Source organism: Nansenia antarctica (genome assembly GCF_963989245.1).
Source record: "Nansenia antarctica genome assembly, chromosome: 7".
Taxonomy (NCBI): Eukaryota; Metazoa; Chordata; class Actinopteri; order Argentiniformes; family Microstomatidae; genus Nansenia; species Nansenia antarctica.
This window is the reverse complement of record NC_137677.1, coordinates 62,051,222-62,195,400: the sequence shown is the minus strand read 5'-3', so window position 1 is coordinate 62,195,400 and position 144,179 is coordinate 62,051,222. Positions and strand designations below refer to the sequence as shown.

Here is a 144,179-nt window from a genome sequence, read left to right as displayed (position 1 = left end):
TTTACTACCCCTAGTGGTAGTGGCACTAGGCTGCAGCCTAGGTAAGCCTATAATCTGCGCATGCTCAAGGCGCATTTTTTTTTTGAGAAATAGGAGACAGCCAATTGGAGCGCTGCTACAGCTCACGTGTAAGCCAAAAGTATTTGCAGTGCCATAGACTTGCATTCGGCCGGCGCCCCGACTCCTCCCCTATGTATTTTAACAGTGAATTTTACACACACACAGATAAAATGTTTATTGTATTGGAGGATTTTTAATGAATGCTGATAGGCGCCGACAGAATATCAGCCGCATTTTGTGAATAAACAATGTTTATTTAAAAAAAAAACTTTTACAAATCGCAACTAGGAAGTGAAGGTGGGGGCGGCGCCCCAGCGCCCTCTATCGGCCAGCCGCCACTGGGTTGTGGCCCTAAGCGACCGCATAGTCGGTTTATGCCTTAGGCCGGCCCTGTGCTTAACACATAAGCCTGTCAGCACTGACATGTTACATGTTCTATGTTTCTGTGTCATGTCAGCATGTCCGTTGTTGTCTATGCTGAACGCTATATGTTTGTACTGTGTTTCTGTGTGTTACTGTGTTGTCTATATGTCTGTGTGTCTGTGTGTTACTGTGTTGTCGCTACTGCTTGCTTGTACTGTGTTGTTATTGTATGGGCTTATCCATTTCTCTTTTTTTAATGACCTGTCTTGTATTTGATGATTTATTATGTACAGTATTACCTTTGCTACGTACGCTTTTACTGTGTGATGTTATTGTATCTTTTTGGGAAGCCTTTTTATAACTTGGTGAGGGACTTCGGATGAAAATTAGCCTTCTGGCTAAATCTGGTGTATTTACATTTTTTATGTTCATTAATATGCATTGTCCCTATACAAATAAAAATACATATACAGTATATATATATATTTATATATTTAATTGAATATTGAATTGAATAATACTAACTTCAATTACATAATGTTAGGTATTGCCAATGCCATATGAGTACCTGTCTGGCAGAAATCCAAATAAATCATACACAGATCTCTTTAAACCAAACCAACATGGAAACTCATGCTTGGCTATGTTTGAGTTGATAAAAAGAGTGATTACAGACAGGGAAATTAGATGTCCTTCAGAGCAAAGAAGCTCCACAACCTGTTACAAAGTGTCTCCTTGCCGCCATTGGTGTGTGAATGTGTGTGTGAATGGGTGAATGAGAGGCCGTTGTAAAGCGCTTTGGAGCAGCTTTGGAGCAGACAAAAAGGCGCTATATAAGTGCAGTCTATTTACCATTTTACCACACATTCTCTCATCCCACCTTTGAAAACTTAACACATGTATGGTTGGTCACCTCTTCAGGTGGTCACAATGACACAAGTGCAAAAGACCATTGTGTATTATCATATCAATGACACATGCAGAGTCTGCAGTTCACGCCCCCTATATATGTCACATGTGGAGTCTTCAGTGCTGGACAGAGGTAGACGACGGCGAAGGCCCCCCCATCCTAGCTACCATGGTGAAGGTAAACCTGCATGGGATAGCATGGGGTAGCATGGGATAGCATGGGGTAGCATGGGATAGCATGGGAAAGCTTGGGGTAGCATGGGATAGCATGGGATAGCATGGGATAGCATGGGATAGCATGGGGTAGCATGGGGTAGCATGGGATAGCATGGGGTAGCATGGGATAGCATGGGATAGCATGGGATAGCTTGGGATAGCTTGGGATAGCATGGGATAGCATGGGATAGCATGGGGTAGCATGGGATAGCATGGGATAGCATGGGGTAGCATGGGATAGCATTGGGATAGCATGGGGTAGCATGGGATAGCATGGTATAGCATGGGATAGCATTGGGTAGCATGGGATAGCATGGGATAGCATGGGATAGCATGGGATAGGGACAAAGACAAAAATGGTGTAGGCCTACCTTCAGGCATCAAACCTATTCTTCCTTTGAATTCTTGGGAGCTTTAGGTGTTTTGGTATTCTGGTCAATATGATTCAATTGCATATGATTGGAAGGAACCTGTATACCTTTGTAGTATATGTATAACTGTATAATGTTGGCACTACAATAACAACATATTAAAATTGCTAGGGCTACATATTTAGGCAATTACATGATACATGGAGTTGAGCGGAATTTTGTAATAACACAAACCACTAATCTCCACTACTATGTAATTACAAATGTACAATGATAATACAGCGTTGTCACTAGAGTAATTACAGTTAATAAACTGTATATATAAAAGAAAGGTATAGTGACAACTTAATGTAAAATGCTCCCAAAATGCTGTAGGCCTACTAACACAAACCTACCATCTTGATTAACATTGTTGAAATAACTGTACAGTTCTGTATTATTTTTCCATGTGGAAAACATAAGGGTTTTGCATAGCACCATGACAAGCATTAACATGTGTCTATTTATTAATGCCTACTAATATAATATACACATTTCTAGATCACCTTCTACGAGGACAATAACTTTGGCGGCTGCCATTTTGAATGCTTCGGTGACTGCCCAGACTTGCGCTGCCACCTCGACCACTGCAACTCCATCAAGGTGGAGAGCGGCTGCTTCATGATCTACCAGAGCTCCGACTACGGGCACCAGTACTTCCTGAGACCAGGGGAGTACCCCGACTACCACTGCTGGCTGGGCATGAACGACCTCATCAGCTCCTGCCTCGTCATCCCCGTTGTGAGCTCTGCTTACTGTATTACACTTGTATTACAAGTTATTACAAGTTATTACAAGTTATTTTCTCTGAGTGGGGCAGTCCCACTCATATTTTTCAATTTATTGGACAGATACAGTGAAGACAGACAGGAAAGTAAGGAGTAGAAGGGAGAGAGGGCATGTCAGCAGGGCATGGGCCGGATTCGAACCCATGCCGACATGGGCATATGTGTGCACTGTAGACCGCGGTGCTAGACCACTGGACCACCCCAGGCCACTCTGCTTACTGTATAAGTGTTATGATGCATCATAATGGATGGATAGATGAACATAATCAACATGAATGTTATTTTTTTAATGATATATGATATATATTAATGATATATTGTAGAAGGAAACTGACTTGAGACTTGGAGCAGGAGGGGAGGCTGGTTGAGGTAGAAATCATCGGAGGATCATGGGCTCATTGTAAATGCATGGAATAATGGAATCTGTTTGATACTCATGCCATACATTACAATAAGCCTGTCCTCCGGTTTCTACCTCAACCAGCCTCCCCTGAGAGAAAGTCCAAGACTTTCTAGACAAAAGAACGATGACACTGCATAGGTATCCCAGTTTACATAGAATCTGATTTTTAAAATGTTATATATATATATATATATATATATATATATATATATATATATATATATATATATATATATATATATATATATATATATATACAGAAGTCACAGGAAACCTTGTAATATTTTTAATCTATGATTTTTCTCTAAACCAGGTATCTGGGTCCTACAACGTCCGTCTCTATGAGAGACTAGAGTTTGGCGGTCAGATGATGGACCTGGCCAACGACTGTCCCAGTGTAATGGACTGTTTCCACATGAAGAACATCTTCTCTTGCAACGTCAAGGATGGCCATTGGCTGTTCTACGAACAAGCCAACTACAGAGGCAGGATGTACCTCGTCAGGCCTGGAGATTACACCAGATTCAGCGAATGGGGAGGCAGGAACGCCCGAGTAGGCTCCATAAGACGGATCTTGGACTACTAAACGGACAGCTCGTGAGTTTAGAATGATAAGGTTCTATCTTAGAATGATAAGGTTCTATCTCCGTTTAGGGTAGTTCAGAGATATTGAGCGTCAAAGTTTTTACATTCCATTATGTCTTGTGAGATGGAACCTTTGTATTTTATGAATTACTAACCCCCCCAAAAATCTACATTTTAAAAATAACACCACACAGGCATTAATAAACACCTAATGGATCAGATTATGTAAAAAAAAAACTAAATTTTGACAACAATGGAGATAGAACCTTATAATTCTAACGTCACGAGCTCGCTTGTGGAGAGCTCCTTTGTTTGGAGCTGAGGGTGGGACATTAACTCTTTGAGTATCTCTGTTCTATATGTGGTACCCCAAGCTCAATGATCCGACAGATACTAATACATGTTTTAAGGCTGATCTGTGCATGATAGTGCTGCATTTTGACATAATTCTTATCGCATTTCCCCCGTTGAGCTGTATAGTGGCACTTATTAAAGTGAAGTGCTCTTATGACACGTAACTCCTCCTACTGTCCCGGGTCGCTCCGGGTCTGTTGTGTATAATGGAGAAGCGTTTCTGAAAGTACGGTACGGGTAGGCTCCAAATGCGTGCCGAGCCGAGCCGTACCGGGTTGGTCAATGGAAAAGCGCCATAAGAGAGACAGCTTAAGACAAACAACACTTTAGTTGTAAAACACAGGGACGATAAGGATGATTAGACGTTCTAAGCTACGTGAAAAGCAACTGACAAAAATCAGAGAACAGTTACTGCTGTTTTTGCTACAACCCGTAAACCTTTCAAGAAACCTTTCAAGAGAATGAACAATTAAATAGACTTTATGGGATTGGAATAGTTTATGGAGGACAATAGATGATTTCACATTGACAAAATGTAATGTTCAAAAGGACATTCTTTCTATCTGCTCTGAGGACATAGCAGGTTGACTTTATCACACAAAAGCCTGGTACACACATAAAGATAATCTGGCCGATTTTGGCACGATTTCCCCCCTTCCGACCAAGGACAGCAAACGCCCGATTATCGGATGGCTCTAAAGATTATCCTACAAGATTATCCTGTGGTGTGAGGTGTGTTAAGAGTCAATTTCTCCCGACAATCTGCTCGGAAAATGGTCGGGGCCGACGATCGTAAATATTAAACGTGTTCAATATTTACGATCAAAAGTCTTCTTGTCTGTGGTCAACACTGAGAACTCCCGAGTCCGATTGTGACGTGGAATGGAATGTAGCCAAAATCAAGAAGCGAGCTGACCGACGAGTCTTCTTATTTTCGTTCTTCTGCACTTTATTTCCCCTGTCGCACATGGCTGCCTCTACAGGTCAGTCAGGGTACTACTACTCTGATCACGTGAGATTTGGGGGGCTTGGGGGACGAGACTCCACTGTCGTTGGACAGATCTTTATGCATGTGGTCGTATATCGGAGGAAACCACACACAATACGATCAAAACTGTTCAATCCATGATTTTTTATCTTCATGTGTGGGGAATCCTCTCTCAGATAAAAAAATCTGTTAAGATTTAGAAAATCTTCATGTGTGTACCGGGCTTTAGTTGTCAATAGATGGTTACAAAGTTAATTCATGGAAAAGTGTGGTCCAGGTTCATTACTAGATGGCTGAAATGAATAGACCGGTGGAGGCTGGTGGAGGTAGGAATCAGAGGACGGGCTCATTGCATTTGCATGGAATGGAATGAGGAATGGTATCAAACACACTATTCCATATTCCGTTCCATGCATTACAATGAACCCGTTCTCATTCTCCCTACTCTCTACTTCCACCAGCCTCCCCTGGATTAGACATATCTATCTTAGGTATCTTATTCTACAACAGAGATCGGGTTAGGGTTATTGTTAGCTCTTACTCTCGCTGTAATGTAATATAAAACGGTAAACTAATCATATGATTTGTTCATTTTACGGCCTATGTGGCTACTACTGTACAGTATAAGGAATATTGTGTCGATCAGTTCTGCTGATGCTGTGCAGTGTGTGTGCGTGTGTGTGTGTGTGTGTGTGTGTGTGTATCTGTGTCTGTGTATGTGTGTGTGTGTGTGTGTGTGTGTGTGTGTGTGTGTGTGTGTGTGTGTGTGTGTGTGCTATCAGTCTGGTGTACAGTAGCGTTTTCTGTAAATTGTGATGAACATGGGGGAAAGAACAATTACTTGTTACACATCAAGGGTCATCTATACATAAACAGATTTTTTCCACCCACCCCCCCGCCACCCCCCACCCCTGAAACATCATCACTATGAGAGGGATATATTTGAATGACAATACTTTATGCTGCGCAATCAAACTGCTGCCGTTTTTTTTCTTTTTATAAAAGACAGTGCTTGACTGAGGGACAGTATTGAGCAGTTACCCAACCTGATGCCATCATGACTATGGGAAAGGTAAGGAACAAGGCCTTGCTAATTTCTAATTCAACATTCCCCCCCTTTTGGCACATTGAACAACTGTAAGCTATCACAGTTATAGCTAGTTATAGCTAGCTACAGCATGATTAATCTTCCCCACTGGCTTGCTTTCCAATCCAAGATAGTTTCAACAAATGAAGATATTTTTTAATCACCCTGTTTAATTAATTAGACAGTGATTAGACTATGTATGCAATTGTACTGTAGTAGTAGTAGTAGTAGTACTACATGGAATGATGGTCTGTGGTGTGTTTGTAGATAATCTTCTATGAGGACAGGAACTTCCAGGGGCGCTCTCATGAGTGCAGCAGCGACTCCCCTGACCTGCACTCCTACTTCAACCGCTGCAACTCCATCAGGGTGGAGAGCGGCTGCTTCATGGTGTACGAGCGCCCCAACTACATGGGGAACCAGTACTTTGTGAGGAGGGGCGAGTACCCCGACAACCAGCGCATGATTGGCATCAACGACTGTATCAGATCCTGCCGTATGATCCCCATGGTGAGTGGCTGCTACGACTCCACACACACACACACACACACACACACACACACACACACACACACACACACATACATACGATATAGATGCATTCCATGTACAGTGAAAGGAATTAGTGATTCTTATAAGGAACAGAGGATAGAGTACTGCGACCGTATTGGGAATAGATTCATGATAGACTCAGATTGTACATAAATAAATGAGCAACCCACAATCATCCTTTTTTAACCTTTGTTGTAACTGCACCATCAGATCATTCAGACATTCTGTTTAGTGATCAGACCGACAACAGAGCTGTTTTATAATACGCATCTACGTAACAACAAATAACGGTCCTGCAATATTGTTCTCCAAATCAACCCATTTAGTATTTTTGTTAGATAGAAACACTACAGTGTATCGGAAAATATTAGTCCTATAACCTGAGGCCGGCCATGTAGTAACCAGTGTAGTAACCATGTAGTAACTGTGTAATAACCATGTAGTAAACTGTGAATCTGCTCCTCCTCTGTGCCAACCAGCACCATGGCCAGTACAGGATGAGGCTGTACGATCGCGCCGACATGGGCGGCCAGATGCAGGAGCTGAGTGACGACTGCCCCAACGTCCAGGACCGCTTCCGCATGAACGACGTCAACTCCTGCAACGTGATGGACGGCCACTGGCTGATGTACGACCAGCCCAACTACAAGGGCAGGCAGTTCTACCTGAGGCCCGGCGAGTACAGGAGGCCCAGTGACTGGGGGGGCATGAGCCCCAGGGTGGGCTCCCTCCGGAGGATCACCGACCAGAACTAGAGCTCGGTTCTCCAACCAACTGTCACCTTTCCTTGTCCCCTGAATAAACCATGATTAGTAATCAAAACAAAACGAGATTTCTCTGGTTATGATTTTTTATTTTATTTGGGAGGGCGTCTTGCCTTCTTCTAGGAGTCGACTCATTAGTGCCCTATCTCCTTTAAGATGAATTATTAATCTCATGTATCGTATGATCGTATGATGTTGAAACCCACTCGATATATATATATATATATATATATTGCTATCAGCACAGCACCACCAACCTACTGTACAGTATGTGGGACATTGGTTAAAAGAATGCCCACAGTTATCTCTCTTGTATACTATGAAACAAACAAAGCAATGATCTGCTACGCACCATTTTAGCGCCCCTGGTGGGATTAGCTAGCTGTATTGTGTCTGATTTTCATCCATACCACCATGGTCAAAGAAGTACACCGTGTATACAATGCTGCCGTGCAGACTGGAGGACTTACTGAATTTCAGCCTTTTCACATTGACAATAATAGTGAATGCAGCGTTAATCCCACTATTACATAACTAGTTATAAAGGTTGTAGAGTCAGTCACCTGGGCCCATTATGACTAAGACTGATGCAAAGGATTCCAAGAAAAATCATGTTGCACTGATCAAGTCAATTGCCTGTCCATTTCTTCGATTTTTCCTTTAAAAATATAAATAAGAGAGTAGATGTTTCCAGGGAATACTGTTTACATATGGGGCATATTGAAATGTCACTTTTTTTTCTAGAAAGCCCATATTAACTAAATAACAAACTGCTAACACCAAGGGGAAGGACTTTTAGGCATACAGTACAAATAGTGTATTAGGCAAGTATAATCATCAATATTTCAAGCAGATCAGGTTTGATAAAGCAAAATGGTCAACATCTTAAGTCACTTTTTTTCTGTTGCTCCAATTCACCCACTGATTCTCACCTCTCCTCCTGTCCTGACGGCTTAGATGTTACAATTGATCACAATTGACCACTTCTACCTTCAAAGAAAAATGTGTTACAAATCATAGTCATCTTAACCTAACAGACAAATAATAAAGGGAAAAAAAGAAGTGTGTCCCCCCCCCCCCAACCACCGAAAAAAAAAAAAAGACTCTCATGACAACTCCTATCTAGAAGCTCAAAACTACAAACTCTAGTGAAGTAGTAGTGGACAGGAAATGCAGATCACATGACCTGTGTAAGGTGTACATCGTCTTGATGGGACCCGTTTGGGAAGTCTGTTACTATACTGTACTACACCAGTTCTGGGCTCAAACCATGCATGGCTAAATAAGTAAGCATTTACAGTCTATGGTAGCTGTGAAGTACAACTGGGCTCTTTTACACTGAAACCACAAACTTGTTGATATCATAATGATGTTCTATAACCTTTCACAAAACGAGAGAGAGAGAAAGAGAGAGAGAGAGAGGGGGGGGGGGATTCTATAACAAAATAATAAGATACTAGGCTTTTTCAATGGAGCAATAAAGGACACCACAGACAATGACATCCCAGGGGAACATCACAGATGTTTTTTCCTTGACCACCTGACCCTGACTAGGAGAAAACCCTCTACTAGAAAACAGCCTATAGGGTCCAGATTATTCATGGCTAAGGTCACATGGTCAGGAAACACTCTAGGGCCTTATTATAAGGGAAAATGCTTTCATTTAGTTTCCATCTGCCTACTTACAAAATGAATACATCGTAGCTAGTACATTCCATGATAGAATAATTTTGTTATAAAAATCACAAACAAGTTTTACAGTTTAACATCAACCTCAGATGTAATAATACATGTAGGCCTACATGTACTGTTCTGTAAGCTAACTACATTAGACTAAAACAATAGTGTTGTTATTTTCATGAAATTATCTTTGTCATCGAGGTGGAGAGAGGTAAAGAAGTGAGAGAAGCTAATATTGGTCAAGGATGGTCCTGAGCAGAGCAAGACTAGGCCTGGGACTGTCCTTCATCATTTAGATACTAAGATTTAGAGGTATTTTGAGTCATTTTGGACACATTCTTGCTGTTCCTCATTTCTTCACAGAATGTGAGGTCCTGATATCTACTCTATATACTCACATTCTGTGAAGAAATGAGGAACAGCAAGAATGTGTCCAAAATGACTCAAAAGACCTCTAAATCTTAGTAGTAGTAGTAGTAGTAGTAGTAGTAGTAGTAGTAGTAGTAGTAGTAGTAGTAGTAGTAGTAGTAGTAGTAGTACTACTACTAGGAATAGTAGTAGTAGTAGTAGTAGTAGTAGTAGTAGTAGTAGTAGTAGTAGTAGTAGTAGTGGAAGTAGTAGTAGTAATGGTTGAAGTAGTTAGAGTTAGAGTTAACAGTGGGTGTGTGCTCACCATGAGTTTTGGTGTTGTGATGCGTGTACAGTGTGACACATACTGTATATTCATATATTATGTAAAACATTCTATAACAACATGTATAATAACATCCCATACGTTCAATGTATAGTACCATACAGTTTTCTGGCCTTCCCTATTTGCATAAAGTGGTTTGCTAATGCAGATGAGAGGGGAGGATGAAAGGCTGTTACGCAACATATTTAATGCTAAAGGGCTGTTCCATATTGTTCTGCACCTATTGTCCACTGGACCTGTGGATACCATACTAGTCTTTTCCTTTGTCCATGCATGTCAAAACACCAAACCAGATTTTATTTTTCAAATACAAATCCATATTTCTGACCCAATGTTGTGCTCCAACAAAAAGGTAAACATGTGGCACTACACCCTCAATTATAACTGTGGTGAGCATTTGAATAACAATACTTTGTTTGTCAAGAGGTAGTATAAAAAGCTCTGAAAACATGTGGAATCTCTCCAACGGAGACCATGGGCAAGGTAGGACTTTTTTTCTCTCTGGTATAATGAACTGTATACTCTGCTTCCACACTGATCATGTACCCCACCACTGTGCAGAGACAACCAACCACCCTCTAATCTGTTGAGTATTTCCCCCCCATATATGTTTTGCTCAATATTCTTCACTTGTACTTTCCCGCAGCTTATTTTTTACGAGGACAGGAACTTCCAAGGTCGCAGTTATGAGTGCAGCAATGACTGCACAGACCTACACTCCTACTTTAGCCGCTGCAACTCCATCCGGGTGGAGAGCGGGTGCTTCATGATCTACGAGCGCCCCAACTACATGGGCCACCAGTACTTCATGAGGAGGGGCGAGTATCCTGACTACCAGCGCTGGATGGGCTTCAGCAGCTGTATCCGCTCATGCCGTATGATCCCTATGGTAAGCACCAGCCCGTCTATCCTATCAACCTTCTAGAAACAATAAGATATAAGAGCCTATAAGACATCTAGGTGACAAAACTGAAGTTGAGTCTCAACAGGAGGAGAGTTCAGACAACTTTGAATCTCTTCTGTAGATGGAACAGCACCATATAGCCCCATAAGATTAATTGTGTGGTGAAAGAGTGTACTATATCGTATTCGGAAAGCCATTTTGATGTCTCTCTCTCTCTCTCTCTCTCTCTCTCTCTCTCTCTCTCTTTTGTCCCCCCCACCCCAGTACCGAGGTTCATATAGGATGAGGATCTACGAGAAGGCCGACTTCAGTGGTCACATGATGGAGTTCATGGACGACTGCCCCTGTGTGTCTGACCGTTTCCATCACCGCCATGTCTACTCTTGTAATGTGATGAATGGCTTCTGGATCTTCTACGAGTACCCCAACTTCCGAGGCAGACAGTACTTCCTGAGGCCCGGGGAGTACAGGAGATACCGGGAGTGGTGTGCCACCTGTGCCATCGTAGGCTCCTTTAGACGGGTCACTGATTTTTAGCCATCCTGCTAGCACTTGCTGTAAATACATGCTTAGTTATTAAAATGGTTGAATTTTTACCCCTTTGTGTATGAATTTATCTTTGATCTTTGACTTTGAAATATAAATTGGTTTCTTGTGTAGGTTTTTGTCTGCCTCTCGAATTACATCAAGATGGAATATATACTGTATATATAGGGCATTATTCAATAACGGTCAAATAAGTAAGGTCAGGTCATTACTTGTGCGAACAATTTAAGCATTATATACAATATCCTTTCTTTTTTCTTTTTTCTGCACCCAGTATCTAAGTTATTGACCAATCATAACACCTACTGTAGAGGCAGTGTAGTCATGAACCAATCATTCCTCAGACCCAAATTTTTTTCCAGAGCAGTATAAAATACACTATACATTAAAATACATGAACAGATGTTGTAGGTGCCAATAAACCACTGATTACTAGACTTAATACACAAATCAAATGCCAATCAGTGATTGCTGTTAACCGAGGAGACTACAGTATAATCCTCATTGATCTTCAACTTAAACAGAGAAGCTGCTTAAAGTGTGTATTGCTATTTTAACATAACAGTACTGTACATAATAATTAAAAAAAAAAACAAAACAGAAAAAATAATATTACATTCATCAAGAAGAATCCTAACTATTTTATAAATTCATAAGAACATTTTGCAGAACACATTTAGAAAAGTACCATGTTTATACCTGTTATTACACCTATGCTATACTATTTAGACTTTGTAAATCATTTTTAATAATTATATAGGCCATATAAAAGACTTTATGGAGGCTTCACTAAGTCTTTAATAATAATAATAATAATAATAATAATATAATAATAATAATAAACATTATCATTTGATTGAAGACTTTAGATTTACAGAGATGAAGAACTGTCTCATAGTGGAGATACTAGCTGATGAATCTGCCTATGATAAGGGGATGATTATTCATTCTATCACCTCCTTTTGCTTCACAAGTGTGAAGTAAGTTTTGTAAATCAGCACAGGGAAATAATATTCTAATTGGAACATTTACATTTACATGAGAATAATCTGAGACAACAAGCTGTGATAACTGGCCAGTTGAGGAGTGTATACGTTCTCTTGGCACTCTAGCTAGCATATATGTATTACCTCTACAGCTACACAGGTAGACTAACAGGAGTTGCCATGTTGACAACAATTCTGGGTATTTTGTATCTTTGCATTGCAAGATAATACGTAATACAATTATTAAATCATTGGTATCAGTTTGGGAATGTATCAATAACTCAACAGCAAAGCACATAGGTTTTGATAACAAATGTTTATGTCAATTACTATTACTTATATTATATGTGTAATTATATGTGTTATAGGTATTATGGGTTGTTTCAGTCAATATGTAATTTATGTTTGAATAAAAACATTGATCATTGTGAATAACATCAATTACAGCTGTTGTCTTATGATTAAATGAATCAACAAATCACTTACTACAAAAATGATACAAGATTGGTAACCAAGGTTAACCTTAGGTAACCTTATTTCATTACAAGAGGTCGAAGAATCTCAGCAATGTTAACTGCCACATTGTTCCAGATAATAAATGAATGATGAATGTATCTTTCCAATAATGTATAAATATATGTATTGCATTTTTAATCCAAAGTTCTGAAATATTGTGTGATGTGACTTCATTCCTAGCACACCTGTATGTTACTGAAATAAATAAATGCACTTGTTGCTTTGTGTGAAATGGTGTTGCTGCATATCAATACTATACAAACTGAGAGAGTCTTCTTTGTGATAAGGAATCAATTAAAGCAAAATTGATCATCACTATGTTTCTACTGAATTCAAATAGTACTGTAGTCAATGATAAAAGTGAATGATGAATGATTTTCCCCCCCTCTTGCACACTAACTAGAAAAAACCCTTTTCATGAATCAAATCAAATGCAATTTACAAGAAGTTTAAACTATTTCTTCTTTGAGGGAGAATATCTGAGCGAATGCTGAGAGAACATCAATCTTTAGGCTTGCTGCAAATCGTAAGATTACTATGTAATCAAGTCAGTAAAATCATAATCAAATCATGAAATCAGAGAAATTATCACACACATACACTACACTACCTTACACTACTAGATTAATGACTTAAACAACCCTTTTTTTAATGAATTAAAATTCATTTACAGATTTTCCGTAGTGCTGTCTATGTATCTGTTCAAAAGAGTTGGATAAGTGACCTCCTATCATGTAGGTTCTGTTAGTGATTGTCAGACCATATGCAAAGAACGTTCCGAGCATTAACCGCAACACAAAGGTTATAATGTAACAGACAACACAGGCCATCCCTGCCAGAAATGTATGGATGAAAACCATTGTTACATTTTATAGGCCCCGTTCAGCAAAAGTCATACTGCTAATTCATCAGCTTTGGACATTTGAATAACAACACAACATCGGCCCTGGTTTGTGTATAAAATGATCCAGGAAACATGAGATGGTAGCAACAAGCTGAGCCTTCACCACCACCACCAATCATGAATATGGGCAAGGTAATGTAGTGTGATCTCACTTACATTTTTACACACCTTTAACTTGATTTACTTCATTCACTTTAAATACATTAGTTATCACATGCTTTATCAAACATTAACACATTATATATACACATCATATTAACATATGATGAAATAAACACTTTTACATGTCTGTTATACTCGATAGAGTTACATTTAACTCTTTCAATATACTGTGTACTGTTACTGGTATATGTAACTGCAGCCCCTGATGGCATTTAGCCTTTTAGAAATGTGTGTGTTAACATTAAAAACATCTCCCCGTCTCCAATAGATTACCTTCTACGAGGAGAGGAACTTCCAGGGTCGCAACTATGAGTGCATGAGCGACTGCCCCGACATGTCCACCTACATGCAGCACTGCCAGTCCTGCAGGGTGGAGAGCGGCTGCTTCATGGTGTACGAGCGCCCCAACTTCATGGGCCAGCAGTTCTTCATGAAGAGAGGAGAGTACACCGACATGCAGCGCATGATGACCCAGGGCATGATGTTCGACAACATTAGGTCCTGCAGAATGATCCCCCAGGTAAGAGACCTAAACACAACATTGATATTATTACACATCACATTAAGCTATGTCCCAGTTTATCTTTTCATTTAGAATAATTTGGGGCACTAGCACATGTATTGGGTCAGAAATAAACCCTCTGGGTTCATAGTTTTAAAAAAAACGTATAAAGCCGTACCTCCAGTGCGGTGTTTCAATACATTGGATTTTGAATTACAATAATGACTTTAGCCAACTTTATAGTCACATAGGAACAGTGAGCAGCACATGGCTTTATTAATCTACAGGAGAGCTGTGAACCATGTCAATGATATTATTTAAAACATTTGACATCCTTGATTACAGCATAGAGGATCCTTCAGGATGAGGATCTACGAGAGGGAGAGCTTCGCAGGTCAGATGCACGAGATGATGGAGGACTGTGAATCCATCCAGGAGCGTTTCCGTATGTCCGACTGCCAGTCCTGCAACGTTATGGACGGCCACTGGCTGATGTACGAGCAGCCCAACTTCAGAGGCAAGATGATGTACATGAGGCCTGGAGAGTACAGGAACTTCAGAGAGATGAGCCAGGGCCAGGGATCCATGAGGTTCATGAGCATGAGGCGTATCACTGATATGTGTTAGATATGTGACACTGACAAAGAAAATAAAAGTTATTTGTAATCCTTAACAGTGAAAGTGTGTGACATTATTACTGCATTCAGTAGTTTGTATCTTATACTGTATATACAGGCATCTGTATATGTATCAGAATGTATCAGAATATTTGAAAGACCTTTTGCTAGCATATCGACCCAATAGAGCTCTCAGGTCTTCTGATGCTGGTTTTCTCTGTGTACCACATGTACAAAAGAAGAGATTTGGTGAGGCTGCATTCTCATTTTATGCACCCAGATTGTGGAATGCACTGACAGTTTACATTAGGGATGCAACCTCAGCAAATATGTTCAAGTCAAGACTAAAAACCCATCTTTTTAATATTGCCTTTAAATGACTAAATAATTAAATTAAGATGATAAAACCCCATCCTTTTAATATTGCATTTAAGTTACAAAATAATTAAATTAAGATTATATAATGATTAAAGCACTTTGAGCTGCAACGTCTGCAGGAAAAGCGCTATAAAAATAAAGTTATTATTATTATTATTATCTATTCCCTTTGTCGCTGGACACTGCCTACCTACTGATGGTGGAATGAGCATGCATGGGTGCTTTCATAACTCAGACAATCTCCCTGTGAATCATAAAATGATGTTGCCAGAAACACGTTTATTTGACCATTAAGACAGATGTGGCCCAAAGAAATTCTTGACTTGACTTGGCCCAAGAATTTCACCTTAAATATACATACTATTATACTATCTAGAGACAATGACACCTTAAATATACATACTATTATACTATCTAGAGACAATGCGATATCATTAACCAGTTTTATCATTTTGTACATAAAGTAACGTACCCAGAAAACTTAAAGATATTTTACGTATGACCTCTGTCTAAAATGTTCACTTTTCCACGAAGTTAGCAATGACTGCAGTTGGTTATTACCTAACCCTAACTTTGAATGTTTAAGGTAAGGGTTAGAGTTTGGGTTAGGGTATTAGAGCATTCATTTAGAATGTTTAAGGTAAGGGTTAGAGTTAGGGTTAGGGTATTAGGGCGTTAAAGGAGATGTGTGTAAGTCCTCTAGTCACCGAGACGAAATTCAAGTTCCAACCACCAACATCCTGCCTTAATAATACATGGCCAATTGTAAACAAACCCCAATTAAACATCAGGAAAGACACCAAGTCAATGTGGTTACATTTCTGTTTGTGGTAAGGTTAACTCATTGGTGACATGAAGGCTGTATTATCTGATATGCTGCTTTTGTTTTGTATGGTATATTTGTACTAGCATAGCGGTACTGCCATTGAGGACAACTTATGTTGCAGAGACGATTGTTGATAGTGTATGTATCGGTATGCTTGTATGGATTGTGTGTGGATATGCAAATTATAATGAGGGTAAATGTGTATGAATCTCCTTTAAGTTCTATGTTCTAAATTGTGTTTTGAATTAATTCCATTTGCACATGGGGTTTGTGTCTGTATTTAATGACTAGGGAGAGTGTATATTAGATTGTGATATAAGATGCAAGATGCCTGAAAATATGAATTCCAAATCGTGATAACGATAAACTACAATCTACAGTATGAGCAGAATTAATGTGATAGTTTTATAATAAGTTAACAGGTAGATTTTAACAGACACAATCAATTGGGTGCAGTAATACTTTTAAAGGCAGATGGGGCTTACAAAGTACACTGTTTAGTGTCATACACCACTTAGCATAGAATATATAGTCCCCAGAACAGCTACTCTAATCTATCCAACTATAGTAACTATTTTACAGTGTCAATGACCTCTTGCTAATAAGGTAGACCCATAAATTAGACCTAGATAATTCTGCTAGATAACTCTCAGATATGACGTATGTATGTCATCTTTAGTGAAATGTTAAGCTAAACGAGCTAAACCACTAGTGGCATTAGTAGGATTGGGTAAAAGATCATTCCAGGGCAGAATGTTGATGTACTATAATATAGTAGACCAGTAAGTCTAAGTCCATAATACCTTCAGCGCAGTAGGTTCAGCAGACACAAGTATGCAAGTTCTACAGACAAGTTTCAGATATAACTAAGATGTTGAATGGTGATTTTACGTGCGACCCTGAGCAACATAACAACATAAACTGAGAGATTTGACCAGGGCTGTTCTACTGTAGGTAGTGTTTATAACTCTATGGTGATGATGCTGGAAAAGTCACTGATGATAAAAACAACAATATCACAATAACAGCAGCACCAGTTCAATGACCCATGAATCAGAGCATTCCTAGCATGTGTGCCAGAAATAATAATAATAATATTAGAAGTATTATATAATAATAATATTATTAGAAATATTATATAATAATAATAATATATATTATATAATATACAGACGCAGATAACACTGTAGAGGGGGTTTAAGACAGACTGATTTGTATACTGGGTTGTAATAATGATGACAGTCGTTGGATAACCAAAAATGTCACAACAAGATGGTGGCTACTTCACTGCAAATATCTTTCACTACAGTATCCGAAATAAATATAGACTATTGTGTATGAAAAAAACAAACAAAAAACACTTTCTAAACACATTCTCTTACTAGCAAGCTACTCTGTTACTAGCATAGAAATGGCCACAACGTTTTGTGTTCGCGCATGCGCGTATGTGTGTGTTTGCTGAGCATGTGAGGAAGAGATAGAGAGAATGATGAAATTAAAAAGTTTTCTAATCACTCAGTGATTTGAAGGCAGTAGACTGACATTCATTCTGACAATTTCAGACGAGCTTGTCTGTTGCCAGCCAACATATAATAATTATAATTATATATGAATATCTTATTCAGAAATCATCAAAACTAAGCTGATATGTTGTGATTAATCACGATTAATCTGATTAATCACAGAATATTATTGTCATTAACTTGATTATACATTTTAATCGATTGACAGCACTAGTTTTATACTGTTATATGGTAAATAATTGTGCTTGATGTAGTACTGGACATGTTTTCATAGAGTGTGTCTTGGTGTTGTCTCTGTCACTTCAGGCCTCTTACAGTCCAGTAAGATTAGATATTTTATAATTTGAAATGTAGTCCATAACCTTAAGGTACTGCAAGTAAATTCGACCAAATATGTACTATAATGTGTCGGATCCAACTTCTCAAGGAGTTTAGTCTACAACGGGCCATGCATTCTACTTCATAATCACTCATAAAGTGGAACACTAGAGACGGAGAATGATCAAGGCTGGGGTGAACCCTAGACTTTATTTCATTTTAACATCAGACTCATTGTTGTTGATGAGCGATACGTCTGATGGAGCCGATCCTGGAGTTGATGGCGCCCCAGTCGCTGTATCTCCTGTACTCGCCAGGCTTGAGGAGGTACTGCCTGCCTCTGTAGTTGGGGTGCTCGTAGAAGAGCCACTGCCCGTCTGCCACGTTGCAGGAGTGGATGTCGTTGTAATGGAAGCGATCGTAAAGGGAGGGACAGTCGTCAGTGAACTCCAACGTCTGACCTCCGAAGTCGGAGCGCTCGTAGACCTTCATCTTGTGAGATCCCCCCTCCTGGCTCTGTGGGGGGGGCGACGAGTAAAAATATGAATTCATTTTATTTGACTATTCCCATATAATTCCTCATTGACAATCCTCATAGTCTCGTCTTAGCTTGTTTTATAGCATTTTCTCTTTTTAATTGTCTAGTGTGTAATATATGTGATATGTTATATGTGTACATGTTTGTGAATATGTGAATATGTTTTCTGTTTTTGCACCTTCAGAAGAACCACTACAATGTCATTGTATAGGCAACTGTACAAGGACAATAAAGTCTATTCTATTCTATTCTATATAAATATATATTTTCGGGTTAATCTTGTTCTGTTTTTAACATGGACATTGAAACATTGACAACTGGGACATTCTGCTGAATTCAGTCTATGTCGACTGCAAGCAAGAATGAAATTCGACGGCAATGTCCAGTAAAGTCTTGATGGGGGGGGTAACCCTGCAGATTAGGAGAGAGAGAGAAGAGAAGGGATGTTAGCTCACTTGTGGGATCATGCGACAGGACCTGACACAGTCGTTGAAGCCCATCCATCTCTGGTAGTCAGGATACTCCTGACCCTTTTTCAGGAAGTACTGGTAGCCCATGTAGTTGGGCCGCTCATAGACCATCCAGCTGCCGCTCTCCACCTGGATGGAGTTGCAGCGGCTGAAGTGGGAGTGCAGGTCAGCACAGTCGCTGCTGCTCTCATGGGACTTGCCCTGGAAGTTCCTGTCCTCAAAGAAGATTATCTACAAAAACAAAGAAATGGATGGAATAGACTTGAACATGACATGTTGACGAGTATTAAACCCCCCTATTCAGTTTGTTACAGTATCTAGTAGAGGTTGCAGCAGGCAGACAACTGGATATCTCTACCACAGGTGCCATTGTTCCCTGTGAAGCAAAACAATTTGGAAGAATTATGTGGAGGGACAAAAGACTCTCTCCAGCAAAACAACACGCTTTACCTTTCCCATTGTGTTGGCTAAATGTGGTCACACTGCAACACTGTCAGGCCAGCCAGGCCCTTTTATATGCTCTTGGAATACACACATTGTTATGGTAATCAATTGACTTTAGATGTCAGCCTTTTTGAAAAGAAACCACGGCTGCCAAATTACAAAAGGATATTTGTTTTCCTTGTCAGCAAAGCGAACTACCTTTTTGTCATCGTACACAAAGGCACTGGTGGTGGTAATTAACTCCATATGTACGGTAAACATGTTTATCAGTGTAAAAACAATATCTCTAAACCCATAATAATACTAACTACAATAACCAATCAGTGTTAAACATATTACCCGTTACATTTTATGACCTAAGTTCTGTATCACAACATAGATTCACTGATTGCTCTTGTTGACTCTTCCCCCTGTTTTTTTTTACTCTGGTAAAAAAAAAAATGAAACTCACTCACTCAGGTTTGTGAACATCACAGAGTAATTGGCTGATGTACACAGACACACAAACAGAAATAAAAGTGACGGGATTCAGAATAAGCACGACTGTGTTCTTCAGGATTTTCACAATTATGACCAATCATGGTCTTAAAATACTGTACTCTGAATGAAATTTCTATCTTGGAACGCAAAACATCCAACACAGCAAGCCATTAAAAAAAGGTCAAAAAGTTGTATTTTTAAGAAATTGACAGGTTTGACTCCTCTTGCCTGGTGGTTTCCATACTGTTTCAGAGACCAGGGTTTTGGAATATGTCCAGCCACACTGTGCTCGGGCCATCTGTGGTCTCATTTGGTTCACAGCCAAGTGAAGTGTCACTGGTGCCCCTAACAACCTAATGTAGGTCATGTGACAAACTGTTTCAGCTTTTCACTATGCTCCCTAGAGGTCAATAAGAGAATAGCCATGATTTTTGAGGAGGTGAATTGAACTAACCCTAGTTGAATATGTTTAATCAGTAATGGGTAAGCGTATTTTCTATTTTTTGGGTCAGCCTTACGGGTCACTATAGTTGAATTGACCAGTCATTGAACCTGTTGTGACTCCATCAATGTTATTCATCACAAAATCTGAGTTCTCTACAATTTACCCCCCATTGAATAGACAGAAACTAAGTGAGAAACACCTTGTGCACGAGTGTGCCAACCCTGTAACAAACTCAGGTCCCTGGCTCTGGTCAGTTCGCCTGTGGAGTTAAAGCCATGGTATTTGTTTCAGAGCTTACTGTATGTTAACTATCAGGTCTTAGGCAAGGTTAGGTTCAGTTGAAGCAAAATTAGACCTAAAATGCTCAATTACATTACTGTACATACTTGGGTAATGTGTAGTTGTAAAAAAATACTGACCCTGAATAATTTCATCCCATAACCGAAATGAGGAAAATAAAATATGGGTATGGTATGGTAGGTATACAAAACTATTGTGTTGCATCATTTCATTATCAAAATCAGGCTGAATACCATTTTGCTCTGACTGAGAAAAAGGGGCATTTCAGACAGATGTTGTGGTGGAAGAAATATGTCACTCAAAATATATGAACCGGTCTCTTTTTTGTTGTTGGTTAGTATTATTGTTCAATAAAAAATATACTGTACAATCATAAGATGGGTCATGTAGGTCTTGCCAAAAGTCTGACAAAAGTGTGAAATTCTTAAAGTTAAGTTTATAAACATCCCACACTACATGTGCTCCTCATATAGTTACAGTTTTTCTCTATCGCTTTATAACACTAACATCAGAACCTCAAACACAATGACCAAAACCTGAAACCGGTGTATTTTATCTCACACCAATTCCTCACAATGACAAACATATTTATTGCTTATCACTCATTTTGCAGCTCTACACAGTTAACAACACACTAAACACAATTCTCTACATTTGGCACACTCTTCCTTGATAAAATCTCTTGTGTTCACATGGAAAACACCACCATTCAGAATGCTAGACTCAAACCACCAATCACACAATCACACTCCTCATTATGGGCAAACACCTATTGCATTTGAATTAGCAATCATAGCTTTAGCAATAAAAGGGCCAAAGGTGAGCTCTCATGTGTTGAAATATATCTGAAGTTTATCAGGGCTGGATTCGTCATGCCAGGCGATACTTTCCCCTCTGCTTGGCCAGGGAGAACATTAGCTGTGATGTCGACAAGGTCTTGTGGCCTTTGTGTAGAGTATATGCAGAAGGCTTCTTTTATTTTTTCGATTGTTTGCTCTGTATGAAGAACACTTTACAAATCCAACTGTCATTGCTGAGATGTGTACAGTATTCCTATACTATTCTTGTATTTGTGTGTTTTATATTTGAGTATGAAAACACAACAGTTTATAACAGGCTACTGTACGTATGTAGTGTAACACTGAAAAAGCAAAAGGCCTACTGATACAGTAATCTTATCATAGTACTGTTTTCCACTGATCATAGTGTTTTCCATTGTGCACATCGGGGTTCAATTGGTTCTTACAAGTGTCTATACATTTGATGACGTGTGTTTGTCATTTGACAACAACATTTCATTTTTACATTATAACATTACACATAACATTATTTTGAATGCAGTGTTTGCTTTTGTAAGAGATTTGTGGAGTTTAGGGTTTTGTGTGTTAGTTTTTTGGATTTGTGTTAAGAGTTCAGAGAAAATGAGCTATGCTTTGAGAAAATGTGTTAAAGCGATAGAGAAAAACTGTAATGCCCAAATGCTGTAGGTGCTTTACCTGCAGTGGTGCTGCCACCTTCTGGACTTAATTATTATTATTATTATTATTATTATTATTATTATTTATTTTCTTACTTCCAGCACTAATGTTGGTGTGCTATTTGTGCTATGTGCTATTTGTTGCGTTATATCATTTGAGCCCTTATAAACGTATCTTTTAACTTAATTTCATTAAGTAAACATATCAAATATTTAAAATACAAACAATTAGGTATCCATATATAACAAATGTTTTCTTTCCCCTACAGTTGCAATTACAGTATAGTAGAAAGTTCTGTGATTATATCAAAGCTTTTCTTTCAGAAGTAAGCGTGAAACACAAGTGACCCCCTTTGAAGTACTATGGGAGTTTGTGGCACAGTAAGTTTAGCAGTTAACAGCAGAACTGCCAAAATAAATGTTCTTTCAATTCAAAATAGATTAGTATTAAATGAACTATAAACCTCCCAGTTTCCTACTGCACTTGAAACTACAGATTTCATCAAACCATCATCTCAAATGAACTGAAATATGAAGTGAAATGAAAACTGAAATGAAATATTGACTATGAAACTTCAACAATGACAGGCAAACAGGAGTTAAGAGGGAATTAGATGATTTTTTATTCTTTTACATAATTGGTTCTCTAATAGCAGGAGTCCATGATGCGCCTCATGCTGTTGAACTTCATGTTGCTCATGCCCATGCACATATCCCTGTTGTTCCTGTACTCCCCAGGCTTCAGGTAGGTCATCCTGCCTCTGAAGTTGGCCTGCTCGTACATCAGCCAGTGGCCGTCCATCACGTTGCAGGACTGCATGTCGGCCATGCGGAAACGATCGGTCATGGACTCACAGTCGTCGCTCAGCTCGTGCATCTGACCTCCGAAGTTCTCCTTCTCGTACATCCTCATCCTGAAGTTTCCCCTGTGCTGTTGAATGAAATGTGAAATGAAATTATTTCATGAACAACCTGTACTAGTGCAAAACTCCAGAGCCAACACGTTTTGTATCATTTCGGTGACACTACTGTACACTGATTTCTAGTAAACGGATATGAGCGACCACACATTAGACACAAAGTACTGCCATATGATACATTATGGCTCTCTGTGGCTCAGTTGGTAGAGCAATGGCGCTAACAACGCTTAGATTGTGGGTTCGATTCCCATTGGGACCATATATACTGAAATGTATGCGCTCACTGCAATGTAAGTCTCTTTGGATAAAAGCGTCAGCTAAATGGCATATATTATATTATCTTACATGAACAAATTACCTACCTAACATTGCTATTTGTTGTAATTAAATAGTTCACAATTGTGTCTTTGCTAAAAGTCCTGCAGCTTCCTGTAGTTTAAAGTATAGCCGTTAGCCTTTAGAGGTCAAAATTGAAAAAAGGTGAAATTGATTTACCATGGGGATCATGCGGCAAGACCTGATGCAATCACTCATGTTCATACGCTGGTGGTCAGAGTACTCGCCCCTCCTCACAAAGTACTGGTTTCCCTGGAAGTTGGAGCGGTCGTAGACCATGAAGCAGCCGCTCTCCACCCTGCAGGAGTTGCACTTGGTCAGGTAGGAGGTCAGCTCAGGGCAGTCGGTGCTGGTCTCATAGGAACGGCCCTGGAAGTTCCTGTCCTCGTAGAAGATGATCTAAAAACACACAACAGAACCATGAGTTACAGAACCTAAATATACGCTAGCTCTTACTGCACTGCATCATTTGTTGTTTGCTTGAAACAAACTCTAATCCAGAATCCAAACATCTTTAAAAGGTCCAATTAATCAACGTTGCTGCACACACCTTGCCCATGGTCATGATTGCGGTTATCGTTTTGGTCTCAGGATTGCACAATTTCCTCTTTGTCACCCTGTCTCTTTTATACCTGAGCTGACACCAAAGGAATATGTGGCTCCATTGTTCAAACCCCTGACAGAGCAACATGGCACATAGCCGCCACCCCCCCCCCCCTGTACTGTACTGTACATTCAAAGTGGCCTTCAAAGGGTCATTATTTGCGGTTGTTTGCATTTGTGAGGAGAGGCCTATCTCTATACTGTATATTGCTGCCGTTGAATAACAGTGAGAGGATGAACACTGTATATTTAGGCTTTTCAGAGAAATTAGCACATTTACAGTGAATGAAAGTTATATACTTTCGATCATAAAATAGGATAATAAAATGAAGCATCATAGAGTAGGTACTTTACATGATGGTGCCATTTATAATGGGTTATGAAGGGTTTGTCAAACAATTACAGTCAATCTGTAATTAGTTATACAGTATGTCTTCAGTAGAAATGGGATGATACTGTACTAGTTTTGATTCTTGTGATTGCAGAAATGTGCTGTGATGGTACAGACAGTGTTTGGTACATGCTCTGGTGTAGAGTTGCTGCCATGTTCTGGATTCATAGGATGAAGTAAAGAATACAAGTGTTTTTATCACCAATGAAGATGTACGTTCTCATTTTTTCTCCGCAATATGTTTATTATCATTTTCTTATTCTATAACATCCACATTCCCAATGATAGAGCGTCCATGCTCTTCCAACATAGTGCAATAGCTCTCCTGGCTTGAAGGAGACCAAAGTCCAGAAGTTAAGTCTGTTTCGATGTCTGTATGACATGTCCTCCGGATATATTCCAAGGACACAGAGTTTGACATTTAAAGGAACTTTGGTATTAAACATCTCAGACAAACATTTATAACATCTTTCCAGAAATGTTGGTTCTTTGTTGTTTTTGTTTGTCTGACTGTTTTAGTTTTTTTCCTGTTCCTCTGTTAAGCGACCTTGGGTACCCTGAAAGGCGCTATAGAAATTCAAGTTATTATTGTTATTATTATTATTATTATTATTATTATTATTATTATTATTATTTTAATTTTTTGGTATTCTTTTATTGTTTTATTATTATGTGGACATGGTCAGCTAATGTAGCCTCTTACTTCTCATGTGGACAGGGCCTTGAGAATATACAGAAATGAAAACAAGCATTGTGATTGGCCTAGAAGTGTTTGAAGCTGTGATGTAATAATAACAATAATGTCATGATTAGTAAATCACCTATTATGATATTCATATGCTGCAGTAGATTTGTGTGTCACATTACCGTGACAATGTTTGTAGTTCTGGGAACTATACAGTGGGCCTATGACTCTTTTAACCAGGAATTTTCTTGCAACAGACTAATACATATAAATGCACAATTTTATTGTTACAGTTAATGAATGCATAATGAAGGAAATGCCATGAAAACACTTTTTCCAACTTTTAATTTCAAATTTTGTAGGTATATTTCTCAATTGCACTATTTGTATGAAACTACAGTTCACATGTCCACAACAATACCATACAGTACATGAACACAACAGTGCTTTCACTTTTTTTTCTCTACCGCTTTAACACTAACATGGGAACCTCAAACACAATGACCAAAACCTGAAACTGGTTATTTTATCTCACACCAATTCCTCACAATGACAAACATATTTCCTCATATGGGCAAACACCTATTGCTTTTCAATTAGCAATCATAGCTTTAGTAATAAAAGGACCAAAGGTGAGCTCTCATGTGTTGAAATATATCTGAAGTTTATCAGGGCTGGATTCGTCATGCCAGGCCATACTTTCCCCTCTGCTTGGCCAGGGAGAACATTGCCGGTGATGTCGACAAGGTCTTGTGGCCTTTGTGTAGAGTATTATGCAGAAGGCTTCTCTCCTTTTTTGTATTGTTTGTTCTGTGTGAAGAACACTTTACAAATCCAACTGTCATTGCTGAGATGTGTACAGTATTCTTGTATTTGTGTGTTTTATATTTGAGTATGAAAAAATAACAGTTTATAACAGGCTTCTGTGCGTATGTAGTGTAACACTGAACATGCTAAAGAGGGGCGCTTAGGTGGCGTAGCGGACTAAGCGTTGACCACGTAACCGCAGGGTTCCCGGTTCGATTTCGGCCGTGGACATGTCCTGCATGTCATCCCTTCTCTCTCTCTCACCCATCCTTCCTGTCAAATCTCTACTGTCTCTATCACAATAAAAAAAAAAAATATATATAAGTGGGACTGCCCCACTCCCAAAAAAAAAATACTTAAAAAAAAAACAAGGCCTACTGATAATCTTACAGTTTTTCTCTATCGCTTTAACACGTTTTCTCAAAGCATGGCTAATTTTCTCTCAACTCTTAACACAAATCCAAAAACTCACACACAAAACCTAACACTAAACTCCACAAATCTCTTGCAAAAGCAAACACTGCATTCAAAATAATGTTAAGTCTTCTCAAAATGAAATGTTGTCGTCAAATAACAAAGACAGACCAAAGATCAAATGAATAGACACTTGTAACAACCAATTGAACCCCGATGTGCACTATGGAAAACACTATGATCAGCGGAAAACAGAACTATAATAAGATTATCAGTAGGCCTTTTGCATTTTCAGTGTTACACTACATAACATACGTACAGTAGGCTCTTATAAACTGTTATGTTTTCATACTCAAATATAAAACACACAAATGAAAGAATAGAATGATTTTTTAATTCATTTATGTACACATCTCAGCAATGACAGTTGGATTTGTAAAGTGTTCTTCATACAAAGGCCACAAGACCTTGTCGACATCACAGGCAATGTTCTCCCTGGCCAAGCTGAGGGGAAGGTATGGCCTGGCATGACGAATCCAGCCCTGATATACTTATACTATATTTAAACACATGAGAGCTCACCGTTGGCCCTTTTATTGCTAAAGCTATGATTGCTAATTCAAATGCAATAGGTACAATAGGTAGTGTTTTCCATGTGAACACAAGAGATTTTTATCAAGGAAGAGTGTGCCAAATGTAGAGAATTGTGTTAAGTGTGTTGTTACTGTAACTGTGTGGTTTAGAGCTGCCCAAATGAGTGATAAGCAAGAAATGTGTTTGTCATTGTGAAGAATTGGTGTGAGATAAAATACACCAGTTTCAGGTTTTGGTCGTTGTGTTTGAGGTTCCAATGTTGCTTTTGAATTAGCGATCATAGCTAGCTCTCCTGTGCTGGAGAACAGAATAGATGCCAACTTGCAGAGAAAGGTAGAACAGAGGCCTGTGGCCAGACAGGAACGAAAGGCAGGATGCAGCCTAATTTTCTTTTTCTATACAGTATGTGCAGGGTTATTTTCTTTTTTCTATTGTTTGTTATGTATGAAGAACATTTTAAATACAACTGTGTTTGCAGAGATATATAGGTATATATCTAGGCTGAGGTATTTCATAATAAAAAAAAACATTCTCTGAAAGCATGGATCATTTTCCCTTGACTCACACACAAAACCCTAAACTCCACAAATCTCTTGCAAAAGCAAACACTGCATGAACAAAAAAAGTTATGAAAAGCAGGAAATGTGTTTGTATTTGTGCAGAATTGGTGTGAGATAAGGTACACAAGTTTCAGGTTTTGGTCATTGTGTCTCAAGTGTTAGTGTGAAAGCGATTGAGAAAAACCGTGTGTCATTATCATTTTTAATATTGCCTTTAAATGACTAAATAATTAAATTAAGATTATAAAAACCCATCCTTTTAATATTGCATTTAAGACACAAAATAATTAAATTAAGATTATATAATGATAAAAAGCACTTTGAGCTTCAACGTTTGCAGGAAAAGCGCTATACAAATAAAGTTATTATTATTATTATTATTATATTATGAAATGAGACCTGGAATACAATTTTCATGAGATGACAGATGACACTGTATGATGCACTGATTTTCTATAGTTTTTAGAGTTGTAGTGCATTTTGCAAAACAATGTGGAGTTTCAGCAAATGTGTTAACTGTTTAGGGGAACATGTTAACTGTTTTGAAAAGTTGAACACAGTTTCAGAAAATGTGCTCAAGCTATTGAGAAAACATGTTATAATCATGGAAGTAGTCTATACTCTACGTCAACACATTGGTGTCCTAGTAGAGGAGATCATACTGTCAAACCTTGAATATAATTATCCTCAGAGAGTCTTGAATTTAAAAGAAAAATGAATGCAATCTCATGTCACAAGCTCATAAATGACTTCAGGTCACATGACTTCAGATTTTTGAAAAGCTAAAAACTAAAATCATCTAATCTGTTCAGAAATGACAAAGAAAAAATATTTTTAAGAAATGTTTTTTTATTTAAAAATCATCTGTCTGCTTGATCAGATGAACCTGTGGATTTAACAGGAATCAGTGATCCTTCTGATAGAGCTGAATCTCATTCCTTCGTATCCCATCTCCCTGAGGTTCTTGTACTCTCCAGGCCTCATGTACATATGCCTGCCTCTGTAGTTGGGCTGCTCGTACATCAGCCAGTGGCCGTCCATAACGTTGCAGGACTGGCAGTCGGACATACGGTAACGCTCCTGGAGGGACTCACAGTCCTCGCTCAGCTCGTGCATCTGACCTCCAAAGTTCTCCCTCTCGTAGACCCTCATCTTGTAGTTTCCTCTGTGCTGTAAACAGAATGTTTGAACATGGCTTAATTTCAAGACAAATTATTGTGTCAAAATCTATCACATTTTGGAGATATACTGGTAAAGGTGGCTCTTACCATGGGGATCATGCGGCAGGATCTGATACAGTCATTGAAACCCTGCATACGCTGGTAGTCAGAGTACTCTCCCCTCTTCATGAAGTACTGGTTTCCCATGAAGTTGGTGCGGTCGTACACCATGAAGCAGCCGTTCTCCACCTTGCAGGACTGGCAGCGGCTCAGATGGGAGGCCATGTCGGGGCAGTCGCTGCTGGTCTCATAGGAGCGACCCTGGAAGTTCCTGTCCTCGTAGAAGATGATCTAGGAACAGATAACGGTTTGTCAGTTTTCTGTTTTCAACAAGATGAGAGAAGCTGACCATCGATTGTTATGAACTACTATTTGATCAATGGGAAGAATGCTGCACAAATAACCATCATGATGATATACTGATATCGATTATACTTGAAATAGGTCACCATAGAGTAGGGTCACCAGAGTGCATTCAGTGTATTATACACCTAGGCTAGAAGCTTCCTGTTTTGTGGTTTTCAATGCTACTGTACAGTAAACTGTGCACTGTATGTATGTACAGTACTGGTCAATGTGTCACCTATGTTCTTCATCAAGAGAGCCAAATCAAAGTGATAGATATGGTTGCACTCATATGCATATCTGTAGCAGACAGACAGACGTTATTGCAGTAAGTCATTTATGCATTATTGTGACACTGTACAGTACAAGTGTAAACTCTTTAGAGTTGACATTACAGCACACTATAAAACCACCTCATTACTGCAGAATAACCAATAATCAGATGGGACACACTGACAACAAAATCTTTGCAATGGCTGGGAGGACTCACCTTGCCGTGCATGGTTGCGGTTATGTGGAGCGATGTGATAACTATGCTGGATCGCTGCCTGTTTTATACTTGATGTGCCGTCCCCAGACTCTACAGTTCCATTGTATGAAAGCCATGAGTCAGCTGCAATGCAATGGTCATTCCCACTGTTTGTCACAACAGGTGGGAAAGGGTTATTATGTACAGCCTCATGGGGGAGAAAAGGAGAATTTTCTGCCATAAAAGCAATTATGAAGTCACAGACAAATCCGTGGAGCAGTGTGTACTGTAAATGCACTGTAATGCACTTTTGTAACAAGGATATCAGAGGCCTAATGTCGTTTTATTTGAGGAAAGACACTTTCTAACGAGTGCTTTCTGTTTCAAATTTTTTTTTTTTTTATTGAGCCCAAAAAAATACTTACAGTGTATTGTTGTGTCAACGTTCATTTTCATTTATATGAAAGAGTTATAAAAGTATCATGTAAAAAAATAAAAAAAAGTAATGTATGTTCATATATACATAACACTTGAGATTGGGAACCGTATCAAATCTGTTTGATATTCTGTTTGAATTTGCTGTTTTTTGACAATATTTAATTATTAGTTATCAAATGCTGTACTTATGGGTAATGCATCAACATCCAAAAGCATTTCTGAGTCTTCAATTCCTCTAGCTTTGACACAGATACATCTCTTAATAAATCTATGAGCATTAATACATTTTTCTGTACAGTATATATCTCACAGCTTCTCACTGCCAACATCTACCTGAAAAAAGTGTACGGTCAGCTCGCAGGTGCCTGGGGTCAACAGTCACCTCAGAACTATTTGAACTACCTGAGGGAGTTCTAGAGTGTCTAGAGATTCTGCATATCTGAGAAGAGTACATGTATTCAGACAAGGCATGTCTCCATTTGACTCTTAGCCTGTCCATCAGTCACTTAGCACCTATCAGCTTAGCTATATCCTCTTGTGGGCGGAACTATGTTATGTCTTAAATTGATCTACAGTATTTGGCTTAAAATGTACAGGAGCCAAATGTACATTTTTGAAAGTAATACACAAGTTATGATTTGGGACCAAATTAGTGGTAACAGTACAACAATACACTACTTAATTTGTCCCGCAATTGAATATGGCCCACTCATATACTGTAACATCACTCATTATCTAGAAAATTGGATTAACATAAATGGCAACATGACCACAAATAGCACTCACAAGGATAATGTCAAATTTCATTTTTATTTTGTATTGTATATCATACAGAGGATGACATTTGTCCCCCCAAAAAGATATCATAAAATGATCATTGTACATCCTTGTTGTTTTGCAACTCATTTTCATTATTTAATTCATTATCTTATTAAATGTTTATCTATATGTTACGGTACATGTGGGAATACGGTACATGTGGGAAAACTAGGGTTAGGGTTAGGTGCTAGGGTGCTACGGTTAGGGTTAGGGTTAGGGGTAGGATTAGGGTTAGGGTTAGACATGCCAGCATGTACCAAGTCGACGTAGCACCTAACCCTAACCCTAGTTTCCCCACATGTACCGTATTCCCACATGTACCGTAACATATATATATATCTATTCTTATCATTTCATTTTTATTTTCAATCTGTTTACTATCGGTGTATTTTAATGCTGTATGTAAAGCACTTTGAATTGCCCTGTTGTATGAAATGTGCTATACAAATAAACTTGCCTGGCCTTGCCTTACAGTACAACTCACAATATTGAACTACAATAGAAAGTACACAAATATGACTTCTAGTAATCTTCGATCTTAAAATGCTGGTATAAAAGTGGAGTTATTGTATACATCACGACTCCATTCCCTGCTCTGCCCTGCCCTGTAGGATAAATCCTCCATCTTCAAAATCCATATCACAATCAGGGCAAATTATATCCACATTAAAGCTTGGTACATTTTACAGGTCCCGTACGTAGATCTTTTAACAACAGCCTACTATACACACATTCATCTCCAGTAAGAGCTGCTCTCCAATGAACATTGGTACAATATTCACCATTGTGTTGCAGATGAGATAAAACCATGTTTGAATTGTAAGGAAAAGAAAATGGCAAAAATGCATATTATTTATATAAACAATTTCCATTCATTTTCTTATAGGGTAAATGTATGTACATGTGCATATCCACTAATGCTTGGCCACAACACCAGATTTTAGAAAGCACCATGTCTGGACAAAACAACATTCTCCAATGAATGTTTTGTATCATTTATACATAATATTTTATCATTTTCCAAAAAAAATATATTAAAAAATTATACTAACACATTTCTTTTTTTGTGACTTGTGCTTTTGGCAACAATTCCTATGGAATGTTTTACTGTGATGTAGAGTCGATTCACTTACTGAACATTGACACGTCGCTCCGAATAAGAACATCTGCTGAATCACTAAAATGTCAAATGTAAATCTCTCTCGCTCTCATTCATCTCATTCCTTGATCACTACCGATTCATCATGACCATGTAGCACTATTTAAGTAACAAACCCTGTTGCGTTTTGCTAGGTTTGCTAAAGTTTATCCACAAATGGACTCATACAAGCTAGCGTGAGTCAGTGAACACTTAAAAAGACCTCCTGAACATTTTAAGATCAATTCATGAATGTGTTTTTTTATGATAGCGTGGCATAAGGTACTCAAAGCCCGAATGGCTGCGGCTAATCGGCTGATGAATATACTGCGGGACAACGCCACCTTTTTGTTACACGAGGGGAGGTCCTCGGGACTGGACTAAGCACTCAGGTTCGGTAGTGAGAGAGCAGAGACATGAATCCAATATTGTTAAGATCAAGAAAATGTATTGGCTATACGTTGCCATAGTGATAAAAGAGGGTAGGCAACTGGCTGTAGAGGGGCCACAGCAGTCTCAGGACAGGCACACCGTGAATCTGTGAATGTACACACACACACGGCAAACACACGGCAAGCACACGGCAAGCACACGGCAGATGGTGATCTAAGGTGTTCCCCAGTGATTAAGCAATTACACTTCACACACACCACATGCAGTGCAAGGAGATTAGGCCCAGGAAACCAGACTACCCTCTCCATGCCGGTGCCCCCCACTCAAAACCAAAGAACAGAAATAGTTCAAATGAGAAGAGTAGGCTGAATGACCAGTTGGTTCACAGTGAAAGAGAGCACACACAGCAAGACAAATAGCAAAATTTCTCCACTAAGGTCCCGCCTTACCTAGAGAGTATTGATTTCACGTGCTATCTGTCACAATCGGCTCAGATCCATGCTTATCATAGTACTCCATTGGCTTTATGATGTGACGTTTGAGTGTTACAAAAAAGGCAAACATTATATAATTATATATACAACATTATTCTAATAAACCAATCGTTTCAAAGAGAGATTATTGGGATAATTTCTATGAAAGCATCAGTGCAATGTCTAGTGCCAGGGGTGACATCAGATGTAGATCTATTTGAAAGGCAACAAAACATCCAAATGTGAAAATATTGTAGCCCACTTCATTGTTTAGTGATTAAAAAAAATCGCTTTTATTTTCTTTGATCAGTTTCAGATATTTAGCACACAGTATCAGTGATACGCCTCATGCTCATGAACCTCATGGATCCCTGGCCTGCCTGGCCTCCCATGCCCTGGCTCATCTCTCTGAAGTTCCTGTACTCTCCAGGCCTCATGTACATCATCTTGCCTCTGTAGTTGGGCTGCTCGTACATCAGCCAGTGGCCGTCCATAACGTTGCAGGACTGGCAGTCGGACATACGGAAACGCTCCTGGATGGAGTCACAGTCATCCATCATCTCGTGACTCTGACCTCCGAAGTTCTCCCTCTCGTAGATCTTCATTCTGTAAGATCCTCTGTGCTGTTAAATCAAATGTGAAAAGAAATTATTCATTGAACAACCAGTCCAAACCTCTGGTGACTACTGTATCTTGCAGGGCTCTAGCAGAAGCCACCATGAATATCATCATTATGAGGCCTTACCATGGGGATCATGCGGCAGGACCTGACACCGTCGTTCATTCCCATGAAGCACCCGTAGTCAGAGTACTCGCCCCTCTTCATGAAGTACTGGTTTCCCATGTAGTTGTTGCGGTCGTAGACCACGAAGCAGCCGCTCTCCACCCTGCAGGACTGGCAGCGGCTCAGATGGGAGGACATGTCGGGGCAGTCGGTGCTGCACTCGTAAGAGCGCCCCTGGAAGTTCCTGTCCTCGTAGAAGATGATCTGAAAACAATACATTGTATGTCATTATCTAGTCTAGTTTAACATTTAACAAATTAAACCACCATGTATGTATTTATCTAGTTAAGTTTAGGTTGTTTTGTATGAACTGTGACATTTATTATCATGAATTCATTTTGTTATTCGTTCATAATGTGTAGTTGTTTTTGTAATGCTTACCCTGCCCATGCTCTGGCTGGTGGTGGTCATTCTGACTGACTGAGCTGCTGCTGCTGCTGATGCTACGCTACACTGATGTCCTGTCTATTTGAACCCTTACTTTTATACCTCACCAAACCTAAACAATCTGTTGCCCCCATTGTGTAAAGACCTGAGCCAGCATCATGGTGGCATGCTATGCATTGATAATGCTTGTCAGGGGTGGCGCCAGTTTCACGTTTTGATTCTAACATATGGCAAATTGTTTGTTCTACATTATATCTGTTGACTTTTACAGAAGTCAATACAATTTCAACTTTTTAAGTTTCTTTTTCCTGAAATTGAAATGGATGTACTGAAGTCAACCCAGTGACCAGTGAATCATGTTATTCAGGGGAAAAAGGTGTAATGTAGAAATAATTCAAAAGATTTCAAAGGAGAATATTCTGAATTCAGATGTGTTTACATTGTACATTTTAAGATTAATGTTTTTATGAGAGAGGACTTGATGTCAACCTTGATGTCTGTCACATGATAATAAGTTAGTTACTGATTCTGTAACCTTAACCAATATGTGTTTTGTTGTTGTTTTTTTAACAATATGTGACACGGTCTGGTCAATTGGTCCGCAAGTCGGCATTCGATTTAATGTTCAGACTTTTCTATCGGAAAATGTAAACACATTTCAGCGTTGTTGAAAATCAATGACATACTCGCTAACCAATTAACACAACTTGTTTTGTGAGCCTGCTAACAATATAAAGTAGTGTTACAGTTAACTAGGTAGCAGTGGGGATTACTCAGCCAATCCATTGCATTGCAGTATTTTGACTTGACTAGCAAGTTTGTGTTGGGATTTTCAACGACGTTGAAATGTACACTGAACATATATATAAACGCAACACTTTTTGACAGTTGAAGTCAAAGACCTAATACTTTTTCTATGTACACAAATTTCTCTCAAATCGTGTTCTCAAATGTGTTTAAATCTGTGTTAGTGAGCAATTCTCCTTTGCTGAGATAATCCATCCATCTGACAGATGCTGATTAGACAGGATGATTATTACATAGATGTGCCTTAGGCTGGTCACAATAAAAGGCCACTCTAAAATGTGCAGTTATATCACAGATGTCAGAGGTTTTTTCCACACAGAACTCAAAAAATGGACTGGACAAAATGATTGGCCAAATATTTAAAGAAATAATTGTATTTCAAACAAATTGTAATTACAATTGAAAAAAGTTAACTCAACCTTTATTATGTTGTGTATCTGTGTGTACCACACTGAGCATAGAGAAAAGAAAGAAGAGCAAAGAATTGTCTGAGGATTTGAGAACCAAAATTGTGGACAATCTCAAGGCTACAAGTGTCTTAATACAAGAGATCTTAATGTTCCTGTGTCCACTGTGTGCAACGTCATCAAGAGGTTCACAGCCCATGGCACTGTCGTTAACAGTGGCGGACTCAGGCTGTTTGAAGGGCAGGGGCGAAAAGAAAAAAAGGGCACCTACTGCACAACATGGGACCCCATCAGTGCACATGATCAAGTTTAGACCATTGGAAGGGCAGCCAATAGGGCACATCCTCTAATTTTGCCACTCAAAAGGGCACTTTAGTACGACGTTTTTCAACTGTGGGGGCACATGGTCAAGTTTAGACCATTGGAGGGGCCCCAATAGGGCACGTCCTCTCATTTTCGCCACTCAAAATGGCATTTTCGTCACTCAAAAGGGCATTTTCGTCACTCAAAAGGGCACTTAAGACAGACGTTTTTCAACCATGGGGGCACCAGGAGAGGCGGTCGCCCCCCCGGCCCGCCCCCTGAGTCCGCCAGTGGTCGTTAACCTCCCTGGACGTGGACGGAAGAGAAACATTTATGAAGGATTGCAACAAAGGATTGTTCGAATGGTGGTTAAACCTAGATCAACTTCCAAACAAATTCAAGTTGACCTGCAGACGCAGGGTACAACAGTGTCAGCTTGCACTATCCGTCGCCATCTGAATGAAATGGGACGCTATGGTAGGAGACCCAGGTGGACCCCACTGCTGACACAGAGACATAAAAAAGTCAGACCGGAGTTTTCCAAAACTTACCTGGGGAAGCCAAAATCATTCTGGGAGAACGTCCTGTGGACAGATGAGACCAAAATACTGAAATACAGAAAATGAAATGAGGCCTTCACAGAAAAGAACACGGCCCCTACAGTCAGACATGGTGGAGGTTCTACAGTCAGACATGGTGGAGGTTCACAGATGTTTTGGGGTTGCTTTGCTGCTTCTGGCACCGGATGCCTTGACTGTGTGCATGGCATCATGAAATCTGAAGACTACTAAATAATTTTGGGGAGCAATGTAGGGCCCAGTGTCAGAAAGCTGGGTCTCCGTCAGAGGTCATGGGTCTTCCAGCAGGACAATGACCCAACGCACACTTCAAATAGCACCCAGAAATGGTTTAAGACAAAGCGCTGGAGAGTTCTGAAGTGGCCAGCAATGAGTCCAGATCTAAATCCCATAGAACACCTCTGGCGCGATCTCAAAACAGCAGTTGGGAGAAGGCACCTTTCAAATGTGAGAGACCTGGAGCAGTTGGCAAAAGAAGAGTGGTCCAAAATTCCAGTAGAGAGGTGTAAGAAACGCATTCATGGTTACAGGAAGTGATTGATTTCAGTTATTTTGTCCAAAGGGTGTGCTGCCAAATATTAAGATAATTTTGTCCAGTCCATTTTTGGAGTACTGTGTGGAATCAGATTTGGTCCTTTTCTCTGCTTTTTTGTGTTGTTCCAATGCAAACAAAAGAAATAAACAGGTGAATACCAAAGCATTTGTAATTGCAACAATTTTCTGGGAGAAGTGGTGCATTGTCTGACAGAAGTGCAGGGGTGGCAATATTTTTGTCCATGACTGTATCTGTGTGTGTGTGTGTGCACGTGTATGTGTTCCAAGTGAACGTGTAAGTTAAAAGCTTAACATTTTGAAGTGTAACACATCTGTGTGTGTGTGTGTGTGTGTGTAACTCTTCTCCCTCTACACCAAGTCTCTTGGCTCGGTAATCTCTTCACATGGGCTCTCCTACCACAGCTACGCAGACGACACTCAACTCTTCCTGTCCTTCCCCCCGTCTGATGTACATGTGGCAACCCGTATCTCAGCATGTCTCGCTGACATTTCAACTTGGATGGCTGACCACCATCTCAAGCTCAATCTTAACAAGACTGAGCTCCTCTTCATCCCCGGGAAAGCCTGCCCTCTCCAAGACTTCTCCATCACAGTGGAGAACTCTACTGTAACCCCCTCCCTGACAGCCAAGAACCTTGGAGTGATCCTGCATAACCAACTATCCTGTGCGGAGAACATTGCAGCAACGGCTCGCTCCTGCAGATTCCTCCTCTACAACATCAGAAGGATACGACCATTCCTTACCAGAGAGGCAGCGCAACTCTTGATCCAGGCACTGGTCATCTCCCGCCTCGATTACTGCAATGCACTCCTGGCTGGGCTCCCCGCTTCAGCCATTAGACCTCTGCAGCTCATCCAGAATGCTGCTGCCCGGCTGGTATTCAACCTCCCCAAATACTCGCATGTCACCCCTCTCCTTCGCACCCTGCACTGGCTCCAGATAGCAGCTCGCATCAGATTCAAGACCCTGGTGCTTGCATACCAGGCAGCTAAAGGGACTGGCCCCACCTCCTCTACACAGCAGTCGGGCTGCCCAATCACGTCTCTTCACAACACTGGCTCCCCGCTGGTGGAATGAGCTCCCCACGGCTGTCAGAACGGCAGAGTCACTACCCATCTTCCGTCGTAGACTGAAGACCCATCTCTTCAGGTTACATCTTAACTGCTCCTCCTGAGACATCTTCTGACCCTCACCACTACGTCTCCTAAAGACACCCGCTTTCCCCTCTACTGTGTCCCTAAGGACTTCTATTGCCCCGTTTGTACTGTTTCTCAGTTTCTCCAGTAAAATAAAAAAAATAAAAAAATTAAAAAAAAGGTTTTAGTAGAAGGCGATAATAGGGAGAAGGTTTTTCCTTCTATCAGTGGCCCCGGGCCCGAGCTAGAGTACTCTTCCTGCAACGAATGGTGGACTGCTGATTCACATGCTTAGTATTCAAATGTATTGATTGTAAGTCGCTTTGGAATAAGGCGTCTGCTAAATGCCCAAAATTTAAATGTAAATGTAAATGTGTGTGTGTGTGTGTGTGTGTGTGTGTGTGTGTGTGTGTGTGTGTGTGTGTGTGCGTGCGTGTGTGCACGCGTACGTGTTCCAAGTGAACGTGTAAGTTAAAAGCTTAACATTTGGAAGTGTAACATATCTGTGTGTGTGTGTGTGTGTGTGTGTGTGTATGTGTTCCAAGTGAATCTGCGGCCCCCTGATGGTGAGTACACTGACTGTTGACCGTTACCAGGGTCTGAGACCATTATAAATGGTAAATGGACTGCACTTATATAGCGCCTTTATCAAAAGCGCTTTACAACGGCCTCTCATTCACCCATTCACACACACATTCACACACCAATGGCGGCAAGCTACCATGCAAGGCGCCGGCTCACTCACTGGGAGCAATTTGGAGTTCAGTGTCTTGCCCAAGGACACTTCGACATGTGGCCAGCCGGGGCTCGAACCTTCGATCTGCCAACCTTGCAATCATTAGACGGCGGCTCTACCTCCTGCGCCACAGCCGCCCCAGCAACCATTATGTTAGCTAGCTAACAAACAAACGGCCAGAACAGCTGACCTCTGGGAACAGCTGACCTCTGGGAACAGCTGACCTCTGGGCCTCCCCCCTGCACCCCCTGGTGAAGACCACGTGTCTCTACCTCACCCAGGGGCTGAGTTGTGGGGTTCGGGGGTTCGGGGGTTTGTGCGGTGGATAGTGCCGTGGTTGGCGAGACACGGGTCAGAGCTGGTTGGAAGCCGGTCAGTGACCTCCAGTCCCCCCCCCCCCCCCCCACAAGTATTTTTTTAACATAAATTATTATGGCTGTATTGCTTTAAAAAACCAATAATGTTATGGGACCACCAGACCTGCGAATAGTAGGCCTACATGAAACACAAAAAACATACAACCTACAAGTCGTGACGTTAGAATTATAAGGTTCTATCTAAATTTTTGGTCAAAATTGAGTTTTTTACATAATCTGATCCATTAGGTGTTTATTAATGCCTGTGTGGTGTTATTTCTAAAATGTTGACATTTTTGAGTTAGTAATTCATAAAATACAAAGGTTCCATCTCACAAAACATAATGGAATGTAAAAACTTTGACGCTCAATATCTCTGAACTACCCTAGACAGAGATGGAACCTTATAATTCTAAGCTCACGAAGGGTTAAGCCAAGAAGTATAAACGCTATCTCTTGATATTGAACGTGTCAGTTAAAAGCTTAACATTTGGAAGTGTAACTTCCATACCATCCATGAGTGCGTGCGCGCTACCGTTTTGCAAGCAAGTAGGCAAGGTAGCATTGTTGGTTTAGCTTTTGCCACGTCCAGGTAGAAGCGTCCCCGGTTCCCATAGTAACGGTAGTAGATTTGTGTTACCGGGCAGATGCTTTGAAGCTGCTGTGTTTTGCTTCGTAATGACCTCTACCGTTTGCAAGCAAGTTGGTTTAGCATAGTCATACATACCCCCAGCATGAATAACTTTAACAGAGTCATAAGCAGAGTTTAAGCTGTTTTCTTGACAGTTGACCGTTACCATGGTAACATAGTCTGAAGCCATTGTCTTCGCTAGCTTCACAAACACACGGAAAAACAAACAAAACAAAAATAATTTCATAAACCGTCTACCGAGTGCAAAATCTGTGGAAGGAGTAGCCGCTACAGCAAGCACACTAATAATATGTGAGATAACAATAGTGTTGCTTGCAAGCACACTAGTACATTGTGAAATACATTTTGGTAAGCTGTGCTTTTGAACCGTACTTTTATACAGAAAGATACATGTTTGATATGCCATTTAGCTGACTTTTATCCAAAGCGACTTACAGTATATTGCAGTGAGTGCATACATGTTTCAGTAGGCTATATATGGTTGGAATCGAACCCACAATGTAAGCGTTGTTACCGCCATGCTCTACCAACTGAGCCACAGAGGACCACACTGAGGACCACAGAGGACCACACTGAGGACCACAGAGGACCACAGAGGACCACACTGAAGACCACACTGAGGACCACAGAGGACCACAGAGGACCACACTGAGGACCACACTGAGGACCACACTGAGGACCACAGAGGACCACACTGAGGACCACAGAGGACCACACTGAGGACCACACTGAGGACCACACTGAGCCACAGAGGACCACACTGAACCACAGAGGACCACAGAGGACCACACTGAACCACAGAGGACCACAGAGGACCACACTGAACCACAGAGGACCACACTGAACCACAGAGGACCACAGAGGACCACACTGAACCACAGAGGACCACACTGAGGACCACAGAGGACCACACTGAGGACCACAGAGGACCACAGAGGACCACACTGAGGACCACACTGAGGACCACAGAGGACAACACTGAGGACCACACTGAGGACCATAGAGGACCACACTGAGGACCACAGAGGACCACAGAGGACCACACTGAGGACCACAGAGGACCACAGAGGACAACACTGAGGACCACACTGAGGACCATAGAGGACCACACTGAGGACCACACTGAGGACCATAGAGGACCACACTGAGGACCATAGAGGACCACACTGAGGACCACTGAGGACCATAGAGGACCACACTGAGGACCACACTGAGGACCATAGAGGACCACACTGAGGACCACAGAGGACCACAGAGGACCACACTGAGCCACAGAGGACTATTGATACATATTGATGTTGTTTCCTGAACAGGGGATTCCTAAAGGTTCTGCATTTTACATCTGCATGTTGAGAGTTACATTATATGAAAGTACCCTTCATTAAACGTGTAAAGAAGCAAATAAGAAGGCTAAAATTATGTTAATGGGAAAGTAAACAAGTTTATTCAATGGCTTTTTGTTACATCACTAAACAAACAATATTTAGCAACAGGAGTCCATGATACGCCTCATGCTCTGGAACCTCATGGACCCCTGGCCCTGGCTCATCTCTCTGAAGTTCCTGTACTCTCCAGGCCTCATGTACATCATCTTGCCTCTGAAGCTGGGCTGCTCGTACATCAGCCAGTGGCCGTCCATAACGTTGCAGGACTGGCAGTCGGACATGCGGAAACGCTCCATGACATTGTCACAGTCCTCCATCATCTCGTGCATCTGACCTGCGAAGCTCTCCCTCTCGTAGATCCTCATCCTGAAGGTTCCCCTGTGCTGTTATAGGAAAACACAAAACCCAAAAAATCATTATTCATACTAAGAGTAAAGAGAAGTGAAGTCTATGCCTTCACTTGAAGCCATTTGAACTCACCATGGGGATCATGCGACAGGATCTGATGCAGTCATTGAACCCCATCTGACGCTGGTAGTCAGAGTACTCTCCCCTCTTCATGAAGTACTGGTTTCCCATGAAGTTGGTGCGGTCGTACACCATGAAGCAGCCGCTCTCCACCCTGCAGGAGTTGCAGTGGCTCATGTAAGAGGACATGTCAGCGCAGTCGCTCATGCACTCGTAAGAGCGCCCCTGGAAGTTCTTGTCCTCGAAGAAGATGATCTGAAAATAAACAGAAATAACGTCCGTTACCTAATCAAATGATACAGAAGAATTCTAGAATGTAACACACATTTTAGAATGTAGAAGCTCTATACCAGGCCCATATAGGTAACCAGTGATATTGATATTAGTGTTAATATACTGTGAAGCCCCAAAACAGTCCAAACTTTTGCAATGCTCACCTTGCCCATCATGCTGGTCATGTCGGTGGTGGTCATTTTGGCTTACTGTGCTGTTGCTGCTGCTATAGCTAATGAACTGCCTTCCAACCAGTTTAACCCTTACTTTTATACATGACCCAACCTAAAGAATTTGTGGCTCCCATTGTGTAAAGCCCTGACCAGGCAACATGCTATTTGTTCAACATTTTACTGTATAGGCTACATCAAGAATTTTACATCGCATGTGGACATTGTATTCTTTCACATTGTCAGGTATGCCTCATGTTGCACATTAATATATATATATATATATATATATATATATATATATATATATATATATATAATATTATAATAAGAGTGACATATCAACTTGTCTTTTGTAAACATTTAACACATTTAAATCATTTTACAAATTATTTTGGTATGTAATTAAATATAACAGTGTGATTTTAGAAATGAATCCTCTATCCAAAATGACCTTCAGAGTGACACACCAGGGTACTAAATGAAGTTACTAACCATCTTTTGTTTTATATCTTGCCTTGCTGTAGCATTCTTAACCAGGGAATGTCATTGAGGATATTAGTTGGGTTATGGGAATTACTTTCATACATACATACATACATACATACATACATACACACCTACATACATACATACATACATACATACATACATTCATACAAACCTGCAAAACAAAGTAAAGTACATATCAATCAATCAATCAATCAATCAATCAAACTTAACTTATTTATCTAGCACAGGTCATGCATTGAATGCAACTCCAAGTGCTGAACATAAAAACAATAGTAAATAAAACACAATACAATAAAACAAGAGGTAGAACGAAATAGATAAAATAAATATAATACAATAAAAGCAGTAAGTAAGTAAGTAAGTAAGTAAGTAAACCTTTATTTATATAGCGCCTTTCGTACATGAAATGCGACTCAAAGCAGGAATAAAACAAGAAATAGAAGATAAGATATGAGTAAAAGTGCAAGTTGACATAGACACTAGATAAAAGCCAGGCTAAAAAGGTACGTTTAAAGTTTTCTTTCAAAGCCACCCTCAAGTCCTCCGGCAAGCCGTTCCACAGTCTGGGCCATAGTGGCTAAAAGCCTTGCCATGGGTCTTAGACCGGACCCCTGGAACAACCAAGAGACCAGTACCAGAAGACCCGAGGGATCTATTGACCAGTACCAGAGGACCTGAGGGATCTAGTGGTAGACCAGTACCAGAGGACCTGGGGGATCTAGAGACCAGTACCAGAGGACCTGAGGGATCTAGAGACCAGTACCAGAGGACCTGAGGGATCTAGAGACCAGTACCAGAGGACCTGAGGGATCTAGTGGTAGACCAGTACCAGAGGACCTGGGGGATCTAGAGACCAGTACCAGAGGACCTGAGGGATCTAGAGACCAGTACCAGAGGACCTGAGGGATCTAGAGACCAGTACCAGAGGACCTGAGGGATCTAGAGACCAGTACCAGAGGACCTGAGGGATCTAGAGACCAGTACCAGAGGACCTGAGGGATCTAGAGACCAGTACCAGAGGACCTGAGGGACCTAGAGACCAGTACCAGAGGACCTGAGGGATCTAGAGACCAGTACCAGAGGACCTGAGGGATCTAGTGGTAGACCAGTACCAGAGGACCTGAGGGATCTAGAGACCAGTACCAGAGGACCTGAGGAATCTAGTGGGTATCTTAAAACCATGTCAGATATGTAGTCGGGAGCGAGACCATTTAGTGCTTTGTAAACCACTAAAATAATCTTAAAATCAATTATGTGACTAACAGGTGCAGTGATTTTAAAACAGATGTAACATGTGCTCTCCTTCTGGTCCTGGTTAAAACACGAGCAGCTGGATTTTGTACAAGCTGGAGTTGATCTATGGCTTCACAAAGGAGAGCATTACAATAGTCCAGCCTGCTAGTGATAAAAGCGTGCACTATATATCAGTATTGGCCTGGGCATTGGCATACAATGGAAAATAAATAGAGATAGTATGACATTCTAATATATTTAGTACATAACATATACCGCAGAAGTTATATGAATACATTTAGTACATAACATATACCACAGAAGTTACAGTATATTCATATATTTAGTACATAACAGATACCACAGAAGTTATATTAATACATTCAGTACATAACATATACCACAGAAGTTATATTAATATATTTAGTACATAACATATACCACAGAAGTTATATTAATATATTTAGTACATAACATATACCACAGAAGTTATATTAATACATTTAGTACATAACATATACCATAGAAGTTATATTAATACATTTACTACATAACATATACCACAGAAGTTATATTAATACATTTAGTACATAACATATACCACAGAAGTTATATTAATACATTTACTACATAACATATACCACAGAAGTTATATTAATACATTTAGTATAACAAATACCACAGAAGTTATATTAATACATTTAGTACATAACATATACCACAGAAGTTATATTAATATATTTAGTACATAACATATACCACAGAAGTTATATTAATACATTTCAAATTAAGATAATTTATCCTCACATCATTCCTTGTGCGATAGATACTGTAAAAATACTGCCCCATATTTAACTGTTTGTGACGTTAGAATTATAAGGTTCTATCTCCATTTTTGTCAAAATTGAGATTTTTACATAATCTGATCCATTAGGTGTTTATTAATGCCTTTTTTTTTTTTTTTTAATGTTGACATTTTTGAGTTAGTAATTCATCAAATACAAAGGTTCCATCTCACAAAACATAATGGAATGTAAAAACTTTGACGCTCAATATCTCTGAACTACCCTAAACGAAGATAGAACCTTATCATTCTAAGCTCACGTGTTGTCCATAATGTCCATAATGTATTAATCATGAATTTAAATCAGGTTTGAATGCACAAAGTAATTATATTTTGGGACCACAATATTATTCAATTCAAAACAGAATATTCTGTAAAATATTTGCTTTGTACAATTTCGATGAATAAACAATGAGGAGTAAAAATACAAGTAAATAGATGAAATACTCACTATGACAAATCTCAATTTTAGGTGTGAAGAAAAGACATGCTCTACAGTATTTAACAACTATGAAATAGATCTTCAACTTCAAATGTGGATTGAATTATTATCTTCTGTCCTCTGGCTGAGATTAATTGACACAGCATAATTATGCTTTGGCATTGAATTATAAGACTTCAGGGACTGTAGCAAGTCATTGCAGATCATTACTTTACTGTACAGCACTTTCATATACAGTATGGGATTGATTGATTACTAGACCTTGTCATCATAAGACTATACCAGGAAGTACAGATAAGTGGTTAGGATAAGTACTGTATAAGGCTCTGTTGAGGAAAATAAGGATATCAATGGGTTAGGGTTAAAATGAGGGTTAGTGTTAGGGTTAGGGTTAAAGTTTTTGCTTTAAAGTGTATTCAAAGTGGGACTGTGCAAAGATCTTACACAGGTATCTTTGAATACAGACACATTTTACAATATATTATGTTCTGAATTCTACTTTTTGTTTTCTACACGCCACCAGTAGTAACTACACAATTCCAAACACTAAAACAAATTTGAAATAACTTGCAGTGCTGTATAGAGCTATGGTTGAATGGAACGCCCTACGAAGTTAAAACCAAGAATAAAATCTGTTTCAAAAAACATGATATGCATTAGATCCTAGAATGAATGTCATTGAGGATATAAGTTGGGTCCTAGCTGAGGATTTTAATTATTTTTCTGTTATTTCTTGTTTTGTGTGTGGGTGGTTCTTCTTTGTTATGTGTTTTTGTGACCCTCACTAAAACCTAAGGCCATGAGCATTGCTGACTTTTATTTTGTTATTTTTGTTTTTATTTTTGTTATTTGTTGTTATGTATATTGATGTTTTTGTTCTTTGTTATATGTTTTGTGATGCTTTCTTGTATATGGTTTGTGTGCTTTGCATCAGCTAATGGGGATCCTACTAAATAAAATAAAATAAAAATTAAAAGAGATTATTTCACTTTTTATAATTATGTGATATTCACTTCTTTAATGTTCCCTTTTACATTATATTGCATTTGACATATACAACAAGTGCAATATTATAGGATGAGAAAAATAACCCAGAAAAGCCATTTTGTTTAATAATGTAGACTCTTAGCATGCCTCAAACTCTGTTACCTGAAAAAGCCTTGAATATTGTATTTGACCTGTTTCTCTTCATAAAAGGGTTAGGGTTAGGGTTACCTTAGGGTTAAGGTGTCATACCAACATCTATAAAGTAGGCTTCATTTCAAGAGAACTAGTGTCTTATGTTGATATGCATGCTTTATATATCTTTTTGCATAACTTGATATTCAACTGCTTCATGCTTGAAATGTAAACATTTTTTTTTTTTTTATCAAAATAGGATTCTGATCTGAATTACCTTGACATAATAATGAAACAGCGAAACAACCACTGTAGACATGTTTTGAGTAAAGAAATCTGAAAAAAAACAAGACAACAATACTGAATTTGGCTTAAATGGTTTTAATAATATTTTTTGTGCATCGTCTTTGTGATTTACATGTTGTTGGACATGTTGTCGGTGATACGCCTCATGCTCTGCCACCTCATGGATCCCTGGCTCATGCCTCCCTGGCCTCCCATGCCCATGCCCTGCTCTCTGAAGTTCCTGTACTCTCCAGGCCTCATGTACATCATCCTGCCTCTGTAGTTGGGCTGCTCGTACATCAGCCAGTGGCCGTCCATAACGTTGCAGGACTGGCAGTCGGACATACGGTAACGCTCCATGACATTGTCACAGTCATCCATCATCTCGTGCATCTGACCTCCGAAGTTCTCCCTCTCGTAGATCCTCATCTTGTAGTTGCCCCTGTGCTGTAGAAGAAAATGTACTTATTTTTTATTGATCTTAGAAATTATATGCAAATTGACATTATATCAGTGGTTGTTTTTTAGTTTTTTAAAGAAAAAGTTAGATTTTTGATCCAAGATATTTTCCTCCTACCATGGGGATCATACGGCAGGACCTGATGCACTCCCTCATTCCCATGGTGCTCATGTAGTCAGAGTACTCTCCCCTCTTCATGAAGTACTGGTTTCCCATGTAGTTGGAGCGGTCGTACACCATGAAGTTTCCGCTCTCCACCCTGCAGGAGTGGCAGCGGCTCAGGAAGGAGGTCATGTCAGAGCAGTCGTTGCTGGTCTCGTAGGAACGACCCTGGAAGTTCCTGTCCTCGTAGAAGATGATCTGAAAACACAAACCATGATGTTATTGCCAAATGTTTCATTTTTTTAAAGAAATTGTGAAATATTATTGTCTGCCAATATGTAAGATCCAATAAAAAAAAGAAACGGAAAGTGTGAAACTAAAGCCAACTGCTACAATGCTGACCTTTCCCATCATGATGGCGGTTGGTCGTTTGTTCCTCAGAGCTGAACTGCTGCTACACTGATGTCCTATCGGTTTTAACCCTTACTTTTATATCTGACACAAACGCAAAGAATCTGTGGCTCCCATTGTGAAAAGCCCTGAGCCAGCACCATGGTATGGAGGTCTATAGAGTGCTGAAGTGCGTTCGTCACATTTCCATGTGACCGGGTCCCTAGAAGACTTTAGAATGGGGTTTTCCATTGAGGAGTCAATACAACTGAGCTGTTGGCAGTAGTATACAATGGTCTGTTTTACATATTTCAAAACTCCCACTACATGGTATTTAGGGAAAAGGGTTCTACTTTGTTGGCTTGTTTTAGTGTAAAAGCAATGATGTAATCCAAAAATACCTATAGGATAACCCATGTGTGTTGAGCAAGGTTTAAGTTGGCAGGTTATAATTGAGATGACTGAGAATGAAACATTTTGCCAGGTATAACATTTATGTTGATCAGGATTTTAATAGAGAGAGGGGGCATAGCATGCTCATAAAATATATATATATATTTTAATTTATCAATTAATTAATTAATTTAAAACAAAACATATTTTGGTGCCGGGTCACTAGGACAATTATAGACTATTACATTAAATTAATAATTGTATGCATTGTAGCAGCTGTCAAACAAATGTTTCTGCGTTCTTTAGTGTTTCTGAAGAAAGTGAAAGCTGAATCAGGATTTTAGCCCCATCAAAAGTCTTTTGCTGAGATCAGAATGGTAGAGATCCACGCAATTAATCTCCAGAAAAGGGCCGGGTGTTTTCATCTTTTTCGTTCCTCGGACCAAAGTTCACCAATTTACGGCACACTATCTGGTTTTCCTACTATCACCACTTTTGCTACAGAGGTGTAGTGAAATGTATTTGATAAATAACTCAATACATTATTATTACATTATTTCAGTCATCAACAATCATCACACTTCACATTGCATTGGTTTTCATGCCTCTGTAGTAATACTATAGATATACTAGTAGCTACATTTGTTTGTTTTTCATAGAAATGTAGTAATTGATTTATAATTGCACTGTTATGGATGCAAGCAATTTTTTAAGTTACAAACGTTTTGTTGTTATTTACAACTGTGTAGTAAGTAAGTAAGTAAAGCTTTATTTATATAGCACCTTTCATACAAGAAATGCAGCTCAAAGTGCTTTACAACAGGACTAAGAACATGAAGTGAATATAATAAAACATAGCATAGAATGAATACAAAAGTAGGGGAAAACAGTAAAAGAAAAGGTAAAGATAAAATACAATAAATACAAAAAAGAGAAACAAAATGCAACCTCTGCCTTAACACTTAGTAACCGCTATCCGTCTTCTCATCAGCAGAATACCTTTCCCTATCCCTCTCATTTCCCTACCTTACACAGTCTTTCTGTACTTCTCACTGGCTTTCAAGTTCAAACATGGCTGACCTTGCACCAAAAATCCAGTATCAACATTGCAGTTTCTTTCTTTTGCACTTACCCAAACCTTCTGACAACGTACAATCACCTCTTTCTCATCGATCCGGCAGTGTCAGATCACAGTATTTTAACCAACTGGATATGTAGCCTAACTGTCGTCTGTCTAGACACAGCAGCGCAAAATCCCAGTCAACTGGATCTGTAGCCCAACTTGGCTTTGTGGTACCAATGTTATCCCCCCACAGTCGGTGGAGTTAGAGACCATGTGCATTACTGTGTAGAAATATAAGAGATAAATAGATAAAACATTTAAAGTGCAGCAGCTGGCAAATGGGCAGTAGGCAGGTGCAGATGAGCTAGTTAAAGGAGTGCAATAGCTGGCAGATGAGCAGTGGGCAGGTGCAGATAAGCTAGTTGAAGGCTATATTGAAGAAGTGCGTTTTTAGCTTTCTTTTAAAAATATTTAGTGAGCTGGCTTCCCTGATCTCTAAAGGTAGTAACAAAACTGCTTTACTCTAGTATCATGCAATGACCACTGCAAGAAACAACATACAGTACTAATACAATGTTGATACTACAGTTATTACTAATGTACAGAGCAACATAATAACATGTCAAAGAGTTAACAAATCATCAATGTTAAGTTTAAATATGAACTCAAACTATTCCCTTTGGTTTTCACAGAGATTTGTGCACTAACGAGGTAAGTTAAGACTCATGCAGTACATAGCAGGGGCTGCACACAATTTCAGACTTTAAAGGGAGACCCAGCTGCACAGCTATCCGGCTTCAAGACTGGGCACTCCACTGAGACTGCTCTCCTTGCTGTCACGGAGGCCCTCCACTCTGCTCAAGCTTCTTCCCTCTCCTCTGTTCTCATCCTCCTGGATCTGTCCGCTGCCTTCAACCACCAGATCCTTCTCGCCATCCTCTCAGAACTGGGCATTTCTGGCACCGCACACTCCTGGTTTGCTTCCTACCTAGCGGGTCGCTCATACTAGGTGACTTGGAGAGAATCATTGTCTTCTCCGTGAACCCTCACCACTGGGGTACCCCAGGGCTCTGTCCTAGGGCCTCTACTGTTCTCCCTCTATACCAAGTCTCTTGGCTCGGTAATCTCCTCCCATGGGTTCTCTTACCACAGGTATGCAGATGACACTCCACTCTTCCTGTCCTTGCCCCACTCTGACCTACAGGTGGCAACACGTGTCTCTGCATGTCTCGCTGAAATCTCTACATGGACGTCGGCCCACCATCTCAAACTCAACCTTAACAAGACTGAGCTACTCTTCATCCCAGGGAAAGCCTGCCCTCTTCAAGACTTCTCCATCACAGTGGAGAACTCTACTGTAACCCCCTCCCAGACAGCCAAGAACCTTGGAGTGATCCTGGACAACCGCCGATTCTGTGCGGAGAACATCGCAGCGACAGCACTCTCCTGCAGATTCTTCCTTTACAACATCAGAAGGATACGACCATTCCCCACCAGAGAAGCAGCGCAACTCTTTTCCCCTATACTATGCCTCCTAAGACTCTACTGCCCCCTTGCACTGTCTCTTCAGTGTCCCCCTTGTACTGTCTCTCTAGAAAGAGGGTTGGGGTTCGATACTTTTTCACGACGACTGCCAGTGGCCCCTGGCCTGAGCTAGATTACCCTTCCTGCTAGAACTGGTGAATTGATGATTCACTTCCTTCAGCCAGTGAAGGGTGCGAAGGAAATATCTAAGGCGCCTACCACTGCTGTTGTGGCCCTTGAGCAAGGCACTTAACCCCTAATTGCTCCAGGGGCACTGACTATGGCTGACCCTGTGCCTAGAGCAAAAAATAAATGTTATGAATGTACTCTGTGCAAAGACAAAAAGGTTGAATCTAATCTAATCTACACACTCTGCACCACCCTGACCCATCTGGACATGAGGAACTCCTATGTGAGGATGCTGTTTGTAGACAACAGTGCAGCATTTAACGCCATTGTCCCCTCCAGGCTTGAGCTCAGAGACCATGGCCGTATCCCTGGCCTATGCAACTGGATGCTGGACTTCCTCTCGGACTGATGACAGGTGGTGAAGATGGGCTCAAAGATCTCTAACCCTCTGACCCTCAAACACAGGAGCCCCCCAGGGTTGTGTCCTGAGCCCCCTCCTCTACGCCCTGTACACCCAAAGGAGGGTAGGGTAGGGAGTTGGAGGGTAGGAAGGGGGGAAGAGGGGCAGGATGGCAGGTCATGCAGGGTTTACAGGCGCATCAATACAATATCATTCTATATTATTCTCGTATCAATATCATACAATTTTTGGGAGCAAACTAATCACATAATGCGAGGTCTCTCCCTACTCTATTTTAAAATATCGGTTGCAAGCTGTTTCTTTACTGCTTTCATTTAGCTTTTTAAAACTCTTCTCTGATTCGAGGAGCTTGAAGGAGATAGGAAGTTTGTTCCATTCTACAAGTGGCAGTGAATAGAAATGTGCTGCATCCTGACTGGGTGTATCACTGCCTGGCATGGTAACTGCACTTCCCTCAATCAGAATCAGAATTGCTTTTAATACATCAATGTACACAGAGTAAAAGTAGGTTCAGTTTCTTCAACATTGGCATTGCAGCAGAATAGAGAAAATCAACAATAATGGAATAAAGTAAAAATAAGTAGGATGAGGTGATAAGGTGATGGTAGTTGGTGGGACCAGCGGGACCAGTCGTACTGCAGTAGACCAGTAGTGCAAAATGCTGTGCAAGGTGTGGGAACCCGCTCACCTGACCAAGGGGAAAGTACACACACAGAAGCTAGAGAGACGAGGAGACAGTGATCAGTTTTAGGCGCATCAGCATATTTATTCATATTATTATATCTTGAGGACGTGTCAGGGCCCCGCCCACTCAGGAGGACGGCGTAGCCGTAACAAAAAGTCAAACTTCAATGGTAATGGTGAACTCAGGAATCAAAAAGGCAAGGGGGGAAGGGACGATGTCTCCCTCATCAGGGCAAAGTATATTTCATTCAGCTTAAAGGTTATTATTTTACTCTCTTATACTCGTATAATGGGACGTAACAATAAATGTAAAGGTATTTCAGGTTAGGTTTAGACATGCTTAGTATAAAAGATACAGACTTAAATGGCGGAGATCATGATGTTTTCAATGACAACATTCTCAACTCACAACATTCTCAACTCACAACATTCTCAACTCTCAACTCACAACATTCTCAACTCACAACATTCTCAACTCTCAACTCACAACATTCTCAACTCACAACATTCTCAACTCTCAACTCACAACATTCTCAACTCACAACATTCTCAACTCTCAACATTCTCAACTCACAACATTCTCAACTCACATTCTCAACTCTCAACATTCTCAACTCACAACAACATTCTCAACTCACAACATTCTCAACTCACAACATTCTCAGTGACAGTTATATAAAGGCGCAGCACATTCTCAGTGACAGTTATATAAAGGCGCAGCAGGTCGTTTCTGTACTTTGCTGCAATCTCTGACCTTGGTTTATGGACTGTCAAGTTAATAAACCAAAAGTCGATATCATATTTGTTGACATGCGACCAATTTATCGTTTATCAAGTCGTGAGCTTAGAATTATAAGGTTCTATCTCCGTTTAGGGTAGTTCAGAGATATTGAGCGTCAACGTTTTTACATTACATTATGTTTTGTGAGATGGAACCTTTGTATTTTATGAATTACTAACTCAAAAATGTAAACATTTTAAAAATAACACCACACAGGCATTAATAAACACCTAATGGATCAGATTATGTAAAAAACTCAATTTTGACAAAAATGGAGATAGAACCTTATAATTTTAACGTCACGACTTGTCCCACCCACATACAATGGCTCCGACGCCCATGGTTCCAGCTAATTACTAAGTCATAATGATGTTTACTTTGATCTGCCATGAACCAAAGTGATGTACATTTTAAATCAAAGCAGCAACAATTAGTTCATGTTTTGTTGATATTTATTGATAGATAAAATAAACAGATATTTAGCACATATCAGTGATACGCCTCATGCTCATGAACCTCATGGATCCCTGGCCTCCCTGGCCTCCCATGCCCTGGCTCATCTCTCTGAAGTTCCTGTACTCTCCAGGCCTCATGTACATCATCTTGCCTCTGAAGTGGGGCTGCTCGTACATCAGCCAGTGGCCGTCCATAACGTTGCAGGACTGGCAGTCGGACATACGGAAACGCTCCTGGATGGAGTCACAGTCCTCCATCATCTCGTGCATCTGACCTGCGAAGCTCTCCCTCTCGTAGATCCTCATCCTGAAGGATCCTCTATGCTGTAATCAAGGATGACCGATGTTTTAAATAATATCATTGACATGGTTCACAGCTCTCCTGTAGATGAATAAAGCCATGTGCTGCTCACTGTTCCTATGTGACTGTAAAGTTGGCTAAAGTCATTATTGTAATTCAAAATCCAATGTATTGAAACACCGCACTGGAGGTACGGCTTTATACGTTTTGTTTAAACTATGAACCCAGAGGGTTTATTTCTGACCCAATAAATGTGCTAGTGCCCCAAATTATTCTAAATGAAAAGCTAAATTGGGACATAACTTAATGTGATGTGTAATAATATCAATGTAGTGTTAGGTCTCTTACCTGGGGGATCATTCTGCAGGACCTAATGTTGTCGAACATCATGCCCTGGGTCATCATGCGCTGCATGTCGGTGTACTCTCCTCTCTTCATGAAGAACTGCTGGCCCATGAAGTTGGGGCGCTCGTACACCATGAAGCAGCCGCTCTCCACCCTGCAGGACTGGCAGTGCTGCATGTAGGTGGACATGTCGGGGCAGTCGCTCATGCACTCATAGTTGCGACCCTGGAAGTTCCTCTCCTCGTAGAAGGTAATCTATTGGAGACGGGGACATTTTTTTTATGTTAGCACACACATTTCTAAAAGGCTAAATGCCATCAGGGCCTGCAGTTACATACTGTATACCAGTAATAGTACACAGTATGTGTTGTTGTGGATCCTGCAGACGTGGGCGGAGATACTCAGATGGGGGACGGTATAACTCTGAGATCCCACTTTACGTAGGATTTACACAGGAAAACTGAATGGCTTGTCGAATTCCATGTTTTCTTAAATAGACAGCCCACATCATCTCCGACTGGGTTGTTGTTATTTCACAGTTTGTGTGTTAGTAGGCCAATCAGAGACCCAAATGTAGGTGCACAAGCACTGAAAAAGTTAGGTTTTAAAATAAATAAATAATATGGGACGTTTAAAGACCAGTGCTACCAAGCTTACCTTGCCCATCATGATGGCGGTTCGTGGTTGTTTGCTACTACTGATGTCCTGTTGGGTATAACCCTTACTTTTATAACTGACTGAACTGAAAGACTGCATGGCCCCCATTGTCCAAAAAAACCCTGAGCCAGCACCACGCTACAGGTATACAGGCCTATAGAGAGATGAGGTGATTAGTCATATGAAAGGGGTGGAGCCCCGAGGGACTTTAGAAAATGGAATGTTCTGGGGATGAGAAGACAGAGATTATAGCGCTGTATGTAGCACTAATAGGGGATGCTTTTCAACAAACCCAATATTAATTTATAGATTTGTTATGTTATCTTAGTTAACATGTGTGCAAATTAATGAATGAAATACAATAGGAACATTTAAAAAGAAAATGAAAATAGAGTTAATGTAGTGAGTGGAGTAGTCAGGCATGGGCGTATGCCTACAGACCCAGAAATCAGAATTAAGGGCCTTTTGAAATTGTTTCATTTATTTATTGGCACACACATGAACAAAGAGGACAGAAAAGGACATTGTGCAGGGCAGGTTAAGAAACCTTCTCAGGCTTTTTTAATTTTTAATTTTATTTTTACTTTAGAGCACATTTTAAGAATGTGAGAGCCAAGAGTCTGAATACTTAAGGTATTTCTGTTTCAATTTGAATACACCTTATAATTCTAACGTCACGCCATAGCATATGAACCAGAGTACCCTCATTTTCATTGCATGGCATCATCCCACAGCCCCACTCTGTGCACCCTGGACGGGGTCCAATATACACTATTCAATATTTTAAACTGAATTAGTCTTCTATGATTTAAGTTCCATCCCGCCTCCATGAAACTGACATTGAGATCAGCTTCCCGTGTCAGTCTGAGGGACGACGCGTCCCCGTCTGACCAATCAGCTACCACGTCTGTTGCTTCGATTGCGTATGTTACTTAGTTTACATGAAGGGCTGTGAGAACGCAAATCAGAGAAATAATTTATGCAACAATGTTGCAATCTCATCCACTTGCTCCGGGTCTCGATTCGGACTTTCATGTGAGAACATGACCTTAAGAAGCAGCATAGAGTAGTAGGCTGAGGCCTCGTGACCCTTCCCAGAGATATCCAGTATGTGATGCTATGTCCACACTATGGGGCGCCACAGAGGTCGAACCAAATGTCTATCAGCAGATGCCTCAGCTGCAGGAATTTCCAGAATTGATTCTGATTGATCTTGATTCTGAGGAATATCTGATTTTTGCTTTAAATCTTCAAATTATCTCATTATTCCTTCGTCATAAAGGTCACCTGAAACTTTAATACTTTACATTTTTGATACCACAGCTTCCAAAAAAAGGGTGATTTGCCAATACAGAGCTTCGGATCGAACCAGATTCCCGCATGTAATGGACTGCACTTATATAGCGCCTTTATCCAAAGCGCTTTACAACGGCCTCTCATTCACCCATTCACACACACATTCACACACCAATGGCGGCAAGCTACCATGCAAGGCACCGGCCCGCTCACTGGGAGCAATTTGGGGTTCAGTGTCTTGCCCAAGGACACTTCGACATGTGGCCAGCCGGGGCTCGAACCGCCGATCTGCCAACCTTGCGATCATTAGATGCCGGCTCTACCTCCTGCGCCACAGCCGCCCTATATGAGAGACAACTGGATGTGTATTTACCTCTAGTGGTAATTTAGCCGTGATGAAGTGTTCTGGAGCTAGTGGGCCACACAAATTTTACTTTCCAAGACAAACCAGGGTGGAGCTCTCTCTGGGGGCAAGGACCAGTGCACCATGTGTCTAAGACTAAATGCCCGATGGTAAAACATAAGGTTTGGGGACCCCCAACCCACCACAGTCAATCGGTCTCTGCAGTTTGCGTAGATTGAGTCTGGGTCGTTTGTTGTTCCATAAAAATGTGTTACATTATCTATCAAATTGTGTGAAGTATGTCTGGGGAAAGTTGATTGGGAGAGCTTGTAAAAGGTAATTGAATTTGGGAGCACATGTCATTTTAATCATATTGGCCTTACCCCGCAGAGAGAGAAAGAGCTGAGCCCAACGCTCAATGTCGTTCTTGAAGTTCGCCAGCAGGGGTTCAAAGTTGCACTTTACCAATTCAGACAAAGTTGGGGGGAACAGTATGCCCACATATATCAGGCCCTTCTCAGGCCAGATGAAATGACCTGACTTAAAGAGTGAATTAGGGCAATATGCTGCTAGGGGGGGATTTTGCCCAATTATCCTTATACCCGGAGATTTAAAAAAAAAAAAGCTGTCAATTACCCTTAGCAAGGAGGGCAGAGAACGCCCTGGGTCGGAGACAAACAGGAGAATATCGTCAGTATATAACATTAGCTTTTGAGCCGTTTGGCCAATCTGTACGCCTCTAAAGTCCAAGTCCCTACGGATGGCCGCAGCCAATGGCTCCAGAGCAAGCGCAAAGATTAGTGGGGAGAGCGAAGGGGTCTTGTGCCCCTTTCCAGGTCAAATGAAGGGGAGATGACCCCCCCATTAGTGAGAACAGATGCTTTAGGTCGGGTGTATATGAGCGTAATCCAATCAATGAACTTGCAACTGCCAAAACCAAAGGTTTCTAGGGTGGAGAATAGATAGCACCACTCCACCCTATCAAAAGCCTTCTCCGCGGCTAATGAAATGGCCACAGCAGCTGGGGAATTATCGTTCTGTGTTGCCCACATAATGTCGATGAGGCTCCTAATATTGTCAGCAGAGGAGTGAGAGCGAATGAATCCGACGTGGTCGGGGTGAATCAAAGAGGTTATGACCCTGCCCAGCCTGTTTGCCAGGACTTTGGATAAAATCTTACTTTCACATGAGGTTAACTGATGGGTCTATCATTTTTACATTCTAATGGATCCTTGCCACTTTTCAGGACGAGGGAGATAAGTGCTTCTGATAATGATGGAGGCAGCCTACCCCTAGCCACGGCTTCATTATAAATCTCTAGAAGAAACTGAGCCAGTTCTTCAGGATAGGCCTTGTAGAACTCAGCTGTAAGCCCATCCAGACCCAGGGCCTTGCCTGAAAGCACATTTTTAATAACCTCTATTATTTCCCCTTTAGTAATCGGTAGGTCAACCTGGTTCCCAGTTAGTGAGGGGAGATCGATATCTTCCCTATCAGCCTGAGATTCTGAGGTGTAGAGCTTCACATAGAATGTTCTGAAGGCTTCATTTATCTCCTTGGTGTTGGAGCGTACCCGTCCCAACTCTGATGGCTGGTATAAAGCTAATCTTTTCTCTCTGTTTGATGTATCTCGTGAGAAGTTGCCTTATGGTCTCCCTCAACATATTTCTGTCTCGCCCTGAGAAAATGTCGCTTTACGAGAGAGAATAGTGTTAAGCTCATACTTCAACCTATAGTTAGCTTTGTCTGATTAGCAGGAGACGTTTGGAATTATTATTGGCTGTCCTGATCTGCTTTTCAAACTGTTTGGCCATACTTGGCCATTTCTTCTTAAAGGAAGCGTGTTAGGTTATGGCCTCTGAATCTTTGAAAGCTTCCCAAGCAACCTCAAGCGATGGTGTGTAGACTGTAGGTTGGTCACTTTAAAGAGATTGATCTGTGCTACGGTTAAGGTTAGGGTTGGGGTTAGGGGTAGGGTTAGGGTTAGGGATAGGATTAGGGTTAGGGTTAGACATGCCAGCATGTACCAAGTCGATGTAGCACCTAACCCTAACCGTAGTTTTCCCACATGTACCGTCTTCCCACATGTACCGTAACAGAGAAGCGGAGAGCATTCACATGCAAGGAGGGCTGTCGGCACAACGGTCCGTCTGCATATTGATGCGGCACCGGATCTCGGTGGGTATTATCACCATCGTTCCCACCTCGTCGGTACTCTCCTTTAGGCACTTAAATTGTAAACGTTTGTTCACTAATGTAGTGACTCTCCTGCTGTTCCTACTCCCACAAGAGGCTGCCACAAAGCCAACCCAGTCACAGTGCATTTCCTGTGATTCATGAGCCAGTATATGGGTCTCTTGCGTGGAAAAGAAAAGCGCTACGCACTAGCCCAGGGAATGGATGAAGGCCAGTGCCCTCTTTGGATCATCGAACTTGTGACGACCCTCCGCCATCCGGATGACGAGCAAAGCAGGGAATACCAAGAAGAACTTAATTCGTCGATCACGGAGCAGCTTCTTACATTCGTTGAAGCTCAGGCGCTTGTTGGTGGCGATCTTGGAGTAGTCAGGAAAACACCATTATATTGTGCCCATTCCAGTTAGCCTTTCCCTTGCGCACTGCTTCCGTGATAAGGCCACGGTCTTGGAACCTCAAGAACCTGGCTATAAGTGCCCTTGGTCTCGGTGACTGGCCAGGTTGCGACTGACGCCTGGAGCTCCCTTCCTATGCGCGCGTTCAATCTCCAGTCTCTCTGGGAGGTTGATGTTCCTCGTCTTCTGGATAGCATTACAGAGGTACACCCGAGTGTCACCGTCCTCACACACCTCTGGGAAACCGATGAATCGTAAGTTGTCCCTTCTTTCCCTGTTTTCGATATCGTCCATCTTTTTGCATCTGAGCTGATCCTCTCTGGTGGCTGGGGGGTTATCCTGTAGGACCTGGTTGGCGTCTTCCAGGAAGGCTAGGCAACCTTCAATGTGGTTAAGACGACCAGACATTTCTGTTAAATTAGTTTCCACTGCAGATATGGATATTTTAATATCATTAAGCTTCTTATCTTGGGCTTCAGCTGTGTCTTTGATAAGCTTAGACATTTTGGCTAGCTCTCTTGCCTGTCAGAGGTAGCAGCAGGTGCATCGCTAACGTTAGTTGCTTGTGCCCGCGTGAGCATGTCCGCAGACTCCTTTCTAGCCTTGTTAGCTTGATCGTTAGCCTTTGCGTTAGCCACAGTGAAACTTTAAAATGCCTTCAGATTTCCAGCCTTTTTTAGGCTGCCTTGGGGAATCTTGCCGTATCCTGTCAGAATCTATTGCTCAAAACACCAACATTTTACTTTTAAGTAAAAAGTTAGTTTAACTGCAGGGGCGGACGGATAAAGTCTATCAAGCAGCCATCCTTGTTGCCCACGTCACGTGTCTCAATTTTTCTGATTATTTTAATTGGTAGTGTGCTATCATCAGGACTCAATTTAATTTGGAAAATTATTCCAGGAAAATATGAAATGCCACTTAGAATGACCGAGACTCTCAGGGAGTTATCCATGTAAAGACTATTTTTGCAAACCCTCTAGGATCTTCCCAATAAAAACTTGAAAGATAAAGATTAGAAAGACACCTATTATTAAAGGCAAGCGGAAAGACTTTGACAAGCTGTGGGAACCATACATGAAGAACATGTAGGATAGAATACTTTATACAAAGTGGAGGAAAGTTCTGTTTTTGTATTGTTTTTTCATTCAATCCAAAATTGATGCAAGTTGTGTGTGTCTATGTTTGTGAATTTTGTTATTGTATGTTTCTCTTTCTTTGTCTTTTGTTGTTTTGTCTTTGATGTTGGTATATAAAAATGATAATACAAATATTGTGAAAAAAAAAAGAAAGACACCTAGCACATTTCAGTCATATTGCTTCATGCTCATGAACCTCATACCCATCGAACCCATACCCATGCCCATCTCTCGGAATCTGCATTTTTATCACACATGAGAAATACAAAACAAATGTGCAATACTGAATTTGGCAAAAAGGTTTTATTTAAAATGTTTGGCTTTTTTCTACATCATCTTAGTGATTTACATGTTCATGGACATGTTCTCGGTGATACGCATCATGCTCATCCACCTCATGGATCCCTGGCTCATGCCTCCCATGCCCATGCCCATGCCCATCTCTCTGAAGTTCCTGTACTCTCCAGGCCTCATGTACATCATCCTGCCTCTGTAGTTGGGCTGCTCAAACATCAGCCAGTGGCCGTCCATAACGTTGCAGGACTGGCAGTCGTTCATGCGGTAACGCTCCTGGATGGAGTCACAGTCGTCCATCATCTCGTGCATCTGACCTCCGAAGCTCTCCCTCTCGTAGATCCTCATCCTGTAGGATCCTCTGTGCTGTTACGGGAAAATACAAAAAAAATATTGTCATGGATGCTGGTTGTTTTGGTGTGTGGCCTCTGTTTGCTGCCCTCTACAGGTTGGAGAACGATCACCTGGTCTCATTAGGCCTGACCAGCCACACCTGCTGATGGCTCCAGTGGCTGCAAACATAAGCCCTGCTTCTCCATTCCTGTGGGCCTTTCTTGCTCTCCACGCTCACTATTCTGTTTTGTTGTGGCTTTTGTGTGGCATTTTTGGTTTACACTGACAACACGGCTTTCACTACATATTCCACTCATCCATATATACACACACCACTGATATACTGATTGACACACTCCATTTAATTTATGTTAAACAGTTACTTTGATCTTGAGTCAAGTAATACATCTTTTTGTTAAATCTTTTTCCCCACTCCGGTCTCGGTCTCCCTCATTTTGCGCCACCTTTAGAGCCAAAGGTGTGACATGGGGGCTTGTCCGGGAATATTCATACTAAGAGTAAAGGGAAGTAAAGTGTATGCCTTCACTTAGAGCCATTTGTACTCACCATGGGGATCATGCGGCAGGACCTAATTCCGTCACTCCATCCCATTCCCATACGCTGGAAGTCAGAGTACTCTCCCCTCCTCATGAAGTACTGGTTTCCCATGTAGTTGTTGCGGTCATAGACCATGAAGAAACCACTGTCCACCCTGCAGGACTGGCAGCGGCTCATGTAAGAGGACATGTCATTGCAGTCGCTCATGCACTCATAGTTGCGACCCTGGAAGTTCCTCTCCTCGTAGAAGGTAATCTGAAAATGAGCACGAGTTGTATTTATAATATTTATACATTCAAATAATATTTAGCACAATATAATAATATACATTTAACCCAGTAACCATATGAATACACTATCAATATAAATAACTTAAAAAAACAAATATTTTTTTTTTGCGATTGTTTCTCAGAACATAACACTGCTACAATGCTGACCTTGCCCATTGTGATGGTGGTGGTGGTTGTTTCTCAGAGCTGAACTGCTGCTACACTGATGTCCTGTCTGTTTTAACCCTTACTTTTATACCTGACCTGAACTGAAAGACTGCATGGCACCCATTGTAAAAACCCCTGAGCCGGCAACATGCTACATGTATAGAAGCCTTTAGAGTGTTGAGGTGCTTAGTCACATTTTAAACCCCTGCAACCCCAAGGGATGTTCTAGTAATTTTGGTATTTTAGCACTTTATTGGGGAAGCTTCTCGATAACCCTAACATTTATTCCTTAATTTGTCTCCTGTCTTTGTTAATGTGTGTTTTTTGGTAACATGCTACTAGTCTCCGTTCCCTTTGTCCTCTCCAACTCCTACAACATCTCCCACTACACAGTATCAATAATAAAAAGACATTTAAAAACACCAAAATACATTACGAACATATATACAGACAAAGGGGCTCCAATCTGGAATGTTCTGGGTTTGGAGTCCTCAAACCTGGTATATGGAATAAAATGTGGGGTCTGTTCTAAATGGTACATTGGTGAAACTAAGAACAAACTTTGTGAACGTTTAAAACAGCACCTTTACAGGGTAAATCGGATTGAGGAATCCACCCTACTGTACGAACATTTTAGAGATCATGGTAGGGAGAATCTCCTGATTGTAGGCCTGGAATCTGGAACCTGTTGGTCAAAAAGACAGAGAATGATGAGGGAAAGACACTGGATTAAGGAACTAAACACAATTTCACCCAGTGGTTTAAATGAAATATAAAAACTTACCTCTCATTTAATATGTACAGTCCAGTCCTGAAAAAAATCTGTAAAGGAAATAAACACTTACCTGTGATCCGATAGAAGTTTAAAAATAAAATAAAAAATACAGTTAAAATGGGTGCTTACCTGGATACATACTGAAATTCTGAAGCCGGAGATCCTTGAATCTTGAATTATGGATGGTCGACGACATAATCTGAACAAAGATCTGAAAGTAGAGAAAAAAATAAAAGATTAGTGTGTCCGTGCATTCTGCGAGCCTTCTGGCAAGCAGGGCCTTTTATTCCCCTAACCTAACGGTAACCTTAACCCTACGGTAACCCTAACCCTAACCCTAACCCTAACCCTAACCTTAACCCTAACCTTAACCCTAACCCTAACCTTAACCCTAACCCTAACCCTACCCCTAACCCTACCCCTAACCCTAACCGTAGCACCCTAGCACCTAACCCTAAGTTTTCCCACATGTACCGTAACACATACACATGGACACAACATTATTCTTTTTTTACTATTCTATTATTGTATTGCTCAATTGTATCTTCCTTATTGTTTCCTTTGATAAATATTGCCATTTTGTTTTCTCTTGCTGCTGCAATGTCGACCGGAACTGAAGCCATAAGAATTTGACTCTCTTGTACTTGTATAATGGGATGTAATAAACCTTTGGCACACATGGCAATAAAAAAGCATGAATCTTGTGGTAGTCCTGGGGGAGTGGTTGGGGGTGCAGCTATTACGTGACGTTAGAATTATAAGGTTCTATCTCCATTTTTGTCAAAATTGAGTTTTTTTTTTTACATAATCTGATCCATTAGGTGTTTATTAATGCCTGTGTGGTGTTATTTTTTAAATGTTGACATTTTGGAGTTAGTAATTCATAAAATACAAAGGTTCCATCTCACAAAACATAATGGAATGTAAAAACTTTGACGCTCAATATCTCTGAACTACCCTGAACGGAGATAGAACCTTATCATTCTAAGCTCACGATTACCTGCCTGTGAAGAATTGTACCAACATTCAAATTTCTTCTTCACCTTTTTTCGTTGTGTGACACAATATTTCAATGCATGACACATCATTTGAAGGCTTACAATCTGTACTTTCATAATGTGTCAAACAAAAACTGAAAAATGGCCGTGGTCTACTTGTTACACAAAACACCAGCTGCTGTCACATGTGACACTGTGGTCGGTTTGATATTTATGGATCTGAAACAGTGTTTCTCTCTGTTTCTCTCCCTCTTTGCTGTGTTGTGGCTCTTGGATTGGTAGAAATTGACACTCGGTCGGGAACTGATAAAAGACGAGGTCGAACTTGAACAGTTTTTTCCCCAAAGCCATAGCCCTTCTCAATAACTGCTGATCATTGTACCTTGCACTTTACATGTTCTTGCACTTAGTTGTACAGTATTTATTCATAATATCCACTCATATTGGTACTGTATATTTTGTCTTGAGTATTGTTGTGTTGTTGTGTTGTTGTTGTATGTACTGTAGCTTGTTTAGTATGGTTGAATACCAAATCATGTTCCTAGTGCACTGCACATGGCCAATAAAGTTGAATTGAATTGAATGTAGCTAGCTGGTTTGTTATTCTCAATCTCACTCACTGCATTCGGGTGTGCTCCACTCACTCAGCTCAGCTGCCTGCTCTTACCGTGTTTTCTCAACACCCAAACACACCCCTGTGTGTGTGTGTGTGTGTGTGTGTGTGTGTGTGTGTGTGTGTGTGTGTGCAGCCCATGTGAGGTTAAAGCTGTGACACACACTCAATACATTTCATGAGTACTTCATCGGCCAAACCCTAAGTATTAGTGTGTTGTTTTTAGATATTATTTAGGCTATGCTGTGCAGGTGAAACTGCATTAATGAAATCATTTGCTATACACTCAATTAGTATTGTTTGTCTCACACAGCTTTGAAATAGGCTTAATTTGTATTTAGCTGGAGTTTAATATTGCTTGACAAAACAAGTCTTCCAATGACTGGACTTTATATTCACACCCTGTCTTGAATATAGTCATGTCTGTGTGTGTGTGTGTGTGTGTGTGTTCACGCGGTTAACTTTTTTACATGTAAAGTGGGAGGAGTGTGCTCACCCTAGAGCTTCACACTGTGTTAATTCAGGCCTCTATACTGTATATCTTAACATCTATGTCATCTACTGTAACTGATCATGACAATTGAACATAGAGTTCATGTAATGAGTAGAGTCAGTGTGTGTGTGTGTGTGTGTGTGTGTGTGTGTGTGTGTGAGAGAGAGAGATTCCCAAAATTCAGAATCAAGGTTCTTTTGAAATTGTTAGAATGTATTTCATTCATTGATTTTCACACACATTAACAAAGAGGTCAGACAAAATGAAGAGGTAAAGACATTGTGCAGTGTTGTGCCTGTTGGAAAAAAACCTCCCCTAAAAACTGCTAAAATGCTGTAAAGTCTAAAGTCTCTTGGGGATCCACCCCTTTTACCTCAACAATCTATAGGCCTCTATACTGGTAGCATGTTGCCAACTCAGGGTTTTTTACAATGGGTGCCATGCAGTCTTTCAGTTCAGTCAGGTATAAAAGTAAGGGTTGAAACAGTCAGGACATCAGTGTAGCAGCAGTTCAGCTCTGAGAAACATCAACCACCAACCGCCATCATGATGGGCAAGGTCAGCATTGTAGCAGTTGTCTTTAGCAACCATTACCATGGGCAGGGTGGGAAATGTTGAACGTTATTTATATTTATAGTGTATTCATATAGTTACTGTATACTGGATTAAATGTAAATTAATTATATTGCGCTAATTATTAAGTCATGTTTATTTTCAGATTATCTTCTACGAGGACAAGAACTTCCAGGGTCGCAACTATGAGTGCATGAGCGACTGCAATGACATGTCCTCGTACATGAGCCGCTGCCACTCCTGCAAGGTGGAGAGTGGCTTCTTCATGGTGTACGACCGCACCAACTACATGGGAAACCAGTACTTCATGAGGAGGGGAGAGTACTCTGATTGCCAGCGTATGGGAATGGGATGGACCGACGGCATGAGGTCCTGCCGCATGATCCCCATGGTGAGTACAAATAGCTTTAAGTGAAGGCATACACTTTAATTCCCTTTACTCTTGGTAATGAATAATTATTTTTATTTTTATTTTTCCTGTTACAGCACAGAGGATCCTACAAGATGAGGATCTACGAGAAGGAGAGCTTCGGAGGTCAGATGCACGAGATGAATGATGACTGTGACAATGTCATGGATCGTTACCGTATGAACGACTGCCAGTCCTGCAACGTTATGGACGGCCACTGGCTGATGTACGAGCAGCCCAACTACAGAGGCAGGATGATGTACATGAGGCCTGGAGAGTACAGGAACTTCAGAGATATGGGCATGGGAGGCCAGGGAGGCCAGGGAGGCATGGGCCAGGGATCCATGAGGTGGCAGAGCATGAGGCGTATCACCGACAACATGTCCAACAACATGTAAATCACAAGATGATGCACAAAAAATCCAAACTTTTTAAATAAAACCTTTTTGCTAAATTTGGTATTGCACATTTGTCTTGTTATTTTGAAGTGTGAAAAAAATACAGATTCGGAAAGATGGGCATGAGCATACGTATGGGTTTGATATGGGTTTGATGCATGAGAATGAAGCATATTACTGAAATGTGTCTTTCTAACAAGTCTTTATTGGGAACATCTTTAAATGTACAGTATAACGCCCCGAGAGTCATTCTAAAGTGCCATTTCATATCCTGGAATTATTTTCCAAATTGAATTCGGTCCTGATGATAGCCCATTACCACTCAGCCAACTAATTAATATTCCTCCACAGTTTCAACATTAATTTAACATCAATTCCAATTTCATGTTTTAATTTGTTCTTGTTTTATTTTTTTAGTGTGGATCACTAAATACTTCTAATTTGTGGATTGGATTGCACTGTTCTCATTTGCCGTAGGGTTAGGGTTAGGGTTAGGTTAGCTACTTTGTAGACATACTTTCGTTTTGGGATGTGTTCAAAATCAAGGACTGTTTGATCATCTTATAATTGTAGTTTTTAGCATGTTGATGTTCTATTGGCATGTTGTGATGTGTTGAAAAATGCAGTTAGATGTTTTTGTAGCGATGTGCCATATTTAGCCTCTAGCTCTTAGCTGTTAATATTTGTTGCTGGCGTTTCATCAGAGGCCACACCCTGGACCTGGTGTGCTCCACTGGCCCACCGCCCTCCTGCTTACAGTGCCTGGACCTAGCTGTATCTGACCATCAGGCCATCCTATTCGGTTGTTAAGTCTGACGTCAAATGTGACGTTTAGCAATTTCCGGGTTCAAACCAGAAATTCCCTGCACCAGAGTACCAGTGTACTACAGCGGTAGAATGACAGTTCAATCGTTTTTTAGACTCGGATCTATTCATACAACAAGGGACACAGCACTTTCCCGTTTTCCCCATATTGTCAGGGTCTTTGAGCCTCGGAAAAGCGCTATATAAATATAATGAATTATTATTATTACTGAGGCATTTCGAAGAGAGCGCCTCAGCCAACTTTGGACCCGGAAACACGTCACGACTTAACAACCGAATTCACTGTTCCTGACTCCCTGCCCAGACTACAATAATAATAATAATAATAATACATTTTATTTATAAAAGCACTTTACATAAGAAATCTCAGAGTGCTACAATTAAAAACAATAAACTTTTTCAATTCAACGGCTTAAAAAAAGGCTCTATTAAAAAGGTGGGTTTTAAGGCCTCGTTTAAAAGCATCCACGGACTGTGGTGCCCTTAGGTGGTCAGGGAGAGAATTCCACAGCCTGGGAGCAGCCGAGCAGAAGGCCCGATCTCCCGTGGTGCGGAGCTTGGTCCTGGGGGTTTTGAGGAGGTTGGTGGCAGTAGAACGGAGGGTGCGTGAGGAGGTCTGAGGGGTATGGAGGAGTTCCTTGAGGTAGGGGGGGGCAGTTCCATCGATGCACTGGTGGGTGAGGAGGGACCCAAACTACACCCAAAACGTACCATCTAGTTTAGGAACATCAAGTATGTGAGTGCACCGGCCCTACCCAAACTCATAGCGTCCCACCTGCCCTATCCCTCAACCCTCCCTCGCCCCCCTCAAAACCCGGACTGTTTCCTTCACCCGCCCTGCCCCCTGGTTCCCCACTGAACTCCGCAGCATGAAGGCCACTGGTCGCCAGTGACCTGGGTGTCGTCCTTGACTCTACCCTTTCCTTCCAATCCCACATCAAGTCTGTCACCAAATCCGCCTTCTTATTAATTAATGAATTTAATTTATTTTAATTAATTAATTAATTTTGCCATTTAGCAGACGCTTTTATCCAAAGCGACTTACAATTACGAATTACAGGGACATTCCCCCTGGAGTAACTGAGGGCTAAGTGCCTTACCCAAGGGCACACTAGTAGTGGTGTGGCTTCAGGCGGGATTTGAACTCACAACCTTCCGATCCCAAGTCCAACTCACTATCCACTAGACCACCACTACCCCTTCTTCCATTAGGTGAGTGGTCTACCCCCCTGTCTATAGGTCTACCCCCTATCTGTCAATCTACAACCTGTCTGTAGATCTACCCCATGCCTGTCAATCCCATTTATGGTTATGGGGACATATCTGTGTTTTATCAAAACACTGTCTGGCGTCACACATTATCGAAGGGAAGATGAATGGAGCCATGGGAAATTCTTGAGAAGAATCTGTATGCCATCCACCAGGATGATGAGACTGAGACGCGGGTGGATCTTCCAGCAGGACAACGATCCAAAACATACTGCAAAGGAGACTCAACTGGTTCAAGAGGAAGAAAATACAGGTGTTGGACTGGCCTAGTCAGCGGATTATTCGGTCAGCCGAGAAGGTCATCGGCTGCAACCTGCCATCTCTCCTGGACCTGTTCCCCTCCAGGACCAGTAAGAGAGCAGGAGAGATCATGGCTGATCCTTCCCACCTCGGTCACCACCTCTTCCAAAGACTTCCATCCGGAAAAAGGTTCCAAAACATGGCGCCACCTGAACAGTTTCTTCCCCATGTCAGTGGACCTCACCAGGGGCGGATTTAGGATCGTAGGAGATCCGGGGCTTAGCCCAGAGGGAGAATCTAATGTGCGCGCGGAGCGCTGGAAAATTTTGCCTTCAACCTTCAACTTACCACCACCTTAAAGCGGACAAAAGGCACTGGAGAACACATATACATTCACACCCTTTAATGAAGCAAACTAATTGTGGTGGTTCTGGGCACAGAGGGAGGTCAGCACACGTAGCTCCCCCTGTCAGTCACCATCATTTATATTTGTATAGAATTACATCATTGATGGGCTGAGGCTAGTTATGTTACAGTATGTATATCAGGGCAGACTCTGTGCTCACCACTTATATTGTATTTAGAGTCTTGTCCTGTGTTATATGACGATATATTACATGTATTGTTGGCCTGTGTATAGTACTGTGAAATCAAATCCCCCCTGGGACATTAAACAAACTTAGTTAGTTAGCGTTACATCTTAGGATAGATTTGAGTCATGTTCTGTATACATACATACTACCATAAGGGCATACTTAATGTGGTTACTCCATGTTTACTAGCTGTAACATTAACGTTACATCATTCTTTTTCACTTGTTACTCAGTCAACCAGAGTGCAGATATCAAAGACTATCAGCCTGTTATTCACTTTATTTGTATAAGTATTATCCTTTGTTTGATTTCTTACCATGTACCGTAACAGTACCTTGCTATGTTTCATTTTCATTAACATAACGTTATGTTATGATAGCCAGCTAGCATTAGCAAACCGGAAAAGTAGTGTCAGTGAGTCAGTCACCTTTCTAATAAGATTCACAAACCTGAAACATCATCTATGTCATCACTGCTGGTGATGTCATTGTTGTCAGCTGCTGATACGGCTGCTGCAACAGTTCTTGGCGCTTGTTTTGTTGAAAACAACTTTGGGATATCCATCCTTACACTTTTGCAAGTCAGGCACTGATTGAGATCACTTCTTCTTCAGGGCAGGGTAGGCTACGCAGTATGCAGGCTAATGTCGCGCAGCTGCTGCCTCTCTGTTGGACTCCGGTACTGCACGTTACTCACGAGAGATGTTTTTTTAAATTATTTTTTTAAACTTTTTTTTAAAGTAAAACATTCGGGGCTTTTCAGAAAACATCCGGGGCTTGAGCCCCAGTAGCCACCCCCTAGCGCCGCCCCTGGACCTCACAAACAAGCCCCCTGCCTCTCATTGACTCTGAGACTTCCACCCCCCCGCCGTCACACACACACACACACACACACACACACACACACACACACACACACACACACACACACACACACACACACACACTGACAGTGTAATTTATATTAGTTTTACATTTATTCTAATTTACAGCCTACATCATTATTGTTCTTTTAAATAAAATAGTTTGGTTATATATTATTGTTTTTTATGTTGTATGCACCAACCTCACCAAGTCAATACTTCCTGTATGTGCAAATATACTTGCCAATAAAAATAATTCTGATTCTGATTCTAATGGTATACAAAAAACATAATTTCCACCTCCACCAGTTGGGCAGTTCACAAGAATCAAATCAGCAACCAAGCCATTCCTGGTGCCGTGAGGTCACTGACCCTGCATTATGGCCAAGCACTTCCTGTGACATTGTTATGTTAGTGCTTGTTGAAAGAGGAGCAGTCCCCTTCCAAAACCTCAGTGAAAAATACCCAGTTTCAGTTTCAGGAATGTGGAGGAGTGATTCCTAGGCTTTGAGCCAATTGACAACCACACTGGTAAAAGTTTAGCAGACTGTGACTTTGATGGTGGAGGCAGTGGTGTGGTCTACGTGATACGCAGGACTACGCCGTATACCCACTAGGAAAGGCCAAGGATACCCACTTAAAAATGTGTGAGGATACGTAACAGCGTTTTGTGACAGAACTTTCACTTTCATTCATAAAATTCACCAGTCTGTGTTACGAAGCACTTGACTTTTGGACCATTGGGACTGACTATAGCGTCATATACCATCAACAGGGGGAGATGCGACATGAAATATTATGTCAAAATGCAGCACTATCATGCACAGATCAGCCTTATAACATGTTATTTATATATATAACGTTAGACAGGGAGCGCAGATGTATTTTTATGGCGTTCTGAAATGAACGATATGAGGCTGGGAGGGAAAAAACACAGTATACCCACTAGAAAAAACTAGACTACACCACTGGGTGGAGGGCCTTGGGTTGGAGCTCTGAAACTGTAGAGGTCAGTGGCATGACAATGCAAGCAACATGTCAGGAAAATACAATGGATTACAGGCCCACCTGAAACAAAACAAAAACTCTGATAGAGTATGTGCTTTGCGCAGCACATTCACTTAACTTAGTTGGTGTTAACACCTTAGGGGTTAGGGTTGCAGTAGCGCAGAGGCTCATGAGTTTTTTTTAACATGTTGCAGTCACTATATAATACAAATTTTGCTCTTCATCCACACACAGATGGGACAAAGTCTTTGGAGTCTGGAGTGCTCGGGCAGAGTCAACCAAGGCACTGTGGAGAAATTACACCCACATTAGAGCGGCCTTCGATGGTATGTGCACTGATGAAAATGAGGAAAGAGATACTTGAATTGAGGACGCTGGACTATGTGATACATTGGATACCTTAGAGATGGTAAATTTCTGCGACATCACACTTGCATGAACCTACAGAAAAGTGATATTGACATCTCTGTATGTAGCAGCACAGCTTTTATCTTTGTTGAAGGATTTTGTGACGGGACAGCGAGACCAGTTTGAGACTTTTGATAGGGCAGCCTTAAATGTGACAGGTGTCACTCAGTCCTATAAGAACGATCTTCAGCGAAAGAGGAAACACATAACATTTGCAGATTAATAGAGCTAGTGGCATGCCTTGAACATCGCTTTGACACTTACAAGTGTTTGACCAGTCTCTTTGGTGTCCTGTTTATGTCAGACCAGGTGTCTAACAGTGATGCCATAGTGGAAAAGGTAAATGCACTCTCTGCTGCATATACATCAGACCTGGACATAAACTTTGCCAACGAACTCATCCAATTCGAGTCTTTCGTGTCTGACTCTGAGGGTGAGAAGTGCCCAACTAAATAGCTTGAGACGTTGCAGACATTTGGTCTGCAGTCAGTGTTCCCCAATGTTTTCGTAGCACTGCCAGGGTGCGCGGACATTTCCCCTTTTAGGCAGAATCATTTTTTTTGCTGCAGAGTAGCATGTGTCACTTATGTCAATAGAGTCAGACCTGGCCAGACAGTTAGATTTTTACAATCTAGTGCAGGAGTATCACATTCAAACTTACTGAGGGCCAGGCGGAAGTTTGTGATTAAAATCAGTGGCCAGACATCTTTTCATCTTTTATCTATCTAAGAAATATAAGTAGGCTAGTAACTGTATTAAATAAAAACAATATTCCATGGATGCACAGATATTATCAAATAACCATCAAATATTATGTTTTTTCCATGTTTGTGGGTAATTCTTACCAGCAAAACTGATTAATAAAGGAAAATAGTATTTATCAAGTGGTGAACAATGTTTTTGTATAAAATGATAACTGCACAATTAATTGTTATTTGCATCACAGTAGCCTACTTTTGTCTGTAACAAAATAACAATATGGTCTTTGTTACCAGCATTGCTTAATAAAGAAAAATAATATTTATGAAATGCTGAACAATTAAACACACATTTGCATCACAGTACTTTTGTCTTTAACAAAATAACAAAGTCTTTGTTACCAGCAAAACTGACTAATAACTCAAAATAGTCAATGCAGCAAGTCGTATCTGAAATTGTATTGCTTACTTTGGAAACTTGAATACAACATTTGGGCCTATTGTAGTCTTGCTTAGACTTGGCCTATGGTAATGCCAAGTCTAAGCAAAATAGGTGCTTGCTTTTTAGTTCAACTCTTACCAGACACTCTGCACGCTGTTCAGTCGCCCGTCATACCGCTTGAGAGGCGGAAGTCGAGGTTCACGGTGAACCGCCTGAGGGGACGTAGGCGCTGCTACGGGAGCCTCTGCCCTGCCACCCCCCTGGGCTGCCTCTGCCCTGCCACCCCCCTGGGCTGCCACCCCCTCTGCCCTGCCACCCCCCTGGGCTGCCTCTGCCCTGCCACCCCCCTGGGCTGCGGATTGCCATGCGACTGACAAGTGTAATGGCTGCATCTTTCAAAAAAAACATTGCAGTCCATGAAGTCATTTACCATTGGAAAAACAATTGGCTGAAGTTCTGACCCAAAAACTTAAATACAATTAAATAAAACCTGTCAAGGCCAGGACATTTCCCAGAGGGCATTGCCTTGATAACATCGTAGACTTCTTCAGAGGAGAAGGAAGCATTTAAAACACTTCATCAACTAAAGAGGCCTTAGGCAGCTCAGAGTGTAGAAAAGTGTCAATGCCATCACTAAATGGAGAAATATGCACTTGATAGATTTTTATAAAAATGAAAGGTGTCAAAAAAGGTGTCAGTAATCACAACAGACACTGCGTTTACATGTCACAATATTCCGATTCAAACAGGCATATGCCAGGGGTCTTAATCGGAATATTGCTGAATCGGAATATGGCCTTAATCGGGTTCCGTACATGTTTACATGACTCTTACCCAATTGAATATTGAGCACATTCCTAACCCTAATACAGGAATATGGTGTGCATGTAAACGCAGTCAGTGAGTTGTCTTGTGTCTTAAAGTAACTCTTACTGCATCCCATAAGGTAGCTGCAGTCACTTGTGAGTCCTTATTTTCCTGCACCATGTTACTTGGAAATGGAATAAAAAAAAACTCTATCCCTGCAGTAGATTAAACCATTGGCTATTAAGAGAACTATCCACGTATGCACTAATTTCATGAAAATATGAAGTGGCACCTTAGAATGACCCAGACTCTCAGGGCGTTATACATTTAACGATTTTTTGTAAACCTTCCATGATTTTCCAGAATAAAGATTAATTAGAAAGACACATTTCAGCAATATAATAATAATAATAATAATAATAATAATGGACCGCAGGTTCCGAGAAGGGGTATGTTGGGTGAGGAGGTCAGTTAGGAACTGGGGGGCGCAGGCATGGAGGGATTTGTAATTGAGCAGAAGGATTTTGTAAGTGATGTGGAACTTGACCGGAAGCCAGTGGAGGTGGATGAGGGTGGGGCTGATGTGCTGCCAGGGCTTGGTGTGTGTGAGAAACCTGGCAGCTGAGTTCTGCACATACTGGAGCCTGTCCAGGGCTTTCCTGGGTACCCCCGAACAGGACTCCGTTGCAGCAATCCAGACGGGAGGTGATAAAGGCGTGTATGAGGGTTTCGGCCACAGAGTCAGTGAGGGACGGTTGGAGTCTTGATACGTGTTTTAGGTGGAAGAAGGCAGTTTTGGTGATGGAGTTGATGTGGGACTGGAAGGAAAGGGTGGAGTCAATGATGACACCCAGGTTATGGGGGGATGGGGAGAGGGATGGGGAGACGATGCAATCGCCAATCTGACGATGCGTCGCCAATCTGCCTCATGCTCACGAACCTCATACCCATCAAACACATACCCGTGCCCATTTCTCGGAATATGGATTTTTCTTCTACTTCAGAATAACAAGACAAATGTGAAATGCTGAATTTTGCTAAAAGGTTTTATTTAAAATGTTTGGCTTTTTTGTACATCATCTTAGTGATTTACATGGACATGTTCTCGGTGATACGCCTCATGCTCATCCACCTCATGGATCCCTGGCCCATGCCTCCCTGGCCTCCCTGGCCCATGCCCATCTCTCTGAAGTTCCTGTACTCTCCAGGCCTCATGTACATCATCCTGCCTCTGTAGTTGGGCTGCTCGTACATCAGCCAGTGGCCGTCCATAACGTTGCAGGACTGGACGTCGTTCATACGGTAACGATCCATGATGGAGTCACAGTCATCCATCATCTCGTGCATCTGACCTCCGAAGCTCTCCCTCTCGTAGATCCTCATCCTGTAGGATCCTCTGTGCTGTAACAGGAAAATACAGAAATAATAATTGTTCATACTAAGAGTAAAGGGAAGTAAAGTGTTTCCTTTCACTTAAAGCCATTTGTACTCACCATGGGGATCATGCGGCAGGACCTAATTCCCTCACTCCATCCCATTCCCATACGCTGGAAGTCAGAGTACTCTCCCCTCTTCATGAAGTACTGGTTTCCCATGTAGTTGTTGCGCTCATAGACCATGAAGAAGCCACTCTCCACCCTGCAGGAGTGGCAGCGGCTCATGTAAGAGGACATGTCATTGCAGTCGGTCATGCACTCATAGTTGCGACCCTGGAAGTTCCTCTCCTCGTAGAAGATAATCTGAAAATAAACAATGACTGATGTTAAAAAGACATCACTTGTATTTGTATTAATACTATTTATAAATTCAAATAATACTTTGCACAACATAATGAACTTACATTCAACTCTAGTCTAACCATATGAATACACTATCAACATGAATAACTTTCAAAATGTCTCCAAATGCCGCAATACTATAATTTCTCTGAACATAAAATCTGAGGGTTTGAAGGTTTGAAACTAAAGACAACTGCTACAATGCTGACCTTGCCCATCATGATGGCGGTGGTTGTTGTTCCTCAGAGCTGAACTGCTGCTACACTGATGTCCTATCGGTTTTAACCCTTACTTTTATACCTGACTAAACTGAAAGCTACATGGCAGCCATTGTAAAAAAACCCTGAGCCGGCAACATGCTACAGGTACTCTATAGAGGCTTATAGTGCTTAGTCGCATTTTAAAAGGGGTGGATCCGCAAGAGACGGAAAAAAAAAGAAATCTAGAAGGTTCTAGTGATGAGAAATCTCCAAAGTCATTATTGCATATTAATACTGGCTTCTCGACAAGCCAGACATTTATTTCTTAATGTTGTCCTTCCTATATGTTAATGTGTGTGCAAATCAATGAAAACATTCATTCATAACCATTTCAAAAGGGCCTTGATTCTGATTTTTGCATCTATAGGCATACACACCTGATTACATTAAATCTATATGTATTTACCATGATTAGTTACTGTAGATAACATAGATGTTACGATGTAGAATAAATGATCACCTTCTGGAGTTAAACTTGTGTATGTATGTCTAGAAAGAAAACTTCACATTAGTGACTACGTTTAATAGAGTGATTTGTGCTTATACAACTGGAGTGGAAGCGCTGTCTAAAATGAAGTGGATGCTGAATGTAGACAGAATACATGACATCATCACTGTCGTAAAATGTTTATCAATGAATGATCTTGCAGCTTGCAAGCCATGCAGCTTTCATCATCTCCATGTTTATCTTCCTCCTTTTTGTTGCATGGGTGACATCATAATCTATTCGGTTGTTAAGTCGTGACGTGTTTCCGGGTCCAAAGTTTGGCTGAGGCGCTCTCTTCGAAATCTTCAGGAATAATAATAATTCATTATAGTTATATAGCGCTTTTCCGAGGCTCAAAGACGCTGACAATATGGGGAAAACGTGAAAGTGCCGTGTCCCTTGTTGTATGAATAGATCCGAGTTTAAAAAACGATTGAACTGTCATTCTAGCACTGGTACTCTGGTGCAGGGAATTTCTGGTTTTGGACACGGAAATTGCTAAACGTCACGTTTGACGTCAGACTTAACAACCGAACATCCTACTGGATGGCCAATGAGGGCAGGAGAGATGTTGCCCCACTTGATTCATCCACAAGCAATTAAAAAAACAAAACGTTTCATGTTCTGATAGGGGTTGCGAACTTGGAATCAACTTATTCAGGGAGATTATTATTAGAGGCTTATTGATTATTGCACTACTGTACATCCCATTGAGTAAGTATGTTCCAACATCAAACATGCGAAGTGGAGAGACTCAATCATTTAACATTTGGTACTTTGCTTCACTATTGGCCAAATTCCAGTATGTATGAATTGGATTGGCGTTGTCACAGATTTAGCTTGTGTTTTTTGTTTGTTTGTTTGTTTGGCCCCGCCACCCCCCCTGCCCTTCTTCGGGTGACTAATATTATTATTATATAATTATTATTATTCAATTAGAAACCAATGAAAAAAAAAGAAGAAAATACAAATAGTAATAGGTATAGTCATAAGGATAACAAAGTTGCTTAGAAAACAGAGGGAGGAAGGGGGATTGAGCCAGCCACCATGACAACATAAACGAACAAACAGGCAACAAAAGAGAAAAACTAATTAACAATGATAATGACAACAATACACTCTCACACACACACACACACACACACACACACACACACACACATATACACACACACACACACACACACACACACACACACACACACACACACACACACACACACACACACACGGATATATGGGGTCAGAGTATGTATAGAAGTTGTTGAAAGGCCAAACATTATCATTATTTATGTATTATTTTATTATTATTATTATTATTATTCTTTCTTCTTCTTCTTCATCATCTTCTTCTTCTTCTTCTAATTATTATTCTTATTTTAAAATTCATTTGGCAATAGTTATAGTTTATAAGGTTATCATCAGTGTAATAGTGGTCCTAACCGGGCCAATATCGATCCACCAAGCGTGCGGCCAGCCTGCCCTTCACCCAATTTAGCTTGTCTTAGTGTTAGTCGGTTAGTGGCTAATGTCCTACAACGATCAACAATTTCAGTTTAAACATAACTCTGAGTTTGTCAGACTCGAGTAGAGAGCCATGACTTGGGGCAAGATAGACTATGTACTGTAGATGAATGAATGAATGAATGAATGAATGAATGAATGAATGAATGAATGAATGAATGAATGAATGAATGAATGAATGAATGAATGAATGAATGAATGAATGAATGAATGGTCTTTATTGTCATGGTGCTAGGAAAAACATACTAAAAACAAGAAGGGAAAACAGTAGTTAAGCCGTATATAATAACAATAATAATAATAATAATAATAATAATAACAACTTTTATTTGTATATTTGTATAGCACCTTTACTGCTAACGTTGCAGTTCAAAGTGCTTTAATCATTATATAATCATCATTTAATTATTTAGTCATTTAAACATTAAACAGATGGGTTTTTAGTCTTGACTTGAAAATATTTGCTGAGGTTGCATCCCTAATGTAAACTGGCAGTGCATTACACAATTTTGGTGCATAAAATGAGAATGCAGCCTCACCAAATCTCTACTTTTGTGGTACACAGAGAAAACCAGCGTCAGAAGACCTGAGAGCTCTACTGGGCTGATATGCTAGCAGAAGACCTGAGAGCTCTACTGGGCTGATATGCTAGCAAAAGGTCTTTCAGACATTCTGGTGCTGTGCCAGAGAGAGCTTTATAAAGAAGCATGAAGGATCTTGATATGTATATCTCATTGTCAACCTTCTATCTTCCTATAATGGGGATACGCAGTATTTCAGACAGTGTTTATGAAATAGATGGCTATTTTACAGGCAAACCTTTTATAGACTGCTGCGTTCACGAACAGTACTACCAGTTAAAATATGTTCTTATGGGGTTCTGAGTTGGGACATAATAATAGATAGTGGGAAATTAGTTTGAGAGGTTTGTACCATTTCTTGGTCAGAAGGACCTGATTTCTGAGTATCTTTATACCACCACTAGGTACTTCATTAAAGTGGTACATGTTTAAACTATTACTATTATTTAGTTTAGTTAGTTATTTTAGTGATAGTGGGACTTTGGAAAATAATTCCAGGAAAATATTAAATGGAGAATGATCCAGACTCTTCATTTTATACATTGAACATTCTTTTTTGTAAAACCTCCATGATTTTCTCAATTAAGACTCATTAGAAAGGCACTTAGGACATTTCAGCAATGTGCCTCACGCTCATGAACCTCATAGCCATCAAACCCATACCCATGGCCATCTCTCGGAATATAGACTGAGAAGAACGAGACAAAATATATGTGCAATTTGTGTGAATTTTGCAAAAAGGTTTTATTCAAAATATTTGTTTTTTTAACAAACAGATTTTTAACAGATTTACATGGACTGTGTCATGTTGTCGGTGATACGCCTCATGCTCATGAACCTCATCATGCCTCCCTGGCCTCCCTGGCCTCCCTGGCCTCCCTGGCCCATGCCCATCTCTTTGAAGTTCCTGTACTCTCCAGGCCTCATGTACATCATCTTGCCTCTGTAGTTGGGCTGCTCGTACATCAGCCAGTGGCCGTCCATAACGTTGCAGGACTGGCAGTCGGACATACGGTAACGCTCCTGGATGGAGTCACAGTCATCCATCATCTCGTGCATCTGACCTCCGAAGTTCTCCCTCTCGTAGATCTTCATTCTGTAGTTTCCCCTGTGCTGCAGAAGAAAATGTACTTGTTTTTAATTGATCTAAGAAATTATATGCAAATCTACCTCACATTATACCATTGACAAGGATGGTTAGATTTTTAATCCAAGATATTTTCCTCCTACCATGGGGATCATACGGCAGGACTTGATGCACTCCCTCATTCCCATGGTGCTCATGTAGTCAGAGTACTCGCCCCTCTTCATGAAGTACTGGTTTCCCATGAAGTTGGAGCGGTCGTACACCATGAAGTTTCCGCTCTCCACCCTGCAGGAGTGGCAGCGGCTCAGGTAGGAGGTCAGCTCAGGGCAGTCATTGCTGGTCTCGTAGGAACGACCCTGGAAGTTCCTGTCCTCGTAGAAGATGATCTGGGAACATATAAAGTTTGGTCAGTGCTATTTTCAACAAGATGAGAGAAGCTGCATTGAACAATGGTTATGAACTACTAACTATCTGATCAATGTATTAATATCTATAATGATGATACTACTATTGAATATGCTCAAAATATGTCTGCCATGATAAAGATTTATCTTGATTGCGTTAAATATGATATGAAATATAACACTTTGAAATATAGACATGCTACAGTGCCTACCTTGCCCATCATTTTGATAGCTGTTTGATGATGCTGCTGCGACTGCTCTGAATTCCTGTCTGTTTTAACCCTTACTTTTATACCTGACCCTAATGCAAAGAATTTGTCGCTTCCATTGTGTAAATTCCTGACCCAGCAACATGGGATAGTGGCCAATGAGCAGTGTGGATTTACAGGGTTATTATCTGTCTCTGTATGCATTTCTGCACATGCAGATGCATGTGTCCATTATTGTTTTAAACATAACGGTTAAAGAGAAGCTTCCAAACATACTATGGCCTAGCAAAGTGGTTTATCGTGACATACTGTAAATATAACATTGATGGTGGGAATCTAAAATAAACAATTAGGAATTCTCAGAAATGTGTTTTTGAACATCTACTGTACGGTACAGTAACTGAGGCCTTATGAGCAAACAGACATGGCTCTCAGTTCACTGTGTTATGGAATATATGTATTTATGATGTCATAAATAGATGGGTGTTTAGAAGAAATTCACACCTGCCCTTAATTCCAATGTTATATGAATGTTACAGTAGGTACATATTGCATCTCACTATCATAAGTGAGATCATAATTTTTGCTCTTAAATACTGTATAATTATTAGGACTTAAAGGCCCAGTATGTAGATTTGAGCTCTATGCTGTAGTGCTGAACTCACTTTAATAATGAGTTGGTAATGGTCAAGGAATATGAAAAACATGATGAAGAACATTCAGTGAAGAGTGCTGTTTTGGTCTAAACAAAGGCTTTATAAATCTGGTGTTGTGATCTAGCACTGGCCTTTACATAACTGGCCATTACATTTTATCTTTTGTTTGTTTACAAGGATATGCACTCAATTGCCGATATTTGAAAACATAGCATACAGTATGTACAGTATGTTTTCAAATGTTCAGTGTGGCCAAAGAGGGCAGCAAAGTGGAAAATGTTTCATCTATAAAATGTAGGTAAACGTGAAATTGTGCAATGCATCTGAAAGCATTACATTCTACACCTTTTATTACCTGCTCACTGATGGCATGAATGAATCATGTTAAATGGATGAAAAAAAAATATAATAAAATAATAATAAAAAAGCTCATGCATTTAGTCAGAAATTATTAAGAAAACAGTCCTGATTAAACTCCATTTGTGGAGACGGTTCATAGACGGTTCACTGACCCTTGTTAATTGTGTTAATTGTGTTAATTGTGTTAATTGTTGTTGCTTTTTGTTTGTACCATTTTCCTTGGTCTTCTGTGACCTCTAGCTGATTTCTTGTAGTAGCCTTTGTGGTCTCCATGGAGATGGGAATGTTTGTGGTCTCCATGGAGATGGGAATGTTTGTGGTCTCCATGGAGATGGGAATGTTTCTGGACCGCACAGCTGGTCTTGAATCCAGTGGTGTCGTCTATTTTTTCTAGAGGGTAAATTGTGATTTTCCCCTTCCAGCCTCATATCGTTCATTTCGGAACGCCATTAAAAATAAGTCTGCGCTCCCTGTCTAACGTTATATATCTAACATTACATGTTATAAGGCTGATCTGAGCATGATAGTGCTGCATTTTGACATATTTCATGTCGCATCTCCCCCCTGTTGATGGTATATGACGCTATAGTCAGTCCCAATGGTCTAAAAGTCCAGTGCTTCGTAACACAGACGGGTGAATTTTATGAACGAAAGTGAAAGTTCTGTCACAAAACACCGTTACGTATCCTCACACATTTTTAGTGGGTATATGGAAATCCTTGGCCTTTCCTAGTGGGTATACGGCGTAGTCCTGCGTATCACGTAGACCACACCACTGCTTCTTGAATCCCCTAACAAGCCACTTCACTGCATAAAATGGAGCTCACTGCTCACATCTGGGCTGCAGCCTGGTAGAACCACAACTACCATTAGGTTGAAACTAACACTGGGACCACACCGCGGACGTCAACCTCAGTAGCTCGTGTGCGTTTAATTTCGGCACCCATATTAACAGGTTAGAGCAGTCACACAGCGCGTGTGAGACGCCTCAAGCGTGTCTCACGCTGGCTGCCACGGCACGCCATCTAGAGATTCGGACTCTCACTTATTTTTTACGCGTGCATGAAAATGGTCTGTTGATAGTCATATTCATATTCATCATACTAGCAACGCTATTTTTTTTTTATTTTTTTTATCAACACTTCTGCTATCTGTTGTTAATAAGTAAAAAAGAAGTGTGGACATTGCAGTTTAAAAAATATATAAATACAAATAAATTAGAACTATTAGAACTTGATGTCTAAACAAGTCTCTCTCTCTCTACTCAACACTTTCGTTATCTGTTTCAAATTAAAAGGTGTATAGGTATTATTATACTATAGTAGGTGTTTCTGAGGTAATTAAGTACTCTTGCTCTGAAAGAGAGTAAACAAAAACGACGTGACTGTGTCCTGCTTATAACCGTTTCAGTTTTTCGAACCGCTCATTAAGGAAGGATGACCACAGAGACTGAACCCAGAACAATTTATAATGAAGTGACATGAAACATTATATTATTGATTGCAATTATCAAAGGCAAACTCAATGTACAATGATAAGGCTGGCAGTAGCAGTTCTGCAGGTAGAGCCGCAGCAGAAACGCTGTCAGTATGGAAGCTGCAGTTCCGCCGTGCACACGCGCTGCTGAGGTACCCTTGAACCCCTTGTATGTGATGAGAATGATTGTGCGCGAATTCTCCTCCGATGGCCCTGTTTGTTCTCCCCCTCCCCCTCTACCGGGGCTGAAGCAACATGACACTGTAAACAGATTTGGTGGAGACAGTGATTTACTCATGCTTGTGTGTGGGAAGCAAACCATCTACCTTTGTGTTACTATTTACATGTGTTTATATGTGGCTAAAGCAAGGACAGTGCGGTTTGATCCCCTATTGTGCAAACTGTAGACTCTTATAACAGCAGCCAAGTGAGCAGCCAAGCACTGACGAGCAACAAGTGGTGGCAGCTGAGATATTTGCATTTACATTTTTGGAATTTAGCAGATGCCTTATTCCAAAGCGATTTACAATAATACATTTGAATACTAAGCAAGTGAATCATCAATCTACCAGTCGTAGCAGGAAGAGTAATCCAGCTCAGGCCCGGGGCCATTGATAGAAGGAAAAACCATCTTCTATCACCTTCTTCTAAACCTATTTTTCAACAAAAGAAAATTGGACACTGGAGAAACAGAGAAACAGTACAAGGGGGGCAATAGAAGTCTCTACTGGCAGCAGAGAGGGACTGATGGGATGGTGTGTGTGTCCGGTGTGGATTATCTAACTTGAATGTAGTCTGAGTTCCATCAAATGAATGAAACCTTATAGAAAACGGTGTCTGTGTGGTGGCCTGGGATCCATTGTAACTTGTTTTTGACAGAAAACGTCTGTAAACAATTCCTGTCAACACTGACATAATATTTATGACATAGAAATAACAGTGTCTCAAACATGACATTGAACCTGTCATTCTCTCGTGCCATACTCTTGTTATGACAGAGCTTGCTACTTGCGATGTGACCTCTGTAACATGATATCCTGCACCACTGCCTCACTATGGCAATCGTTACTAACAGTTCTCTAATGTATTTCTTTAACAGTTTGAGGTCATTATTTCTTATTACTGTAGCAGTTACAAGAAACAATGGTTTAGACAGTGACAATTCTTACAGGTCCAAAATAGTTCATAATTACCAACCTTTAATTTTTAAAGGAGGCATAGAATATTGTATATCAAACATTTCCGTGTTTTATCAACAATCTCTGATCATATTTCTTTGAGATGTGATGTTAGCGTGTTTGGGCAGCATATGAGATTGAATTTCCACATTAATTTATCCTTAATATTTTTATTGAGCTTATCACCAAATATATATGAACTCTGATAGAATCAATTCATAGTAACAATATGTGAAATAATGTCAGATCTCACCATTTTAGGGGTGTAGCTAATCATATTGAACAACATTGTCTTGAAGTTTATAAAACCATGGGAAATGTGCAAGTTAACTATACCAGGGCCTTAAAACAGGTGCATAGTTCAGATACTCACAGAAATCCTGCTCAGATGTCACTTGGGAATCTTTAGGAAATCTTTTTAAAATAACATGCACATACTGTTTCTCAAGTTGAAAAAAAGCTACTTTTATTTCAGATTTGCATCAAAAGTTATGATTACTCTGATGTTTGATTCAATGCCTCATTAAGATTTATCTTGCCCGTAGGTCTATGTACAGTTGTTATTAGGTGATATAACTCATTACAGTTAGCATTTCAACAGGAATCCATGGTAAATAAGCAATGTTTAGTAACAGGCTTCATTGATACGCCTCATGCTCATGAACTTGATGGCCATTCCCTGAGTCTCCATGAAGTTCCTGTACTCTCCAGGCCTCATGTACATCATCCTGCCTGAGAACTGGGGCTGCTCGTACATCAGCCAGTGGCCGTCCATAACGTTGCAGGACTGGCAGTCGGACATACGGAAACGCTCCATGGTGGATTCACAGTCCTCCATCAGCTCGTGCATCTGACCTGCGAAGCTCTCCCTCTCGTAGATCCTCATCCTGAAGGTTCCCCTGTGCTGTAGGGGGGAAAAAAGCAATCATTTGAAAAACAGCATACTGTAGATGCCATAAACATCAAGACTTCAGAATGCTTACATTCTCAGCACTTTGTGGTTATGTATAAGACAACTAGCCAAGAGGTCTCTCTTACCTGGGGGATCATACGGCAGGAGCGGATAGAGTCACTCATTCCCATACGCTGGTAGTCAGAGTACTCTCCCCTCTTCAGGAAGTGCTGGTTTCCCATGTAGTTGGTGCGCTCATAGATCATGAAGCAGCCACTCTCCACCCTGCAGGACTGGCAGCGGCTCAGATAGGAGGACATGTCATTGCAGTCGCTGTTGCACTCATAAGAGCGACCCTGGAAGTTACTTTCCTCGTAGAAGATGACCTGAGAAGGATTACTTTAGTTAACATCACACTAAACCATTAAGAGCTTAGATTACATTTCATACTTACAATAGAAAGCTAAGCATATTGCCTTGCTCAAGACAATTGCTCAATCATTAAAGTGATTTGCTTTGTAAAACTATCGGCCGATGACACCACTAAACGCAGACGCTAATATCAGCTCTATTTATACAGTCTATCAGTGTATAAATGTCCACAATTTTAATGAGCTGCATTAAGATGCTTCATAAACAGTTTATAACCAATTTAATTCTAACAGATATTTGGCTGTGACAAATTGTACTGGTCCAGCTAGCCATCTTACTCTGCCCATGGTTGTGGTTTATCTGGTCTCAAAGCAGCTCTGCCGATGGATGACCCTGTTGACATTTTATACTCCACTGTACACAGTGCATCTGACGCACCTTTGTATAGAAACCCTGACTCATCAGCTGAACCAGGACAGTTGTTCAAAGCAAACTCCAAAGGTTTAGTATTGAATGCATATGCTTCGCTGATGTGGTTCTCCAAATGCTTCGCTGATGTGGTTCTCCATCCAAACTCAAAAACCTGAACTTTTTAGCTCACCCCATAGCTCCTTTCTCCTCTTTCTTTTTCTGTTGAATCTTACCTCAAGTCCATCCTGTTGGTTTGTTACACTTATATATGTACTTATATGCACTTATATAATAAAGGGTTGATTATAGATGGTTACCTATTAGTTTGAATCAGTTACAACAATTACTGTATAACTATTGTATTGTATAATTATCAAAACATGGCCTGCTGTAATACTATGTACAGTATATTAAAATAGATAGGAGCAAGATGCCCCTTTTTGGTACCTCAAACACCAAAAAGATACGCAATCTTTAAAGGGGCAATCAGGGTTTCAAACTGCAGCTGAGGGATAGGCTGGAGAAATGTAACCACTCTTAAATTCATAGACAGAGCTATGAATGCAAGGACTGGACATCCATGAGATCGAAATGATAGTTTAAACCATAAAAATAAAAAAAAGCTATAGAGTGTTTGTTTGAAATGGCGTTTACAAAGAATACTGTAAAACAAGGTTATATTTTGGGTTCTGATGGGGGTGAGACAGTTGAACTAAGCTCACAAGGCATTTCTGAGTTATATTCTTCAGGAATCAATGGCTGTATACCACTATATCACTAATTTAAAAGTCCCAAAATGTATGTACCAATCCCAGATTCCCCCATTAAATGAATCTTTATCCTTCATCCAGCGGGAAAAGCACAAATAATGTGAGGGAAACAGATACAGGAAACCTCTACCCGAAGTTGCTCGTTATTATTCATTTATTAAAAATGCCATGATTGACAGCCTCCCCCTCCATCTACGGGCCGCTCAGACCCTGGAGGTTTTTAAATCCCTCCTAAAAACCCACTTGTTTTCCCTGGCCTTCCCTCCCCACTTAGCCACCGTCAGGTCCCTGGCTTTTATTGTTTTATTGTTTTTAGTCCTTTTATCTTCTCTTCATTAATTTGATCATATCTTGTATTGTGTTGCATCTTATTTAATATCCTGCACTTTACCTGTTCTACACCCGTGAAGCACTTTGGTTCAGCTGCTGCTGTATGTAAATGTGCTATACAAATAAATCTGACTTGACATGTCTGTGCGTCAGCCATTATGTTTCTTCAAATTGATTTATGCAACATAGGACGTTGATTTCACGAACTAGTCGTTTAATCTGCTACACATTTTTGAAAAGTGATTGCTATTCAGTAGCCGTCCCCACCGAGTCATTGCTGCCTCGATGCGAAACTCTCGCATTGTAAGTAGTAATTCACGTTTACCTAGTGAACTGCAAGGTTAAGACATCAAGACATGTGAAGGCAGCATAATTGGAATTTAAGATTATTCCCTTCAACTGAAGGATATTTTTCGATATATCTTTACTGTTAATAGATTCTATTTTCAATGTAAAACAGAATCCTTCGTTTATAAAACTTTTTTTTTCAGTTTCTGATTGTTCAATGTCCTCCAGGTAAAGTTAAAGGGGTGGTGGTGGTGTTGTTCAGACAGTTCATTAACAGAGAGAGATGAACCATACAGTATGAGGATGTGGACATTAATTATATGCCAAGATAATGTTTTATAATTGTATTATGTAAAATATAATAAATGTATTATATAATTTATTTAACGATGTAAATTTATTTAACGTGACTTCCGGTATAAACCAATTCAGGTCTTCTATCCGAATACAGATACAGATACAGATACAGATAATGATATCTCTGTACACCCCCAGTAGCGACACTTTATAATCGTGCTTTAATCATGTTTTCACTCATCATGATTTGGGAGATAGTTATGCTCAAGAAAGACCAAAGAGTGATGCTGTTCACCATGTTCCTCATTGGGTAATGACAACGCTGGGTTGGTACTTTTGAAGAGGTGAATTTACCCCAAAGCTGTTCAGGTAATCAGGGAACAGATTAGGATTATTTCCAAAGCAGGTACCATAGTTGATCCCATCCCATCATCGCCTACAGAGGCAGTTTCTCTAAACGTATTTTCTGATTTCTGACACCCACTGACGACGTCACGGTTCTAGTTTTTGGTTCGCGTTGAGAACCAAACATTTTTGGTTCCAGCTGGGAACCAACTTTTCAGGTTCCGAACCAATTTATTTTCGGTCTAAACGTCTTCGGTCTAAACGCCCTGGCTGGTTCCCGACTTGGTTCGGGAACCGGAACTGTCACAGAGCTTTGGCGGTGTGAAAGCCCTATCAGAGAGATACATTTCATACAGGAAGTGTCTTGAAATTGTCATTGGAAACAAAGGGTTCTCCACCAGGTATTAAATACATTTCAGTTAGCATGTTCAATACTTCTTTCCTCTGTCATTCCCCTTTATTGCATAACTTTTTTTTTAATCGATTGGAGTGTTACAATTTCTTTAGCTGTGTAGTTTAATAGCAATGTCTGGTCTACATTTCATATGAATAGCTGCAATGGAAATTTGAATAAACAAATTGTTGATGTGTTGCATACCTATTTCCCCCTAGCTGAGGACTACATTTCGGCCCACAGACAGACAGTCCTCTGAGAGAGCAGAGCAGGAGTGAGCTGTGGTGGTGTAGAGTGTTTAAACAATACAACAATGCAGACATTTTGATATATTCACTAGATTACATAATTATAAATAGTGATTACAAGCAACTAGTGATTACAAGCAAAATAAAATACTACACATTTTATTTAAGTGTTAAATGTCCAATATGATACTATTTTTAAGTTAATATAGGTCTCTGGAGTCCCCAAAACATGTCTTTTAATCTGAAGGCATTCTAGCATCCAGGCTCTTTTTCATTCCTGTTCTCGACGGGCAGTTTCTGTGTCTGTAGCTTTAAATGCAAATAAGCTGCTACTTCCCCACGCGCTGCGCCTTCTGGTGTCCAAAATACAGTTAAAGGAGCAATCTGTAATTGGTACATCAATGTTTGGACTTATCCTTGTTTGGACTTCCTTATATTTGGAATTAATGATATCTAGCCATTGATTATTGGAGAATATAAGTCATGAATGCCTCATCAGCTTAGTTCAATTGTCTTACTCCATCAGAACCCAAAATATAAGATTGTTTTTAATACATTGTTTGTAAACAATAACATTGTAAACAATCGGGAAATACCCCTGCACTTTAAAACATGGTTAAAATTGAAATGTTCTCATGGATGGTCAGTCCTTTAATAGCATTCATAGCTCTGCTATGACATTGAGAGTGGTTACATTCTCAATCTCTCTCTCCAGCCCCATCCCTCAGCTGTTTATATAAAAAAAAGTGACTGGGTGCCTACTTGGTTATTGTTTGAATTACAGATTGCACCTTTAAAGTACAGTTGTACAATTGTATTTATATTTGTATGACTGTGTAAGAGTAAAAAGGGTCTCTTTATCTAGTAGGAACAGTTGTTGCACCAGGAAAAACAATGTAACCTATTGGCTGCTAGAAATGGAGCGAGCATAGTTTTGCAGGCAGGCAGGCAGGGCAGATGGGTAGACAGGGCAGGCAGGCAGGGCAGATGGGTAGACAGGGCAGGCAGGCAGGGCAGATGGGTAGACAGGGCAGGCAGGCAGGGCAGATGGGTAGACAGGGCAGGCAGGCAGGGCAGATGGGTAGACAGGGCAGGCAGGCATGGCAGATGGGTAGACAGGGCAGGCAGGCAGGGCAGATGGGTAGACAGGGCAGGCAGGCATGGCAGATGGGTAGACAGGGCAGGCAGGCAGGGCAGATGGGTAGACAGGGCAGGCAGGCATGACACATGGGTAGACAGGGCAGGCAGGCATGGCACATAGGTAGACAGGCCAGGCAGGCAGGGCAGATGGGTAGACAGGGCAGGCAGGCAGGGCAGATGGGTAGACAGGGCAGGCAGGCATGGCACATAGGTAGACAGGCCAGGCAGGCAGGGCAGATGGGTAGACAGGGCAGGCATGCAGGGCAGATGGGTAGACAGACCAGGCAGGCATGGCAGATGGGTAGACAGGGCAGGCAGGCATGGCACATGGGTAGACAGGGCAGGCAGGCATGGCAGATGGGTAGACAGGGCAGGCAGGCAGATGGGTAGACAGGGCAGGCAGGCAGGGCAGATGGGTAGACAGGGCAGGCAGGCAGGGCAGATGGGTAGACAGGGCAGGCAGGCAGGGCAGATGGGTAGACAGGGCAGGCAGGCAGGGCACATGGGTAGACAGGGCAGGCAGGCAGGGCAGATGGGTAGACAGGGCAGGCAGGCAGGGCAGATGGGTAGACAGACCAGGCAGGCAGGCGTGTAGACAGGAGGCTGGAGTCAGAGGCAGGAGTCAGGCTTGGGTACTCCAGGCACAGAAAAACAGGAATTAATATACAAGGATATACTGATGGGACAGTATAAGGTAAAGGCTGGAAGCACGACTTGACAGTATAAACTGCAGCTACAATCTGGCAGAGTGGTGACATCTAGACCGGGTCAATAAGGCAGGGCTAATGATGAGATGATGACAAAAAGCTGGTTAACCTGACTCCCACGAGAGCAGGAAGGCAGGAAGGAGAGAGAACAGGGGAGGAGGGGTACTGCAGGCTAGATGGCCGTGATAGTGTGTGACCCTGCACACAGACCTTGTGATGTGTGAGTGTGTGTATGTGTGTGAGTGAGCGAGTGAGTGAGAGAGAGAGAGAGAGAAGTTCCTTGTCTACCACCTAATCATTTTTTGTGTTTATTGTGCTCACGTATCTACCGTTTATGTTGTGCCTATTTTGTGTGTTGTGTATTATTTAATGTCAGCTCACCTACCGATGTAACACACATTACCCATCGTGACGTTAGAATTATAAGGTTCTATCTCAATTTTTGTCAAAATTGAGTTTTTTACATAATCTGCTCCATTAGGTGTTTATTAATGCCTGTGTGGTGTTATTTTTAAAATGTTGACATTTATTAGTTAGTAATTCATAAAATACAAAGGTTCCATCTCACAAAACATAATGGAATGTAACAACTTTGACGCGCAATATCTCTGAACTACCCTAAACAGAGATAGAACCTTATAATTCAAAGCTCACCTACCGATGTAACACACATTACCCATGTAACACATTAGGACTCCAGTCTCCAGTATACATTGTGGGTTACACATGCGCAGTAGTCACAAATACATGACATGTTTAGTAGAACCTGACACGGTTTACTATGGTTGTTGAAGGCTACTGCATCTTGGGTAATAAAGAATGCTTTATAAACCTACGCCCAGTTTGTTATCCAGTGGAAGGATGAACATAACACTTGTGGCCCAGTTGCAAGTCTATGGTTAATCATTTTTTCTGGCAATATACGTTTTGGGCTGGTTTTTAGACAATGGTTTCAGCTGGAAATTGTCAATCTGATCTGGCAACTCTAAGTTCAAGCAGGACACTCTAAGTCAGTGCTAGCTGTCTTTCAAATGACAGATCAGCTGTTTACACAGACACACCTGCATGTTACATGTTGCTATCTGCCTTGGTTTTGCTCTCTCTGTATCTATGGTAGATAGATGTACTGTATATACTGTGCATACAGAACATCTATGCATGTACTATGTGTTGTAGTGGTATATAACTCATGAGGTGGCTGTGGTGCAGGAGGTAGAGCCGGCGTCTAACAATCGCAACGTCGTTAGATCGGAGGTTCAAACCCCACCGGCTGGCCACATGCCGAGGTGTCCTTGGGCAAGACACTAAACTCCCAATTTCTCCCAACGAGCGGGCCGGCGCCTTGCATGGTAGCTTGCTGCCGTCGGTGTGTGAATGTGTGTATAAATGGGTGAATGAGAGGCCATTGTAAAGCCCTTTGGAATAAGGCGCTTATATAAGTCAGTCCATTACTATCATTAACTCCCAGACTCCCAGAGCCATTCAAATACGCCAAGCCTAATTGCATCACCATTGTATATTCAATAAATGGTAAGATTTAGATTTGAGTGAAAGATGGTGTTTCCAACCAAGAATACATGTTCTTACACACAGCTGCATTACTTGCTTAATAAAAATTGTGGAGCGATAGAAAGAGGCAAACTCTAACAATAGATAAAAGACCGTTTATTAGTATGAGTGGGGGGGAGGTGCAGTTCTACACTGGGGACTCCGTGATGCGTCTGATGGAGCCGATCCTCATGTCCATGGGTCCCATGCCCATGTCTCTGACGCTCCTGTACTCCCCAGGCTTCAGGTAGATCATCCTGCCTCTGAAGTTGGGCTGCTCGTACATCAGCCAGTGGCCTTCCATCACGTTGCAGGACTGCATGTCGGCCATGCGGAAACACTCCTGGATGGAGTCACAGTCGTCCATCAGCTCGTGCATCTGACCTGCGAAGCTCTCCCTCTCGTAGATCCTCATCCGGAAGGTTCCTCTGTGCTGTATGCAGGGGGACACACAATGTGAGTAAATGACATGTGTGATATTAGAGTGGAATAAATATATTCATACATGTTATTAGCAATTCAATTGAACCTGTATGTCCTGTATGTGATAATGTATAATACTACTAGATTATCACAATGTGATTTACCAAGGGGATCATGCGGCAGGATTTGATGCAGTCGCTCATGGTCATGCCCATCAGACGCTGGTTGTCAGGGTACTCTCCTCTCCTCACCAGCATCTGGTGACCCATGAAGTTGGGACGCTCATAGACCATGAAGCAGCCGCTCTCCACCTTGCAGGAGTTGCAGTGGCTCAGGTAGGAGGTCAGCTCAGGGCAGTCATTGCCGGTCTCGTAAGAACGTCCCTGGAAGTTCTTGTCCTCGTAGAAAATTATCTAGGAAAATTAGATTTTTTTTTAGTACACACCTGCAATATACACTATGTATTCACTTGAGGTGATTTATTTTTGCCAACAATTGTTTCATGTATTGTGTTATGTTACTCATACTTTCGATGAGCTTAAAACGTGTGTACAAGCTTAAAACAAAAATGGTAAGTTATCCTACCCTGCCCATTGTGATGATCTCTCCTAACCCTGACAACACCGGTACTTTGCTGACCCATTCTCTGCCACTTTTATACCCAACTTGATAGCTAAATGATCTATGGAGCCATTGTTTAAATGCCTTACTAAGCAACATTGCATAGAGGGCTGTCATGTTTGTTAAATCGGTCTGTAAATGGTTATTATTCCAGATTGTATGCATCTGGGGCAATGCCAACTGAAGCCCCCTCTCCTATGAGGAACAGGTGGATGGGAGCGACAGATCTATGCACTGACTGGCCCTCTTTTAGATGTGTCACTGCTACATACTGTACAGTATGTCTGCCATGACCATGGGCTTTTTAACTTTTTATGAGATTTCAGTTAATCACTTGTCAACTTATTTTGTTATGATAAATTCCCCCAAAAGAAATGTTCTCAAATCATACAAGTAATGCATGGTTGATTATTTGGGCAAATTACACATTATAACACAGTTAAACACAAGTATTTTTTTTATAAAAACACCACTATTTTGTTCAAAGAAATTCCTAACACGGTGCTGACATTTAACTTCAAGTTGAGGGAAGTCCATACATGATGTTAACTCCAAACAAAAGCTCCTACTGGACTACAATACTGTAAGGACTATGATCACAAGCTGTGTGACAACCAACACAACAAGCCTTGCGAAGGTCCTTGCTACTTTAACAGTGGACAGTTGGACTGCAGATTACTGCAATACTGTGAATTTGTCTGTCATTTCAATGGGGCCAAATTAAATTTAAAAACATGTAGTATTTTTTGTTTTTGTTTATTTTTGTTCCCCAGCCATCAGAGGGGTATTCCCCTTAATATGCACACTCACATACACATACACACTCACATACACATACACATACACATACACACTCACATACACACGTCTATGTATGCCAACTTCCTTCTTTGCTTCTTGTACAGTATACACTTTTAAATGTAATGTATCAAGTCATTTCCATATTTGATTTACTATAGTATACTCTATCTGACAAATGCATGCGAGGGCTCATAATGATGATATGGAGTATGCTTTGGATTACATTACATGCTGATGACTCAGGTGTTTAGTACAATGTAGGTCATATGCTGTGGGCATCTAACTTGGTATAAAAGGAAAGAGACCAACGAGCATTTACAGCACAGTCAAGCTCTCAACCAAACAGCTGCCATCATGACCATGGGCAAGGTAGGTGGCATCAACACAGTTCGTAAAACATAGTTTACAGATTAGGTACATTAAATTAACAGAAATATGGCGAGGTACGGATAACGTTTTATGAGAACATTACATTTGTATTGCTGTCAATCATGTTTGCTAAATTAAGTAAAGTGCATGGTATTGATGGACGTTGTATACAGGAGAGTTAATGTTGTATTTCATGTGCTGGCAGATCATCTTCTACGAGGAGAAGAACTTCCAGGGACGTTCTTACGAGACCAGCAATGACTGCCCTGAGCTCACCTCCTTCCTGAGCCACTGCAACTCGTGCAGGGTGGAGAGCGGCTGCTTCATGGTCTATGAGCGTCCCAACTTCATGGGTCACCAGATGCTGGTGAGGAGAGGAGAGTACCCTGACAACCAGCGTCTGATGGGCATGACCATGAGCGACTGCATCAAATCCTGCCGCATGATCCCAATGGTATAAAAAACATCCCGTTTCATCCTTTTCAGCCAGCATTGAAATGTCATCTTCTGGAATTCATACAAATTTTTTTCTAACCCACCAACAGCACAGAGGATCCTACAGAATGAGGATCTATGAGAAGGAGAACTTCGCCGGTCAGATGCACGAGATGATGGACGACTGCGACTCCATCCAGGAGCGTTACCGTATGTCCGACTGCCAGTCTGCCCAGGTGATGGACGGCCACTGGCTGATGTTCGAGCAGCCCCACTTCAGAGGCAGGATGATGTACATGAGGCCTGGAGAGTACAGGAACCTCAGGGAGATGGGCATGGGCGCGGGCTCCAAGCAGGGAATGAGGTTCATGAGCATGAGGCGTATCACTGACATGTGCTAAATCATCTGGATGGTCATGTTTTCAAATAAATGTTTGAAAACAATTTTCGCCTATTGTTTTAACTATTTTGTGTTTGGTAAAATCTAGCTATAGTTGTACAGCCAAAGAAGAAAAGAGCAGATGGTAGCTATAAAGTGGTCCACGTGGTCTACCATAGAAATAGCATTTTAGAGGACCGTTGTCCTGTGGATTTGACTTACAATTGTGTCCGTTGAAATGTATGTAACCCTCTGGAACCTGAGAGATAAATCACATCATTTTAACTCAAACCGGTCAAGATGTAAGGTAGTTGAACCAAACTGCATAGAACTCCTTCAATTAGTTACTGCCGTAATAATAATAATAATAATAACTTTAATTTATATAGCGCCTTTCAAAAACCCAAGGACTCTTTACAAGGGAATGAAACGGACAGACAAAACAGAAAACTACAAAGCAAAAACTGAGACAATGACTAGGGGGTCTGAGTTTTGAGGGCTAATTTGAAGGAGTCCAGGGTGGCAGCGTTGCGGATCACTATGGGGAGGGAGTTCCAGAGGGTAGGTGCAGCCACGCTGAAGGCTCTGTCCCCAAAGGTCCGTAGGTTGGTGCGGGGGGTGGATAGCAGGCCCATGTCTGCGGACCGCAGGTTCCGGGAAGGGGTGTGCTGGGGGAGGAGGTCAGTTAGGTACTGGGGGGCGCAGGCGTGGAGGGATTCGTAGGAAACCCTCTCTGCATTTCAATACTACTTGACCGGGGGTTCAAGATTAAAAAACACATTTTGCTATCATACTATTTGGACAATTTTCATCAGACATCTGTAATGTATTACTGCCAACTTTATATACCAACTTGACAAGCTGCTGTATCCTGGGATAGTGGCTTAACTTAATTTAGATACCAAGTATTCGTATTGTGAATATCCAGTATGTATCATAAATGTAGCTAAAAGATTAAGTGTACCTTCTGATGATCTAATATTGCAAACACAAGATCCTTCATAGATTAACATAATTGATTCAACACTTGGAAAATGGTTCCTTTCTCAAAAAAATACCTTGCTATCGAATTTGTCACTTTCAACAACTTACCATACAGACAAAACAAGCAAGTATAACTGTATAAGTACTTCCTTTTCTTTATTTTATTCTACAGAATAGAAAAGGGATAGCACTAGTACCCTATAACCTTGTAGCCTGCCCCCACCCAACAAGAGGAACACTGCCTCCCAGTATCAGTGTATGCTCCCCCAGTACCTCTACTGGCTGGACACTCAGGACTTCAATTGTGCTTTTTGCACTACGGTCTGTTTGCACATACAATATGTATTATATTGGTCTCTATTTATACCGTACTGTATATACTGTATGTGACATACCTCAAGACCTATTGCCCTCGTTCAACTATTCAACTGTACCATATTGATATTCATCTCATGTATATCCACTTATTATATTCATTTATTTATACTCACTGTAATACCTTATACTGTAATACCATGCACTGTCTACAATATCATGTCTTTTTTGCACTTATGCCACTATTTGCTCTATCTGGTTAGATGCCAAACTACATTTTGTTGCCTCAGTACTTGTACTCTGTGCAATGACAATAAAGTTGAATCTAATCTAATCTAATATATAACCGCACATTCTATTTTATTACCGGGAAAAGACATTGGTTAGTTTAATAATAGAGACAGTGGTTATCATCAGCGTACTGTATTATGATCCAAGATACATCTATACACCAGATATGACAATGACAATACTTTGATAGCTGCACATCCCTGGTTAATGTGATCACTCTACCTTTGCACTACTAACGTTTACATTATTACCTTTGCACTACTAACGTTTACATTACTACCTTTGCTCATACTGTATATTGCACATTGCACATGTCTCCTGATATAGCTTCCTTTATACTTCTGCACATTACATACTGTACATAAACTACCTCACTGTACTAGCTACCTAACTGAACATAGCTCATAACTATATATAGCCCATAACTGTATATACCTCTAAACTAAACTGATGTTTACAACACTACCTCTGCACATACTGTATATTGCATAGTGACCTATCACTGCCAATTCTTGTTCTATTTAAGTCATCCTCTTATATCACTATTTGCACTTTTGGTTGGATACTAAACTGAATTTCGTTGTATAGTACTTGTACTCTGCGATGACAATAAAGTTGAATCTAATCTAATCTAATCTAATCTAATATACAACCAGAATCTTATATAATAGTCGAGTGACAACAAACGTGGAGAAAGATACATTTGACATTTTATTTTTTTAAAGAATAAGAATTTAACAGGAATCTGTGATGCGTCTCACGGAGCTGAATCTCATTCCGCTGTGTGCCATCTCCCTGAGGTTCCTGTACTCTCCAGGCCTCATGTACATCATCCTGCCTGTGAAGTGGGGCTGCTCGTACATCAGCCAGTGGCCGTCCATAACGTTGCAGGACTGGCAGTCGGACATACGGTAACGCTCCTGGATGGAGTCACAGTCATCCATCAGCTCGTGCATCTGACCTCCGAAGCTCTCCCTCTCGTAGATCTTCATCCTGTAAGATCCTCTATGCTGTTGAAGTGTATACAGAAAATGGATGCTTATAATCAACATTCCTTACATGTAAAGGTTATTAAACCTGGCAGAGATAATTAGTGATTTCAGAATTTTTTTAGGAACATTACATATAATAACAATTGAATAAAGATATATATATATATGTTATGGTACATGTGGGAAAACGGTACATGTGGGAAAACTAGGGTTAGGGTTAGGTGCTAGGGTGCTACGGTTAAGGTTAGGGTTAGGGTTAGGGGTAGGGGTAGGGTTAGGATTAGGGTTAGGGGTAGGGTTAGACATGCCAGCATGTACCAAGTGGACGTGGCACCTAACCCTAATCCTAGTTTCCCCACATGTACCGTATTCCCACATGTACCGTAACATATACAAATATATAATCACAATTAATTGGTGCTGAAAAAACTATTGAAATCCATTTCAATGGAAGGGGCCATGGGCCACACTGTACTATACAGGTGTACACTGTACATACCTGTGGGATCATACGACAGGAGCGGATAGAGTCACTCATCCCCATGCGCTGGTAGTCAGAGTACTCTCCCCTCCTCAGGAAGAACTGGTTCCCAGTGAAGTTGGAGCGGTCGTAGACCATGAAGCAGCCGCTCTCCACCTTACAGGAGTTGCATCTGGTCAGGTGAGTGGTCATGTCAGAGGTGTCAGTCTGGCACTCATAGGAGCGCCCCTGGAAGTTCCTGTCCTCGTAGAAGGTGATCTGTGCAACAAACAACATATTAAATCATAACTTAAATCAAGTTATGGCTGCTTTCATTATCCCATTGTCTCCCTGTTGTCACACATAAAACAAGATGATATACCGTGAGCTTAGAATGATAAGGTTCTATCTTAGAATGATAAGGTTCTATCTCCGTTTAGGGTAGTTCAGAGATATTGAGCGTCAAAGTTTTTACATTCCATTATGTTTTGTGAGATGGAACCTTTGTATTTTATGAATTACTAACTCAAAAATGTCAACATTATAAAAATAACACCACACAGGCATTAATAAACACCTAATGGATCAGATTATGTAAAAAACTCAATTTTGACAAAAATGGAGATAGAACCTGATAATTCTAACGTCACGATGCAGTAACTATCCATCTATGTAGATAATGTAGTAATCCATTTCCAGTTGCTCCAGTTGTCGTTTTTCCCCCCCATATCCTTCCTGAGGAGGATTGTGGCGTTGTGGTGTTGTGGATCGGCTGACCCACGTTGCCTAATCTGTACATACCTTGCCCATGTTTGATGCTCTTTGTGGGATTCTGTCCAACAACCTGTGGCTGCCAGGGGGCTTTTATACTTTATACCCATCCTATCAGGGTGTCTGTCTGTGTGTGTGTGTGTGTGTGTGTGTGTGTGTGTATCCTATCAGGGTTTTGTTATTCAAATTCTCTGGAACCTGATGAGGTTTGCAGGTCTGCAATCACCGTTAATTTCATTTGCGCTATCGGGACCCGGAACGAATAGGGAGGCATGGGGCTGAAGACATAAAGATGAGGATGAGGAGGAGGAGGAGGAGGAGGAGGAGGAGGAGGAAGAGGAAGAGGCGGAGGAAGAGGAAGAGGCGGAGGAAGAGGAAGAGGAGGAGGAAGAGGAGGAGGAAGAGGAAGAGGAAGAGGAAGAGGAGGAGGAGGAGGAGGAAGAGGAGGAGGAAGAGGAGGAGGAGGAAGATGAGGAGGAGGAAGAGGAGGAGGAGGAAGTGGAAGAAGAGGAGGAGGAAGAGGAGGAAGAGGAAGAGGAAGAGGAGGAGGAGGAGGAGGAGGAAGAGGACATGCACTGTCTGTCCTGTGTTGTCCTGTTTTTGCATTTGTATTTGTATTTGTTTTTGTTCATGTATATGTGAAAAAAAGCATAAATGCACCTACTGTAATGCCAAAACAAATTCCTATATGTGTCAAGCATAATGTCAATAAACGTTATCTGAATCTGAATCTGAATCTGAATCTGAATCAGGAAGAGGAAGAGGAGGAAGAAAAGCATTTTAATGAGATGTCTTAGATTTTCAGGCTAGGGTTGGATCAACCTCAATCTGCAGTTCAGGAGAAAAGTTCAAATTCAGTTAATTTATTAAAGTGACACACTTTGGGCCCGTTAATACCGATTGCGTGATGCAATCATGTCACCACGGACCAGAATCTCAAAGGAATGTTTCCAACATCTTGTGGAATCAATGCCACAAATAATTGAGGCTGTTTTGAAAGCAAAGGGAGGCCCTACCTAGGACTGCACGATTTGGGGAAAAAATCGAATTGCGATTATTTGGACAGATATCGCGATTGCGATTAATTTGCGTTTTTTTTTTTTAAATAGCAAAAAAAAAAAAAAAAAAAAAAAAGGGAGTTTTTGTAAAGTGTGGCCATATCTCCGGCTAGGAAGGTCGTATCAACGTGCAGTTTGTTTGTACGTCTTCAGGGGACTTAGAGGCTCCCTCCTCTAGCACCCCCACAGCCCGAGCTACGAGTGAAAGAACTAAACTTACATTGGGTTGCTTTAAAGTTGGGTTGCTTTAAAATCAAGCTTCAGATTAAAACATGTGATGGAGCATTACTAACCTGACTCAGGTGGTTTGTTTCACACAACCATCTAGGAAAGCTTAATTGGAAGCTGTTTGGAAAAGGGCAGGTACTTTCAAAAAATACTTGGCAGGTGATTGGATGAATCTATCTATCACCTATTTTCAGAGAGCATTACCACATGATACCATCAAACTATTAACTGCTCTAATTCTAATGGAAGGATGAGAACTTAAAAGATATGAATTGGGACAACATATTTATTTATGGTTTTTTTAAACAGCAACACCATTTTGTTTCTCTCAACAAGTGTCTTTTTTTTTACGTTCATTGACGTTGACGTTCATTGACGTTGAATCCGACGGGCTGTATGACGTATCCCATACGGGTAGTGGTGTTTCTCAACCCTCTCCTCGGGGCGCCCCAGCCGCTCCATATTTGATCTGTTCCACCACCAGCACACCTGATTCAACTAATCAAGTCCAAATCGTGGTGGAACAGATCAAATATGTGGAGCGGCTGGGGCGCCCCGAGGAGAGGGTTGAGAAACACATAGTGAGTTGGACTTGTGATCGGAAGGTTGTGATCGGAAGGTTGTGAGTTCAAATCCCGCCTGAAACCACACCACTACTAGTGTGCCCTTGAGTAAGGCACTTAGCCCTCAGTTACTCCAGGGGGAATGTCCCTGTAATTCGTAATTGTAAATCGCTTTGGATTAAAAAAGCGTCTGCTAAATGGCAAAAAATAAATAAATAAATAAATAAATAAATAAAATCGCAGGCAAATCGCAGGCTTTGCGATTAGCTAATCGCGTCATTTCAAATCGCGATTTCGATTTAAAATCGATTAATCGTGCAGCCCTAGCCCTACCCCAGTATAGTATTCCTAATAAAGTTTTTGTGAGTGTATATACATTATCTATTTTGTTTATTATGATTTTTCAGATGATTTGGATAGTATTTATATTGTCTTGCATTGTATATGTTCAAGTATTGTGATTGTCATCTGTCATCAGTTACATGTAAAGGAACTGTAGAGGAACAATTGAGCTAGTAAAGAAATGTACAGTATTCATGTAATATCATTATTAATAATAATAATAATAATAATAATAATTCATTATATTTATATAGCGCTTTTCCGAGGCTCAAAGACGCTGACAATATGGGAGAAACGGAAAACACAGAAACAACAAGCAACAGATAACATGAGCACATAGAACACAGAGTTAATGAACGAGGAGGGGGAGGGGGGGGGTGGCAGGGTTAGGGGAGATGGTTAGGGGGTAGTGGAGGCCGTATGCATGTCAGGGGGGGAGGGGGGGTGGCAGGGTTAGGGGAGATGGTTAGGGGGTAGTGGAGGCCGTATGCATGTCAGGGGGGGAGGGGGGGTGGCAGGGTTAGGGGAGATGGGTAGGGGTAGGGGAGGCTGTATGCATGTCATGGGGTCAGGGGGGTGACAGGGTTAGGGGAGATGGGTAGGGGTAGGGGAGGTTAGGGAGGCTGTATTAGGGAGGCTGTAAGCATGTCGGGGCGGGGGGGGGGTGGCAGGGTTGGGGGATTAAGCAAAAGCTCAAAGTGAACTACCACATGTATTACTGATTTCAGACGCTACACTCATTGTTTGCTGAACTCCATAGCGATGCACTGAGAGCTGGCACAGTAGAGGCACCCACTGCACCTCCAGTGGTACAGCCAGGCAAACTGCTTGGTTCCAAACAGAGCTCTAACCAGTGGCGGACTCAGGCTGTTTGAAGGGCAGGGGGGGTGAAAAGAAAAAAAGGGCACCTACTGCACAACATGGGACCCCATCAGTGCACATGGTCAAGTTTAGACCATTGGAAGGGCAGCCAATAGGGCACATCCTCTAATTTTGCCACTCAAAAGGGCACTTTAGTGCGACGTTTTTCAACTGTGGGGGCACATGGTCAAGTTTAGACTATTGGAGGGGCACCAATAGGGCACGTCCTCTCATTTTTGCCACTCAAAAGGGCACTTATTAAGAGAGACGTTTTTCAACCGTGGGGGCACCAGGAGGGGCGGTCGCCCCCCCTGCCCCCCCCCCCCTTGAGTCCGCCAGTGGCTCTAACTCTGCTGGGGACTGGTGTGTTCTCTTCCAGAGAAGACCAATGTTTGTTGGAAGACCAATTGTAACCAAGGCAACTACTGTATCTAGTTTATAGTAAACACACTACGATACAGTATCCACAGTTAAATTACAGCTATTGTACAGAAGAATTTCACATTCTCCATCAACAGCTCATTCATCACAGCGTCAACCAAGAGCACGCCTCAAAGTACCAACTCTGCTTCCAGACCAAGGTGGGCTGGTGGAGGAGAACAGCGTAGGATGGGCTCATTGTAATGCATGGCATGGCAGTGGTGGACTCAGGCTGTTTGAAGGGCAGGGGGGGCGAAAAGAGAAAAAGGGCACCTACTGCACAACATGGGACCCCCCCATCAGTGCACATGGTCAAGTTTAGACCATTGGAAGGGCAGCCAATAGGGCACGTTTTTGCCACACAAAGGGGCATTTTTTCCACTCAAAAGGGCACTTAAGCGAGAATTTTTTCAGCCGTGGGGGCACCAGGAGGGGCGGTCGCCCCCCCTGCCCCCCCCTGAGTCCGCCAGTGTGGAATGGAATTAGGAATGGTATCAAACACCTACACTAGCCTCGCCTGCTCTGCTCAGTACAGTTCCTACATCAGTAGCGACGGTTAGCAGGCGTGTAGCAATTGATAGCGTTGCGCCAATGCAGAATCAGTCCGCAGTGTCTCTCCATAAGCTTTAAAGGGAGATTCAGCACTACAGTTTGACATAGCCATAAGTCAAAGACCACACAAAGCAAGACGTTTCACTTGCTAGCCATTGTAATTATTACTATAGTTATTATTAGTATCCTGTTGCTTTACTAAAGTAAAAACTAGAGTAAAGCCTCTCGGTGATTTGTAGTTGAAGTGTTCTCCGATACTTATGGCAACGCCATATCATTCGGTTGTTAAGTCGTGACGTGTTTCCGGGTCCAAAGTTAATTCATTATATTTATATAGCGCTTTTCCGAGACTCAAAGACCCTGACAATATGGGGAAAACGGGAAAGTGCTGTGTCCCTTGTTGTATGAATAGATCCGAGTCTAAAAAACGATTGAACTGTCATTCTACCGCTGTAGTACACCAGTACTCTGGTGCGGGGAATTTCTGATTTGGACCCGGAAATTGCTAAACGTCACGTTTGACGTCAGACTTAACAACCGAATTGCCTATTTGACTTCCTGTGTCTGTCCAAATTTGCATACTGTATGTATTGCTAATTCTCTAATACGGTTAGTGTGCTTTTTGCTGCGCTTAATGTTGTGTGGGTTTATGTGGATGTGTGATGCTGTCCCTTTAACTTGATGCTGTGACTGTAAGTGGAGGAGGTGTGGAGATGTACGTATGTTTTTACTCTTTTAACTGTGCTGGAATTTTGGATGTGTGCCGCTGTCTGTCGTGTGTGTTCTTTGTTTTTAACATATAACCTGATTTCTTTTCAGCCCCCCCCCCCCACCCCCAAAGAGGCTTTTGTCTTTTGCCAGGCCGCCAATGTAAATAAGAATGAGTTCTTATTGGCCCTGCCTGGTTAAATAAAATAAAAAATAACTCCATTCAACTTGTGTAGACATCAGATATACTTGCTTATGTAGCATCTAAAAGACCAAACCACTCACCTCCACAGTATGCAATTACAGTACAGAGCTAATTTACCATGTTACAGCATTGTACAATAATACAAGATTGTTACTGAGGTGATTACAGAGTTAATCCAATGTTCCTCATAGAAATGTGTTTGTTCAATGTGATTTCCATGTTCCATGTCAATAAGCCCTCTATGACAGCACATACTGTAGAGAAACAATGAACAACCAGCATTATATACAGTATATTTCCATAATCTATTGGTTGATAAACGATGTGATACTGTTCATAAGTGTCACCTTCAAAGTACAAACATCTCCTCCACTGAAAGTTTGAAATCAATGTCCTTCATACAATACCTGTATCTAAACTTCTCCTCAACTAAAAGTTTGAAATCAAAATCCTTCAACTCAACCCTTCAGGCTAGGCCTTCAGGCTATAACCTCACAGCAGCTGACAAATTCATTAAATATTGTAATATTTTATTGTACATATACTACATATTATACATATTATAATTACATAGTAGAATATCAATCTATAATTCCGTCACAAAGCCCCCAAGACCACCTTTATTCTGACATCATGCTCAGTGGAGTTCCAAACATGCTTTTGATGTCTTGACATACTATAGCCCATTCAAAGACTACATTTTGTTTGAAGGATTGAGAAAGAAGGGTGACACCGTAACCCTGAGAAAACATACTGTACATGTTATGGTCCACATTGTGACCTCAATGGTTTAACATACTGTGAGCTTAGAATGATAAGGTTCTATCTCCGTTTAGGGCAGTTCAGAGATATTGAGCATCAAAGTTTTTACATTCCATTATGTTTTGTGAGATGGAACCTTTGTATTTTATGAATTACTAACTAAAAAATGTCAACATTAAAAAAATAACACCACACAGGCATTAATAAACACCTAATGGATCAGATTATGTAAAAAACTCAAATTTGACCAAACATTTAGATAGAACCTTATAATTCTAACGTCACGATAGGTTTGTTTACAAAGCATTGCTATGCTTCAAACCGTGCTAAATCAAGAGCAGATCAGAAGGTTATCAACAACATAATGAGTAAATAACTACTTTTTTTTCAGCCATCTATGGCTATGACTCAAGACTCTTCACAAACAAGATAAAGGCTTGCACTGCCTTGGCCCTGACTGGTTTGATTGATTGATTGAAAACTTTATTAGAAGATTTGCAGAAGTAGGTACATGGAAGTACATATTACATACAAGGTCAACTAAAAGGATAAAAACCCAAGAAAGCCACTGGCTTATTTCAATTGGGGTCCTTAATCTGTATCTTAATCTGTATCTGTATCTGTATCACTGGATCTTAATCCTGAGTAGGGATGGGAATTGATAAGATACTATTGATACCGATTCCATTATCGATTCTGCTTATAGGTTCAATTCTTTATCGATTCCTGATATATTTTCTGTGTGGAAAAAAAGTAAAGCCTACACAAGTTTTCAGCATTTGCAGCTGTTTTATTATCTCGAGTGTCTGAACACAGTGTGTAATATCTGAACGTAACATTTGAACATAAATAAAATGAGCTTGAGCAGCTGGCTGTAGCTTCAGAGCTATCTGTAGCAACAGTCTGTCTGCCATCATCTAAAATGGATTAAATGGGAGAATATTACAGCATTCGTTTTCATTTTGTCAAAGAAAAAAACTGTGTGACATGGTCTGGTGAAAGGGGCAGCATGTCTGCAATTCTCAAGTCGCGCAAATGAGCAAAAAGCTTTTTTCTTTTTCCGTTTTTTTTTTGCATATTATGAAAGTTGAAGTGTTGAAGAGCCCACTCGATATAATAAACAACAGTTTTAGGATCACTAAATACTTATAATAATTTGTGAATTTGATTCACTGTCTCGTCTGCCATAAGCTACTGGATAAGTGATACATGGCTTGTAAAGAACTTACATTTTAGGATGTGTTCAAAAGCAAGGACTGTGTGATCATCTAATTATGTGTAGTTATGTGTTTTTAGCATGTTGATATTGTATCAGCATGTTGTTATGAGCTAAACATGCAGTTAGATATTTGTAGCGATGTTCCTTTTTAGCGCTAGCTATTAGCAGCTGTTCTCCGCTATTTGGTTTGAGGTAGACCAACATTCAAATAAACATATCTTGTTCAACTATTGTCACACATTTGAAAGCTTACAATCTGCCCTTTCATAATCTGGAAAAAATATAGGATATTTACCCTCAGTAATGGTGCATGGTCAAACGTTCTGGCCACAATACTATCCCTATGGTAACAATACTATCGCTATGGGAACGAGTTGAAAGTTCATAGTCCACTGTCAGGCAAAATAACCTTATCGAGACTTTTTAAACTGTTCAAAATATCCCAAATAATGCGAAATAGTGTACATTTACCATAATTCATTATTATCATTACACTTACTGCTGAAAACGGTCAGTGTCTTCTTCTTAGAAACAATAGCATGTATGCAGTTATCATATGACAAGCATAAACGGTTGTACAGCCAGCACATCAAAAGAGGAAGCTTAATAATAAACACATATTCATAAATACGCTCTGGAAATCTGCTCTGGTTTCAATGTCATCAACGGCAGCGTTCTGAAATCAGTTAATTTACGAATGGTCAGTAAAAGTCGTTACAAACTAATTGTAAATATGGTGGACACCAACGATAACATTACCATAATTTCGCTGGCGGCCAACAACTTTACGTTATCATGTTAACATTAACGTTGACATTAGCTAGCTTTCTTTTGCTAACTTTAGTGACGTTGACAGTAGATACTCATTAACTAACGTTGCCATTTTCATCTTTTAAAATTCATTCAAATGAACGTTAATTCATCCCATGTATAAACATGATTATTACCTGTTTTGTTACACGTAGATGCGTGTTGAATAATACTCTCTAGAGTACCAATCAAGCCGCAAACATAACATTTTGCAACGACTTGCTCCGACATAATATAGATTGGAATGTTCAGATGTTCGGACAACTGTCAGCGCGATGCACAAAACATGCCGGCATCGATATGAGGAATCGATAACTTCAGAGGCATACGACTCCAATGCATCGAACAATTTGTAACCGGTTCTCAACTGGAACCGGCTCTCGATTCCCATCCCTAATCCTGAGCAGTCATACACAAGGCCAAGTTATGTCACTGAAAATGTTCTTTTTGGTCCCACACGCCAATAGAAACAAATAAAGATTCCTTGATTGCAGACTGCTTGAATGAAAATGTTGCATATAGGGGGCATATTGCTGTGTGAGTTGGCCTTTATAACTTTCACATCACAGTTCTGGCAATTCTTTGATACAGAGCCATTACATTGGGACAAAGGGAAATCAAACTTGAACAAACCATTTTGCTGATATGCAAATCAGGCTAATTTAGTTAACAAAAGCTTTCCCTCGTCGGCACATTCTACATTTCGATATAAACCTCCGCAGGGCTGCAGCTGAGTGGGAGGTGAGCAATAACATAAAAAAAAATGGGGAAGGTAAGAAGGAATCTTATTGAACAGATAATTCATACATGTCTTTAAACCTTTAGGAGAAGCTATACTTGACAGAAACCAGCGATTATTCATACTAAATTCTTTGGTTCTAATGACAACTTGTGAACTCAGCAATTAATTTGTCATTTTGGGTAGATTTTATATATACATATAATATTGAGAAAAATAAATCTACTTTTGCTAAATTATTTGATAAATCTTTCAACTTGATAAATGCCAGTTGGTGACTAGTGTGCATTTTGTGTATTCCGGCATTGCCAGAGCAGCTGATCTTTCAGATATCTCACTTGGGAAGAGGTGCAGTATTAGCAGAACGGCTTGTAGCTTACCAGGAATCTCTCTGTTTCTCTCCCTCTCTCCAGATTACGTTCTTTGAGGATAAGAGTTTCCAAGGTCGTAGTTATGAGTGCAGCAGCGAGAGCCCAGACCTGCACTCATTCTTCAGCCGCTGTAACTCCATCCGGGTGGAGAGTGGCTGCTGGGTGCTGTACGAGCGCCCCAACTACGCAGGCTACCAGTACATCCTGACCCCCGGGGAGTACCCTGACCACCAGCAGTGGATGGGCTTCAACGACAGCATCAAATCTTGTCGCTCTATCAAAAACGTAAGACTTCCAATAAGTACAGTATAACAGTGTAACCCCCTGTCTCGTGCAATAACAGAAATCATCGCATCTGATTAGTGCTGGTGGACGTTGCCTTTTAGTTATTAGACGTTGACTTGAAGCAAGGAGTATATACTGTATATACACTCAACATCTTCAGGAAACCATTTTGCTGCTTTGCACCCCCCCCCCCCTCCTGCAATTTTCCTCCCAGTCTTAAGCCTTTCTCGATCTTAGATTTTCTTTCCATTAGATCAATCACTAATTAGATCATTTATTTGATCGCTGTAGGTTTCAAATTTGGCAATTAGGATGTTAAAAAGTGTCTGAGCAGATTTGGGTGCAGATTTGGGTGCCCAGCTGCAGTGGAATGCCATAGGGTGCACCAACCAGGCAGTAATCAGCCGAAAGCCAATAGACAATAAGAGGAGATAAAAGGCTCATGCTTTGGCAGCGGTTAGCCTCACGTCCGTGCCCATGCACATCACTTGTTGAAGGAAACCAGGAAAACAGCCAAGAAACCCATTTAAAGAGGCATCCCAAAAGTCTCATTAAGTTTTAGCGCGCCGCACACAAGCTACGTAAATGGCATCTCAATCTTATGTATTCATAATATCATGTGATTAATGAGGGTTATTGAGTGTAATGTGTGATGTGTGATGTGTGTTTTGTTTTCCAAAGGTCTATGGAAATTCCTGGAAGATCCGATTCTATGACAGGCCAGATTTCGGAGGCCAGATGGCAGAGTGGAGTGAGGATTGCCCATCGGTCACTGAAGCCTTGAAGTTCCGCGAGTTCCACTCCTGCGTGGTGACGGACGGCGCCTGGGCCTTCTACGAGCAGCCCAACTTCAGGGGCCGCCAATACTTCGTGGAGCGCGGCGATTATCGTAACTTCACGGACTGGGGTGCCACCTCCCCCGCCGTGGGCTCCTTCCGCAGGATCACAGAGTTCTAGAGCCCCCCCTTGACCCCCTTCCTCCCTGAAGACCCTCCGCTGTTCCCTTCTGACACCACCCACCTATGTGTGTGAGCGTTGGAGTCCAACAAATAAAACCCTGTCTGATCCGCACATTATGCTGTTGTCATTATTACTACTCTGTCGTTATTACATACAGACGTCTTCAAAATCAACACAAGCAGACACCATGCAGCTTGGTCAAGTCAAGTTTAATTGTATAGCACATTTTTTCCCTACACAAGGCAACTCAAAGTGCTTTACATAATATATTGAAAGGCATATTAAAATAAATTAGAATTAAAAAAGAATGTCTTCAGTTGTCTTCAGTTATCTCATGACTGCCAGCATGCCACCACGACCTGTACTGGAATACACTAGCATAGAATACTTCATTATCTTCAGAGGAAAAGCAGGTTACACAAACAAACAAACGCACAAGTACTGTAGGCCTACAGGTCATGTAGAACCAAACACACAGTGTCCAAGTAGACACAAACAGACAAAGTAGATCAAATACAGGCTAATTAGTTAAGACTGGGACGGCTGTGGAGCAGGAGGTAGAGTCGCCGTCTAATGATCACAAGGTTGGCAGATCGGCGGTTCGAGCCCCGGCTTTGCCACATGTCAAAGTGTCCTTGGGCAAGACACTGAACCCCAGAATTGCTCCCAGTGAGCGGGCCGGCCGGCGCCTGGCATGGCAGCTTGCCGCCATTGGTGTGTGAATGTGTGTGTGAATGGGTGAATGAGAGGCCGTTGTAAAGCGCTTTGGAGCAGCTTTGGAGCAGCTTTGGAGCAGCAAAAAAGGCGCTATATAAGTGCAGTCTATTTACCATAAAAGACCCTGAAACCCTATAGCCTACTGCAGTTCAAGAAGTAGACACACACCTCATTGCAATTCATCTGATTTAATCATATGGAATACAATCCCATCTCTATGTACTGTAATCAACACCCACACACAGGTACAGTAGAATTCAAGGTAAATAAGGTGAAAGGTGTTCTCAGGGACCTGCTGCAAACTGAGATTTTAACTGAGACCGGTTTTAACTGAGACAGGCCAGTCTAAATATAACACATTGAAACATCTGTAATGTTACTTTTAATATTTTCCTGTATAATAAGAAGGAAATGATGGTCAAAAGTGTTGGAGAGGGCCATGGAAATTCACAATGTGCTGTGAATATAGGTTCAACTCTTGGATGAATACAGTACAGTACAATCGCTGCACACAACATAACCCTGATAGGACTCACAAGGAAAACAAGGAACTGTTAACCTGCACTGATGCACACAGAACCGGGCAATCCAGGAAGTTAGTTTACTGTTCTGAGAGTGTGTGAGAAAAATATCTTTAATACAACAATGATGGTATTATGTTCACTGAAGACTGTATGAATAACAAGAATGGAAGGTGACTAAAACGGCAGGTGTCAGATAGAGAGACCCTCACCCCCTTCTCTCCAAGGCTAATAATAATAATAATAATAATAATAATAATAATAATAATACCTTTTATTTATGGGCGCCTTTCAAGGCTCTCAAGGACACCTTACAAGACAGTTTAAAACCACATATCAAAACATTAAAATCAACAAAGCAAATGAGATTTTAAAAAAAACGCAAACAAAATACAGGAGATCAAACCAAGTAAGCCATTGTGAAAAGGTGTGTTTTAAGACAGGATTTGAAAGTGGTGAAGAGTGTCAATATTGCAAATGTTAGGTGGCAGAGAGTTCCAGAGGCGGGGAGCAGAACGGCTGAAGGCTCTAGATCCCATAGTAGTCAGGCGGGCAGAAGGGTTGACAAGTTGGTTGGCAGAGGAGGCCCTGGTCTCTCTGGACTCTAGAACTCTGGTCTCTCTGGACTCTAGAACCCTGGTCTCTCTGGACTCTAGAACCCTGGTCTCTCTGGACTCTAGAACTCTGGTCTCTCTGTACTCTAGAACTCTGGTCTCTCTGGACTCTAGAACCCTGGTCCCTCTGGACTCTAGAACTCTGGTCTCTCTGTACTCTAGAACTCTGGTCTCTCTGGACTCTAGAACCCTGGTCTCTCTGTACTCTAGAACCCTGGTCTCTCTGTACTCCAGAACTCTGGTCTGTCTGTACTCTAGAACTCTTGTCTCTCTGGACTCTAGAACTCTGGTCAGGCTGAAGCATATGAATAGAAGCATACAGTACTAGACCTTCGGTCTCCAGATAAATATCATTGAAATTCTCCAATGAATACGTGTCATTATTGATATTGACAATAGAGGAGAGCGTATATTTTCATGTAGTGATGGTTTAAGGAAGGTATATAAGCTGTCCCTGTCCAAGTAATGGCAGCCAGAAATGGCAGTCTCTTTGGTCCAATACCGTTCCTCACGCAGAATGTATACTAGTCATGACTTCCTGTAGAAGTAGGACAGCTCTGAAGGCTAGGAATCAAAGCAGTGACAGCAGCTGGTGAAAGTGGGAACAAGTCGGCAAGCAACCAAATGTTCAGACCTTTATTAACGTTGTTGAAAATGAATTACAGGCTCGCTAGTCAAGCCAAAATCAATGCAATGCAATGGATTCGATGAGTAATCCCCACTACTACCTAGTTAGTGTAGAGTAGTGGGGGGATTACTCACCGAATCCATTGCACTGCAATATTTTGGCTTGACTAACGAGTGTGAATATTTTTGATGTAGTGAGGGTTTGAGAAGGGTAGTGTCATAATTCCTTGTAGAAGTAGGAAAAAAAAAAAAGAACTGAAGCAAAAAAAGAAAAAAAGTTGAAAATGTTCTATGTAGCTTCGGTAGTAATCATTTACATCAATACTAGCCTTGACTTAAACGTTTATAAACGATAACTTCGGACATAAACCCAGTTCACTCATGTTCAGTTTAAATCGAGACACTGCAAGAACAGACTGTGTTTACTGATGCAAAAAAAAACAATTTTGTAGCCTATGTCTTTTCAGTACATTGAAAATCTGGGTATACTGTGTCTACCAGTAGTCAGCAACTCAACTGTCTCCTCCTACAGTCTACTGTAAATAAAAAAAATTAAAAAAAAAATCTGAATTGATAGAATTGAAAAATAATTCACCCCACCCCTGCCACACTCGCGTAACTAGTAACCATCTGAGGGTTTCTGTTTGCTCTCCAAGCTAAATGCCAGGCTTTAGCTCAGCAGGCTAACATTATTAGGGTATAGACAACACTGGGGTGGAACCCATTTAAATTATAACTCTGCTTCCTTTATTACAATGAAACAGTTAAAGTGTTAACTATTGTTCTCATGGAAAAAAGTAACCCCTTCTCATATTTTCTATGCATTGTGTTGACGTTTTTTGTGTTTGTAAACAATAGAGTAACGAAAGCTTAGATTTAGCAAGAATCAATGGGTATATACTTTATAATTATTTAAATGACCGTTCAGACCGAAAAGACTGATGTTCATTTAGATAGGGATACTGTGACTGAAATATGAGGTAATTGGTTGTAAGTGAATGAGTCTGTAGCACATGAAACATCTGTTATCACATTGTTTTAATTAGAAATAACATACTGTTTGATGTGTTACATTTAAATGTCATATTTTTATATAAAATATTTTCTACGATTAATGTTTGCCTCCAGCTGACCTACTGCTGCACTAGTTTGCATACAACATCCACTGATGTTTGGATACATGGCACTTTCCACCTGCCATTGTCTGTGTATCGGTGATTCAGTGCTTTAGAACAATGAGTTGAATCTAGATAAAAATTTGAATAGCTGATTGAAATATCTGATTCATTTTATGCTAACCATGTGGCCAGTGGTATTGTCCCTACCATGTATAAAGAGTATACTCCCAGGCCCAAGCTGTAGTGGTGGTGTCACTGTGCCTGCTGTCCAACTGAACTCAGAGATGGAGAAGGTGAGCTAGTGTGTTTACGTAAGGCAGGTGATTTCTGCCCCTGGTTGGCTGAACATTCCAGCTGTGATGTCACAATCACAGCACTTCTGGAATGCCCTTTTTTCTTTTTTTTTTTTACGAGATTGCTTGGGTCAGATCTATATTCTTGATAATGAACAACTGTACATGAATGGAACATGGAAACACATAATGACCAACTCAACTCAATCTTCTCTTCTCCCTATGCTCTAGATTACCTTCTACGAGGACAGGAACTTCCAGGGGCGGTCTTACGACTGCAAGGGGGACTCCGCCGACCTGCACAGCTTCTTCACACGATGCAACTCTTGCAAGGTGGAGGGTGGCTGGTGGGTCCTGTACGAACGTCCCAACTACATGGGGTATCAGTACATCATCGGCCCAGGGGAGTACCCCGACTACCAACGCTGGATGGGCTTCAATGACTGTGTCAGGTCCTGTCGGGTCATCAGAAATGTAGGTCTTGTAGAGAGATCTAACATGAGATTGAATGGTAAAGGCAGAGGCTTGGATATACAGTACGTGTAGAATGTGTATTATCTTACAAAGGGGTAGAACAACAAGACACCCTGTATAAACAGAGTGTACAAAGGATGACACTTTATTGCTAATGTTTTTTTTGTAATCTATGCACAACATTACAGAGTTTAATAATAAACCCTCAATGTAATTACATAAGTTCTTGTGTGTGTGTGACCTTGTTTCAGGCCAGCGGCCCCTATAAGCTGAGGCTCTACGAGAGGCCCAACTTTGACGGCCAGTCTCTGGAGGTGACTGAGAACATGGCCTCTCTTCAGGAACGCTGGCACAGCCGCGAGGTCCAGTCGTGCAAGGTGGTGGAGGGCTCCTGGGCGTTCTTTGAGCACCCCAACTTCCGCGGCCGCCAGTACCTTCTGGAGAGGGGAGAGTTCCGTCGCTATACGGAGTGGGGAGCTCTGCACGCCACTGTGGGTTCCATCAAACGCATCATGGAATTCTAAACTACTACTATGGAATGCTAGCTGCGTTCCTTTGGTGTGATGCATTCCAATAAATCTGTTTGGTGATAATATTATTACTATGCAGTTATTTACAGTACATTAAGTATGCATGGAGGAGGTTATACAGCAGTTACTCAGGAGTTCGGCACTTGGTATTATATATCTTGAAACAATTACATAACACAAACACATAACTTGTATTATAATGCAGTCTAAATTAATATATACCTGTAATTATAGCCAGAGACATATCCTGTATGGTCCCCTTATAATGTCTTATGATCAAGTTATCAGCAGCCATTTTGAGACAGTTAAAAAGAATTAAAAAAACACAACAACAATAATAATAATAATAATAATAATAACAATAATAATAATAATAATAATAATAGTAATAATAATAATAATTATAATAATTATAATGGTTCACTACATGCTTATTAAAGCAAGCCAAGATGCATCATACTTGGTTTGTTTTGAGTAAACCCTTACACAAATGTGTAGTTAGTTTGTAAATTACTACACACTGTATACCATGAAATGTATTCAGAGAAATATAAGTGACAATTTCAAGGTGTTCTCTGGGATTGTCCGGTCGGTTAACTGAGACATTTTTAACAATAGTAAAAATTAACATAAAAAAAAGAAAATATTAGAGATACGCTAATAGAGACATGCTTTTTAAAACATATTTCTGCGCTATCCTAACATATTTACTGTAAGCATCATGTAACCTTACATTGTGTTACCACATACAATATACTGCACCTGCTTAGTAACACTGTAATTACTGGAGCAACATTGTATTAATTAATTAATAAATTATTCTGTTGCATAGCAATTTATAACATATATGTAGTATACATGTTACGGTACATGTGGGAAAACTAGGGTTAGGGTTAGGTGCTGGGGTGACTTGGTACATGCTGGCATGTCTAACCCTAACCCTAACCTTAACCCTAACCCTAACCCTACCCCTAACCTTAACCCTAGCACCCTAGCACCTAACCCTAACCCTAGTTTTCCCACATGTACCGTAACACATACTGTATATGTAATTGACGGGTTGGTGTTATTACACAAGTGGAATAAGGAATTACAATGTTGATACAATGTTATTTCTAAAATGATGATAGAGTTTATTTTGTACTGACCTGGTCTGTCCTTGGTTCAGACCAAGTCAATTATAAAAAATAATAGAGAATAGAACAGGTATAGCTGTGAATACGGTTATATATCTACTCTAATGTGAAATACTGTCCTAAAGATGATGTCCTATGCATAAGTGATAAATAGGCAAGGCAAGGCAAGGCAACTTTATTTGTACAGCACATTTCATACAACAGGGGCGATTCAAAGTGCTTTACATAAAGCATAAAAGAAATACAGCAAGATGAGGATAGTAAGAAAATAAAAATTACAAGATAGCTGTGAGAGCAATGCATATGCAAACATTTTTGTTCTAACATTAATTTCCTCTCTCTATTTTCTTTTCACTTTATTCACTGCATTGTTGAGAGGTAGCTCGTAAGCATTTAATTGTATGTTTACAACTGTATCCTGTGCACATGATAAATGAACTTTTACCTGATTTGACTCCTATGGAACATATTATTATATAAAGTCTTACGTGCAATGATTTTGATGTATAGATGTTTTCAGTTACTTCATATGAATGTACTTATTGTAAGTCACTCTGGATAATAAAGTCATAATAGTAATAAGAGTGCTAAATTACTAAAATGTAAATGTAAATGCATAAATTCTAGAGTTCATATTGTGTGGGATGGCAAGGGATGACCACTGATCACAGTAAGAACTAATGGCTGCAATGAATCGTCTCTCTCCTGTCTGTCCTTGTATGTCTGTTTGTGTTGTGTGTGTGGGCATGGCCAGCCTCTGGTTCCCTGTCTCGTTATCTGTCCTCAGATCAGACCCTACCTGCCCTGCCTGTATGCCCACCTGCCCTGTCAGCCCGGCCTACCTGCCTACCCTGCCTTCCCCACTTATCCAGCCTGCCATTCCTCCCTGCTTTCCTCATTCCCCTATTACCCCCTCATTAAAAACCCTTTCATTGACATTATCTGTCCTGACTCTGTGTTCTGCACCTGGGTAAGTAGCTAAGCCATAACAGTACAATCTGACCATGACAAACCAAGCAGACAGAAGCAGTCACCCAAGTCCTTAATCATCAAGGCACCTAGCCCTTAATCATCAAGGCGTCTTTCTGGGCCAACATTCACCAAACCTGCACCAGCAGGGAGGCTCATCAGGCTCGTCTGGAGGAGGCTTACAGGGACATGTCTAAAGCCTGAAGGATCGCTCTCTTTGTTAGCAAATGTAGCACTCCAGCTAGCGCTCAGACTCCCATCTGTTCTGGTCACTCGGGAGAAAGGGTCGGCTTGTTAGTAATATGAATGAATGAATGAATGAATGGTCTTTATTGTCATTGCTACAGTACAGGTACCAAACAACGAAATTTAGGAGGGGTGGCTCCCCTGGTGTTAGGAAAGGGGAAAAAAACACTTTTTAAAAAAAATCACAAGAAGGGAAGGAGCTGGTTTACATAAATAAAGGCTATGTACACTATCCACTGTACTATACTGTACAGATAGACGACTAGGGTTGTCATATTGCACAATAGTGTTATTTCACATTTATTTAAAGTGTCGCAGTTTGCAGGCTTGAAATGTACATGTTTGTGCCTCAGCACTACACCTGATTTTTTCAGTCCAGCAGCTGCCATCAATCCGTCCAGACTGTCCAGGGCCCCGAACCTAGGTCTTTGCTGTGGTCAGGGCCTGGACGGCCCTGTGGTAGAAGCTGTTCTTCAGTCTGTTTGTCCTTGCGGCCAAGGTCCTGAACCGCCTTTTCGAGGGCAGCCTGGTAAAGTGTTCGTACCCAGGGTGGGTCGGGTCCCTGGAGATCTTGGAGGCCTTCCTGAGACAGCGTGTGTTGTACAGCTCTTCCAGAGAGGGGAGGGGGGCGCCGGTGATCTTCTGTGCTGTTCTCACGACTCTCTGTAGCGCATTTCTCTCCGCTGTTGTGCAGCTGGAGAACCAGTTGCAGATGCCGTAGGTGAGGATGCTCTCCACTGCGCCGCGGTAGAAGGTCACCAGTATCTCCTGCTTGCTGTGTTCCTTCCTGAGGACTCTCAGGGTGTATAGCCGCTGTTGTGCCTTCTTGATGGTGGCTTTTGTGTTGTCCTTCCAGGTCAGGTCATCCCGCATGTGCATCCCCAGGAATCGGAGGGTTGAGACTCTCTCCACGCTCTCTCCGTCGATGAGCAGGGGCTGGATCTCGGACCTTTTCCTCCTGAAGTCTACGATGATTTCCTGGGTCTTTGACTTGTTCAGCAGCAGGTTGTTAACCTTGCACAGCTTGCTCAGTTGCTCTACCTCATCCCTGTACGCCGCCTCGTCCCCCCCCGAGATGCATCCCACCACGGTGGTGTCGTCTGCAAACTTTACGATGGAGTTGCTGGGGTGGACGGGGGTGAAGTCGTAGGTGTAGAGGTTGTAGAGGATGGGGCTTAGCACGCAGCCCTGGGGGGACCCAGTGCTGAGTCTGAGGGCTGTGGAGGTGTGGGGGCCCACCCGCACCCTCTGGGGGCGGTCGGTCAGGAAGTCCTTGATCCATGCACATATAGAGTGTGATAGACCCAGGTCTAGTAGTTTGGTCACTAGCCTGTCTGGAAGGATGGTGTTGAAGGCGGAGCTGAAGTCCACAAAGAGCAGTCTCGCGTAGCTGTTTCCCCTCTCCAGGTGGGATAGAGTGGCGTGGAGAGTCGTCGCGATGGCGTCCTCTGTGGACCTGTGGGCTCTGTAGGCGAACTGGTATGGATCCAGGTTGGGCGGGAGGCGTGTGAGTATGTGGGCCCGGACTAGTTTCTCGAAGCACTTCATGATGATTGGTGTGAGTGCCACCGGGCGGTAGTCGTTTAGGCAGCTCACCGTGCTTTTCTTCGGGACTGGGATGATAGTTGAGGTTTTCAGGCAGGGTGGGATGGTGGCCTGGGACAGGGACTGGTTGAAGATGTTGGTGAAAACCCCGGCCAGCTGGTCGGCGCAGTCCCTCAGCACCCGTCCCAGGACGCCATCCGGCCCCGAGACTTTCCTGGGGTCCACCGCCTTCAGCACGCGTCTCACTTCATGCTCTGTGAGGGTGAGGCTGCTGAGAGCTGGAGAGAGTGGTGTTTGTGTTGTGGTTACCTCCGTTCGCCCCTCGTCGAACCGGGCGTAGAAGGTGTTCAGCTTTCCCGCCAGCAGGGGGTCGTCCTCTGCGGCTGTGAGCCTGTTGGCTCTGAAGTTTGTCATCTGCTGAACCCCCTGCCACATCCGCCTGGAGTCGTTGCTCAGGAGGCATTCCTTAATCTTCTCTCTGTGGTCTGCCTTGGCCGCTTTAATTCCACGCCCTGGTGGTGCTGTACAGCGGTGTGATCTTCCCTGCGAAGAAGGCGTTGTCCCTCTCGTTGATCAGTTTTTGGACCTTCCCAGTCATCCATGGCTTCGTGTTGGGGTAGACCCGGACCCGTTTGTCCACGGTGACTGAGTTCGTGCAGTTCACTATGTGGTTCAGAACCGACGACGTGTACTGTTCCAGGTCCTCATGCTCATATTCCTGCCATGGGGTGTCATTTAGGCAGATCTGCAGTGGGGCGGACCCTTCTGGCCAGGTTCTGACAGTCTTAGTGGTGATGGGAGCACTTTTCCCCATGGTAGCGTATGCTGGGATCAGGAGGATTGACACATGGTCAGACATGCCTAGATGAGCTAGCGGACTAGCCTTGTAAGCACGTTTGATGTTGGTGTATACCTTGTCCAGTGTTTTTTCTCCTCTTGTTGCACATTTCACATGCTGATAGAACTTGGGTAGTACTGCCTTCAGGTCGACATGATTGAAATCTCCTGCTATAATGTGAATTGCCTGTGGGTCTGTGCTTTGTTGACCACTGATGACGTCATATAGCCGCGCCAATGCTAGGCTACCGTCCGCGCTAGGCGCAATGTAAACACATGTAATGTACACCGCGTTGAATTCCCTCGGGAGGTATGTGGGTCGGCATTTAACAGTCAAGTATTCCAGGTCTGGGGAACAGTGGCTACTTACAGTTTTCGTGTTTAAGCACCACAATAGGAGGAATACCAATGAGCCGAGTTGCGAATCCCTCTCTCTCTCACATCCCCCACTCAGAGCCAGTCCTAGTCCTGGAGCCAGTCCTAGTCCCAGAGTCAGTCCTAGTCCTAGAGCCCGTCCTAGTCCCAGAACCTGTCTTGGAGCCAACCCCTGAGCTGGAGTCAGTCCTAGTCCCAGAACCTCTCCTGGAGCCAGTCCCCCAAGCTGGAGCCAGTCCCAGAGCCATTCCTAGAGCAGCAGGCAGTCCCACATGCTGACCTTCTCACCTAGGAGATCCTCCCTGAGCCCTGAGCCATTCCAGAGTCCCTCCTCTCCTCAGCCCCCGTCTTCAGCAAGCAGCGGGCCCACATGCTCCTGTGTTGGAGGACCTGGAGACATGCGTCTGTGTTGGAGGACCAGAGACATGCGCCTGTGTTGGAGGACCTGGAGACATGCGTCTGTGTTGGAGGACCTGGAGACATGCGTCTGTGTTGGAGGACCAGAGACATGCGTCTGTGTTGGAGGACCTGGAGACATGCGTCTGTGTTGGAGGACCTGGAGACATGCGTCTGTGTTGGAGGACCAGAGACATGCGTCTGTGTTGGAGGACCTGGAGACATGCGTCTGTGTTGGAGGACCTGGAGACATGCACCTGTGTTGGAGGACCAGAGACATGCACCTGTGTTGGAGGACCAGAGACATGCGTCTGTGTTGGAGGACCAGAGACATGCACCTGTGTTGGAGGACCAGAGACATGCGCCTGTGTTAGAGGACCTGGAGACATGCGCCTGTGTTGGAGGACTAGAGATATGCGCCTGTGTTGGAGGACCTGGAGACATGCGTCTGTGTTAGAGGACCTGGAGACATGCGTCTGTGTTGGAGGACCTGGAGACATGCGTCTGTGTTAGAGGACCGGAGACATGCGTCTGTGTTGGAGGACCCGGAGACATGCGTCTGTGTTGGAGTACCGGAGACATGTGTCTGTGTTGGAGGACCTGGAGACATGCGCCTGTGTTGGAGGACCTGGAGACATGCGCCTGTGTTGGAGGACCTGGAGACATGCGTCTGTGTTGGAGGACCAGAGACATGCACCTTTGTTGGAGGACCTGGAGACATGCGTCTGTGTTGGAGGACCTGGAGACATGCGCCTGTGTTGGAGGACCAGAGACATGCACCTTTGTTGGAGGACCTGGAGACATGCGCCTGTGTTGGAGGACCTGGAGACATGCGCCTGTGTTGGAGGACCCGGAGACACGCCTCTCTGGTTCTCTGTCTCGTTATCTGTCATGAGTTCCACCTGCTGGTTCTGCACACCTGAGGATTACTGGCTTCATCTCCTCTCGCTGTATGAACCCAGGCTTCCCTCCACTCTGGGTCAGATTGTTGTTTAACGTTGCCAAGTTAGTCTTACGCTCGTCATTTCTATAGTCTCGCTATTACGCTAGCGCCAGTGTGTTTATGTTTTTTCTGACCGCTGTTTCCCTGTGCTCCATTCTTTATTCTATTCCATGCATCACAATCATTCTGTCCTCCAATTTCTACCTCCACCTTTTATCTTTTTTTTTTCTTTTTTTTTTTACAGTAGGCTACTATAATTGTAAAAGCATTTAGTAGCATGATAAGACATCATATTCCATCTACCGTATCTGTGCTTATCTATAACGTTTGCAAGCTCGCTCTAAACATGAGTTTTATGTGGGGGGAGGGTGGGGAATGAGCGTTCCAATGAACCTGTCCGTTCCTCTGCAGATGTTAAAGCTAGCAGGCGGCATCCACGTGGCCAGAGGTCAGAGGTCAACCCCACCGCAGCCATCACACTACCAGCTGATGGAAAACAATTTAATTGGATCAATCAATATTTTTCTGGAATCAGCCATTGTTAGATCAAAAGGTCAGCATCTATATAATGACGGCATAAACATTGTATGAAACAGGGGTGCACTTTAAAACAATCGCAGCATCAGCTATTGTGCCGATATAAATGCTGAGGCTATTCAAATGACAATGATTCCCCTGGCAGTGCATTTCAATGTCCCACATATATAAATTGTCACCCATGCCAGTGGCGATACGGTGTATGTCAAAGGGAGGTGTAAACATTCAGTAATCAAAAAGTCTGTGATATACTGTCACCCCAAACATGGACCGCAATGAAAAGGTAGGTCCCCAGTCGTTTTCATCCACCCCCCCTTCTCTATATTCCTACCTAGCCTACCTCTGTCTCATCCTGTACCCCTGTCACCCATCCCCACCCACCTCCCCTCTTTCTCATTCCACAGATCACCTTTTATGAGGACAGGAACTTCCAGGGGCGCTCCTATGAATGTAGCAGCGATTGCCCAGAGCTGAACTCCCATTTCAGCCACTGCAACTCCATCAAGGTGGAGAGCGGGTCCTGGGTGCTGTACGAGAGACCCAACTTCATGGGCTCCCAGTATGTGCTCACCAGGGGGGAGTACCCTGACTACCAGCGTTGGATGGGCTATAACGACAGTGTCAGGTCCTGTCGCTTGATCCGAAACGTGAGTCTAGTGGGTTGTCCTGAAGATGGGAGCTCTAGTGCCAGGCAATTTTGAGTCAATGCTGATATTGCACAATAGAATTTTCTCTTTTTCTCTCTCTCTCTCTCTCTTCCTCTCTCGTCATACATTTATGCATAGAGATACTGTACACATGCAGGTAAACACACAGACACACATGCCTGTGTTCTGTGTGCAGCCACGAGGAAGAGGGATAGAGACAGTGGCTGGTGGAGGTGGAAATCGGAGGACGGGTTCATTATAACTCATTCCATGCATTACAATGAGCCTGTCCTCAGATTTCTACCTCCATCTCCAATCTAAGCTAAGCATTGCAGCCAAGCTTACGGTCACACAGCTCGATAGATGGTTTTCCAAAAGATACAGAGTTCTTGTTTAGAGGATCTGAGAGAGAGAGAGATGCCTTTGATATGTTTCTATGCACACTATGTTAGAGATCATGTTTGATGAAATTACATGAAATGTAACAATGTTTTAAGGTTATCCTTTTGTAGTGCTGAGGGCGCGGGGTCGTCCTCAGCTTGTTGCAATGCATTGTGGGGATCTTCAATCATTTTCTGGCTTGTCTCTCCGTCAGCTCAATGATGACAACATTATTCAGCTCTTCTCTGAAGTGTTTGTTAGGATATCTGATCAGGTGCTTTTGGACAGGAGCCAGCATGCACTTCAGCATGCACTTCAGACAGTCACATACAGTAGCATACTAGTGTACATTCAGTATACCAAGCTTCCCTATGTGAAATCCCAGTATCTCACAGTATTACGGATTGCCTATACTGTATACTGTACAGGGCTAGCCTATATCATGCCATCATAGACACAAGATCAAGGGCAAAATTCCATTGAAAACGTCGACCTGCTATCCTGGGGAAAGTCGAAAACAGCGTTTTCTTCCTGCACAAAACTATACTGTATGTAGATACAGTATAGTCTTCTGGATTCACACTGCACACTTTGTTTCACTGGTTAGAACATTCAAACATGCATATTCTTTGCGAGAATAATAATCTTTTTACAAATCAAACCAAAGCGGTTTGTTGTTTGTCAAACCACCATGTCGGTATCCGATAAGCGATGCCATAATGGTCTCATCCATTGGTATATTGTACAAAGGCATTGAACCTATTTACTTTGGTGAACCCTCTTCCTTAATCCAAACCCCCCCTTCTGTGTTCCAGACCTCTGGCACATTCAGGATCCGTATCTACGAGCGTCCTGACTTCGCGGGTCAGATGATGGAGTTCTGCGAGGACATGCCCAACCTGCCCGAGCGCTGGCGTTACCGCGAGGTGCACTCCTGCAACGTGATGGAAGGAGCCTGGGTGTTCTACGAGCACCCCAACTACCGCGGCCGTCAGAACCTCCTGGAGAGGGGGGAGTTCCGCCGCTTCTCCGAGTGGAACGCCATGCACCCGAATGTGGGGTCCATCCGCCGGGTTCAGGACTTTTTAGAGCGTCAAGCCTAGTGCCTGTTTTACATAACTGTTATGTGCACATTTAATTAAAAAACAACAACATGATAGATGGACCCCTCTCTCTCGTTCTCTCTCTGACCCCTGCATGCATGCATGCATGTCCCCAAGTCCTCTCCACTGGTGTCACTGTTCCCAGGAGGAGATTCCAAAAGCATCCTTTCACTTTCATTAATACTTTGACAAATGAATTCCTGTGATATCAAACTGTCAGGAACTCCCAAAACATGATCATAGGCAGTCATGAGGACAGGATAACTCATGTTTATTTATTCACACACATAAATGATTACATGATTACAAACAGTGAAAGAGTAACATTTATATATATTAAAAACAAAAGTGTATATGCTGGTGAGGAAAGAAACCCCTCTAGGGTTTCTAACTTATATTATAACCTCACCATAACTTAAAGATTTAAAGTGTAACGGTAAGTGAGAAATGTTATGTTATGACATAGCCTACAAAATAGAATATTACACTTTGCTATTCCAGGACCTTTATCATTAATAATGTTATAGTTATTCTAGCTGTTATTTGACAAAAACCTCATTAAAATCATCATCTGTCATTGCAGAATTTGGAAAATGTAACAATCATTAAGTTTAATTTAGATTTGCAGCTGTAGGCGGTCTATGCGGTGGCACTGTAGGCTGTGTTCTTTCCACTGAGAGATGAACAGGTCCTTTACAGACCTGTGGAAAGGACGAATAGCATCGACCTCAGATTGGGAATTGAGAAACAGTCTGCTGACAAGGTCTCTCTTGAAAAAGAGATGTTATCTCAAAGAGACTAACCTGGATATAAAATATGATAAATATGAGTTATGAATCATGTATTATTTGTAGATAAGCAGGTAAGAGGATTTAGATATGTGTTACTATCTGTTCCTGTTCGATTTGATGTAGCAGTATTCTTCTGCTGCAACATTTGTTGGGGATCATTTTGTCTATAAATGAATTATTATTAATAATAATAATAATAATAATAACTCTAATTGATATAGCACCTTTCAAAAAACCTAAGGACGCTAAGGGAATGATCAGACAGACAAAACAGACAAAACAAACAAAGCAAACAAACAAAGCAAAACTGAAACATTGACTAGGGGCCAGGCCTTGGAGAACAGATGTGTTTTGAGGGCAAATTTGAAGGAGTCCAGGGTGGGGGCGTTGCGGATCACTATGGGTGATTATTCTACTGATTAATCTGATGTGATTTGCTTGGCTTTTTCTTTTCTTTTTTAAATAAAAAAATCTAGACAAGAAACCAAAGAATGAGTAATAGGGCACTTTAACAATTAAATCATGGCCGGCAAATCAAAGATGTGAGTCCTATTCCGATACGGTAGATTAAGACAAATCTACTTGGCACTTTTTTTATCTTAACCTCTTGCCCTTGTCCAAAAGTCATGCATTTTTCCAATAACAAGCGGGTGCCAAGTGCTCTTCCTGACATTGTTTCATGTCAGGGTTCACCTATTGAGCTTGTACCAAACTACAAATACCTTGGCATTCAACTGGACGACAGCCTCTCTTTTCAATTGCATATAGACAACCTTCTAAAGAAACTAAAATTGAAGCTAAGCTTTTTCTTTAGAAACAAGTATTGTTTCTCAGCTGCTGCAAGAAAACGTCTGGTTGCTGCCACCTTTCTGCCTCTCTTGGACTACGGTGATGTCTTGTACATGAATGCCTCTGCTACCTCTCTTCAACATCTGGATGCAGTTTACCATGGCGCGTTAAGATTCATTACAGGCTGTAAACCCCTTATACATCACTGTGTGCTATACTCTCTGGTTAACTGGTCATCTCTCTCTATCCGCCGAACCCTTCACTGGTATATTTTCATTTACAAATCCATCCTTGGTCTGCTCCCTTCCTACCTTTCTAACCACCTGTCACGCAAGCAATCCGTCTACGGCCTTCGCACACAGGACATCATCACATACTCCATCCCCTTGGTCCGGACCATGAAAGGCAAAAGGGCGTTCTCATTTGCAGCCCCTTCCTCTTGGAATTCATTACAGCAGAGTCTGAAACTGTCTCAGCTGATCCCTCTCTCCAGTTTCAAGCTCTTGCTGAGAGGCATACAGTGAGAGTCCATGATCTGTTCTTGCTATTAAGTTGCCTTACCTTTTGCCCATTACTGACCCCTCCCTGTCCCTAGATCTTTAGCTGTCTAGTTTTAGGTTTTTGTAGTTTTAGCTTAGTTTTAGATTATCTTAGACTGTTTTAGACTAGTTTTTGTTTTAGACTGTGTAGTTTTAGTTTAGTTTTAGTCTATACTGACGGAAAGTTTAGTTTATCTTAGACTATTTTAGACTATTTTTAGTTTTAGACAATGTAGTTTTTAGTTTAGTTTTTAGACTATGTAGGCCAGGTTTTGTATTGTATTTGTTTGTGGTGGATGTTGTATGCCTGTGAACAGGTCACACTTGAAAATGAGCCATTGGGGCTCAATATGTTTCTTACCTGTATAAATAAAGGTTAAAAATAAATAAAAATAAAATGTCCATACAGTATAAGAAAACCTTTCAAAAAATATGTCGTCATTTAGTCATTTATGTCAACTAAATGATAAGTTAATTAATCTGCTTGATTAATCAATTAATCTGTACAGCCCTTATTTATACTCACTGTCACTTCACATAAAAAATAATAATAATAATTATTATGAAGTGATGCAACACGGTCAGTGTCAGGAAGTCCCAAAAGAGTGTGTGTGCTCCATGCTGGAAAGGTTCCCGCCTTCTCTCTGTTCCCAGCTGCTCCTGGTTGGCTCCTCCTGTATTCTGCCATTGTGACATCATCTGTGATGATACAGATCAGTGGGCACTGGGCAGCATCTACAGGGGAGGTTGGTGGAGGCAGACATCGGGTGGACAGCGGGCCCATTGTGACACCGTTCCTCATTCCATTCCATGCGTTACAATGAGCCTGTCCTCCGATATCTACATCCCCCAGCCTGAGCTCCTCCCCTGAGCTACATGATGGTACAATGACTGTACCAGCTGGAGTGGGGGGTGGGGGGGTGGGGTGGGGTTGGGGTTGGGGTTGGGGGGGGGCTGAACTCACAGCTGGGTACAGTCAATGACAGTGGGTACAGTGCGCAACCCCATGGATGGAAGATGATCAATAGACCCATTAAACCTTTGAACAAAAGAGAGCGAGAGCGGCCTGATGACTCAGTCGGTTTTGCCAATAAGGGTCTGGCGCATGGCAGGCCTGTATTATGCTGACGCGAGCAGGACCTTGGCTCTATTAAACAACACTCAGCTTTCAACACAAAGGGGTCTCTGCCAGTCATTTCTCTAGCGGAGGTCACTGACCGCTGTATCGCTTGTTTACCTACCCCTCTTTTTAGCATCGGGTGCACACATGCGCAGAAGGAGGAGAGGACAGAGGCAGAGGAGAGAGAGAGAGAGAGAGAGAGAGAGAGAGAGAGAGAGAGAGAGAGAGAGAGAGGGAGAGAGAGAGAGAGTCAGGCTAGGGCTATACAGCGATGTGCAGTTTTACATTGAGCCCGAGAGCACCACCTCCTGTTTGTTGGGGTGTCACCACATCTGTGTTGTTACAGCATGGTCACGGGAGCCACACTCTCACTTTGGTCAAGAACTTAAGACCATTGATGCAGAGGGAGAAACTATCAGGCAATATTGAGGTGGAGCCACAGAACATCATGGTGTTAAATGTTTCAGAGAAGAAAAAAAAAACGTAACTCTCTTGCACACATGTTTTGTTTGTGGTCCTGAACTGACCCTGACCCCCTGAGTTCTTACAGTCCTAAACCTCCAGTTATTTCTTCCATTTGTGAGCTGCCTGACATCCCACCACATCATCACAGAGCTATTTATATCTTCTGCGGTCTGTGATAGGGCTCCGACTGAGAGGAATTACTTTAATCCCTGGGAAAGAATGTGAAAATAAAGAGTGATGAAATCCCTCTCCAGGCCTCTCTAGAGCTCTGCCAGGCTGAAGTGCACCTAATATGAGTAACACCCTAGGCCTACTAGGCCTACTCCCCCAATATCTATGTGGCTATATTTCAAGAACCCAGAGTACTTACTCCTTACGTTCCAACGACTGTTATCTCCTAAATGTCCCCAAAGTTCGCACTGAATTCGGCAAGCACTCCTTCATGCACTTTGTGCCCGCTGCCTGGAATTCATTACAGAGCACTCTAAACTTGAAAAAAAAATATTTATCCTGGAACATTTAAAAACCTTGTGAGTAACTTGGAATCAGCCTCGTATCGTTCTTGCCCCTGTTTTATATGAAAGTCCCATTATTTTATTCTATTTATTCATGTCGTTCTTGCTCCTGTTTTATATTTTATATGAAAGTCCCATTATTTTTATCCTATTGCTCTGATCAAATTGTATTTTGTTGTTGATCTGGTGTTGTTTTATTGTGTAATTGTGCTGTCTGTTGAAACTTGATGTTTTTAAGCTGCTGTGTTGGCCAGACTTCCCTTGAAAAAGAGATCATTGTATCTCAATGAGACCGACCCTGGTTAAATAAAGGCTAAATTAAAAATACAATTAAAAAAGCCTACACCTGACGTCAGACATTTTCAACAATCCTCCATGCAATATTCTTAATGGGCTGTTCAATACATGACGATCCCAGAGGCTCTTAATGCAATCGGAATAAATTGAGGCCCTTTTGATGTCCTGGCACATTTCACACTCCTTGGCACAGTTTAAAAATGATTTAGGCCGACAGTCCAGTATTACTAGGATGTTGCATAAGAGCACTTTGATCCTAAAGGATGCTGGCAGTAGATGGCACTGCAGTGTTTGGTCATGGAGACTAGCTTATTGTTTGTTGCCAATATTATGTTGATGTTGTGCCATTCTTTTCTGACCGTTGCTAGACGCTGTTCCAAGTTACTCTCAGCCATTAGATTATTAGACGATGAATTGAGAATCAAGGACCCCAATTGAAATAAGCCAGTGGCTTTCTTGGGTTTTTATCCTGTTAGTTGACCTTGTATGTAATATGTACTTTCATGTACCTACTTCTGCAAATCTTCTAATAAAGTTTTCAATCAATCAATCAAAAAGACTTGATCTGGTGGAGGTAGACATTGAGGACGAACTCATTGTAATGCATGGCGTGTTTGATACACCATGCATTACAATGAGTTTGATACACCATCATTCCATTCCATGCATCACAATTCGGTTGTTAAGTCTGACGTCAAACGTGACGTTTAGCCATTTCAAACCGGGGTGGTCTAGGGTGGTCTAGGGTGGACCAGGGTGGGCCAGGGTGGTCTAGAGTGGACCAGGGTGGGCCAGGGTGGCCTAGGGTGGTCTAGGGTGGTCTAGGGTGGTCTAGGGTGGACCAGGGTAGCTCAGGGTGGTCTAGGGTGGGCCAGGGTGGTCTAGGGTGGGCCATGGTGGTCTAGGGTGGTCTAGGGTGGTCTAGGGTGGGCCAGGGTAGGCCAGGGTGGGCCAGGGTGGACCAGGGTGGTCTAGGGTGGACCGAGGTGGGCCAGGGTGGTCTAGGGTGGGCCAGGGTGGTCTAGGGTGGTCTAGGGTAGGCCTGGGTAGGCCTGGGTGGACCAGGGTGGACCGAGGTGGGCCAGGGTGGACCAGGGTGGTCTAGGGTGGGCCAGGGTGGTCTAGGGTGGGCCAGGGTGGACAAGGGTGGACCAGGGTGGGCCAGGGTAGGCCAGGGTAGCTCAGGGTGGTCTAGGGTGGACCAGGGTAGCTCAGGGTGGTCTAGGGTGGGCCAGGGTGGTCTAGGGTGGTCTAGGGTGGTCTAGGGTGGGCCAGGGTAGGCCAGGGTGGGCCAGGGTGGACCAGGGTGGGCCTGGTTGGGCCAGGGTGGTCTAGGGTGGACCAGGGTGGTCTAGGGTGGACCGAGGTGGGCCAGGGTGGTCTAGGGTGGGCCAGGGTGGTCTAGGGTGGTCTAGGGTAGGCCTGGGTAGGCCTGGGTGGACCAGGGTGGACCGAGGTGGGCCAGGGTGGGCCATGGTAGGCGAGGGTAGGCCAGGGTGGTCTAGGGTGGGCCAGGGTGGTCTAGGGTGGTCTAGGGTGGTCTAGGGTGGACCAGGGTGGGCCTGGTTGGGACAGGGTGGGCCAGGGTGGACCGAGGTGGACCAGGGTGGGCCAGGGTGGGCCAGCGTAGGCCTGGGCTGAGTGTTTGATGCCATTCCTAATTCCATTCCATGCAGTACAATGCAGCCTGTCCTCAGTGGTGAAGTCTAGTTGTTTCTAGTGTTTCTCATATCGTTCATTTCGGAAACGCCATAAAAATAAATCTGCGCTCCCTGTCTAATGTTATATATATCTAACATTACATGTTATAAGGCTGATCTGTGCATGATAGTGCTGCATTTTCACATATGTCATGTCGCATCTCCCCCCGTTGATGATGGTATATGATACTATAGTCAGTCCCAATGGTCCAAAAGTCAAGTGCTTCGTAACACAGACAGGGTGAATTTTAGGAATGAAAGTGAAAGTTCTGTCACAAAACGCCTTTACGTATCCTCACACATTTTTAAGTGGGTATATGGACATCCTTGGCCTTTCCTAGTGGGTATACGGCGTAGTCCTGCGTATCACATAGACTACACCACTGCCTGTCCTCCGATTTGTTTCTACCAGCCTCCCCTGATCTGAATAATAAAACAATGTGCTGGTTGTTAAAATGTGCATGTCTATGTTGTGTATGTGCTTTATTGTGTGTGTGTGTTTTATGTTTCATAGGTCTGTCTCATGGTTAACTCCTACAATGTTTAAAATAAATAAACGACTACAATGTTCTTTCCATACCAATAGGTGGCAGCGTTGCTCATAAACGACGTTGACTGTCACTTGACTTTGGAAAATGAACACATAAGCCCCTTTCTCAATGGTTTGGAACACGACTCCTCTCCTCCTCTCCTCCTTTCCTCCTCTCCTCCTCTCCTCCTCTCATCCTCTCCTCCGTCTTCCAACTCTCCACAGAAAGCATTGGAGGAGGAGAGGAGAAGGGGAGGAACCTATCTATTTTCCTCCAATGCGTTTCCAGTAGGACACGAATGAGGAGAGGACTACATTTTCTAAAAATGATGTACGTATGATGTTTGTGTGGAGCCTCTCTCACTGGGGCACACTGGTAGCATCACTCTTCCGTAGTCGCACAGTTTCATCCTAGGAGGAGTTGTGAACTGGCCCCAATTAAGTGAGCACAGTCATGATTCACTACTTTTATGCTTCAGTGGCCCAGACAGGTTTTTGAAATAAGGTGAGCCAATAATTCTCTTTTACGGCAGATTGGTTTTTCTCTCAGATTTCAGTAGTGCGGGCCTAAGGAACAGCACGTCCCAGATGAGGGTGAGGGAGCTGGCAGGAGCAGCAGTCTGAATGCTGCTGACTATGTTAGGTCGTCTGTCCTCCATCAAGGCAGTCAATAAAAAACTACAATCACAGTAGGCCTAATCTTACAGTTATACAGCAAACATAGATCTGTGTAGTCTTTTTGTCATGCAAACACACACACGCACACACACACACGCACACACACGCACACACACACACACACACACGCGCGCGCACACACCCTAACCTTTGTGCAAAGGATTTACCAGGGAGCCTGACGTCAACCTGAGAAAAAGTATTGCCATGGAAACCCATCTCCCTCAGTTTCCCCCCATCCTGCCTGGATCTTTAGAAGCATGAATGCAGCAGTGTTCCCCTGACATCACACATTTTAACGTCTGCCATACCGTGATAATCTACCTTTAATGGAGCCTAAATGACTTTGTTGATGGTAGATAATCATAATAGATAATCGTAGGTTGATAGATAATCATTTTTGATCAGCACTGATTACAGAATGTAAGAAATCATTGATTAATTAGGCTACCCTCGCTCATTGATCGCACGATACATCGAGCAAAAATTATGTTTTGAATGGATTTGAATGCCACCCTGCAATGTGTAGCCCCAACGTTATTTCTTAGTTATTCGATGCAGGTTAAAATGATGCAGTAATGGTAAAATAGTCAAATAGTATATCTGGCTATATTTCTCACCAAGGCGTATTGCAGTCGAATACGCTTACTAACAGCATGGTTACTAGATATATATTTTTATTGTATATCTTTTTATCACTATACTTTGATGTGGGAAGCTAATCGATAACCGGTTGGAATGGGATGTTGTTGTCACGTGACAAGGTGCTTGGCGGGAAAATGATCAAGCATTATGTGTGCAGCTAGAAATACGAAGAATTTTGATTGCAACACTTGGTAAATAAACAAAGCAGGGGGACAGGGACACACAGGGGCTGAGGTGTTATAGCATAGAGCTAATTATCATCTCTGAAATCACAGACAGAATGTTCATGTTTATCTGATCCTCCCCCCCGTCATTGTCCAGTGAACGACACCCTCGCTTTCAACCTTTTTTATTTGCTTCACATTTGTTTTATCACTAGATTAAAAGACTCTTATCTGCTTATTTGAGATTACGCTATCAGTATTATCACAACATCCCCCCTTTGCTTACAACATCGAACTTCTTCCTCAGACCCCTTTTTCGATTCGAAGTCTCCATTTTCCCTCTCAGACCCTTTCGGATTACAAATCTACCATTTCCCTCAGACTCCCTCCTCTTTTTGATTGGATGTCCCCCTTGTCCCTCAGACCCCCCCCCCCCCCCCCCCCCCTTTTAAGTAACAAACAGATGGCTTTCATTGTCCTGCACAGCTCCTTGCTGGTTTGATGATGCACGCCTGCCAATCTAAACACTCGGTTTATGTGGGATGACCAAGACCAGGCAGGGCTGCGGTATGTCTGCTTAGCGCTGACTCGAGCTGTTGCTAGCTGTCACTGGTGCTGCCGGGTGTTTACAGTACTGCGCACTGTGAGGGGGGATCCTGGGACGGTGCTATTTATAGCTCCAGTGTCATCATCATTCCTCTCTGAGCAGAGGCAGGGACTGCAGCCTGCATTCTAATGACCGAAGGCTGGACCTGCTGGACGGCTCCTTTCTCCTGTGTAAAATGGGGCCCTCTCTCTCTCTCTCTCTCTCTCTCTCTCTCTCTCTCTCTCTCTCTCTCTCTCTTTATCTCTCTCTCTCACTCTCTCCTTCTCTCTCTCTTTATCTCTCTCTCTTTATCTCTCTCTCTGTCTCTCTCTCGCTCTCTCTCTTACTGTCTTTCTTTCTTTCTCTCCATGGGAACCTTGTAGGTGGGTTATAAATATACTGAATGAGCTGGTATGGATGGGAACCCCCCTCTGCTCTGCACCCCTCAGATGATTCCTTGTTTTGGAAATCTCCTCCAGCTCAGAGAAACAAAAGCTTGGAGCCTTGAAGGGTTGTTGTTTTCGAAGGATGGCAGTAAGTCTCTGCTCAGCACCGTAATGCGTTCAGTCCCAGTCTCTCATTGCCAGTGTTTCCCCTCCAGGTTGCCACAACACACTCAGTGAATATGGTATAACCCCCCCCCCCCCCGCCCCCAAGCCTATAACCATGCATAACAGCCTTCATCCATCACCCTACTGTAGAACGCTACATAACACTAACATAAACTTTGCATACAAATGACAACATCACCACAGACCATGGATCATCATCTATTTTGGGCGCAGCACTGGCTTACACTAGGACACTGTTTGACAGAGACCATTCTGCTGTAATTAGAAACAGCCGCAACAACCCCCCCCCCCCCCCCCCTTCCCTCAATGCCCCCCACCACCCACCACCCTTATGGAGGACCCTGAGACCTCTAAGAGGATAGGCAGGAAGTCTGAATCTAACCAATAAGCTGTCCTCGCTTCGTACTTCCGTACCTCAGTGTGTATTTTGGGATATATTTGAACTAAAGCTTTACTATGCGCCAAAGGAGTCGTCATGGAGACGAATGGTAAACAAGATAATAAATTCAATCAGAGTTCCCCCATTGAAGTCTATTGTTAGGTCCACAGGATGGAAAACAGAGCGAGTCTGATAGAGCGGTGTGTTTGTAACCTCTCGTCCATCTCTTCCCCTGTTGTTGTTGTTGTTGCTGTCCTCCTGTTTCTCCTGGTCTGTTCCATAACTGGAGGCATCTGTTTTGTAAGGCCTTAACTAGACAGATTTATATCTATTGTGCCACCACCAGAACTATTCTGGGAAACCCAAATTGAGTTTGCTGACTGCCTGAAATGTCTGAGCAGCATGCAGTTAGTCTGCTGTGACAGGTTGCGTCACAGGGACAGCAGCGACAGCGTCAAGAGGCTCTCAGTGAAAAGGTTTTGCTTTTGCGAGGAGGAGTCTGGTGCAGGAGGAGGAGGAGTCTGGTGCAGGAGGAGGAGGAGGAGTCTGGTGCAGGAGGAAGAGGAGGAGTCTGGTGTAGGAGGAGGAGGAGTCTGGTGCAGGAGGAGGAGTAGTCTGGTGCAGGAGGAGGAGTCTGGTGTAGGAGGAGGAGTCTGGTGCAGGAGGAGGAGGAGTCTGGTGCAGGAGGAGGAGGAGTCTGGTGCAGGAGGAGGAGTCTGGTGCAGGAGGAGGAGGAGTCTGGTGCAGGAGGAGGAGGAGTCTGGTGCAGGAGGAGGAGTCTGGTGTAGGAGGAGGAGGAGTCTGGTGTAGGAGGAGGAGGAGTCTGGTGCAGGAGGAGAAGGAGTCTGGTGCAGGAGGAGGAGGAGTCTGGTGCAGGAGGAGGAGGAGTCTGGTGCAGGAGGAGGAGGAGTCTGGTGCAGGAGGAGGAGTCTGGTGCAGGAGGAGGAGTCTGGTGCAGGAGGAGGAGGAGTCTGGTGCAGGAGGAGGAGGAGTCTGGTGAAGGAGGAGGAGGAGTCTGGTGCAGGAGGAGAAGGAGTCTGGTGCAGGAGGAGGAGTCTGGTGTAGGAGGAGGAGGAGTCTGGTGCAGGAGGAGGAGGAGTCTGGTGCAGGAGGAGGAGGAGTCTGGTGCAGGAGGAGGAGGAGTCTGGTGCAGGAGGAGGAGTCTGGTGCAGGAGGAGGAGTCTGGTGCAGGAGGAGGAGGAGTCTGGTGCAGGAGGAGGAGGAGTCTGGTGAAGGAGGAGGAGTCTGGTGCAGGAGGAGGAGTCTGGTGAAGGAGGAGGAGGAGTCTGGTGCAGGAGGAGGACAGTCCCGGCAGTGAAAGCTAAATAGCTGCATTACGTCTCCAAAACACATTTGAGATTTTCCATCGTTATGCGAAAGCAGAGGCCGCACTTACACTTGTTGCCAAGGCTCCTGCATAATACCCATAATACCCTGCCCCTGCGTAATACCCTGCTAGAGGAGGGGAGACTGTGGGGCTGTTTGAAAAAAGTTGACTGACATCACCCTTTCACGTTGACCCCCCCCGGCCCCCTCCCCAACACCACCACCACCTACCCTCATTTCTTCCCTCATTTCTCTTTCTCTGTCCTGTTGTGTCCCAATGTGCAATCCCCTGATTCTGATTTCAGAGGAGAGAAGTATTTTTATCTTGGAAAATATGACACGAATCCATAACAGTCGTCCATAACACGGAGTAACCGTCCGGTGCCACAGGGTCAGACGATGAAGGAGACAGTCTGGTCCATGTCACCCTCCTCCCGGATGGATCAGCTGCACTTGTCTTGTATGCATGTGTGTGAATGGGATTTTACAATGTGGAACAGGGGAGGCTGGTGGAGGAAATCATTGTAACGCAGGAAATGGAATAATGAATGGTATCACACACGTGTGTAAAATTCTTCCTTCTTCTAGCCACGACCGACGACTGCCAATTCGGTTGTTAAGTCGTGACGTGTTTCCGGGTCCAAAGTTGGCTGAGGCGCTGTCTTCGAAATGCCTCAGTAATAATAATAATTCATTATATTTGTATAGCGCTTTTCCGAGGCTCAAAGACGCTGACAAATATTATGGGAAAAACTGGAAAGTGCTCTGTCCCTTGTTGTATGAATAGATCCCAGTCTAAAAAATTATTGAACTGTAATTCTACCGCTGTAGTATACTGGTACTCTGGTGCAGGGAATTTCTGGTTTGGACCCGGAAATTGCTAAACGTCACGTTTGACAACACAACAACCGAATGGCACCAGGCCTGAGCATAGATGACTTTTTCCTGCTATGAGGGGTGGATAGATGATTCACTTACTTAGTCAAATGTATTTGTTGTAAGTCGCTTCGGATAAAGGCGTCTGCTAAATGCCAAAAATGTAAATGTAATGTAAAAAATGGCTCGGCTTACTAGAAAACAGCTGCTTAAATGGCCTATGCAATGTCAGCTATTTAACAATAGCTATCAATCCTACCGGTCATGAAATCAATCTTTCTTTTCCCATTTCTAGGCTGTGCATTAGCCCCTAAAATAGGAATGCCACAGCCTACACACACACACACACACACACACACACACACACACACACACACACAGACACAGACACAGACACACACACACACACACACACACACAGACACACACACACACACACACACACAGACAGACACACACACACACACACAATCAGACACACACAGACAGACACACACACACACACAGACAGACACACACACACACACACAGACACACACACACACACACACACACAGACACACACACACACACACACACACACACACACAGACAGACACACACACACACACACACACAGACACACACACACACACACATACACACACACACACACACACACACACACACAGACACACACACACACACACACACACACACACACACACACACAGAGGAACAGAGGAACAGAAGAAAGGGACAAAGGGACAGAGGATTAATGGTTAGTCCGAAAAAGATTGGAGACAGGGGTCACAGTGTGGGACGCTACAGAGAGCTCTCCTCTGAAGCTGCAATTACTCTCACAATGTTGACAAGGTGAGGGGGGCGGGGGAGGGCAGGGGGGGGGGGCATGGCTCCCATGTAGGGATGTTTGTCTGCAGGGAAAATAACAAGGAGATGCAAGGAAACGATGACCTTTTTCTGATGGGAGATAATGACAGAGGCGAGCTCGCCAGGTCTAGGCGGTGGGGACGGCGGCGCTGGATAAATATAGCACAGTGTGAGCGTGATTGTTATAATGGCCTGGAGTGGCAGGGGAACTGGAGGCAGAGAGAGAGAGAGATGGATGGATGGATGGATAGAGTACGGGAGGGAGAGAGTGTTTTAGAGAAGGGCAGATAGGTGTGTTTGTGTGTGTGTGTGTCTGTGTGTGTGTGTGTGTGTGTCTTGTTGAGCAATGGAAAATCAAAGGACTTCCTGTAATGACTCTCCAGTACGTGTAGGAAAACAGTTTAAACGGTGTGTAAACAGTGTGTTATCAGGACCATCGTACTGTACTACAGGGTGATCCCCCGAGTGTTTCATAGGCTCGCTGTACAGCAGGGGAGGCTGATGGTGAGGAGAGGAATGACATCAAACACACGTGTTCTATCTGCTTCCTCATTCCATTCCATCATGGAATTTCCCTGCATCACAATGAGCCTGTCCTCCGATATATCTGCCTCGACTGCTGCACTGTCTGTACACAGCTTGCCTCTCTACTGTACCTCCATAGACTCCACATCGAACATCTGCTTCCAGCGTTAATTTTGGCTGATGAAGTGGTTGTCGGAAACCAGTGGCTGTCCACAGTTCTGTCTCTGTCATGGACAGAAGATTTGTTATTAGATTGTGGCGGTCGCTGAAACCCAAAGACTTGGTATTGGTGAGGTGGAAGTGTTACGTTACTTGGTATCTTTCCGTCATCCAGATTTATCCTGAAAAGCTTTTAAACCCAGCATGGTAAATGGTAAATGGTAAATGGACTGCACTTATATAGCGCCTTTTTCGCTGCTCCAAAGCGCTTTACAACGGCCTCTCATTCACCCATTCACACACACACATTCACACACTAATGGTGGCAAGCTGCCCTGCAAGGCGCTGGCCCGCTCACTGGGAGCAATTTTGGGGTTCAGTGTCTTGCCCAAGGACACTTCGACATGTGGCCAGCCGGGGCTCGAACCCGCTGATCTGCCGACCTTGTGATCATTAGATGGCGACTCGGCCTCCTGCGCCACAGCCACCCACAGCCGGCCACAGCATGATAACATGGGCCTTACTAGTGAATCGTACAGTGGGGCTAGGGAGCTGGCTAATATATGGCAGGGAGGTTATTTGATAAATGGTAAATGTAATGGGGGCGGCTGTGGCTCAGGAGGAAGAGCCCGTGTCTAATGATTGGAAGGTTGGCGGTTCTATCCCCGGCTCCTCCTGTCCATGTGTAGAGATGTCTTCGGGTAAGACACCGAACCCCAAATTGCTCCCAATGAGCAGGCCAGTCGGTGCCTTGCATGGTAGCTTGCCTACCTCGCCATTGGTGTGTGAATGGGTGAATGAGAGGCCATTGTAAAGAGCTTTTGGAATAAGGCGCTATATTAACTGCAGTAATTTACCATTTGATGGATTCTAGAGTGCAGGGGAGGCTGGTGGAGGTAGAAATCGGAGGACCAGCTCATTGTATTACATGGTAGGGAATGAGGAATGGTATCATACACACGTTTTTTTCAATACCGTTCCCTATTCCTATGCATTACAATGAGCCATCCTTCGATTTCTACTTCCGCCAGCCTCCCCCCGGACAGAAGGATGGAGGATCTTAAAAAATCTGCCGCAGTCTGCCACTTTGTTAAACAATTTCTAGTCCTATCCCTTTTGTATCTTGTCCATCTCCCATGTGCACCTTAGAATGATCATTCTATCTCCGTTTAGGGTAGTTCATTCCATTAGATTAGATTGTTACTATTGAGTAATTGAGCGTCAAAGTTTTTACATTCCATTATGTTTTGTGAGATGGAACCTTTGTATTTTATGAATTACTAACTCAAAAATGTCAACATTTAAAAAAATAACACCACACAGGCATTAATAAACACCTAATGGATCAGATTATGTAAAAAACTCAATTTTGACAAAAATTGAGATAGAACCTTATAATTCTAACGTCACGAATAGACGGTTCATTGTTAGAATGCTGTTTGACTGAATTGGAAAGTCTTATGTTCAGAATGAGAACGGGAGATGTGTATGGCCTAAATCTTTATTGTCGATATGAAATGGTTTCCGATATGATGACGGGCAATTCAATTGTTTATCAGTTCATCAGAAGGTAAATGTATTATTCTAACGTTCATCTAGACAGTTGCATGAGAATATGCTCTGAAAACAATCTACAGTAGGGAAAGAGAGAGTGAAGGAGAGAGAGAGCAGAAGTAGGAAACGACAATGTGAGTGAAACACTCTAATCACAAAGACAGAAATGATTAAAATGTGTCGTGACAAGATCCCAGTAGAGGAGTGGAGAATTCAATCAGAGAATGAATCTACTTGTGGATTGTGTGTGTGTGTGTGTGTGTGTGTGTGTGTGCGTGTGTGTGTGTGTGTGTGTGTGTGTGTGTGTGTGTGTGAGTGAGTGAACTGAGTGAGCTGACTGATGGGGTTGTGATGGACCGGCTTTCTTTAGTAGATTGATTCTTGGACATTTTGGGGGATTACCGTACGTGATGATGAGAAACAACACCTAACATTCTGCATTGTATAACTCTTTAACTCTTACTCAATTAAACCGTGCAATTCTGAGAACGAGGCTATAGGCAAAATAGCAAACCGCTCACATGTGGTTTCCTCTTCTCCTTAAATGGGCAAACCATCATGCTCCCAGTCAGGGGAGGCTGGTAGAGGTAGGAATTGGAGGACGTGGGCTCATTGTAAATGCTACGAATAGATTTGTAATACGTGTTTGATGATACCATTCCATTCCAATCCAGGCATTAAAATGAGCCCATCCTCCGATTTCTCCCTCTCCCTAAACCAGTCTCCCCAGTGTCCTCCTGTCAATAACCAGTCAATCAACCTACAATATATTAGTATATTTGTTTCTTGTGGTGGTATCAGTTCTAATGCACCACTAATGCACTGAGACAATCAGACAAACCCAAAGCTAGCAGTCTGCAGATGAATACAGTCATTTATCTCTTGTATTTTCGCTGCCAACCAGGGTAGGTGGCACAAATGGGGCGTTTTAATTAAAACCTGCTTAGACACAGAGATCCAGGGGGAAAACAGACAGGCTGCCCATGCCCAGGTTTTTCTACACTTACATCTGCTACACTGCCTGTGTGACTCACAACACAAACACCGTTTATTCCTTTGGGGCCCAGGAATTCTCTCTAAACTGGTCACTCTATTTCCTCATGATTCCTACTCCTTGGGAATTACTCTTGTAGACACATTTTTTCCCTCGAGCGAAATGCCTTGAGTAGGTTGCCAATAATACTGTTTTATAATGCCCTTTAATTCCTATGTGCCTATGTGTCAAATATTGGCACACAATTAGTGATTTCCTTCACTGCGGGCGGCTGAGTATGGGTTTGGATGAGTTTTTATAAATTAATACATTAGAAATGACGAGGAACAGCAACGACGCTGTCACATGCCTCCCCTCCTCTCTGAATGTGATTTCCCAGAATGCCGTGCTTGATTTGTGTTGATTGGCAAGGCGACCTGATAGTGCTCAAAGTGTGTCGAAGTAATTTCGTAAACGGCTTGACGGGTAGAACAACTGCTGCTTACCAGCTTGACCAGATGGTCTCATGAAAACACTGGAAATTACACTCTTGCTTGACTGCGTGTGTCTCTACTGTCACACTGTGCGTTTTTAGGACGGTCCAGAGTCAGAGGAGGCTGGCGGAGGTAGAAATCGGAGGACGGGCGGCTCATTGTAATGCATGGACTGGAATGAGGAGCGGTATCAAAGCACACGTTTGGAATACAATGAGCCCGTCCTCCGATTTCTACCTCCACCAGCCTCCCCCCGTCCTCCGATGTCTACCTCCACCAGCCTCCCCCCGTCCTCCGATGTCTACCTCCACCAGCCTCCCCCCGTCCTCCGATGTCTACCTCCACCAGCCTCCCCGTCCTCCCATGTCTACCTCCACCAGCCTCCCCCCGTCCTCCGATGTCTACCTCCACCAGCCTCCCCTGTCCTCCCATGTCTACCTCCACCAGCCTCCCCTGTCCTCCCATGTCTACCTCCACTAGCCTCCCCTGTCTACCTCCACCAGCCTCCCCTGTCCTCCCATGTCTACCTCCACCAGCCTCCCCCGTCCTCCCATGTCTACCTCCACCAGCCTCCCCTGTCCTCCCATGTCTACCTCCACCAGCCTCCCCTGTCCTCCCATGTCTACCTCCACCAGCCTCCCCCGTCCTCCGATGTCTACCTCCACCAGCCTCCCCCGTCCTCCCATGTCTACCTCCACCAGCCTCCCCCGTCCTCCCATGTCTACCTCCACCAGCCTCCCCCGTCCTCCCATGTCTACCTCCACCAGCCTCCCCGTCCTCCCATGTCTACCTCCACCAGCCTCCCCCGTCCTCCCATGTCTACCTCCACCAGCCTCCCCGTCCTCCCATGTCTACCTCCACCAGCCTCCCCCGTCCTCCCATGTCTACCTCCACCAGGAGAGTGACAGTGATGACCATCGCTCTCTTGCTGCAGCTATTCAGCTGTTATTCTATGAAACATTTTGTAATTACTAGCCTAGGTTTGACTATATGGCTGGTTTCCCAGACACAGATTAGTCCTAATCCGTGACTAAAATGCATCTTTAATGGAGATTTTTTTAATAATAAATGTTCATTTAGTCAGAACTAGACTTAATCTGTGGCTCAGGGAAACCGGCCCTACAGTATGTCAACTACTTACTCCGTTTTGGATAGATTGTGATCTTAGAATGATAAGGTTCTATCTCCGTTTAGAATGATAAGGTTCTATCTCCGTTTAGGGCAGTTCAGAGATATTGAGCGTCAAAGTTTTCACATTCCATTATGTTTTGTGAGATGGAACCTTTGTATTTTATTAATTACTAACTCAAAAAAGTCAACATTTTAAAAATAACACCACACAGGCATTAATAAACACCTATTGGATCAGATTATGTAAAAAACGAAATTTTGACAAATAATTGAGATAGAACCTTATAATTCTAACGTCACGAAATGTTGATTTAGTCAGAACTAGACCTAATCTGTGGCTCCTACAGTATGTCAACTTACTCCGTTTTGGATCGATTCTGATTATCTTCCAGTCTTGCACCATGCAGCACACCTTCATCTTATTTAGTTTACTGTTGGATCAGGATGTATGGGATGTTGTGTTGTGTTAATGTTTTTTATTGTAATCGTACAAATTTAAAAGTATAGCAATCGTCAAGGGTTCCTGTTATTTCGCTAGCAGTCATACGTACACGCATTGTTATGCAAGTGTCCACCATTGAGATGTTTGCCAGCCAGTTTGGCTCCTCCATCGCTGCTCTGCCAAATACGGGGAGATTACAGTTGTTATGGTTACCGAAAGCTGCTGATGTCACTAGGCCAGGTCGTCAGGGTTGGACAAAGGTGGGCAGTGTGCCCCCCCCCCCCCCCCCCCCTCTCCTTTCCCTCCTCCTCTTCCTACTCCTTTCTCCTTCTCTAAAGCGGAAACAAGGGGAACCTCAACATCATTATAGTAAAGTGATTAGCAGATTATTCTGCGTTTTGTGACCCTTCTCTACACGTCACTAATACTACATAATGTAAACAGGAAGCATGGGAAAAGAAGTGGGTGTTTTTTTTTCCTTTTTGGAGTAGGGGGGCATATTTCCCATTTGTGTGTCCTTTTTTTCTTTCCGATTGGGTAATCAAGTCCCCCTATAATGAGGCTTGGAAGCATGATAATCACATTATGGTTATAGTTGCTGTGATGGGGCGAGAGAGCTGGACAGTGTGTGTGTATTTACTCTGAGCAGCTGGAGCACGTCAGTAATTGTGAGAGGAAATGCACGGAAATGTTCCCAGGATGTTCTCGGGTGTGCACGTGTGTCATGCTTATTTGGTTACCATTAATTTGAAGATTAAAACTGGGCTAAATAGTCCATTAGGCCAAATGTATTTGTACTTACTGAGTTCCTCTAGAATACTGTAGAGTATGACTTTCTTAAGCTGGTGTAGTGGTTTTATATCTGTTATACTGAGAAATGTAAGTCCCTCCAGTTTGGTGAATCTAGCACTCAGATTGGGACGGACCAAGATCTGTGGCACAGTGAATAATTCTGACTATGGACAGGGCCCATAACTAAAATATTTGTATAATATGATTTGGTTCCCAAGAATAGTGACCTCCTGACCCAGGACAGGTCTATAAATATGAGTCGCACCCATCTTTGGGGGCTTCCTTCTTGCTTTTGGGCTATTGCTTCTTGCTTATTGGTCTGCTCATTTCTCTCTGCGCTCATGTAACTTGGCTTAATAAAAGGCCTCTTTGGAGACAATTGATCTAAGCTCTTTGTGCTTTGTAAGTTCTACTAAATCTATTAAGAATCAATTACTATATCCACGACACTGGTGTTACCCAGACCCATTGACAGAGGATGTACTGTAATACAGTAAGGATGGAGACTGAAATATGAGCAGCGACTTGATAATTGTTGGCAAGGCCCCCCCGGCCCATAGTGATTAGAAAGTGAACTCAATGGACCAAATAATGGTTCTCACATCCTGTCCCTGCGAATGGTCAACAACGGTGTGTGTACGTGTGCATGTGTGTGCGTGTGTGTGTGTGTGTGTGTGCGCGATAAACATCAACCATTAATGATGAAGACGTTTTTTGTAAACCTCTTTGCAATGCAATGACAGGTACAATGCTTTGCATTGTGGTGTGCGTAAACCTGATTTGAAAATGACAAATGATTTGAATGTGAAATGAGTTAGTCGTCAAAACAATGTCGTCATGACATTTTCATCCACTGGAAAGCATTCTCGGTGCCCCACTAGGTGGCGTTGTCCCAGTGAAAGGCCCTTCGCGATAGTGCACCCACCCAATAGTGAAGACACGTGTTTCAGACCATTCCTCATTCCATTCCATGCGTTACAATCAGCCTGTCCTCCAATTTCTACCTCCACCAGCCTCCACTGGCCCACTCAGGTGCCCAATAATTGCCCGGTTAGTCTCAGGCCCTTTGCCCTTTGCAGTGCAATTATGCTGCCAGAGTGTTCCCTGTTCGTCAATAGACAGGTGCAGCCCAAGACCCAAGCTCAATAATTAATTAGACGACTTTTAAAAGGCCTTTTAAAGTGTGTTTCAGGGGAGTAGAAGATATGTTTAGTAATGTTATCTGCACAAGACTGCATAAACAATGCATGATACGTTGGAGCCGATGCTAATTCTACCAAACAAAACGTGTCTGCTGTGTTGATCTCGAGTCTCTCAGACGTGGAAGGTAATTGAAGAGGACTAATCCTGAGAGACGTTGGAATCTGACCTCCAATCCTTATCTGAGCTGAATGGTTTGTGATAGACGTACTTAGTTACTCTGTGATGCGCGGTGTGACGGGACCGTACGTACTGACTCTTTTTCCGTGCCCCCTGTCGGACCCGTCGTACCCGTCGTAACCCTCCTCTCACCACACCTTCCTTATACTGGATGTTCCTTCGCTGATTCTCCTCTCGGAGACAAGATGAGGTGGTTGTGTTTTAATGTCTTAGATAGACCTACCATATCCCCCTGTTCTCTCCCTTCCCTTCCCCTCCCCTCCCCTCCCCTCCCCTCCCCTCCCCTCCTCTCTTCTCCGCTTTCCACGCTACGCTTAGACCTACCTTATCCCCCTGTTCTCTCCCTTCCCTTCCCCTCCCCTCCCCTCCCCTCCCTTCCCCTCGCCTCCCCTCCCCTCCCCTCCCCTCCCCTCGCCTCCCCTCCCCTCCACTCCCCTCGCCTCCCCTCCCCTCCCCTCACCTCCTCTCGTCTCCGCTCTCCACGCTACACTTAACACTGTTTATCTTTCCACCGTCACCATGCCAGGCCTCTCAATAAACATCAGCATCCTCAAACGCTCCATGCAAATACACAACCCACAACCCCCCCCCCCCCCCCCCAAAAGAAATGATTGCAGAAAGAGCAAACAACCTGGGCTCTTAGCTGCTCCTGAGAGGCCGTAAAAAACAATACCTATGTGGAAAAAGCAATAATGTGTTATACAGTATACAGTACCGCAGTTCATCAGGGACCAGCAGATTGCTTTATTACATCGCTAAACAATGATAATCTATGTTTAGAGGAAGCTCCCTATTGAGATGTGTACCATTGAGGAGTCTATTTCAGAGGAGGCTGGTTCATCAGCCTCCCCTGGTGTAGCGTGGGTCTATTATAGTGTGCATGCACTGGGTCTATCTCTACGGTTGGAGTGCCCACATCAATAGGAAGTGATAACATCTTAAGCAGATTGAGGGGGAATCTTCTCTGGAAACAGAGAAAAGGAGCAGCACTTGGGTGGGTGTTTAAATTACTGTTTGTTTGTCAGATATGGTGTCCTTGGTGTATATGTAATTACTGTACTGTGACAGACTGGAGCCACCAGTAGCTAATCCAGTACTGCAGGTTATAGGAGTAGGGCCTAGGGGTTTGTTGAAAATGTGCCACTGTGGTTCTTCGAACAACATCATCCTCCCTAATAATAATAATAATAATAATAATAATAATAATAACTCTCCCGAAATGGACAGTAGTGTTGGACCTTAGCGGTTGTTTTTCTGCATGGTTGTGTACGATTTGAAGAGACAGCCACCTGCGACAGAAAGATGAACATCTGTGCCCACTCCCCTAGAACACCCCTGGCAGCAACAACTGGTCAGGTAGAACTAGGAAGAGGGGGCGGCTGTGGCGCAGGAGGTAGAGCTGCCGTCTAATGATGCAAGGTTGGCAGATCGGCAGTTCGAGCCCCGACTGGCCACATGTCGAAGTGTCCTTGGGCAAGACACTGAACCCCAAATTGCTCCCAGTGAGCGGGCCGGCGCCTTGCATGGTAGCTTGCCGCCATTGGTGTGTGAATGTGTGTGTGAACAGCTGAACGAGAGGCCGTTGCAAAGCGCTTTGGATAAAGACGCTATTCATAGCTTTCATGTGACGTCACAGCATAGTGGAAACGTCCACCTGACGGGCAAAAGGCACTTTTTGCGGGCAAAACCCACTTTTTGCGGGTTAATAACTTTGATTTCCCGGATAGAGTAGAAGACAGGGAATCCAACACTATTTGAATGGTGTCAATCCTCCACTCCTATCACCGTGGACACAGCAAGGAGCGAATTCCCAGATATAAATATTCCCTCGCTCGCTGACAGCGGGAGTTGGGAGTTTCGTCCAGCAGCCGGTGAACGCCCGGTTGATCGAGTTTCATATTAAAAGTATATCTTCTCGGGGTGTCAGCGCGGTGGTTAAGGGCTCAAAATGACCGTATACTGATGGTGAATTTAGCAATAATAGTATTATGTGTGTACCACCTCCATAACCGGTGTTATTCACGGGAAAAGCCGGTCAAGGAGGCACCCTTTGCAGGTCAATAACTTTGATTCTCCGGGGGTTATGATAATAATTCCAACGTGTCCGGATAGAGTAGAAGACAGGGAATCCAACACTATTTGAATGGTGTCAATCCTCCACTCCTATCACCGTCGTGTATCTTGAAAGTTCTTCATGGGTGAGGTGGTCTAAATAGTAGGCAGCCATGTTGAGCGATGTTGCTATGATACTTTTTGCCCGTCAGGTTGGTGGTTGCTAGGGAAGAAACCACGTGACTGAAAGCTATGAATATAAGTCAGTTAATTTACCATTTCATTTAGAAAGAGCTTTTCCCCAGACCAAAACAGTGTTTGTAAATGAAATATCTCCTTCCCTGATTGTTAGTGATTAAACATAGTATATTACAACTATCAGGAAGTTTTTAGAAAGCTTGAATGTTACATACTGGAAATGTTAACACTGGTCCTCATTACTGTAACTTAACACTGGTCCTGACGTGTCTCCATTACTGTAACTTAACACTGGTCCTCATGTGTCTCCATTACTGTAACTTAACACTGGTCCTGATGTGTCTCCATTACTGTAACTTAACACTGGTCCTCATGTGTCTCCATTACTGTAACTTAACACTGGTCCTGATGTGTCTCCATTACTGTAACTTAACACTGGTCCTCATGTGTCTCCATTACTGTAACTTAACATTGGTCCTGACACTGTAACTTAACACTGGTCCTGATACTGTAACTTAACATTGGTCCTGACGTGTCTACATTACTGTAACTTAACATTGGTCCTGGCGTGTCTACATTACTGTAACTTAACATTGGTCCTGATACTGTAACTTAACACTGGTCCTGATGTGTC

The 144,179-nt window shown here is 42.3% G+C and overlaps 18 protein-coding genes across 20 annotated transcripts in view; 8 read left to right on the top strand and 10 right to left on the bottom strand.

The window, feature by feature from the left end:
• The window catches only part of LOC308162875 (uncharacterized protein), a gene marked incomplete at both ends in the record, with an annotated part of 36,283 nt that extends 28,813 nt beyond the window's left edge, over positions 1–7,470 (top strand). The window contains 2 exons of the mRNA XM_080537016.1: positions 6,431–6,673; positions 7,195–7,470. Of these exons, the coding sequence (XP_080393142.1) occupies positions 6,431–6,673; positions 7,195–7,470 (519 nt within the window). The remainder of the gene's footprint in view (positions 1–6,430; positions 6,674–7,194) is intronic.
• LOC308161857 (gamma-crystallin 2) lies at positions 1,502–3,735 on the top strand (the record flags this gene model as incomplete). The annotated part of the gene is made up of 3 exons (XM_080535934.1): positions 1,502–1,510; positions 2,460–2,699; positions 3,463–3,735. 3 exons carry the CDS (start codon positions 1,502–1,504, stop codon positions 3,733–3,735), a joined length of 522 nt encoding a protein of 173 aa, XP_080392060.1.
• Positions 7,471–10,643: 3,173 nt separating the features above from the next.
• Positions 10,644–11,294, top strand: LOC308162299 (gamma-crystallin M2; the record flags this gene model as incomplete). The annotated part of the gene is made up of 2 exons (XM_080536453.1): positions 10,644–10,742; positions 11,022–11,294. The coding sequence occupies 2 exons, from the start codon at positions 10,644–10,646 to the stop codon at positions 11,292–11,294; spliced, it is 372 nt and encodes a 123-aa protein (XP_080392579.1).
• A 2,532-nt stretch (positions 11,295–13,826) lies between these two features.
• LOC308162296 (gamma-crystallin M1-like) lies at positions 13,827–15,000 on the top strand (the record flags this gene model as incomplete). The annotated part of the gene is made up of 3 exons (XM_080536450.1): positions 13,827–13,841; positions 14,140–14,391; positions 14,719–15,000. The coding sequence occupies 3 exons, from the start codon at positions 13,827–13,829 to the stop codon at positions 14,998–15,000; spliced, it is 549 nt and encodes a 182-aa protein (XP_080392576.1).
• Positions 15,001–18,266: 3,266 nt separating this feature from the next.
• LOC308162873 (gamma-crystallin S-1-like) lies at positions 18,267–19,502 on the bottom strand (the record flags this gene model as incomplete). Its single annotated transcript, XM_080537014.1, has 3 exons — positions 18,267–18,545; positions 19,029–19,274; positions 19,494–19,502. 3 exons carry the CDS (start codon positions 19,500–19,502, stop codon positions 18,267–18,269), a joined length of 534 nt encoding a protein of 177 aa, XP_080393140.1.
• A 3,333-nt stretch (positions 19,503–22,835) lies between these two features.
• LOC308162293 (gamma-crystallin M3-like) lies at positions 22,836–29,566 on the bottom strand (the record flags this gene model as incomplete). 3 transcript variants are annotated; one of them, XM_080536445.1, is made up of 3 exons in its annotated part: positions 22,836–23,120; positions 23,605–23,844; positions 28,768–28,890. In XM_080536445.1, the coding sequence occupies 3 exons, from the start codon at positions 28,888–28,890 to the stop codon at positions 22,836–22,838; spliced, it is 648 nt and encodes a 215-aa protein (XP_080392571.1). The 3 variants fall into 3 exon arrangements, with proteins under 3 accessions (XP_080392571.1, XP_080392572.1, XP_080392573.1); XM_080536446.1 differs by lacking the exon at positions 28,768–28,890 and adding an exon at positions 23,996–24,010; XM_080536447.1 differs by lacking the exons at positions 22,836–23,120; positions 23,605–23,844 and adding exons at positions 28,394–28,669; positions 29,555–29,566 and having other exon boundaries at positions 28,768–29,010.
• A 3,548-nt stretch (positions 29,567–33,114) lies between these two features.
• Positions 33,115–33,989, bottom strand: LOC308162872 (gamma-crystallin M3-like; the record flags this gene model as incomplete). The annotated part of the gene is made up of 3 exons (XM_080537013.1): positions 33,115–33,417; positions 33,540–33,782; positions 33,960–33,989. The coding sequence occupies 3 exons, from the start codon at positions 33,987–33,989 to the stop codon at positions 33,115–33,117; spliced, it is 576 nt and encodes a 191-aa protein (XP_080393139.1).
• A 6,990-nt stretch (positions 33,990–40,979) lies between these two features.
• On the bottom strand, positions 40,980–41,822 carry LOC308162871 (gamma-crystallin M3-like; the record flags this gene model as incomplete). Its single annotated transcript, XM_080537012.1, has 3 exons — positions 40,980–41,264; positions 41,362–41,604; positions 41,787–41,822. 3 exons carry the CDS (start codon positions 41,820–41,822, stop codon positions 40,980–40,982), a joined length of 564 nt encoding a protein of 187 aa, XP_080393138.1.
• A 4,535-nt stretch (positions 41,823–46,357) lies between these two features.
• LOC308162870 (gamma-crystallin M3-like) lies at positions 46,358–47,204 on the bottom strand (the record flags this gene model as incomplete). Its single annotated transcript, XM_080537011.1, has 3 exons — positions 46,358–46,675; positions 46,806–47,048; positions 47,193–47,204. 3 exons carry the CDS (start codon positions 47,202–47,204, stop codon positions 46,358–46,360), a joined length of 573 nt encoding a protein of 190 aa, XP_080393137.1.
• Positions 47,205–52,654: 5,450 nt separating this feature from the next.
• On the bottom strand, positions 52,655–53,945 carry LOC308162295 (gamma-crystallin M1-like; the record flags this gene model as incomplete). Its single annotated transcript, XM_080536449.1, has 3 exons — positions 52,655–52,954; positions 53,280–53,531; positions 53,934–53,945. 3 exons carry the CDS (start codon positions 53,943–53,945, stop codon positions 52,655–52,657), a joined length of 564 nt encoding a protein of 187 aa, XP_080392575.1.
• Positions 53,946–59,644: 5,699 nt separating this feature from the next.
• Positions 59,645–60,739, bottom strand: LOC308162869 (gamma-crystallin M3-like; the record flags this gene model as incomplete). Its single annotated transcript, XM_080537010.1, has 2 exons — positions 60,494–60,739; positions 59,645–59,959 (listed from the first exon to the last, which is right to left on the bottom strand). The coding sequence occupies exons 1-2, from the start codon at positions 60,689–60,691 to the stop codon at positions 59,645–59,647; spliced, it is 513 nt and encodes a 170-aa protein (XP_080393136.1). The 5' UTR covers positions 60,692–60,739.
• A 3,776-nt stretch (positions 60,740–64,515) lies between these two features.
• LOC308162868 (gamma-crystallin M3-like) lies at positions 64,516–65,180 on the top strand (the record flags this gene model as incomplete). Its single annotated transcript, XM_080537009.1, has 2 exons — positions 64,516–64,764; positions 64,860–65,180. Exons 1-2 carry the CDS (start codon positions 64,567–64,569, stop codon positions 65,178–65,180), a joined length of 519 nt encoding a protein of 172 aa, XP_080393135.1. The 5' UTR covers positions 64,516–64,566.
• An 8,241-nt stretch (positions 65,181–73,421) lies between these two features.
• On the bottom strand, positions 73,422–74,074 carry LOC308162867 (gamma-crystallin M3-like; the record flags this gene model as incomplete). The annotated part of the gene is made up of 2 exons (XM_080537008.1): positions 73,826–74,074; positions 73,422–73,733 (listed from the first exon to the last, which is right to left on the bottom strand). The coding sequence occupies exons 1-2, from the start codon at positions 74,021–74,023 to the stop codon at positions 73,422–73,424; spliced, it is 510 nt and encodes a 169-aa protein (XP_080393134.1). The 5' UTR covers positions 74,024–74,074.
• A 3,677-nt stretch (positions 74,075–77,751) lies between these two features.
• LOC308162866 (gamma-crystallin M3-like) lies at positions 77,752–78,677 on the bottom strand (the record flags this gene model as incomplete). Its single annotated transcript, XM_080537007.1, has 3 exons — positions 77,752–78,075; positions 78,193–78,435; positions 78,666–78,677. 3 exons carry the CDS (start codon positions 78,675–78,677, stop codon positions 77,752–77,754), a joined length of 579 nt encoding a protein of 192 aa, XP_080393133.1.
• Positions 78,678–82,957: 4,280 nt separating this feature from the next.
• LOC308162865 (uncharacterized protein) lies at positions 82,958–96,303 on the bottom strand (the record flags this gene model as incomplete). The annotated part of the gene is made up of 5 exons (XM_080537006.1): positions 82,958–83,236; positions 83,371–83,610; positions 90,229–90,507; positions 90,662–90,910; positions 96,184–96,303. The coding sequence occupies 5 exons, from the start codon at positions 96,301–96,303 to the stop codon at positions 82,958–82,960; spliced, it is 1,167 nt and encodes a 388-aa protein (XP_080393132.1).
• LOC308162294 (gamma-crystallin M3-like) lies at positions 92,482–93,124 on the top strand (the record flags this gene model as incomplete). Its single annotated transcript, XM_080536448.1, has 2 exons — positions 92,482–92,742; positions 92,834–93,124. 2 exons carry the CDS (start codon positions 92,482–92,484, stop codon positions 93,122–93,124), a joined length of 552 nt encoding a protein of 183 aa, XP_080392574.1.
• A 9,103-nt stretch (positions 96,304–105,406) lies between the features above and the next one.
• LOC308162864 (gamma-crystallin M2-like) lies at positions 105,407–106,995 on the top strand (the record flags this gene model as incomplete). The annotated part of the gene is made up of 3 exons (XM_080537005.1): positions 105,407–105,415; positions 105,796–106,038; positions 106,720–106,995. The coding sequence occupies 3 exons, from the start codon at positions 105,407–105,409 to the stop codon at positions 106,993–106,995; spliced, it is 528 nt and encodes a 175-aa protein (XP_080393131.1).
• A 3,884-nt stretch (positions 106,996–110,879) lies between these two features.
• LOC308162863 (uncharacterized protein) lies at positions 110,880–121,007 on the top strand (the record flags this gene model as incomplete). The annotated part of the gene is made up of 7 exons (XM_080537004.1): positions 110,880–110,888; positions 111,120–111,362; positions 111,614–111,869; positions 117,342–117,820; positions 117,910–118,236; positions 119,281–119,523; positions 120,720–121,007. 7 exons carry the CDS (start codon positions 110,880–110,882, stop codon positions 121,005–121,007), a joined length of 1,845 nt encoding a protein of 614 aa, XP_080393130.1.
• Between the last annotated feature and the right edge of the window lie 23,172 nt (positions 121,008–144,179).